The 144,179-nt window shown below is 40.3% G+C and overlaps 1 protein-coding gene across 1 annotated transcript; it reads right to left on the reverse strand.

The window, feature by feature from the left end:
• Nucleotides 1-23,779: 23,779 nt before the first annotated feature.
• On the reverse strand, nt 23,780-116,166 carry tespa1 (thymocyte expressed, positive selection associated 1). The gene is made up of 9 exons (XM_072592978.1): nt 116,051-116,166; nt 108,944-109,078; nt 99,298-99,340; nt 77,981-78,030; nt 75,300-75,350; nt 60,089-60,128; nt 39,038-39,130; nt 27,770-27,978; nt 23,780-26,958 (listed from the first exon to the last, which is right to left on the reverse strand). Exons 2-9 carry the CDS (start codon nt 109,065-109,067, stop codon nt 26,174-26,176), a joined length of 1,395 nt encoding a protein of 464 aa, XP_072449079.1. The 5' UTR covers nt 109,068-109,078; nt 116,051-116,166; the 3' UTR covers nt 23,780-26,173.
• Between the last annotated feature and the right edge of the window lie 28,013 nt (nt 116,167-144,179).

Raw genomic sequence — 144,179 nt, forward strand, 5'->3', positions numbered from 1 at the left:
TAACATAAGGTAATGTAATGTAATCTCATGTAATCTAATCTAATGTAATCTAATCTAATGTAATCTCATCTAATCTAATGTAATCTAATGCAATGTAATGTAATCTAATCTAATGTACTGTAATCTAATCTGATGAAATCTAATGTAATGTAATCTAATGTAATGTAGTCTAATCTAATGTAATGTAATCTAATCTAATGTAATCTAATCTAATGTAATCTAATCTACATTGAATCCATCTTTAGAATTTGATTCCATGATTCAACGAAAGCTGTTTTTTTCATTGAATGAAAGCGTTAAGCTCATCATTGACTGGTGAGAGAAGCTCTGCTCATTGAATTCACACGTGTAGTTTGGCTCATGGAGTGAATGTGTGCAGTTTGATTGTGACAATGTGTGCCATTGAATGAATGAGTAGCTGTATTCATTGAATTGACAAATGCAGTTTGCTTCATGAACTAAATGTGTGCAATTTGTTTGGTTGAATCAATGCGTTAAGAGTACCTTCATTGAATTATCATGTGCAGTCTGTTTCATTGAATGAATGAGTGTAGTAGGATTCACTAAATAAGTGAGTTAGGTTTGTTCGAATGAAACAAGGAATAAGGTTTGATTAATTGAATCAGTGATTCTAGTTTGGTTCAATGATTCAATCAATGCAGTTTGTTTCATTAAATGAAAACGGTGAGCTTGACACATTCAATGAATGAGAGAAGCTCTACTCATTGAATTGATGCAGGCAGTCTTTATCATGAGTGCAGTTTGCTCCATTGAATGAATACGTTTTGCTCGTGGCATTGAAAGAATGGCGGGAGCTCTACTCTTTTAATTAAGACATACAGTGCATTTCATTGAATGAATGCGTACACTTTGATTCTACTCATTGAATTGTCAAGTGCAGTCTCAATGAATGAACGTGTGCAGATTTATTCACTAAATAAGTGAGGTAAGTTTGTTTCATTAAAACAATGAATACAGTTTGATTCATTAAAAAAAACGTTCAGCTTAACACATTGAATGAATGAGAGAAGCTCACCACCTTCATTCATTACTTCATTGAATGAAACTTAAATCATTGATTCAATGAATCAAACGTTTCAATGAAACAAAATTAACTCACTTATCTAATGTAATCTAATCAAATGTAATGTTATCTAATGTAATGTAATTAATGTAATAAGATCTAATGTACTGTAATCTAATGTAATGTAATCTAATCTAATGTAATGTAATTAATCTAATAAGATCTAATGTACTGTAATCTAGTGTAATGTAATCTAATGTAACCGAATGTAATGTAATGTAATGTAATATAATGTAATCAAATCTAATCTAATGTAATCTAATCTAATGTAATGAAATCTAAACTAATCTAATGTAATGTAACCTAATGAAATCTAATGTGATGTAATGTAATGTAATCTAATGAAATCTAATCTAATGAAATGTAATCTAATGTAATGTTATGTAATGTAATGTAAGTAATGTAATGAGATCCAATATACTGTAATCTAATGTAATGTAATCTAACTAATGTAAAGTAATCTAATCTAATGTAATCTAATGCAATGTAATGTAATCTAATGTAATGTAATGTAATCTAATGAAATGTAATCTAATGAAATGTAATCTAATGTAATGTAATCTAATGTAATCTAAACTGATCTAATGTAATGTAATCTAATGTAATCTCATCTAATCTAATGTCATCTAATGCAATGTAATGTTATCTAATCTAATGTAATGTAATCTAATGTAATGTAATCTAATCTAATGTAATGCAATGTAATGTTATTTAATCTAATGTAATCTAATCTAATGGAATGTAATGCAATGTAATGGAATGTAATGTAATCTATTCTAATCTAATCTAATGTAATCTAAAGTAATGTAATCTAATCTAATGTAATGTTATATAATGTTATCTAATCTAATGTAATGTAATCGAATGTAATGTAATGTAAGCTAATGTAATGTAATCTAACCTAATGTAATATAATCTAATGTAATGTAATCTAGTGAAATGTAATCTAATGTAACCTAATGTAATGTCATGTAATCTAATCTAATGTAATGTAATCTAAACTAGTGTAATCTAATGTAATGTAATCAAATCTAATCGAATGTAATCGAATCTAATGTAATGTAATCTAGTGTAATGTAATCTAATGATACCTAATGTAATGTAATGTAATCTAATCTAATGAAATCTAATCTAATGTAATGTAATCTAGTGTAATGTAATCTAATGAAACCTAATGTAATGTAATGTAATATAACCTAATGAAATGTAGTCTAATGTAATGTAATCTAATGTAATCTAAACTGATCAAATGTAATGTAATCTAATGTAATCTCATCTAATCTAAACGTAATCTAATGCAATGTAATGTAATCTAATCTAATGTAATGTAAACTAATCTGATGAAATCTAATGTAATGTAATCTAATGTAATGTAGTCTAATCTAATATAATGTAATCTAATGTAATGTAATCTAATCTAATGTAATGCAATGTAATGTTATTTAATCTAATGTAATCTAATCTAATGGAATGTAATCTAATGTAATGTAATCTAATCTAATGTAATCTAATCTAATGTAATCTAATCTACATTGAATCCATCTTTAGAATTTGATTCCATGATTCAACGAAAGCTGTTTGTTTCATTGAATGAAAGCGTTAAGCTCATCATTGACTGGTGAGAGAAGCTCTGCTCATTGAATTAACACGAGTAGTTTGGTTCATGGAATGAATGTGTGCAGTTTGATTTTGACAATGTGTGACATTGAATGAATGAGTAGCTGTATTCATTCAATTGACAAATGCAGTTTGCTTCATGAACTAAATGTGTGCAATTTGTTTGGTTGAATCAATGCGTTGAGTACCTTCATTGAATTATCATGTGCAGTCTGTTTCATTGAATGAATGAGTGTAGTAGGATTCACTAAATAAGTGAGTTAGGTTTGTTCGAATGAAACAAGGAATAAGGTTTGATTCATTGAATCAGTGATTCTAGTTTGGTTCAATGATTCAATCAATGCAGTTTGTTTCATTAAATGCAAACGGTGAGCTTGACACATTCAATGAATGAGAGAAGCTCTACTCATTGAATTGATGCAGGCAGTCTTTATCATGAGTGCAGTTTGCTCCATTGAATGAATAGGTTTTGCTCGTGGCATTGAATGAATGGCGGGAGCTCTACTCTTTTAATTAAGACATACAGTGCATTTCATTGAATGAATGCGTACACTTTGATTCTACTCATTGAATTGTCAAGTGCAGTCTCAATGAATGAACGTGTGCAGATTTATTCACTAAATAAGTGAGGTAAGTTTGTTTCATTAAAACAATGAATACAGTTTGATTCATTTAAAAAAACGTTCAGCTTAACACATTGAATGAATGAGAGAAGCTCACCACCTTCATTCATTACTTCATTGAATGAAACTTAAATCATTGATTCAATGAATCAAACGTTTCAATGAAACAAAATTAACTCACTTATCTAATGTAATCTAATGTAATCTAATCAAATGTAATGTTATCTAATGTAATGTAATTAATGTAATAAGATCTAATGTACTGTAATCTAATGTAATGTAATCTAATCTAATGTAATGTAATTAATGTAATAAGATCTAATGTACTGTAATCTAGTGTAATGTAATCTAATGTAACCGAATGTAATGTAATGTAATGTAATCTAATGTAATCAAATCTAATCTAATGTAATCTAATCTAATGTAATGAAATCTAAACTAATGTAATCTAATGAAACCTAATGTGATGTAATGTAATGTAATCTAATGAAATCTAATCTAATGAAATGTAATCTAATGTAATGTTATCTAATGTAATGTAAGTAATGTAATGAGATCTAATATACTGTAATCTAATGTAATGTAATCTAACTAATGTAAAGTAATCTAATCTAATGTAATGCAATGTAATGTTTTCTAATGTAATGCAATGTATTGTAATTTAATCTAATGTAATGTAATCTAATGTAATGTAATCTAATGTAATGTAATGTAATGTAAAATAATGTAAACTAACCTAATGTAATATAATGTAAGGTAATCTAATTTATTGTAGTCTAATGTATTGGAATGTAATGTAATGTAACATAAGGTAATGTAATGTAATCTCATGTAATCTAATCTAATGTAATGTAATCTAATGTAATGTAATCTAATTTAATGTAATGTAATCTAATGCAATGTAATGTAATCTAATGTAATGTAATCGAATGTAATATAATGTACTGTAATCTAAATTAATGTAATGTAATCTAATGTAATGTAATCTAATCTAATGTAATGTAATCTAAAGTAATGCAATGTAATGTAATGTAATCTAATTTAATCTAATCTAATGTAATGTAATATAATCTAATCTAATGCAATCTAATCTAATGTAATGTAATCTAGTGTAATGTAATCTAATGAAACCTAATGTAATGTAATGTAATATAATCTAATGAAATGTAGTCTAATGTAATCTAATGTAATCTAAACTGATCTAATGTAATGTAATCTAATGTAATCTCATCTAATCTAATGTAATCTAATGCAATGTAATGTAATGTAATGTAGTCTAATCTAATATACTGTAATCTAATGTAATGTAATCTAATGTAATGTAATCTAATGTAATGTAATCTAATCTAATGGAATGTAATGTAATGTAATGTAATGGAATGTAATGTAATCAATTCTAATCTAATCTAATCTAATGTAATGTTATATAATGTTATCTAATCTAATGTAATGTAATCGGATGTAATGTAATGTAAGCTAATGTAATGTAATCTAATCTAATGTAATATAATCTAATGTAATGTAATCTAGTGAAATGTAACCTAATGTAACCTAATGTAATGTCATGTAATCTAATCTAATGTAATGTAATCTAAACTAGTGTAATCTAATATAATGTAATCAAATCTAATCGAATGTAATCGAATCTAATGTAATGTAATCTAGTGTAATGTAATCTAATGATACCTAATGTAATGTAATGTAATCTAATCTAATGAAATCTAATCTAATGAAATGTAATCTAATGTAATGTAATCTAATGTAATCTAAACTGATCTAATGTAATGTAATCTAATGTAATCTCATCTAATCTAATGTCATCTAATGGAATGTAATGTTATCTAATCTAATGTACTGTAATCTAATCTGATGAAATCTAATGTAATGTAATCTAATGTAATCTCATCTAATCTAATGTAATCTAATGCAATGTAATGTAATCTAATCTAATGTACTGTAATCTAATCTGATGAAATCTAATGTAATGTAATCTAATGTAATGTAGTCTAATCTAATGTAATCTAATCTAATGTAATCTAATCTAATGTAATCTAATCTACATTGAATCCATCTTTAGAATTTGATTCCATGATTCAACGAAAGCTGTTTTTTTCATTGAATGAAAGCGTTAAGCTCATCATTGACTGGTGAGAGAAGCTCTGCTCATTGAATTAACACGAGTAGTTTGGTTCATGGAGTGAATGTGTGCAGTTTGATTGTGACAATGTGTGACATTGAATGAATGAGTAGCTGTATTCATTGAATTGACAAATGCAGTTTGCTTCATGAACTAAATGTGTGCAATTTGTTTGGTTGAATCAATGCGTTAAGAGTACCTTCATTGAATTATCATATGCAGTCTGTTTCATTGAATGAATGAGTGTAGTAGGAATAAGGTTTGATTCATTGAATCAATGATTCTAGTTTGGTTCAATGATTCAATCAATGCAGTTTGTTTCATTAAATGCAAACGGTGAGCTTGACACATTCAATGAATGAGAGAAGCTCTACTCATTGAATTGATGCAGGCAGTCTTTATCATGAGTGCAGTTTGCTCCATTGAATGAATAGGTTTTGCTCGTGGCATTGAATGAATGGCGGGAGCTCTACTCTTTTAATTAAGACATACAGTGCATTTCATTGAATGAATGCGTACACTTTGATTCTACTCATTGAATTGTCAAGTGCAGTCTCAATGAATGAACGTGTGCAGATTTATTCACTAAATAAGTGAGGTAAGTTTGTTTCATTAAAACAATGAATACAGTTTGATTAATTAAAAAAAACGTTCAGCTTAACACATTGAATGAATGAGAGAAGCTCACCACCTTCATTCATTACTTCATTGAAAGAAACTTAAATCATTGATTCAATGAATCAAATGTTTCAATGAAACAAAATTAACTCACTTATCTAATGTAATTTAATCAAATGTAATGTTATCTAATGTAATGTAATTAATGTAATAAGATCTAATGTACTGTAATCTAATGTAATGTAATCTAATCTAATGTAATGTAATTAATGTAATAAGATCTAATGTACTGTAATCTAGTGTAATGTAATCTAATGTAACCGAATGTAATGTAATGGAATGTAATCTAATGTAATCTAATCTAATGTAATGTAGTCTAAACTAATGTAATCTAATGTAATGTAATCAAATCTAATCTTATGTAATCTAATCTAATGTAATGAAATCTAAACTAATGAAATCTAATGTGATGTAATGTAATGTAATCTAATGAAATCTAATCTAATGAAATGTAATCTAATGTAATGTTATCTAATGTAATGTAAGTAATGTAATGAGATCTAATATACTGTAATCAAATGTAATGTAATCTAACTAATGTAAAGTAATCTAATCTAATCTAATGTTATCTAATGTAATGCAATGTAATGTAATTTAATCTAATGTAATCTAATCTAATGTAATGTAATCCAATGTAATGTAATGTAAAATAATATAAACTAACCTAATGTAACTCAATGTAATGTAATCTAATGTATTGTAGCCTAATGTAATCTAATGTCATCTAATGCAATGTAATGTAATGTTATCTAATGTAATGTAATGTAATCTAATGTAATGTAATCTAATCTAATGTAATGCAATGTAATGTTATTTAATCTAATGTAATCTAATCTAATGGAATGTAATGCAATGTAATGGAATGTAATGTAATCTATTCTAATCTAATCTAATGTAATCTAAAGTAATGTAATCTAATCTAATGTAATGTTATATAATGTTATCTAATCTAATGTAATGTAATCGAATGTAATGTAATGTAAGCTAATGTAATGTAATCTAATCTAATGTAATATAATCTAATGTAATGTAATCTAGTGAAATGTAATCAATGTAACGTAATGTAATGTCATGTAACCTAATCTAATGTAATGTAATCTAAACTAGTGTAATCTAATGTAATGTAATCAAATCTAATCGAATGTAATCGAATCTAATGTAATGTAATCTAGTGTAATGTAATCTAATGATACCTAATGTAATGTAATGTAATCTAATGAAATCGAATCGAATGAAATGTAATCTAATGTAATGTAATCTAATGTAATCTAAACTGATCTAATGTTTTGAAATCTAATGTAATCTCATCTAATCTAATGTCATCTAATGCAATGTAATCTAATCTGATGAAATCTAATGTAATGTAATCTAAACTAATGTAATCTAAACAAATGTAATCTAATGTAATGTAATCTAGTGTAATGTAATCTAATGTAACCTAAGGTAATGTCATGTAATCTAATCTAATGTAATCTAAACTAATGTAATGTAATCTAAACTAGTGTAATCTAATGTAATCTAATCAAATGTAATGTTATCTAATGTAATGTAATTAATGTAATAAGATCTAATGTACTGTAATCTAATGTAATGTAATGTAATCTAATGTAATGTAATTAATGTAATAAAATCTAATGTACTGTAATCTAGTGTATTGTAATCTAATGAAACCTAATGTAATGTAATGTAATCTAATGTAATCTAATCTAATGTAATGTAGTCTAAACTAATGTAATCTAATGTAATGTAATCAAATCTAATCTAATGTAATCTAATCTAATGTAATGAAATCTAAACTAATTTAATCTAATGAAACCTAATGTGATGTAATGTAATGTAATCTAATGAAATCTAATCTAATGAAATGTAATCTAATGTAATGTTATCTAATGTAATGTAATTAATGTAATGAGATCTAATATACTGTAATCTAATGTAATGTAATCTAACTAATGTAAAGTAATCTAATGTAATGTAATCTAATCTAACCTAATCTAATGTTATCTAATGTAATGCAATGTAATGTAATTTAATCTAATGTAATCTAATCTAATGTAATGTAATCTAATGTAATGTAATGTAAAATAATGTAAACTAACCTAATGTAATATAATGTAAGGTAATCTAATGTATTGTAGTCTAATGTATTGGAATGTAATGTAACATAAGGTAATGTAATGTAATCTCATGTAATCTATTCTAATCTAATCTAATGTAATCTAAAGTAATGTAATCTAATCTAATGTAATGTTATATAATGTTATCTAATCTAATGTAATGTAATCGAATGTAATGTAATGTAAGCTAATGTAATGTAATCTAATCTAATGTAATGTTATATAATGTTATCTAATCTAATGTAATGTAATCGAATGTAATGTAATGTAATCTAATCTAATGTAATATAATCTAATGTAATGTAATCTAGTGAAATGTAATCTAATGTAACCTAATGTAATGTCATGTAATCTAATCTAATGTAATGTAATCTAAACTAGTGTAATCTAATGTAATGTAATCAAATCTAATCGAATGTAATCGAATCTAATGTAATGTAATCTAGTGTAATGTAATCTAATGATACCTAATGTAATGTAATCTAATGAAATCTAATCTAATGAAATGTAATCTAATGTAATGTAATCTAATGTAATCTAAACTGATCTAATGTAATGTAATCTAATGTAATCTCATCTAATCTAATGTCATCTAATGCAATGTAATCTAATCTGATGAAATCTAATGTAATGTAATCTAAACTAATGTAATCTAAACAAATGTAATCTAATGTAATGTAATCTAGTGTAATGTAATCTAATGTAACCTAAGGTAATGTCATGTAATCTAATCTAATGTAATCTAAACTAATGTAATGTAATCTAAACTAGTGTAATCTAATGTAATCTAATCAAATGTAATGTTATCTAATGTAATGTAATTAATGTAATAAGATCTAATGTACTGTAATCTAATGTAATGTAATGTAATCTAATGTAATGTAATTAATGTAATAAAATCTAATGTACTGTAATCTAGTGTAATGTAATCTAATGAAACCTAATGTAATGTAATGTAATCTAATGTAATCTAATCTAATGTAATGTAGTCGAAACTAATGTAATCTAATGTAATGTAATCAAATCTAATCTAATGTAATCTAATCTAATGTAATGAAATCTAAACTAATTTAATCTAATGAAACCTAATGTGATGTAATGTAATGTAATCTAATGAAATCTAATCTAATGAAATTTAATCTAATGTAATGTTATCTAATGTAATGTAATTAATGTAATGAGATCTAATATACTGTAATCTAATGTAATGTAATCTAACTAATGTAAAGTAATCTAATGTAATGTAATCTAATGTAATCAAATCTAATCTAATGTAATCTAATCTAATGTAATGAAATCTAAACTAATGTAATCTAATGAAACCTAATGTGATGTAATGTAATGTAATCTAATGAAATCTAATCTAATGAAATGTAATCTAATGTAATGTTATGTAATGTAATGTAAGTAATGTAATGAGATCTAATATACTGTAATCTAATGTAATGTAATCTAACTAATGTAAAGTAATCTAATGTAATTTAATGTAATGTAATGTAATCTAATATAATGTAATGTTATCTAATGTAATGCAATGTAATGTAATTTAATCTAATGTAATGTAATCTAATGTAATGTAATGTAATGTAAAATAATGTAAACTAACCTAATGTAATATAATGTAAGGTAATCTAATGTACTGTAGTCTAATGTATTGGAATGTAATGTAATGTAACATTAGGTAATGTAATGTAATCTCATGTAATCTAATCTAATGTAATGTAATCTAATGTAATGTAATCTAATGCAATGTAATGTAATCTAATGTAATGTAATCGAATGTAATGTAATGCACTGTAATCTAATGTAATGTAATGTAATCTAATGTAATGTAATCTAATCTAATGTAATGTAATCTAAAGTAATGTAATGTAATGTAATGTAAAATAATGTAAACTAAACTAATGTAATATAATGTAAGGTAATCTAATGTATTGTAGTCTAATGTATTGCAATGCAATGTAATGTAACATAAGATAATGTAATGTAATCTAATGTAACGTAAAGTAATGCAATGAAATGTAATGTAATCTAATGTAATCCAATCTAATGTAATGTCGTCTAATGTAATCTAATGTAATGTAATCTAAAGTAATCTAATGCAATGTAATGTAATCTAATGTAATGTAATGTAATCTAATGTAATGTAATCTAATCTAATGTAATGTAATCTAAAGTAATGCAATGTAATGTAATGTAATGTAAAATTATGTAAACTAAACTAATGTAATATAATGTAAGGTATTGTAGTCTAATGTATTGCAATGTAATGTAATGTAACATAAGATAATGTAATGTAATCTAATGTAACGTAAAGTAATGCAATGAAATGTAATGTAATCTAAAGTAATCTAATCTAATGTAATGTCGTCTAATGTAATCTAATGTAATGTAATCTAATGTAATCTGATGCAATGTAATGTAATCTTATGTAATGTAATCTAATGTAATCGAATGTAATCTAATGTAATGTAATCTATTCTAATGTAATCTAATGTAATCTAATGTAATGTAATCTGAAGTAATTTAATCAAACGTAATCTAATGTAATCGAATCTAATGTAATCTCATGCAATGTTAAATAATCTAATCTAATGTAATCTAATGTAATGTTATCCAATGTAAAATAATGTAATGTAATCTAATCTCATCTAATGTAATCGAATGTAATGTAATCTAATGTAACGTAAAGTAATGCAAGGCAATGTAATCTAATCTAATGTAATGGAATATAATCTAATCTAATGTTATGTAATCTAATGTAATCTAATCTAATATAATGCAATCTAATGTAATGTAATGTAATGCAAACTAATGTAATGTAATGTCATCTAATGTATTGTATCCGAATGTAATTTAATGTAATCTACTGTTATCTAACCTAATGTAATCTAAATTAATGTAATCTAATCTAATGTAATGTAATCTAATGTAATCTAATCTAATGTAATGTAAGCTAATGTAATGTAATCTAATCTAAAGTAATGTAATTTCATGTAATGTAATGTAATGTAATGCAATGTAATCTAATGTAATCTACTCTAATGTAATGTAATCAAATCTAATCTAATGCAATCGAATCTAATGTAATGTAATCTAGTGTAATGTAATCTAATGAAACCTAATGTAATGTAATGTAATATAACCTAATGAAATGTAGTCTAATGTAATGTAATCTAATGTAATCTAAACTGATCAAATGTAATGTTATCTAATGTAATCTCATGTAATCTAAATGTAATCTAATGCAATGTAATGTAATCTAATCTAATGTAATGTAATCTAATCTGATGAAATCTAATGTAATGTAATCTAATGTAATGTAGTCTAATCTAATATACTGTAATCTAATGTAATGTAATCTAATGTAATGTAATGCAATGTAATGTTATTTAATCTAATGTAATCTAATCTAATGGAATGTAATGTAATGTAATGGAATGTAATGTAATCTATTCTAATCTAATCTAATGTAATCTAATCTAATGTAATGTTATATAATGTTATCTAATCTAATGTAATGTAATCGAATGTAATGTAATCTAGTGAAATGTAATCTAATGATACCTAATGTAATGTAATGTAATGTAATCTAATGAAATCTAATCTAATGAAATGTAATCTAATGTAATGTAATCTAATGTAATCTAAACTGATCTAATGTAATGTAATCTAATGTAATCTCATCTAATCTAATGTCATCTAATGCAATGTAATGTTATCTAATCTAATGTACTGTAATCTAATCTGACGAAATCTAATGTAATGTAATCTAATGTAATCTCATCTAATCTAATGTAATCTAATCTAATGTACTGTAATCTAATCTGATGAAATCTAATGTAATGTAATCTAATGTAATGTAGTGTAATCTAATGTAATGTAATCTAATCTAATGTAATCTAATCTAATGTAATCTAATCTACATTGAATCCATCTTTAGAATTTGATTCCATGATTCAACGAAAGCTGTTTGTTTCATTGAATGAAAGCGTTAAGCTCATCATTGACTGGTGAGAGAAGCTCTGCTCATTGAATTAACACGAGTAGTTTGGTTCATGGAATGAATGTGTGCAGTTTGATTTTGACAATGTGTGACATTGAATGAATGAGTAGCTGTATTCATTCAATTGACAAATGCAGTTTGCTTCATGAACTAAATGTGTGCAATTTGTTTGGTTGAATCAATGCGTTGAGTACCTTCATTGAATTATCATGTGCAGTCTGTTTCATTGAATGAATGAGTGTAGTAGGATTCACTAAATAAGTGAGTTAGGTTTGTTCGAATGAAACAAGGAATAAGGTTTGATTAATTGAATCAGTGATTCTAGTTTGGTTCAATGATTCAATCAATGCAGTTTGTTTCATTAAATGCAAACGGTGAGCTTGACACATTCAATGAATGAGAGAAGCTCTACTCATTGAATTGATGCAGGCAGTCTTTATCATGAGTGCAGTTTGCTCCATTGAATGAATAGGTTTTGCTCGTGGCATTGAATGAATGGCGGGAGCTCTACTCTTTTAATTAAGACATACAGTGCATTTCATTGAATGAATGCGTACACTTTGATTCTACTCATTGAATTGTCAAGTGCAGTCTCAATGAATGAACGTGTGCAGATTTATTCACTAAATAAGTGAGGTAAGTTTGTTTCATTAAAACAATGAATACAGTTTGATTAATTAAAAAAAACGTTCAGCTTAACACATTGAATGAATGAGAGAAGCTCACCACCTTCATTCATTACTTCATTGAATGAAACTTAAATCATTGATTCAATGAATCAAACGTTTCAATGAAACAAAATTAACTCACTTATCTAATGTAATCTAATGTAATCTAATCAAATGTAATGTTATCTAATGTAATGTAATTAATGTAATAAGATCTAATGTACTGTAATCTAATGTAATGTAATCTAATCTAATGTAATGTAATTAATGTAATAAGATCTAATGTACTGTAATCTAATGTAACGTAATCGAATGTAATGTAATTGATGTAATAAGATCTAATGTACTGTAATCTAGTGTAATGTAATATAATGTAACCGAATGTAATGTAATGTAATGTAATATAATGTAATCTAATCGAATGTAATGTAGTCTAAACTAATGTAATCTAATGTAATGTAATCAAATCTAATCTAATGTAATCTAATCTAATGTAATGAAATCTAAACTAATGTAATCTAATGAAATCTAATGTGATGTAATGTAATGTAATCTAATGAAATCTAATCTAATGAAATGTAATCTAATGTAATGTTATCTAATGTAATGTAAGTAATGTAATGAGATCTAATATACTGTAATCTAATGTAATGTAATCTAACTAATGTAAAGTAATCTAATCTAATCTAATGTTATCTAATGTAATGCAATGTAATGTAATTTAATCTAATGTAATCTAATCTAATGTAATGTAATCTAATGTAATGTAATGTAAAATAATGTAAACTAACCTAATGTAACGTAATGTAATGTAATCTAATGTATTGTAGCCTAATGTATTGGAATGTAATGTAATGTAACATAAGGTAATGTAATGTAATCTCATGTAATCTAATCTAATGTAATGTAATCTAATGTAATGTAATCTAATGTAATCTAATGTAATGTAATGTAATCTAATGCAATGTAATGTAATCTAATGTAATGTAATGTAATCTAATGCAATGTAATGTAATCTAATCTAATGTAATGTAATCTAATCTGATGAAATCTAATGTAATGTAATCTAATGTAATGTAATCTAATCTAATGTAATGCAATGTAATGTTATTTAATCTAATGTAATCTAATCTAATGGAATGTAATGTAATGTAATGTAATGGAATGGAATGTAATATAATCTATTCTAATCTAATCTAATGTAATCTAAACTAATGTAATCTAATCTAATGTAATGTTATATAATGTTATCTAATCTAATGTAATGTAATCGAATGTAATGTAATGTAAGCTAATGTAATGTAATGTAATCTAATGTAATATAATCTAATGTAATGTAATCTAGTGAAATGTAATCTAATGTAACCTAATGTAATGTCATGTAATCTAATCTAATGTAATGTAATCTAAACTAGTGTAATCTAATGTAATGTAATCAAATCTAATCGAATGTAATCGAATCTAATGTAATGTAATCTAGTGTAATGTAATCTAATGATACCTAATGTAATGTAATGTAATCTAATGAAATCTAATCTAATGAAATGTAATCTAATGTAATGTAATCTAATGTAATCTAAACTGATCTAATGTAATGTAATCTAATGTAATCTCATCTAATCTAATGTCATCTAATGCAATGTAATGTTATCTAATCTAATGTAATGTAATCTAATCTAATGTAATGCAATGCAATGTTATTTAATCTAATGTAATCTAATCTAATGGAATGTAATGCAATGTAATGTAATGTAATGGAATGTAATATAATCTATTCTAATCTAATCTAATGTAATCTAAAGTAATGTAATCTAATCTAATGTAATGTTATATAATGTTATCTAATCTAATGTAATGTAATCGAATGTAATGTAATGTAAGCTAATGTAATGTAATCTAATCTAATGTAATATAATCTAATGTAATGTAATCTAGTCAAATGTAATCTAATGTAACCTAATGTAATGTCATGTAATCTAATCTAATGTAATGTAATCTAAACTAGTGTAATCTAATGTAATGTAATCAAATCTAATCGAATATAATCGAATCTAATGTAATGTAATCTAGTGTAATGTAATCTAATGATACCTAATGTAATGTAATGTAATGTAATCTAATGAAATCTAATCTAATGAAATGTAATCTAATGTAATGTAATCTAATGTAATCTAAACTGATCTAATGTAATGTAATCTAATGTAATGTAATCTAATGTAATCTCATCTAATCTAATGTCATCTAATGCAATGTAATGTTATCTAATCTAATGTACTGTAATCTAATCTGATGAAATCTAATATAATGTAATCTAATGTAATCTCATCTAATCTAATGCAATGTAATGTAATCTAATCTAATATACTGTAATCTAATCTGATGAAATCTAATGTAATGTAATCTAATGTAATGTAGTCTAATCTAATGTAATGTAATCTAATCTAATGTAATCTAATCTAATGTAATCTAATCTACATTGAATCCATCTTTAGAATTTGATTCCATGATTCAACGAAAGCTGTTTTTTTCATTGAATGAAAGCGTTAAGCTCATCATTGACTGGTGAGAGAAACTCTGCTCATTGAATTAACACGAGTAGTTTGGTTCATGGAATGAATGTGTGCAGTTTGATTGTGACAATGTGTGACATTGAATGAATGAGTAGCTGTATTCATTGAATTGACAAATGCAGTTTGCTTCATGAACTAAATGTGTGCAATTTGTTTGGTTGAATCAATGTGTTAAGAGTTCCTTCATTGAATTATCATGTGCAGTCTGTTTCATTGAATGAATGAGTGTAGTAGGATTCACTAAATAAGTGAGTTAGGTTTGTTCGAATGAAACAAGGAATAAGGTTTGATTCATTGAATCAGTGATTCTAGTTTGGTTCAATGATTCAAACAATGCAGTTTGTTTCATTAAATGAAAACGGTGAGCTTGACACATTCAATGAATGAGAGAAGCTCTACTCATTGAATTGATGCAGGCAGTCTTTATCATGAGTGCATTTTGCTCCATTGAATGAATACGTTTTGCTCGTGGCATTGAATGAATGGCGGGAGCTCTACACTTTTAATTAAGACATACAGTGCATTTCATTGAATGAATGCGTACACTTTGATTCTACTTATTGAATTGTCACGTGCAGTCTCAATGAATGAACGTGTGCAGATTTATTCACTAAATAAGTGAGGTAAGTTTGTTTCATTAAAACAATGAATACCGTTTGATTCATTGAAAAAACCGTTCAGCTTAACACATTGAATGAACGAGAGAAGCTCACCACGTTCATTCATTACTTCATTGATTCAATGAATCAAACGTTTCAATAAAACAAAATTAACTCACTTATCTAATGTAATATAATGTAATGTAATCTAATCAAATGTAATCTAATCTAATGTAATGTAATCTAATGTAATGTAATCTAACTAATCTAAAGTAATCTAATCTAATGTAATCTAATGTAATGTAATCTAATCTAATGTAATCTAAAGCAATCTAATCAAATGTAATCTCATGTAATCTAATCTAATGTAATGCAATCTAATGTAATCTAATGTGATGTAATGTAATCTAATGCAATGCAATGTAATCTAATGTAATGTAATCTAATGTAATGTAATTTAATGTAATGTAATATAATGTAATCTAATGTACTGTAATGTAATCTAATGTAATCTAATCTAACGTAATGTAATGTAATGTAATCAAATCTAATCTAATGGAATGTAATCTAATGTAATGTAATCTAATCTAAAGTAATCTAATGTAATGTAATGTAATCTAAAGCAATCTAATTAAATGTAATCTAATGTACTCTAATCTAATGTAATCTCATGGAATGTAATGCAATGTAATCTAATGTAATCTCATGCAATGTAATGTAATGTAATCTAATGTAATCTAATGCAAAGTAATCTAATCTAATCTAATGTTCTGTAATCAAAACTTATGTAATCTAATGTCATGTAATGTAATCTAATGTAATGTAATTTAATCTAACGTAGTCTAATCTAATGTAGTCTAATATGATGTAATGTAATCTAATCTAATGTAATTTAGTGTAAACTAATCTTTTGTCATGTAATGTAATGTAATGTAATCTAATGTAATGTAATGTAATCTAATCTAATGTAATCTAATCTATTGTAATCTACTGTAATGTAATGTAATCTAATCTAATCTAATGTAATCCAATGTAATCTAATGTCATATACTATCAGTTAAGATAGTAGTTAGGCCAGTTGCATGTTTTTACAGCAAGATGTGGGAGCTCAATGAGACTTCCATCATCCCTGAGGACTACATGTAAAGGAGTGCACCCAGCTGCAGCTCCTGGTAGACCGTTTTAGGGAGCTAGATCATTTGAGATAAAAGCAAATGCGGATGCTGGAATCTGAAACTAAAAGAGAAAATGCTGGAAAATCTCTGCAGGTCTGGCAGCATCTGTAAAGAGAGAAAAAAGCTGACGTTTCAAGTCTAACTGACCTTTTGCCTCTCCCTGGTAGTCTTTGACAAAGGGAGTCGGCAAAGAGTGCAGGATTCCCCTGTGGCCATTCCACTCAAAAACAAGTATAACATTTTGGACACTGCTGGGGGGAATGACCATTCAGGGGAAAGAAGCAATAGCCAATTTAGTGGCACTAGGACTGGCTCTGTGGTACAGAGGTAAGAGCACCTCAGTGATAGGAGATTCAATTGTCAGGCGAACAGATAAGAGACTCTGTGGCCGCAAACTGGAATTGATGATGATATGTTGACTCCCAGGTGCCAGAGTCGAGATGTCTCAGAACAGCTGCTGAACGTTCTCAAGAGTGAGGGTGAATGGCCAGAAGTCATTGGTCATTTTGACACAAATGACACAGGTAGAAATAGGGATGAGATCCTCCAGATTGTAGAGAGCCTGGAAAAAAGTTGAAAACCAGGACCTCATTGTGTTCATGAGTGTAAGAACAGTGAGTGTATGGTCGATGAATGCATGGCTCAAGTATTGGTGCAGGAGCAGAGATTCAGATTTTTAGATCATTGGGATCTTTTCTGGGGCAGAGGTGACCTGTTTCAAGGGTGACAGTTGCATTTGAACTGGAGGGTGACCAATACTTTGGCTGCCAGGTTTGCTAGTGCTGTAAGGGAGGTTTTAAATTGATTGCATGGGGATGGTTTTCTCAACATCAGGGAGGCAACTGTGAGGCTGGAAGGAGATACAGTAATCAGAAAGAATAGGTGGAAAAGACAGGTCAGGCTGGAATATGACAGGAAGCAAGGAATGCCTGTTGGATTAAATTGCATTTATTTCAATGCAAGAGGGCTGACAAGTCAGGCTGATGAACTCAAGGAGTAGATAAATATGTGGGACTGGGATATTATAGCCATTACAGAAACGTGGCTAAGCGAGGGTCAGGACTGGCAGCTTAATGTACCAGGGAACAGATACTATAGGCGGGACAGAGGTGGTGGAAGGAGGGAAGGGGAGTTGCATTTTTAAAAAAAGGTAAGTATCACAGTAATAGCCAGAGATGAAATAACTGAAAAATCATCCAGTGAAATTAGAGGTGAATAGTGATATTATTGGGGTTGCTATTTCGGCTCCCAAATAGACAACGGGAATTAGAGGAACAAATATGCAGGTAGATTAGGAAGACATGCAGTGGCAATAGGGTTGTCATAGTCGGAGATTTGATTTTTCCCTCACATAGACTGGGACTGCCTGAGTCCTGTCTGAGCTTAGATGGGGTGGGATTTGTTCAGTGCATTTATGAAAGTCTCCTCAAGCAAAAGATAGAGGCTCCAACTCTGAAAGGGGCAAGACTCAACATACTCTTGGGAAATAGGGCAGGACAGGTGACAGACATGATAGTTTGGGACCCGTGACCATAGTTCTATTCATTTTTTAAAAAAACTATGGAGAAGGACAAAACTGGTCCACGATTTCAAGTTCTAATTTGAGTCAAGGCAAACTTTGAAGGAAGTAGTTAAGAGCTTACATGTTAGAAATTGGAGTTTTTCTTTTGCAGGCAAAGTGACCTCTGGCAAGTGGGGGGACATTAAAAGTGAGAAAGTTAGAGTTCAAGGTCTGTATCTTCCTGTAAGGTGAAGGGCAAGTTTGGCAGGAATAGGGAACCCAGAATGACATGAGATATTGAGGTTTTGACCAGAATAAAAAGGAGGCATGTCTCAAGTAAGGCCGCTGGGATCAACGGAATCTCTGGAGGTGTATATGAAATATAGGGGTTTACTGAAGAAGGGAATGAGGAGGGTGAAAAGGGGGTACAGACAGGCTTGGCTGCGAAGATTAGGGTGAATCTAAAGATGTGCTTTAAGTATTTTAAAGGAAAACGAATAACTAAAAAGAGTATAGGGCCCCTCAAGGACCAAGGTAGACATTGTGTGTGTCAAAGTGCAGAAGATGGGTGAGTTTCTCAATGAATATTTCTCCTCTGTGTTACCATGGAGAAAGACATGGAGACTTGGGAACTCGGGGAACTTAGCGACATATCTTGGGGACAGTTAGTATGGCGTTGTTGAGGGGATATCAACTCTGCAAGGATCTCAGTGAGTCCCTCTCTCACTGCAACCCCCCCGGTCATCTCCTCTGCCCTGAAGCTCTTCAGCCATGTCCTCAAACAGACTCGCTACCACAGCCACATCCCCTCTCCAGGGATATCACATCTGACCAACATGATTCAATTTTTCAAAGAAGTGACCAGGTCTCTGAATGAGGGCAATGCTTTTGATGTCATCTACTTAGAATTCAACAGGGCTTTTAATAAGATCCCACATAGGAGACTAATAGAGAACGTAGTAATGTTCAGCAAACTCTGAACATCCATGGACTCCAAAAAATTTGGTAAATTGGATCCATAATTGGCTGAGTGGCAGAAAGCAGAAGGTGAGGTTGAGGAGTGCTTCTTCAACCTGGAAGTCTGTGTCCTGTAGAACCATGGGCATCACTGTTGGGGCTCTTGCTGATTGTGATTTATCAGAGGTTTGATGAGTTAATTGCAGATGATGTAAACACTTCTGAGGTGATAAATGGTGAGGAGAATGACCTCAGATTATAGGAGGATACAATGGACTGATCAGATTCAATATGTATAAATGTGAGGCTGCATATATTAATAGATTTATCCAATGCAGGAAAAGTTCTTTGGACCATTGAGTCTGCACTGATATAACTACTTCTGGCATCTTACACTGTGCCCAGAGAGAAACTAAATATTTGTTTCAGAGCCCTGCAATCTCCTACCTTGCCTCCCACAGCAGCCAAGCATAAAATTCATCCAGGCCAGGAGATCTATTTGTTTTTAAGCCCAACAGAGGCTCCAACAACTCTCCATTTCTTATGTGCAACTTCCACACAGTTCTTTTCCTGAATTCTATACCAACATTCTCCTTTCCAGAGTGAAGACCAAAGAGAAGTATTCATTTAACACCCTTCCAGATCTTTCACAGACAAATTACCTCATAGGCCCCTAATAGGTCCTACTCTTTCATTGGTTAACCTCTCCCCTTTACTGTGTTCATAAAATATCTTAGGATTCTCCCATATCCTGTTTGCAAGTCCATTTTCATGCCCCATTTTATCTCTTCTAATTTATCTCTTCTAAGTGGCTCCTGCACTTCCTGTATTCCTCTAGAACCACAGCTGAATTTGGCTAGCCAACAGCCTTTCTTCAGAGAATCCTTACAGTGTGTAAACAGGTCATTTAGCCTACTGAATCCACATTGACCCTTCGGAGAGCATCCCCACCCAGACAAACCCCCGTCCCTGCATGCTATGGAGGATTTAGCACCTTTGGACTGTGGGAGAAAACCAGAGCCCCAGTGGGACTCTGGGAAGCACCAAGGATCAGAGCAACTTTGGTGTGCATGTTCATCAGGGCAAATGAATAAGTGGTTCAGAAGGCATATGCATTGCATGCCTTTATTTGCTGAGGCAAAGAGCTTAAATACAGGGGAGTTATGCTGAAACTATATAAAATGTTGGTTAAGCCACAGCTAGAGTGTCACGCGCAATTTGGAATCCACAATAAAAGGAGTGATGTGATAGCACTGGAGATAGTACAGAGGAGATATATCAGAATATTGCCTGGGCTGGAGACTTTCAGTAATGAAGAGAGGTTGGACAGATTTGGGTTGTTTCCCTTAGAGTAGTTGAGAGGAGAAATGATTGAGATGTGTTCAATTATGAGGGGCATAGATAGGATATTTAGGAAGGGATTGTTCCCCTTAATGAAGAGATTAATGACCATGAAGCAAAGATTTAACATCATGATTTGGAGGTGCCAGTGTTGGACTGGGGTGTACAAAGTTAAAAATCACACAACACCAGGTTATTCCATTATACTCCACAACCACCTGCTGAAGAAGCAGTGTTCCGAAAGCTAGTGCTTCCAAATAAACCTGTTGGACTATAACCTGGTGTTGTGTGATTTCCAGATTTAAGGTAAAGGGCAGGGGTTTAGAGATATGTGAGGAAAACCTTCTTTTTCACTCAGGTAGTGACAATCTGGAACTGATTGCCTAAAAGGGTGGTAGAGGCAGAAACCCTTCTTGTATTTAAGATATACATTTGCAATGCCAAGGCACACAAGGCTATGGGCCAAGTGTTGGAAAATGGGCTTAGAACAATCCCAGTTGATTGTTTTTGACTGGTGAGGCCATGATGAGATGAATGGCCTTTTTCTGTACTGGAAGTCTCCAGGACTCAATGGCTATGACTGCAACAGCTAAAAACTCAGTGTGTACAGCAAGCCACTTTTACACCTGAAGAAAGAAATCTGATCATTCCTGTGGCAGAACCTGCAAGTTGTAACTTTGAAGTGGACAGATATGTTGCATAATTGAAATAACCATCCTGTTGGGTAAAAACAATGACTGCAGATGCTGGAAACCAGATTCTGGATTAGTGGTGCTGGAAGAGCACAGCAGTTCAGGCTGCATCCAAGGAGCAGCAAAATTGACGTTTCGGGCAAAAGCCCTTCATCAGGAATGAACGCAGAGAGCCTGAAGCGTGGAGAGATAAGCTAGAGGAGGGTGGGGGTGGGGAGAAAGTAGCATTGAGTACAATGGGTGAGTGGGGGAGGGGATGAAGGTGATAGGTCAGGAAGGAGAGGGATGAGGATGGAATGAATTTTGATTTGTCCAGGCCGAGTTCACCACACTCTGTAGCCATCTCCAATCTTGAATGGTACAGTTGCCATACCAGGTAGTGATCTAGCAGCATCAAAGGAGCAGGAGAATCGACGTTTCGGGCATAAGCCATTCTTCAGGAGAAGAAGGGCTTATGCCCGAAACGTCGATTCTCCTGCTCCTTTGATGCTGCCTGACCTGCTGCGCTTTTCCAGCAACACATTTTTCAGCTCTGATCTCCAGCATCTGCAGTCCTTACTTTCTCCCAGGTAGTGATCTAGACAGAGTGCTCTCGATGGCGCACCTATAAAAGTTGGCAAGGGTATTTGCCATCATGCTAAATTTTCTCAGCTGTCTGAGGAAGAAGAGATGTTGTTGGGCCTTTGTAACCAGTGCGTCCACATGAAGAGTTCAAGAAAGCTTATTGTTGATGACCACTCCCAGGACACTCTCTACTCGTTCCACCACTGTGCTGTTAATGTGGGGGGGGGGGGGCATGAGTAACAACCCACTGAAAGTCAATAATGAGTTTCTTGGTTTTGCCTGCACTGAGAGCTAGGTTGTTCTCAGTGCAACATTTTTGCAGATCTCCCACCTCCCAATTATAGTCTGTTTCATCGCCACCTGAGTTTCAACCGACTATGGTGGTGTCATCAGCGAAGTTGTAAATGGCATTAGTCTGGGTATTTGGCGATGCAATCATGGTTATACAGCGAGTACAGTAGGAGGCTGAGTATGCATCCCTTGGGGGGGGGGGGGGGGGGCAGGGGGGACTACAATGTTGAGTGTTCCAGGAATCAGGGCGGGGGATAGAGCGGTAGGCATCTTTCACAGTGGTGTGGTGTAGCAATGGTCTATAATGTTTGGGCCCCTGTTCTGTTGGTACTTGGGCAACACCTTCCTTCGATTGGCTTGATTAAAGTCACCAGTTTGGTTTGGGATTTTGTATTTTTTCAAAACACTTAAAACTTTTGTGGTGACTGCAGGAATAGTGGGGCTCAATTTCTAGTGCACTATCCCATTAAGTTGAGGCAAATGTAAGTAAACACTTTGTTTCCACAAGGAATGTGTGGTGGTCACTCTCATCAATACTGTCATGTATAGACTCCTCTGTAACAGGTAGATTTGTGAGATTGAGGTTAAATATATTAAATTTTCTTGTTGGTTTCCTCACTACTTGAACAGATCTAGACAGGTACACACCTCCTTCAGGATTCAGCTCACTCAGCTAGCAATGGTGCTACTGCACCTTTATTGGTTGTGGCCATTGAAGTTCGATCCACACTCTTGCTACACATGAGGAGTGATGTAGGTGGTAACCAGATTGAGATTCTTAATAATTCCACCAATTGGCATTATTTATTCTTTTTACTCTGTCCAGACCCCTCATGACTTTGAGCACCTTTATCAAATCACCTCACAACATTTTCTTGTCTGAGAAAACCTGCCCCAGCCTCACCAACCTTTCCACATTTACGAAGATTTTCACCTCAGACCATTCTTGCAAATCTTTTCTGCACCCTCTCTAAAATATAGGGACAGGAAGAGGCCATTCAATGTCTGTTTCAGTTTAAATTGAGTTGGTCATGTTGCAATCTTGTTTCAACCAAGGCTTTTCAAGTACCTGAGCCTATTCTTAGCAGCAGGACTATACTGTTATACTCCGGGTAGCTTGTTGATGAAGCATGAAACTAGAGCCAATCTTTGCTTGGAATAGATTTATTCACAGTCAAATGTTATTCTAACTTTGTGTCAGTATTTTGCTGTTTACAATCATGCACAGAATTAACCTCTGAACTCCACCTGTACGTGTTTAACTTCAATTTGTGCAAATCACAGAAGCTATTCAGCCTGTTAATACAGGAAAATAACAAGGCCATACAGCCTCTCAGAATCTAGTGATGATACTTTAGACGTATACAGAAGACATAGACATAGCTATACAGAGCAAGAAGTGACTATTCAGACCTTCAAATTATTTAAGAATAATTTATCCCCTCATTGGAAGATAAATAAGATCAGTCTGCCTGAACTGTCCTATACAAGAACTGGTACAGGTCATTCAGACCTGAAAGCTCCCTCAAGGGGCAGAATTAGTAAGGCAAAGCTTCCTTAACCTTGCTCTTTCAAATGTTCTTAGGACAAAAGGACTAATATTAAAATATCCTGTAAATCAACACTGCTTTGAAAGAGGTTTCCAAGGAAGGTGAAGCTTGGGTTAGAAGCTTGCCTCTGCACCTGCCCCATCAGTATTTCCCTTGCACCTGCTGCAAAGGTTAAAATGAGTAAAAATAATTCTAGATTGTTCTATTAAATCCTTCCAAAGTAGATATAGCATGGGTTAGATAAACATAAAACTCCTACCGGAGTGTTCTATGGTCAAGGCAGATACAGAGTTTTCTCTACACTGTAGCAATCTATTAAATGAACCCAAGACAAATGTCGGGCAAAACATGCGTTACACTGCCTAATTAAATTCATCCAATGAAGATATAGCATAGGTTAGCTGGATGTTAAATTTCCCTCTCGTCTATTGCATCAAGTGAATAGGGACAGTTTTTTGAACAAAGTGTTCTTTTTACACTGTCCCATTCAACACCCTCAGGACAGATATAACATGACTTGATGAAAAGTAAACTAACAATCTACTACTCTCAGACCTGACAGAGCACAGAATTAATAAAAAGTAAACTTCTACTCTGCACCAAACGGTACCAGATCAGGGAAAGACAGACTACATAGAGAGTAAACCTCCCACAGATAAGAACATAAGAATTAGGAACCGGAAAACACAACACTGGCCATTTAGTCTGCTTCACCATTCAATTCAATTATAGCTGATCTTTGATCTCAAGTCCAGTTTTCTGCTCAGTTCCCACATGTTTTGGTCAGGGTTGTCAGCAAATTTCACACAGGACACTGTTTCACATCTTTTAGCTGCTACAGAGTTGTAAATGCTTCTTTTTCAGTCTGCAGGTGGTCTATAAGTTCTCCAGGTTTCCGGTGGCTATTGACTTGAATTTCTTGATAGGTTACATTTGGGAATATAAAACACAATTTCAAAAACTGCTAATACCACAATTTTTAGGTGTGCAGTAAACAGAAAGTATGAGTTCAAGAGAACAGGGAGGCTCAAATACTGAGTGGGCACGTATTAGGCTGCAACTTCTGAGGTGATTTATCTTGGTAGAAAAGTTGAAGAGAGACAGTCCATTCTGAATGGGGATGATGCAAGGAGAGAAAGAGAGACAGGGACAGAGAGGTGTGTGTGTGTGTGTGTGTGTGTGTATTAATTTGTGCCAGACTTTAGGAATGTCATGAAGTCTTCAGTGAGGATACAGAAAATATTTACTGACATAGTTTTAGAATTGATAGATAGTAGCTTCATGGATAGGTGGGAGAAGCTGGTGTCCTCCTGAGAGACAAGATTGAAAGAAGATAGGTATCTACTGCCAGGAAAGTAGAAGATAGAGCAAATAAAAGAAGTAGTTTCCAATGACTGAATGGTTAAGAATGGGAATGGTTGAAAAACCAGAGTTAACATTAGGACAAATGTCTTTATACAAATGGATAGGAATATGAATACACTGCCTGATAAAGTGGGAGATGAAGATTCAAGAATAGGATTTAGATAAATGTTTGGCTTTTAAAAATTTCAGGAATATGTGAAAAGAATGGCAAAGTTGGAATAAATTGCATTGCTGTTAAAAAGAGCTAGTAAAAAGATGGTGGACTGAATGCCTCTGTGCTAAAGTATTCCCTGATTCTGTGAGTGTTATTGCACCCATTTCCAACATGAGGACCAGTTCATTCTCTCCCTATCTGTCCCCTCAGAAAGCAATAGTATTGTGAATCTTTAATTTGTTGTTTAAAACTGGCTGTTTCTTTGATCACCAAATCTCCTCCTCTCACATAAAAAAAAATTGTGCTGCAAGAGGATAGTCCTCAGTCCAACAGAGTGCAGATTAATTTGATATGATGATGTATTGAGTTGAGTCAGACTATCTGTGCTGGTATTGGTGTTGGTGTTGGTGGAAATATACCTGGTACCTCCTCAGGTTTATTTCTTTGTGGCTCTGGTCTCATTAAAAACAAATTCCATGTCGTTCTATGTATTGTGGTTTGCATTTTTCTGGAATAAAGACCCAGCTGAATCATTGATTCCTAAAATATCCTGTGGATTCATATCATGTTTCAAAGCATCACTTTCTTCTGAGCTGCTCTGGCTGTTCCACTGAATTAATGCAATATGTTTGAATTCCTGTGTATCAGTAGGTTGCTTCCCAAACCCATAAAAGTTCCAAACAGTGTCTGGAGAATGCAATGGCACAGGATTAGAACACTCTTGCTGCTTAATAGGGAATTCCATTTCCCAAGATTGGTCAGAATCTGTACTGAATCCATACAATCTGGATCTTGCCGTGTCTGTCCTCCACATCTCCTTGATGACTGCACTATTCGGCTTCCTCCTTCCTTCTCCTTCAGGATGAGACAAATCTCTTTCTTCTGAATTTGAAGCTTTTTTATATGTCATTTCCATCCCTTGCACCTCAGTTCTCACAGAATCTGTCTTCACACTGAGATCACCAGTCAACTCCAATCCTGGGCTCTTCTTGCTTGGAGATCCTGTCTTTTGTTTCGGAGATTCCAAGTCCCGGGATGCTCCATATAAACATAACTTGGTAATCGTTTTCCTCAGTTTTTGAACTGCTTTTCCAGCATTGCCCTTCCCTTCTTGCAGTTTATTAGAAGCTCCTCCAATGGATTTATCAGGACTGAAAGAAAACTGGTGAACAGGTCCAATTTTCTGTACTGGTGTCTTTGAAACACGAGAGTACAAAGAGGTCAGGGCATTGGCCATCGTTGTAAGCACTTCGATTTGTCGAAACCGACCTGAAAGAAGATCAAATTTGTAAGACAAACAGATACCCTTTGTTTAACTCTACAGCAAAGCTCCCATATAATGATATTTTGACAGAATAATAAAATCTAATGACATTTCATAGCAGTGATTTTCAGTCAAACTTATATGGAGCAACATCAACAATCATTATGAAAAGTACCCAAAGGTTTGGTTAGAGATAGGTTTAAGGAGGATTTTCATGGGGAACGTAAAATGTGGAAGAGGCTGAGAAGGTTAAGAAAGAAATTCAAGACAACGCAAAAGTGGAGGAATGCTGAGGTCCTGTCCCAAACCAAAGGAATATATGTTGACAGGTTGAGTTAGAGCACTGGATGATAGGAGCAGGAGTCAACAATTTAGCAACTCAAGCCTGTTTCTTGTAAAACACCATTACTGATATATAACCGAACTCCAACTTCCTGCCGAATAACAAAACTATGAATAGCAAATTTAAAATTAATAGCATATATCAACCTGCCTATTCCTCTTAATTGCTCAAACCTTTGATCAAATTACGCTTTAATTTTTCAAATTCCAAGGAATACATTTCCTTGTGTGCTCTGACGTTGCAATTTATCCCTCTGTGATGCCGAATTTAAGAAGTGAAGAAATCAAACCGGATTCAAAACATCCACAGTATTTTGCATTTATGTGATATATCAATCATACTTCAATGAGACAATGAAAGAGCATTGTAATTTTGATCCTTTTGGAAATTTAAGATGCCAAAAGGTTGGACCTTGATGGGCCACAATGTCTTTGTCATTCCAAAAATATTTTTCACTCTGGACTGTAACTTACTTGCCAGTGTGTAACTGGGATTTTCTTCTCCCAGCCTCTTTACTTGAGCTTCTAAGAACACCCTAAAATTTATTCCATTTGCATGAGATGCGCAGCTGAAAAAGCGGGATGGAATTTTTGCTGTAATATTGGGCTCTTCCATTCCAAAACCAAGGTTGTACAGAATCTCCTCAGGGTCTTCTCTGTACATGTCCAGTATTTCAGAGACACTAGGAACAAAGAATTGTTTAGAGTGAGAGAGTGAGTTAATGGCCGTTATGATCAACATCTGGATCCCATATCCAATGGTGATGAAGAGGAATGAGACAGTCTCTTTGTGGACTGGTTGACTATCACACAAGTTATTGAATATTCATGAAGCTAATCCTAAACCTAGTGATCAGAAGAACTTCATAGTCAGAAATTAAGCATGCAGTGCTTGAACTAAAATGAAATACTGTTATACTTTTTGTTGCATTTTTGTAATGGAGGTGATGGCATGCAAACACGTTGAATTATAAAATAGAAAAGAACTAAACTACAAAATACAGCAGAGAAATCAACACAATCTGCATTAGCTGTGCAGCAGCACAACCCAATTCAGAAAGTAAAATAATTCTGCAACATTCTTCATTCCTGTTTAAGTTATAAAACTTCTTAAAGTTTCCTACTATCTAGTATTCAAGGCCAAATTCTAACTTAAAATAAGTTCAGTAACATCAGAAAAATCTGTTTTCTGACCTAAACTCATTTCTTTAAACAACCAAAGAATATGAGTGTCACTAGCTGGCCAGTATTTATTGCCCATCTCTGTTGACAAGGTGATGCAGAGCTGCCTTCCTGCTCAGACCATGTGTCATTGGTAGTCCCACAATGCCCTTATGGAGAGAATTCCAGAATATTTCCCGATGAAACTGAAGGATCAGTAGGATATTGAATATATGAGTTGGGCTGTCATGTCAAGGTTGTACAGGACGTAGGTGAGGCTACTCTTGAAGTACTGCGTACAGTTCTAGCCACCCTGTTATAGGAATGATATTATTAAATTAGAGAGGGTTCAGAAAAGATTTTGATTAGATTGCTTACAGTGTGGAAACAGGCTCTTTGGCCCAACAAGTCCATACTGACCCTCTGAAGAGCATCCCACCGAGATCTATTCCCCTACACCTAAAACTACGGGCAATTTAGAATGGCCAATTCACCGAACCTGCACATCTTTGGACTGTGGGAGGAAACCGGAGCACCTGGAGGAAACCCACACAGACACGGGGAGATTGTGCAAACTCCACACAGACAGTTGCCTGAGGTGGGAATTGAACCCGGGTTTCTGGAGCTGTGAGGCAGCAGTGTGCCACCGTACCACCCAGCCTTTATCAGGATGATGTTTGGAGTAGAGGCTGGAACTTTTGTCATTGGAGCAGAGGAGGTTGGGATGGCTTCATAACAGTTTATAAAATCATGACAAGCAAAGGCAAAGCATTTTCACTACGATGCAGGAGTTAAAAACTAGAGGACATATTCTTTAGGTGAGAGGTGAAAGATTTAATAAGGACATATGAGGGGTAACATATTGGGGTGGTTCTTATGTTGAATGAACTGGCAGAGAAAGTGGTAAATGCAGGTATAGTCATAATATTTAAAAGAAATTTGGATAGGTTCATGAATAGGAAAGATTTAGAGGGATATATGGGCCTGATGTCTGCAAGTGGAACTAGTATAGTTTGGGGAAACATGGTGGTCATGGACGAGTTGGACTCAAGGGTCTATTATTCTGTGATTCCATTTCCAAATCAGGATTGTGAATGGCTTGGAGGGGAATTTGCAAGTATTAGCAATTTAATTTTTCCTATGCCCTTGTCCTATATGGAAGTGGTTGTGGTTTGGAAACTAGAGCTTATGTAATTCGATGAATGTTTGCAATGCATCTTGTAGATTTTAAGCTGCTGCTGCTAGTACTGAGCATCAGTGGTGGAGGGAATGGATGTTTGAAGATGTGGTGCCAATCAAGCAGGCTGCTTTGTTCTGGATGGTGTAAACCTTCATTGCTTTGGATAGTGTCAAGATGGCAATTGCCTGGCATTTCTGAAATGCGAATACTACTAACTAATTTTCAACCCAAGATTGAATATTGTCCAGGACTTGCTCATTTGGGCATGGACTGTTTCAATATTCGAGGAGTCACAAACATTGCTGAACATTGTGCAATCACCAGTGAACACTGACCTTATGATGAAGCAATTGCAGGTGTTTTGGTTTAGGACACTATCCTCAGAAACCCCTAGAGAAATGTTTTTAAGATAAGATGACTGGCCTCTAACAATCACAATCATCTTCCTCTGTTCCTGGTATAACTTGAACGTGCAGAGAGCTTCCCTTTGATTCCCACTGATTTCAGTCTTTCTAAGAACTTTTGATGGCACAATCAGTCAAATGTGGCCTTGTTGACACGGGCTGACACTCTTACTGCTCTTCTGGCATTAAGCTCTTTTGTTAATGTTTGAACCAAGGCTGTAATGAGTTCAGGAACTGAGTGTCCCAAGCAGAACTCAAACTGAGCACCAATGAACAAGTTATTGCTAAGCAAGTGCAACCTGAAGGCACTGTTGATAACCCCTTCCTTCACTTTACTGATGATCAAAAGTCATCTCAATGGAGAAAGAGTGATAATTAGCTGAGTTGGATTTGTGACTTTTGCACATTGCTGGTAGATGTTCAGGTTTGTAGCTGTATTGGATCTGGAGAACCTCTTCAGTACTATTGCCTGAATGATTTCAGGGCCCGTAGCATTTGCAGTATACAGTGGCTACAACCATTTCCTGATATCATGAGGTGTGAATTGAATTGTCGGAAGACAGGCATTTGTGATCATGGGGACCTGTGGAGGATTACGCACTTAGCAATTCTGGCTGAAGGTTATCACAACGTTTCAGCCTTACCTTTTTGATCTACCCAGAGAAAGAGAAGGATCTTGAGGTGCTTATCTGTAGATGCCTAAAGATGGCAGCAAAGGTAATCAAAAAGACATATGGAACACTTACCTTTATAAATTGTGACTGATTTTAAGAACATGGCAAGAATATTGAAACTGTACAAAACTTTGGTTAGACCACAGCAGAGCACTGTGTGCTGTCCTGGTCACCACACTATAGGAAGTATGTGATTGCAGAGGAGATTCACCAGAACCTAAATAAGGTTCACTGAACTTGAAACGTTAACTCTGCTTTCTAACCACAGATACTGCCAAACCTGCTGAGATTCTCCATAAATTTGTTTTTTTTCATATCATCAACAGCCCAATGCCCTGCTCCATCATGGCCCTGATAAAAAACATGGGCAGCATTGTATCTGAGCTCCACATCTGTCAGTGGGGGGGGTTACTGAAGCAACTGCATAGAGGCTGGAATCCTGTCACCAGGTCCCCCTTCAATTTACACAGATTCAGCTCCCTCAGAGCCAGGTCTCAGAGTGAGCAAAACCTCTGACACATCTGTTTATTCTTTTTTTACCCCCACACTAATGCCTAAATGCGTAATTTCTGGTTTTATTCACCGGGATGTTGCCTGGAATGGAACAGTTCATCTATGAAGAGAAACAAGATCAGGTTGTTGTCTTTAAAGCAGGGCTGAGAGGGGATCTAACCGAAGTGTACAGGGTTACAAGGGTTAATATAGGGAAATGATCCCGCAAGCAATACATCAGATCTAAGCTCTTCAGTCCTGCCATATCCAGTAATGAATGGTGGTGAACAATTAAACAACTCGCTGGAGGAGGAGGCTCTACAAATATCCCCATTCTTATTGATGTAACAGTCCAAAATGTCAGGGCAAAAAAAGACTGATGATTAATAATGATCTTCAGCCAGGAGTCCTGAATTAATGGTTCATCTCAGCTTCCTCCAGAAATTCCCATCATCACAGGGTGGCCTGGTGGCTCAGTGGCTCGCACTGCTGTCTCACAGTGCCAGGGATCCAGGTTCGATTCCAGCCTCGGGCAACTGTCGGTGTGAAGTTGCACATTCCTCCTGTGTCTGCGTGAATTCCCGCCAGGTGCTCTGGTTTCCTCCCACATTCCAAAGATGTACAGGATTGGTAAATTGGCCATGCTAAATTGCCCATAGTGTTCAGGGATGTTTTGGCTGGATGCATTAGCCGGGGGTAAATATAGGACAATGAGGTGGGGGAGTGGGTCTGGGTGGGTTGCTTTGCGGAGGGTCAGCATGGACTTATTGGGCCAAAGAGCCTGTTTGCACACTGTAGGGATTCTATGATATGCCAGACTTCAGCCAATCCAATTGACATAATATCAAAAAATGGTATTAGAAAGGCTATAAGACTTGACAATATTTCAGCAACAGTAACAGAGATTTGGACTCCAGAAATTGCCAGGCCCTAAGAGAAGTTATTCTGGTACATCAACAATATAGAAAATGTCCTAGTTATGTCTATTCACAAAAAGCAGGACCAAGCCAACCCAACCAATTACCACCCATCAGTATACTCTCAATTATTAGAAAAGTGATGGAATGTGGAATGTGTTATCAACCAACATCTGTGTAGCACCAACTTACTCACTGACACCCAGTATGGATTCTGCCAGGGCCAATCAGCTCCTGATCACATTACATCCTTGGCTCAAAAATGGACAAAAGAGCTGAATTCCAGAAGTGAGTTAAGTTAAAAATCACACCTCACCAGGTTATAGTCCAACAGGTTTATTTGGAAGCACTAGCTTTCGGAGCGTTGAAGGAACAGTGCTCTAAAAGCTATTGCTTCCAAATAAATGTATTGGGACTATAACCTGGTGTTGTATAATATTTAACTTTGTTCACCCCAGTCAAACACTGGCTCCTCCACATCCAGAAGTGAGGTGAGAAATGACAGTACTTGAAATCAAGGCTGCATTAGGTCAGAAATAGGGTTGTTCGGCAATGATTGCACAATTCATAATTCCTCAGACACTGAAGCAATCTGTGTTCACAAATGTAACACAACCCGGACAATATCCAGGCTTGGGCTTAAAAATGGCAATTCATGCCAAACAAATTCCAGGCAATGACCATCTCCAATTTAGCCAATCAAGCCACTGACCTTTGACATTCAATAGCCTTTCCATCACCGAATCCCTCACTATCAACATCCTGGGGTAAACCATTGACTTTCAATTGAACTCACCACATAAATACAGTGGCTCCAAGAGAGGGCAGAAGCTAGGAAAACTGCAGTAAGTAATCACCTTTTGACTCCCTAAAGGCATCTCCATCATCTACAAGGCACAGGTCAGGACTATGATAGAATACTCCCTACTTGTCTGGATGAGTGCAGCTTTAACATCACTCAAGAAGCTTGACACCATCCAGAACAAAGCAACTGACTTGATTGGCACCATATCCATTTCCTCCACCACAAACACTGCAGCAGTATATATTTTCAAGATCGACTGCAGAAATTTGTCAAAGCTCTTTAGGCAACATCTTCTAAATCCATGTCCATTTTGGCATTTTGGATCTATCTACAGTATGTAGACTGCAGTAATTCAAGAAGGCAGAGCATTATTACCTTCTCAGGGGCGACTAAAGATGAGAAATAAATGTTGGTGTGCCTCTTTTGCCCATGATATGCAATTGAGTGAAAAATAATGCACCTGATTCACTACTGACCCTCAAGGGAAGGATATCCCAGCTCCACAAGTCAAACTGACACTCCACACTGTCAGAGTGACCTTCACTCACTACTCCACATAATCAGAATGTCAATTCATGCAACATACCACACAATTTGACTGAGCCAACATACACCACTATACTCAATCTCATATCTCACTCACCACTCGACATAGTTTGACTGACAGCACGATCACCACTCCACAGTCAGACTGACATCTCACTCACCACTCTACACAGTCAGGGAGAAAGTGAGGACTGCAGATGCTGGAGATGAGAGCTGAAAATGTGTCGCTGGAAAAGTGCAGCAGGTCAGGCAGCATCCGAGGAGCAGGAGAATCAATGTTTCGGGCATGAGCCCTTCTTCCTCATTCCTGAAGAAAGGCTCATGCCCGAAATGTCGATTCTCCTGCTCTTTGGATGCTACCTGATCTGCTGTGCTTTTCCAGCAACACATGTTCAACTCTACACAGTCAGACAACATTTTACAAGGTCCCACATGAGAGACTAATAAATAAAGTAAAAGCACACTGGAACAGGGTAATTTCAGTAAGTGGGATCCAAAATTGACTTGGTCGCAGGAGATAGAGGGTGGTGATATAAGGCTGTTTGGTTGACAGGAGCTAGGTATGAAGTGTCATTCCACAGGGAACTGCTCTGAGTTTCTCATTGTTAATGACATGTATAAACAATATAGACAAGAGAGTGGAAGGGGAGGGGATGATAACTACGCTTGCAAGTGACACAAAGTTCGGCTTAGTGGTTGTCAGTAAGGAAGTAGGTCTTAGATTACAGGAGGATACAAATGGATTGGTCGGATGGGCAGATCTGTGATAATGTAACTCTGATAAATGTGAGGTGATGCACTTTGGAAGCGGTAACAAGACAAGGGAGTTCTGAATGAATTGCAAGACATTAGGAAGCTCAGAGGTACGGAGGGATCTTGGGGTGTTTATCTACAAATCCGTGAAGGTGGTATGGCAGGTTCATAGAATCACTAAATCCCTACAGAGTGGAAGCAGGCCATTCAGCCCATTGAGTGCAGTTGATCCTCTGAATAGCATCCCATTCAAACCCTTTGTCCCTCATTCCTTGTAATCCTGCAATTTCCATGGGCAATCCACCTAGTCTACACATCTTTAGACTGTGGGAGCATCCAGAGGAAACCCATACAGACACAGGGAGAAATGTGCAAACTCCACCTAAAGCTGGAATCAAACACAGATCTCTAGCACTGTGAGACAGTGCTAACCACTGAGCCAACATGCTGTTAATAGAGTAGTTAGGAAATCATACAGAAGGTAGCGAGGTTTGCAGATGTTGGAGAAGTCAGAGCCAATAAAGTGTGGTGCTGAGAAAAGCAGAGCAGTTCAGGCAGCATCTGAGGAGCAGGACAGTCAACGTTTTGGGCTTCACCCATCATCAGGTCTGGGATGGGGAAGGGGGCTGACAAATAAATAGGGTGAAGGGGATAGGGCTTGGGGGAAATGTAGTTGGGATGACAATAGGTGGGCGAAGGTAGGAGGTGATTGTCATAGGTCGATGGGAAGTGTGGAGCTAATTGGTGGGAAGGAAAATGGACAGGTAAATCAGGTCAAGAGGTGGAACTAAGTTGGAGGGTTGGATCTATGATGGGGTGAGCGGAGGAAAGATTTGGAAACTGGTGAATACAATGCTGAAGCCATGTATTTGTAGGCCCCCAAGGTGGAAGAGGAGGTGTTCTTCCTCCAGTTTGTGGGTGGCCTTGTTTCGGCAATGGAGGAGGCCCAGAATGGACATGTCATGGAGGGAGTAGGAGGGGTAGTTGAAATGGATGGCTACAGGAATATGGGGATGGTTAATGCACATGGACTGGAGATGTTCCCTGAACTGTTCCGCAAGTTTGTACTTGGTTGCTGCAATGTAGAGGAGACCACATTGACAGCAACGGGTGCAGTAGCACATAGGACACCTGCATACAGGACATTCATGGCATAAGAACAAGGAGATCATTTTGGAGCACTACAGAACTTTGGTTAGGTCACTGTTGGGGTACTATAGACAGTTCTGGTCAAGATACAACAGGAAGGATGCAAATGCACTATAGAGGAGGCACAGAGCTTCACCAGGATGTCGCCTGTGATGGGGTATTTTGGCTATGATAAACTTGGGTCACTTCCTTTGAACAGAGAAGATTGAAAAGAGACCTGCTAGAGTTATGTCAGCTTCATGAGAGTTATGAACAAGATTCATAGAAAGCAGAAGTTTCCCCGAATTGAAGAATCAAGAATAAGGAAACATAATTTTATTATAAAAGGCAGGATACTTTGAGTGGATTTGAGGAAAAAGATCTTTCATCCAGAGAATGGTGGGATTCTGGAATGCAGTGCTGTGAGGGTAGTTGAGGTGGGTAATCTCACAACCTTTAAAAAATATTTGGACGAGCACTTGAAATACCATTACATTCAAGTCAGTGGGTCTAATGCTGGACAGTGGGGCTAATATAAACTTAGTGTAGCTTTGTCAGTACAGACTTAATAGGCCAAAGGCCCCCTTCTGTACTGTATGATTCTATGATTCTCTCTTGCCACTCCAAAGAATCAGACAAATCCTCACTCACCACTTCACATATTCAGACAGATCCTCATTAACTACCACACACAGTCAGAGTCTCACTCACCACTCCACGCAGTCAGATAGACCCTCACTCACCACTGCACATAGACAAATCTTCATTCACCACTTCACATCGTTAGACAGATCCTCATTAACTACTACATACAGTCAGACAGACCCTCACTCACCACTTCACACAGACAGATCCTCATTAACTGTTACACAGTGAAACAGAGTCTCAATCATCACTCCATACAATCGTGATGTTGAGGTGCTGTCATTGAACTGAGGTGGGCAAGTTTAAAAATTACACAACACCAAGGTATAGTCCAACAGGTTTATTTGGAAGCACTAGCTTTCTGAACGCTGCTCCTTCACCAGGTGATTGTGGAGCTCAAGACCACAAGACACAAAATTTATAGCAAAAGGATTACAGTGTCATGCAACTAAAATAATATATTGAACGTAGAAAAATTGAACCTGGATTGTTGTTAAGTCTTTCATCTTTTAGAATGGGTTGTAAGTTTCAGTTTATTAATATGTAAACCCCATAAGTCAACTTCTCGAGATTAACTTAAGGTTTTATAACAAAAGGTGACATCTCAGCTCAGGCAATGCATTAAAGGTGTCTGTCTGTATGCTGACTTCTCCACCTCCTGATGCTGCCTGGCTTGCTGTGTTCTTCCAGCCTCCTGTCCTTCTATGTATTTGCGCAGAACCTATATTTCTGAATACTAATTTGAATCTCGACCAGAGTAGCTTTACCATCAATAGTTCTACACTGAATATTATTATGGTCAATTTCACCTTAGTTCAATTTAAATATATGCTTGATGATTGATGCTTTCAAAACCTGTCTGTCTGTCTGTCTGCTAATCTTGAGTCAGACTGGTTCTATTTCCAAAGTCATATTTACATGTATTGACTGCCTGCATTGAGTGCCTGCAGGTTGTGCCTTTTTTGAGGAAAAATAGAATGTATCTGCAAATATACTTTTCCAAATACAAGTTCACTCCATAGTCTTATATGTGTATGCATGTGAATGAGAGAGTGTGTGGGAGAGAGAGAATGAGAATGTGCATAAGAGTATGAGTATGCGTATGAGTGTGAGTGCATATGAGAGTGCGTGAAATCTTGGTAAAGTGTCTGTGTGGGTGTGATGGAGTATAAGTCTGTGAGAGGGTAAGTGCATGGGTGTGAGTGTAGGGGGTGTATATATGTGTATATGAAAGAGAGTGTGCGTATGAGAAAGGGTCTGAGTGAGTGTGTGAGTGAGTATGTAAGAGTGTGTGTGCATGTGTGCTTGTGTATGTGTGTGTGTGTGTGAGAGACAGAGACTGTAGAGTGTAGTGGGGTAACCTGTAGTGTGACATGAACCCAAGGTCCTGGTTGAGGCCATCCTCATGGGTTATGAACTTGGCTATCAGTCTCTGCTCGGGACAGTCGGGGAACACTTTAGCGGTCAGGGACATTCAGCCTTGGATCTTCAGGTGACTGTCCTCCAAGGTGGACTTCAATGAAAAGTGGCCAATCAGGAGTGATGGTTAAGTTCGGTAAGTTTTGGATGTAATCCTTCGTCAAGACTGGGTGGGCATAGGGGGAGCTGCAGATAAAGGGTTGGCGGGAGCAGCATGGTAAAGTGAGGGGAGGTAAGGACAGGTAGTGGGTACGACTTGGTTGGTCAATGGGAGGAATGAATCCGGTTAGTGACAAGGAACAGTGGAAGAAATTGGGGGGCGCTGGGAAGGGAGGTTATTTGAAATTGGAGAACTCAGTGTTAAATCCCGGCACGTGGCACAGTGGTTAGTATCGCTGCCTCACAGCGCCAGAGACCCGGGTTCAATTCCCGCCACAGGCAACTGTCTGTGTGGAGTTTGCACATTCTCCCTGTGTCTGCATGGGTTTCCTCTGGGTGCTCCGGTTTCCTCCCACAGTCCGAAAATGTGCAGGTTAGGTGAATTGGTCATGCTAAATTGCCCATAGTGTTAGGTGTAGGGGAATGAGTCTGGGTGGGTAGCTCTTCAGAGGGTAGGTGTGGACTTGTTGGGCCAAAGGGCCTGTTTCCACACTGTAAGTAATCTAATTCTCTGGGCTGTAGATTGTCCAAGAGGAAGATGAGGTGTTGTAACTCCAATTTGTGGTGCGCTTCATTGCGACAATGGAGGAGGCCAAGGATGGTCATGCTGGAAAGGGAGTGAGAAGGGGAATTAAAATGGGCGGTGACTGGGAGGTCTGGTCAGCCACTGTGGACCTGGCTGCAATGCTCAGTGAACCACTTCCTAAGTTTACATTTGGTCTCCCCGATGTAGAGAAAACCACATCGGGAGCACCTGATGCAGTAAGCTAGGTTGGAAGAGAAGGCAGGTAAACATCTGTCTCACCTGAAAGGACTGTTTGGGGCCCTGGATGGAGGTGTGGGGGGGTGTCCTACTGGCAGGTTTTGCATCTTTTCTGGTTGTAGGGGAAGGTACCTGGGGGGTGGGGAGAGTGGCACAAACCAAGAACTGTCAAAGGGACAGTTGTGGAAGGCAGAGAAGGATGGGGAAGGGAAGATATTGGTGGTGGGGTCTACTTGGAGCTGTACCCTCTACCTATCTTCACCTATCCCCACTTCATCACCCTGCTCCTGTCACCCTCTTTATCTGCAGCTCCCCCTACACCCGCCCCCAGTCCTGAAGAAGGGTTACACTCAAAACGTCGACTTCTCCACCTCCTGATGCTGCCTGGCTTGCTGTGTTCTTCCAGCCTTCTGCACGTCTATGGATTTGCACAGAACCTATATTTCTGAACAGGACTTTGCATATCGACCAGAGTAGCTTTACCATAGATAGTTCTACACTGAATATTATGGACAATTTTACCTTAGTTAAATTTAAATATATGCTTGATGACTACTGATCTCAAAACCTAATCATGTTCTGACCGTTGATAGCCTGTGTGTCCTCCCCATTGGATTATTCATTATTATTTAATTCAGATCTTTGATTTATTACAAATATCAGAGGATACATAAACGCTGAATATTATTGTCTTACCTGGAAACTGTTCCACCTGTTCCTTCAGAGACAGTTGAGGCCTTGCTCTTGCTCATCTGCAAAATCTGCTGACTCTTGGTGACTTGAGGTTTGCTAATGATAACAGGTAACATCAATGTTATCGCTCAGATAGAATCAGCATTTCAACACTAACATTGTGTGGGACTCAAGAATGCCACTGAGGTTTAAGGGAGAAGCAAAAACACGTAGAATAATGTCAGAGCTATGTGAGACTTAGGAGTGGAGGCAGTGATGTTAAAAGGAGCAACATGCACAGACAAACAGGTGACGGAGCTGCTTCAACAAAAGTGAATTGTGACTCCAAGGGAGGTTGGTAATTAGGTTAGATTACTTACAGTGTGGAAACATGCCTTCGGCCTGACAAGTCCATACTGACCCGCTGAAGTGCAACCCACCCAGACCCATTCCCCTACACCTAACACTACGGGCAATTTAGCATGGCCAATTCACCTAACCTGCACATTTTCAGACTGTGGGAGGAAACTGGAGCACCCGGAGAAAACCCACGCAGACACAGGGAGAATGTGCAAACTCCACACACAGACAGTTGCCTGAGGCCGGTATTGAACCTGGGTCTTTGGCGCTGTGAGGCAGCAGTGCTAACCACTGAGCCACCGTGCCGTAATTGCTGAATATTTTTCTCTTTCTCTTGTGATTGGTATTGATTTCAGTTAAGACATTAAGTACAGTGTAAAACCTTGAATAGATAATTAGAAAGTCAGAAATTGCTGGAAAAACACAGTAGGTATGGCAGCATGGTATCTGTGGAGAAAAAGCAGAGTTAATATTTTGGGTCCAAAGGGGAAATGCTTAAAGTGACATGCAAAAGAAGCAAGGGTGAATTGAGAAAAAGCTTTGCAAGTAATTGTGGTATGAAATATATTTATTTTAAATGTGGTGTCGGCAAGTTTAACTGAGGCATTCACAATGGCATTGAATAATTATTAGGATCGAAATAACAACCAAGGGAATGGGGAAAAACCTGGATATTGGCACTAGATAATGATGCTCGCTTGAAGAGCATGTTAGATTGAGTGGACTATGATTCTGTGAAAATTATTAAATAGCTTTCAGGAGAACCTTTTTAACCAGTATATATGAAGTCCAACAAACAAGGGGGCAATTCTGAACATAATATTTGGAAATAAGCTTACGCAAGTGGAAGGTACATCAATAGAGCAGCACTTTTGGTGAGAGTACTATAACTCATTAAGATTTAGAGTACTAATGTAAAAGGATATAGTTAAACCAGAAATAAAAACTCTGAACTGGGTTTCTCACAACAGTTGCAATTTGGCCCAAAACAGATTGAGATCAGCCACTTGCAAATAAAACTTCAGCAATGGGAGGCATTCAAAGAGCAAATAGTCAAAGTACAAGGCAAATATATTCCCATAAAGACAAAGGGTGGGACTAAAGACTGGCAACCCATAGATGATGGGAGGCAGGAAGGCCAGATTAAGAAGAAAACAGAGGCTTATGGCTGATAATGAGAATTCAGTACAGCAGATTCCCTAGAGGAGCATAAAAAGTGCAGAGGCTGATTAGAGATGATAGAGATGGACGCAGAAATAATGGGTTGAGTCCTCAAATGAATACTTTTGTGTTAGTCTTCACAGTGGAAAAGATGATGAAATGTAAGAAATCTCCAAGGAAGCGGGGATAGCGTGCCGGCCTGCTAGTAAGACTGAGACTATGTGGTTTCAAGGCCGCCTCCCCACCCCCCCCCCCCCCACCTTTCTAGCTTATTCCTAGTAAATGTACAATCTCTGGAGAACAAGATGGACAAACTCAGATCACGGCTCAGCTTCCAGCTTGAATGCGGGACTGCTGCACACTCTGCTTCACAGAAACCTGGCTCAATCCATTCTCGTTTGTGCACTTCAGGCTAATAGGTTTTCTATTCATCGTATGGACCATATAGCGTCCTCTGCTAAGACAAAGGGTGGAGGGGTTTGCTTTTTAATCAACAACTTGTGGTGCATGAACACTGCAACCCTGGGCAGCCATTGCTCCCCAAACCTTGAATTCCTTACCATCAAATGCAGCCCCTTCTATCTACCACAGGAATTTCCCAATGCTATACTCACTGCTGTGTATATACCACCACAAGCAAAGGTTGAGGAAGCTCTGGATGTGCTGTACTCCCCCACTAACACCCTGGAGACGGACCACCCCGAGGCCCTGTTTATTGTAACTGGCGACTTCAATCAAGCCAATCTAAGGAAGGTGTTCCCCAAGTACCACTAGAACATTACCTGCCCCACCAGTGGCCTGAACATTCTTGACCATTGCTACACCACTGTGAAGGATGCCTACCACTCCAATCCAAAGATGTGCTGGTCAGGTGAATTGGCCATGCTAAATTGACCACAGTGTTAGGTGCGTTAGTCAGGGGTAAATATACGGTGGGGGAATGAGTCTGGGAGGGTTACTCTTTGGAGAGTCAGTGAGGACTTGTTGGGCCGAAGGGCCTGTTTCCATATTGTAGGGAACCTAATCTAGTCTAACCCCGCTCCCACTTCAGGAACTCCAACCACAATGCCATGCTTCATCTCCCATTTACAGGCAAAAGCTCGAGCAGGAGACCCCCCCTCATGGATATAGGTCTAGTGCAGATCGGAGGAGGCAGAGGATCACCTCTGGTGCTGTCTGGGATCGGCTGATTGGGCTGTGTTCAAACAGGCCGCAGGTACCTTGGTCAAGTATGCCACCACCGCCACAGACTTTATCAGTAAGTGTGGGGAGGATTGCATACCGAGGAAGTCAATCCAAGTGTTCCCCAACAGGAAAGCCTGGATGAATCAGGACATACAGAAACTGCTAAAAACCAGGTGTGAGACCTTCAGATCAGGAGACCCACTCAAATAAAAGGAATCCAAGTATGACCTTTGCAGTCATTAAGACAGCCAAGGACCAATTCCGATCCATACTAGAGACCAAAACAGAGACCCGACGACCATGGCAAGGACTGAATGACTTCACAGGTGATAAAAAGAGACAGTGCAAGATAGCAGATGATGATATATCCTTCCAGATTGTCTCAACGGTTTCTATGCTCACTTTGAGCAGAATTTCCGTGCACAGGTAACACCTAAGTCCTGTTGAACTTATCCCAACAGTCAGTACATCAGAGGTCAGATCAGTTTTCTTTCATGTGAATCCAAAGAAAGCGATGGGACCAGATGGAGTACCAGGCTGTGCACTCAGAGCATGCGCAGAGCAACTGGCAGAGGTCTTCTTGGACATCTTCAACCTCTCCCTGCAGCAGGCCACTGTCCCTGCCTGTTTCAAGAGGGCCAACACCATCCCTGTGCCTAAGAAGGTTCATGCAGCATGTCTCAATGACTACCGCCCAGTGGCCCTAACTTCGATGGTCATGAAGTGCTTTAAAAGGCTGATCATGGCATTAATCAACTCCAGCCTCCCCACTACTCTTGACCCACTCCAATTACTGGATTAGTGGTGCTGGAAGAGCACAGCAGATCAGGCAGCATCCAACGAGCAGCGAAATCGACGTTTTGGGCAAAAGCCCTTCATCAGGAATAAGGCAGTGAGCCTGAAGCATGGAGAGATAAGCTAGAGGAGGGTGGGGGTGGGGAGAGAGTAGCATAGAGTACAATGGGTGAGTGGGGGAGGAGATGAAGGTGATAGGTCAAAGAGGAGAGGGTGGAGTGGATAGGTGGAAAAGAAGATAGGCAGGTCGGACAAGTCAAGGAGACAGTAACTGAGCTGGAAGTTTGAAACTAGGATGAGGTGGGGGAAGGGGAAATGAGGAAGCTGTTGAAGTCCACATTGATGCCCTGGGGTTGAAGTGTTCCGAGACGGAAGATGAGGCGTTCTTCCTCCAGGCGTCTGGTGGTGAGGGAGTGGCGGTGAAAGAGGCCCAGGACCTCCATGTCCTCGGCAGAGTGGGAGGGGGAGTTGAAATGTTGGGCCACGGGGCGGTTTGGTTGATTGGTGCGGGTGTCTCGGAGATGTTCCCTAAAGCGCTCTGCTAGGAGGCGCCCAGTCTCCCCAATGTAGAGGAGACACTCCAATTTGCCTACTGGACCAACAAATCCAATTCAGATGCCATATCACTTGCCATTCACTCCTCCATAGAACATCTTGACACCAAGAACAACTACATAAGGATCCTAGTCATTGACTACAGTTTAGCCTTCAACATTATTATCCCCTCGAGACTGATCACTAAACTTAGTGATTTCAGACTAAGACCTACTCTCTGCAACTAGATCCTCAGTTTCCTGACGCACCGGCCACAATCAGTGAAGACTGGGTACAATATTTCATCGCCATTAAAACTCAAAACTGAAGCCCTCCAGGGGTGTGTACTCAGCCCCCTACTGTACTCGCTGTATACCCACGACTGCGTCACCAAATACCCAGACTAATGCCATTCACAAGTTCGCTGATGACACCACCATAGTCGGTCGAATCTCAGATGGCAACAAAACAGACCACAGACAGGAGGTTGAAGACCTGAAAAAAATGGTGCACTGAGAACAACCTCAATTCCGGCAAAACCAAGGAATGTTTGGTGGGATGTTACTCATGCCCCATTACACATTAACAGCACAGAGGTGGAATGAGTGGAGAGTGTCAAGCTCCTGGGAGTGGTCATCCACAACAAGCTTCATTAGAATCTTCATGTGGACACACTGGTTACAAAGGCCCAACAATGTCTCTTCTTCCTCAGGTAGCTGAGGGAATTTGGCATGATGACGACTTGCCAACTTTTATAGGCGCTCCATCGACAGCATCCTGTCTGGATGTATCACTACCTGGCATGGAAACTGTACCATTCAAGACTGGAGACCTTTTCAGAGACTGGTGAACTTGGCCCGGAAAATCACAAAGGCCAACCTCCCATTTATAGAACCCATCTACCAGGCCTGCTGTCAAGGAAAGGCTTCCAGCATTCTCAATGATCCATCCCACTCTGGCAATGCTATTCTAAAGCCTCTACCATCGGAGAGAAGGTACAGAAGCCTGAACACACGCACCAGCCGGTTTCGTAACAGTTTCTACCCTATTGTTGGAATGTTGAATGGACTGACAAACTCTTAACATTTGCCTGTAATTGTGTTCTTGCTTTTGCCACTGTTTACCTATTATTTACTTATCTATGCTACTTAACTATGTGATCTGCCCTGCATTGCTCGCAAAACAAAGCTTTTCACTGTGCCTCAGTACACGTGACAATAAATTCAATTTAATTCAATTCAATTCAATGCAGATAATAGACAGGAAGCGTGGCAGACTGTGAAATATTATAAGCAATTCCCCTGCAATGTTGAACTTTTCTTCCGCTGCCTCTGCCTCTGTGCCTTCTTTTTCAATCACAACTCGCACACACCTTCCGAAGATCAATTCTCCCACCCCCAACATATTCCATCCTCTTGGACACCCCATGTTGGCCTCTTACCCTCCCTCAACCTTTTTATCTCCAACTACCGTCATGACATTGACCACCTCAACCTGTCTATCCCTCTCATCCACTCCAATCTCTCATCCTCACAACGCGCAGCCCTCCACTTCCTCTGCTCCCATCCCAATCTCATTATTAAAGCAGCTGACAAGAGGCATGCAGTTGTAATATTGTGCACCAACCTCTATCTCACTGAAGCCAGGCACTAACTTGTTGACACCTCCTCCTACCACCCCCTTGACCACGACCCCATCTCTCATCACCAAACCATCATCTCCCAAAATATCCACAACCTCATCACCTCAGGGGATCGCGCATCCACAACCTCCAACCCACACCACCTGGTTCTGCCTCTGCCCCTGGTCAACTGATTGTCTTCTGCCCCATCAAACTCAACTCCTCATATCATGATTGCGTCCTCTCCCCTTGGTCCACAAACTCCCCACATGTGTCCGGGACACCACCCATGCTCTCCACCTCTTCCATGACTTCCAATTTCCTGGCCCTCAACACCTCATTTTCACCATGGACATCCAGTGACCTTCATCCCCCATGACAAAGGCCTACAAGCTCTCTGTTTCTTCCTTTCCCACCGATCTAACCAGTCCCCCATAACACCAACATTCTCATTCGATTGGCGGAACTGGTCCTCACACTCAACAACTTCTCTTTCGAATCCTCCCACATCCTACAGCCCAGAAGGGTAGCCATGGGCATCTGCATGGATCCCAGCTATGCCTGCCTCTTTGTAGGATATGTGGAACAATCCCTCTTCCAGAGTGACACTGGCAGCATCACCCACATTTTCCTCCTCTACATTGATGACTGCACTTCGTGCCCCCATGAGGAGGTTGAACACTTCATCAACTTCATCAACACTTTCCATTCTAATCTCAAGTTCACATGGACCATCTCCAACACCTTTCCCTATCCCCCCACATTTCTGGACCTCTCCATCTCTGTCTCCAGTGACTCAACACAGACATCTATTTTAAACTCACCAATTCCCATGGCTTGACTACACCTCCTCCCAAGTCCCCTCCTGTAAAAACAAGATTCTCTTCTCCCATTTCCTCCACCTCCCAAGAGGAGCCGATCTGCTCCAGGACATCCGAGATGTCTCCCTATTTCAAGGACCACAATTTCACCTCCCAGGTGATCAACGATCCCATCTATTGCATCTCCTCCACTTCCTGCACTTCTACCCTTAAACTCCATACCTCCAACTGCAACAAGGATAGAACCCACTGGTCCTCACCTTACACCCCACAAATCTCTGGATACAGCACATTATCCTCCATCATTTTAACCACCTACAGTCACACCCCTCTACCAAAAATATATTTCCTTTATATCCTTGAGTTTTTCAGAGGGGCAATAAATTGGGCCGGGCTCCAATCAGTCTGCTTTGGTACAGAGATGAAATGGATTTGGAGAGGCCTTTTGTTATTAGGACTGTTGTGTGCATTTGGAACAGCATAGTTAAGTCTAGTTGGATAGGTTGAGTTCTGTAGGGGTTCTTTATTCTGTTCTTTGTGTGTCATTGTTTAATTTTGTGAATCCATTTTTTGTCTGTTTTAAAATCAGTAGTCAACTTAGCTAAGTTAATCCCGGTAATTTTCACTGTACACTTAACGAAACAAATTGCTAAGTTATGGTCTAGGGCTGCCTGCTAAAGAATGTTTTGAGTAGTCTGGTCTAGTCCATAACAGACTGGGGGCACTTTACAGGATTTTAAACAGTGAGTGGTAGGTGCTAGTGTCTTTATTTCGGGTGTTGGTTTGGTTGGGTAAACAAAGCTTGGGATAGGAATGGCTCTTTCCATCGTCAAAAGTTTTCTGGATGTGAATGCAATGACTTTGGATGTTTTGCAAGAAGTGAAGAAGATCAAGTTGCAAGAATTAGCAGAGAAGCTGGAATTGGACCTGCCTGCTTCTGTGAGGAAAGGAGAGATAATTCCAAAGGAGCTCAGCATTTAAACTTGCTGGAGAAACCATCAGAATATAGAAAAATACAGCGCAGTACAGGCCCTTTGGCCCTTGATGTTGTGCCGATCCAAGCCCACCTAACCTACACTAGCCCACTATCCTCCATATGCCTATCCAATGCCCATTTAAATGCCCATAGAGGGAGAGTCCAAAACTGCTACTGGCAGGGCATTCCATGAACTCACGACTCGCTGAGTAAAGAATCTACCCCTAACATCTGTCCTATACCTACCACTCCTTAATTTAAAGCTATGCCCCCTCGTAATAGCTGACTCCATACATGGAAAAAGGATCTCATGGTCAACCCCATCTAAACCCCAATCATCTTGTACACCTCTGTCAAATCACCCCTAAACCTTATTTTCTCCAATGAAAACAGCCCCAAGTGCCTCAGCCTTTCCTCATACGATCTTCCTACCATGCCAGGCAACATCCTGGTAAACCTCCTCTGCACCCGTTCCAGTGCCTCCACATCCTTCCTATAGTATGGCAACCAAAACTGCACACAATGCTCCAGATGCAGCCGCACCAGAGTCTTATGCAACTGCAACATGACGTCAGGACTTCGGAACTCAATTCCTCGACCAATAAAAGCCAGTACGCCATATGCCTTCTTCACCGCACTACTTACTTGGGTGGCAACTTTCAGAGATCTGTGTACATGGACACCAAGATCCCTCTGCTCATCCACACTACCAAGTATCCGACCATTAGCCCCGTACCCCATCTTTTTGTTACTCATACCAAAGTGAATCACCTCACACTTACCCACGAATCTCTAGAAATGCTAAGAGTTCGATTGCAAATGAAGCAGCTTGAGTTAGAGGCAAGCAATAAGGAAAGGGCAGCAGAAATAAAACAGTTTGAGTTACGATTAAAAGCAGAAGAGTGGGAAAAAGAGAGAGCAGCAGAACAGAACGAAAAAGAGATAGCTTTTGAACTTCAAAAACTGACACTTAAAAAGGAAAGTCAGCGTAAAAGGCTAGGGATATAGGCTGAGGGTAGGCTCAGTGAGGAAGTAGTGCAAACTCATGTGGAAGAGCAGTGAGGTTAGCAGCTGAAGGGGCTGATGACTATGAGCTAGTCCATAAAACTCAGTTTGGCTTCCAAAATCAATTTCAATCCATGAGGGATAGAAATTTGGGGCAAAGAGAAATCCTCACGTGGAAAGGGAAAGGTAGATCTGAGTGAAAATCATAAAGAGAACTTACCACAGGGTAAAGAAGAAACCCTTGAGGGGGACAAAGAAGTTAAAAAGCTTTGGTGTTTTCACTATAATAAAGTGGCCACACAAAATCCCAGTGTTGGTGAGCTAGGAGAAAGCCAGATGTAGGAAAACCAGGCAAGCCTGGAAGTTTTGTTGGACTAGTAACAAAATGTACAAGGGAAGTTAGACAACAGCCTCACAGTGTATGGGATGATCAGAGGTTGATTAAGGAGGAATTGTCAGATCTGCTTAAAAAATATACATGCAAGGGTAAAGGTTATTCATATAGGCCAGGAGTAATAGGCAAGGAGGTTACAATATTAAGGGACACAGGATCCTCTCAGTCTGTGATGCTGAAGGATGAGGAGCTACTTACTCCACTATTGCCAGAAAAGGTACTGGTAACAGGAATTCACGGTGAGACAAAAAGTGCTCAGTTATGTAAAGTGAGGCTAGCGAGCCCACAGAAGAGTGGAGAATTTGTGGGACGAGTATTGGACAAACTCTCAACTCCAGGAATATAATTTGTCCTTGCAAATGTTATTGCTGATTCACCAGAAGGTGTGCTGCCTATTCTAGTTGTGAATGTGCAGTGTAGATGCAGGCAACTGAAGACATGGAGAATGTTTATCCAGGGATTGTGTAATCACAAGATCACAGAGGCACAAGCTGAAGCAGGAGGGATCAAAAGGCACAGATAAGGAAGCTTTGATCAGATAAGTTCTTTGATCTATGTTCTATAGTGATTCACTTTGGTAAGAGTAATAAAAAGATGGATTACTGGGCTAATGGTAGACTACTTGGTAGTGTGGAAGAGCAGAGGGATCTTGGTGTCCATGTACACAGATCTCTGAAAGTTGCCACCCAGGTAAATAGTGCAGTGAAGAAGGCATATGGCGTACTGGCTTTTATTGGTAGAGGAATTGAGTTCCGGAGTCCTGAGGTCATGCTGCAGTTGTATAAGACTCTGGTGCGGCCGCTTCTGGAATATTGTGTGCAGTTTTGGTCGCCATACTATAGGAAGGATGTGGAGGCACTGGAACGGGTGCAGAGGAAGTTTACCAGGATGTTGCCTGGTATGGTAGGAAGATCCTATGAGGAAAGGCTGAGGCACTTGGGGTTGTTTTCTTTGGAGAAAAGAAGGTTTAGGGGTGATTTGATAGAGGTGTACAAGATGATTAGGGGGTTAGATAGGGTTGACAGTGAGAACCTTTTTCCGCGTATGGAGTCAGCTATTACAAGGGGGCATAGCTTTAAATTAAGGGGGGGTAGATATAGGACTGATGTTAGGGGTAGGTTCTTCACTCAGCGAGTCGTAAGATCATGGAATGCCCTGCCAGTAGCAGTAGTGGACTCTCCCTCTTTATGGGTATTTAAGCGGGCATTGGATAGGTATATGGAGGATAGTGGGTTAGTGTAGGTTAGGTGGGCTTTGATCGGCGCAACATCGAGGGCCGAAGGGCCTGTACTGCGCTGTATTGTTCTATGTTCTATGTTCTATGTTCTATGTTCTATGTTCTAAGTGGAACAGAGAAGGAGCAACTGGGTAAACATGCCAATGTCTTCAGCTCTGCTAAGTTGATTGAATTACAGCACAAAGATGAGGAGTTAAAACAATTATATCAAAAGGCATTTACTGAGAAAGAAAGTGAATGCATTCCTCTATGTTATTACTTAATGAGGAAATGGAGACCATTACACATTCAAGCAGATGAGAAATGGGCAGAGATTCATTAAATTGTTTGCCAATAGTGTATAGGAAGGAGGTGCTGTGCTACTACTTGGAGGTCATTTAGGGGTGAGGAAAACATAGGTAAAATACAAAGACAATTTTACTGGCTGGGACTACACAAAATGTAATTGGATTTTGCCAGATGTGTTATATATGTCAACTAATCAGAAAACCACAGGTGGTGATAAAACCTGCACCTTTAATACCTATTCCTGCATTTGAGGAACTTTTCACAAGAGTCTTGATTGATGCATAGGTCCCCTACCTCAAACAAAAAGTGGGAATAAGTATTCATTTACAATAATGGATGTGTCGACTAGATTTCCGGCAACAATCCCATTATGCAACATTACAGCTAAAGGGTTCTAGAAGAACTACTTCATCTTTTTACAAGATATGGGCTACCAATAGAGATGCAGTCAGATCAAGGATCAAACTTCACATCCAAACTATTCAAGGAGGTTATGGATATCTTGGGAATAAAGCAATTCAAATCTACTGCATACCATCCAGAATCGCAGGGAGTACTGGAGAGATGGCATCAAACACTAAAAACCATGTTGAGGGTTTATGGTCAGGATTATCCAGATGATTGGCATAAGGGAGTTCCATTTGTACTTTTTGTGATCAGTGATGCATCGAATGAATCGACCCAATTCAGACAACTGAATTAATTTTTGGGTATGAAGTAAGAGGACCGTTAAAACTGATTAAGGAGAAATGAATAAGTCAGAATTCAGAGACTACCCATTCAGACTATGTGTCAAATCTTACCAAAACAATTAAATAGTATTGGAGAGTTGGCTGGATAGCATTTAAAAGTATCACAGCATACAATGAAACAAGAAGCGAACAAGAAAACACAAATTCTCAATTTTGCAATAGGGGATAAGGTTACTTCCAGTAACAGATGAGTCATTAAAAACAAAGTTTCGTGGACCCTATCAAACTGAGACAAAATTGAGTGAGGTGAACTACTTGATAAGGACTCCAGACAGGAAAAAGTCTCACAGAGTGTGTTGTGAAGGAGCAAACATGGCCTTTAATAGAGTGATATGTACTTCTTGTCAGATGTTACTGCGGATTATATCTGCCATAAATGCTGTTGGCTGCGAATCTTATCAGATCGAATGGATCGGTTCGAGAGACAGATAGAAGCAATGAGGAATTTGCAACAGCAACAGTATATGATGGATGGCAGTTATAGGAAGGAGGGAAAGTCTCAAATACAGTCACATAGATGGGTTAACTCCAGGAAAGGTAAGAGAGGTAGGCAGCTAGTGCAGGAATCTTTTGTGGATATACCCATTTCAAACAGGTATGCTGTTTTGGAAAATGTAGGGGGTGATGGATTCTCAGGGGAATGTAGCATGAACAGCCAAGTTTCTGTTGTTGAGACTGGCTCTAATGCAACGAGAGGTATGTCAGGTTCCAAGAGCTCAAATGTGTTAGGGGATTCTTGAGTGTGAGGTACAGACAGATGTTTCTGTGGCCAGCAGTGAAAAAGCAGAATGGTCTGTTGTTTCCCTGGTGCCAGGATCAAAGATGTCTTAGAGAGGGTGTAGAATGTTTTCACGGGGGAGAGGGGCCAGCAAGAGGTCATTGTCCACATTGGAACCAACGACATAGGAAAGGAAAAGGTTGAGATTCTAAAGAGAGATTACGGAGAGCTAGGCGGAAATTTAAAAAGGAGGTCCTCGAGAATAGTTATATCTGGATTACTCCCGGTGCTCTGAGCTAGTGAGGGCAGGAATAGGAGGATAGAGCAGATGAATGCATGGCTGAGGAACTGGTGTATGGGAGAAGGATTCACATTTTTGGATCATTGGAGTTTCTTTTGGGGTAGAAGTGACCTGTACAAGAAGGATGGATTGCACCTAAATTGGAAGGGGATTAATATACTGGCAGGGGAATTTGCTAGAGCTGCTCGGGAGGATTTAAATGAGTAAGGTGGGGTGGTGGGACCCAGGGAGATAGTGAGGAAAGAGATCGATCTGAGACTGGTACAGTTGAGAACAGAAGCGAGTCAAACAGTCAAGATAGGCAGGGACAAGTTAGGACTAATAAATTAAACTGCATTTATTTCAATGCAAGAGGCCTAACAGGGAAGGCAGATGAACTCAGGGCCTGATTATGAACATGGGACTGGGATATCAGAGTAATCACGGAAACATGGCTCAAGGATGGCAGCTTAATGTTCCAGGAAACAAATCCAGGAAGGATAGAAAGGGAGGCAAGAGAGGAAGGGGAGTGGCATTTTTGATCAGGGATAGCATTACATCTGTGCTGAGGGAGGATATTCCTGGAAATATAGCCAGGGATGTTATTTGGGTGGAACTGAGAAATAAGAAAGGGATGGTCACCTTATTGGGATTGTATTATAGACCCCCTAATAGTCAGAGGGAAATTGAGAAACAAACTTGTAAGGAGATCTCAGCTATCTGTAAGAATAATAGGGTGGTTATGGTAGGGGATTTTAACTTTCCAAACATAGACTGGGACTGCCATAGTGTTTAGATGGAGAGGAATTTGTTAAGTGTGGAAAAGACAATTGTCTGATTCATTACATGGATGTACCTACGAGAGAAGGTACAAAACATGACCTACTCTTGGGAAAATTAGGCAGGGCAGGTGACTGAGGTGTCAGTGGGAGAGCACTTTGGGGCCAGTGACCATAATTCTATTAGATTTAAAATAATGATGGAAAAGGATAGACCAGATCTAAAAGTTGAAGTTCTAAATTGGAGACAGGCCGATTTTGATGGCAATAGGCAAGAACTTTCGAAAGCTGATTGGGGGCAGATGTTTGCAGGTAAAGAGATGGCTGGAAAATGGGAAGCCTTCAGAAATGAGATAACAAGAATCCAGAGAAAGTATATTCCCGTTAGAGTGGAAGGAAAGGCTGGTAGGTAGAGGGAATGCTGGATGACTAAAGAAATTGAGGGTTTGGTTCAGAAAAAGAAGGAAGCAGATGTCAGGTATAGACAGGATAGATCGAGTGAATCTTTAGAAGAGTATCAAGGAAGTAGGAATATACTTAAGAGGGAAATCAGGAGGACAAAAAGGGGACATGAGATAGCTTTGGCAAATAGAATCAAGGAGAATCCAAAGAGTTTTTACAAATATGTTAAGGACAAAAGGGTGACTAGGGAGAGAATAGGGCCCCTCAACGATCAGCAAGGTGGCCTTTGTGTGGAGCCACTGAATATGAGGGAGATACTAAATAAGTATTTTGCATCAGTATTTACTGTGGAAAAGGATATGGAAGATATAGACTGTAAGGAAATAGATGGTGACATCTTGCAAAATGTCCATATTACAGAGGAGGAAGTGTTGGATGTCTTGAAACAGGTAAAGGTGGATAAATCCTCAGGACCTGATCAGGTGTACCCGAGAACTCTGTGGGAAGCTAGAGAAGGGATTGCTGGGCCTCTTGCTGAGATATTTGTATCATCGATAGTCACAGGTGAGATGCCGGAAGACTGGAGGTTGGCTAACATGGTGCCACTGTTTAAGAAGGGTGGTAAAGACAAGCCAGGGAACTATAGACCAGTGAGCCTGACCTCGGTGGTGGGCAAGTTGTTGGAGGGAATCCTGAGGGACAGGATGTACATGTATTTGAAAAGACAAGGACTGATTCGGGATAGTCAACATGGCTTTGTGCGTGGGAAATCATGTCTCACAAATTTGATTGAGTTTTTTGAGGAAGTAACAAAGAGGATTGATGAGGCCAGAGCGGTAGATGTGATCTATATGGACTTCAGTAAGGCGTTCAAAAATGTTCCGCATAGGAGACTGATTAGCAAGGTTAGATCTCACAGAATACAGGGAGAACTCGCCATTTGGATACAGAACTGGCTCAAAGGTAGAAGACAGAGGGTGGTGGTTAAGGGTTGTTTTTCAGACTGGGTCCTCTACTTTTTGTCATTTATATAAATGATTTGGATACTAGCATAAGAGGTACAATTAGTAAGTTTGCAGATGACACCAAAATTAGAGGTATAGTCGATAGTGAAGAGGATTACCTCAGATTACAACTGGGTCTGGACCAGATGGGCCAATGGGCTGAGAAGTGGCAGATGGAGTTTAATTCAAATAAATGCGAGGTGCTGAATTTTGGGAAAGCAAATTTTAGCAGGACATATTCACTTAATGGTAAGGTCCTAGGGAGTATTGCTGAACAAAGAGACCTTGGAGTGCAGGTTCATAGCTCCTTGAAAGTAGAGTCGCAGGCAGATCGGATAGTGAAGAAGGCATTTTGTATGCTTTCCTTTATTGGTCATAGTATTGAGTACAGGAGTTGGGAGGTCATGATGCAGCTGTACAGGACATTGGTTACGCCACTGTTGGAATATCGCATGCAATTCTGGTCTCATTTCTATCAGAAAAATGTTGTGAAATTTGAAAGGGTTCAGAAAAGATTTACAAGGGTGTTGCCAGGGTCGGAGGATTTGAGTTATAGGGAGAGGCTGAACAGGCTGGGGCGTGACCTTATAGAGGTTTACAAAATTATGAGGAACATAGATAGGATAAATAGGCAAAGTCTTTTTCCTGAGGTTGGGGTGTCCAGAACTAGAGGGCATAGGTTTAGGGTGAGAGAGGAAAGATATAAAAGAGACCTAAGGGGCAACTTTTTCACACAGAGGGTGGTACGAGTATGGAATGAGCTGCCAGAGGAAGTGGTGGAGCCTGGTACAATTGCAACATTTAAGAGGCATTTGGATGGGTATATGAGTAGGATGGGTTTGGAGGGATATGGGCCGGGTGTGACTAGGTTGGGTTGGGATATCTGGTCAGTATGGACGGGATGGACTGAAGGGTCTGTTTCCATGCTGTACATCTCTATGCCTCTATGTGAATATACTCAAAAGGTATTTTGATAGGGAAGGAAAGCAAGAGTAGAAGGTCTTAATGATTACAGCACAGAAGGAAGAACCAAGTTCTGAGGATTCTGAATTGGACATTCCTCAAACTTCCTCATTCCCATTTAGACAATGAGGAACTTTTCAAAAAATGGGATAAATTATTGAGTTACCTTGCACAAGAAAATTGAAATGACCTGAAAGAGTTATTACTATCACAAACAACATCCTTAAAGGCATACCCCGCTAACATTGGCACAGGTTCAGAAGGAGATCGAACGCATGCTCCAAGATGGCATAATACTTCAACTTGTAAGCATGTATTCCATTTATACTGGTTTTTAAAGGGAGTTTGCTTATTGGATTGTTGTATATATTCTGAACATCATAATTAAGTTGAGTTGAATAGTGATTAGATTACTTACGGTGTGGAAATAGGCCCTTCGGCCCAACAAATTCACACCGACCCGCCAAAGTGCAACCCACCCAGACCCATTCCCCTACATTTACCCCTTCATCTAACACTACAGGCAATTTAGCATGGCCAATTCACCTAACCTGCACATTATTTGGACTGGGGGAGGAAATTGCAGCACCCGGAGGAAACCTATGCAGACACAGGGAGAAAGTGCAAACTCCACACATTCGCCTGAGGTGGGAATTGAATCCGGGTCTCTGCCGCTGGGAGGTAGCAGTGCTAACCACTGTGCCACCATGCCGCCCAATAGGTTGAGTTCTGTAGAGGTTCTTTATTCTGTTCTTTATGTTTTATTGCATAATTTTGTGAATACATTTTTGTCTGTTTTAAACTTGAGTCATCAACCTAACTAACTTAATCAATGGTCAGTTTCACGCTATACTTACCAAAACAAATTGCAAAGTTATGGTCTGGGACTGTCTGCTTAAGAATGTTTTGAACTGTCTGCCTTAGTCCATAACATCTTCACCTGCTAACTGGAGGAAACACACCTTATCTTCAGCCTCAGGATCCGACAACAACATGGCATCAATATTGACTTCACCAGTTTCCAAATCTTTTCTCCTCTCAGATCATCCCAAATCCAACCCTCCAACTTGGCACTGCCCTCTCAACCTGTCCTACCTGTCCATCTTCCTTCCCAACTATCCGCTCCACCCTCCCCACCATCCTATCACAATTACATTCCACCTGCTTCCATCTATCACCATCTCACACATCTTCCTCCCAGTCCCACCCCCACCCTTGTATTTATCACTCATCCCCCTTTCCCTTCCACATCGCTGATGAGGGCTAATGCCTAAAATGTTGATTCGTCTGCTCCTTAGATGCTGCCTGACCTGCTGTGCTTTTCCAGCACCACACTTTTTTCACTGACTCTCTGGCATATACAATCTTCACTTAGTCATAGAGAGAGAGGGGATAGAGACAATGGGATTAGAGGCCTTAAACATTACTAATTCTGTAGATGAGATGTGTCCCAGATTAGAAGCTATAGAATAGAAGCCATAGAGATGATTCAGCATAGAAGGGGGCCATCTGATGCATCTTGTCCATGCGTCAACACAAAGACAGCTGAATTTCCTTTCTAATCCCATCTTCCTGGACACAGTCCATAACTCTGCAACCTACAGCACTTAACGCGCAGATCCAGGCACTTTTTGAAGAGTTTAGAGTCCCTGCCTCCAGCATAACTCAGTTAGAGACAAAAAGACTGCAAATCCTGGAATCCAACAGAGACAGGCAGGGGGCTAGAAGAACACAGCAGGCCAGGTAGCATCAGGAGGTGGAGAAGTTAATGTGTCAGGTGTAACCCTTCTTCAGGATTGGGGGTAAGTGTGGGGGGAGCTGCAGATCAAGGGGGTGGTGAGGGCAGGGTGGTAAAGTGGAGATAGGTGAAGACAGGTCGAGGGTACGGCCTGGTTGGTCAATGGGAGGAATGAGTCCAGTTGGTGGCTGTCTTCAGTGGAAGGGAGGTGGAGAGGCTAGGAAAGGAGTCAGGGGATGGGGAGGGAGGTTCCTGGAAATTGGAGAAGTCAATGTTGAGTCCTCCGGGCTGTAGATTGCCCAGACGGAAGATTAGATTAGATTAGATTACTTACAGTGTGGAAACAGGCCCTTCGGCCCAACAAGTCCACACCGCCCCGCCGAAGCGCAACCCACCTATACCCCTACATCTACCCCTTACCTAACACTACGGGCAATTTAGCATGGCCAATTGACCTGACCTGCACATCTTTGGACTGTGGGAGGAAACCGGAGCACCCGGAGGAAACCCACGCAGACACGGGGAGAACGTGCAAACTCCACACAGTCAGTCGCCTGAGGCGGGAATTGAACCCGGGTCTCTGGCGGTGTGAGGCAGCAGTGCTAAGCACTGTGCCACCGTGCCGCCCACAAGATGACATGTCGTTCCCTCAATTTGTGCTGCAGTTCATTTTGGTATTGAATGGTCATGTCTGAAAGGGACGGGTTGGGGGAATTGAAATGGGCTGTGACTGGGAGTTCTGGTCAGCCCCTGCGGGCCCAGCTATGATGCTCATTGAACCATTCCCTGAGTTTACGTTCAGTGTCCCTGATGTAGAGAAGACCACATCGGGAGCACCTGATGCAGTAAACTAGGTTGGAAGAGAGGCAGGTGAACCTCTGTCTCACCTGGAAGGACTGTTTGGGGCCCTGGATGGAGGTGAGGGGGCTGGTGTACCGGCAGGTTTTGCATCTTTTCTGGTTGTAGGGAAAGGTACCTGGGGATACAGTGGGTCGGTTGGGAGAGTGGCGCAAACCAAAGACTGTCGAAGGGAACAGTCCTTGTGGAGGCTCAGAAGGGTGGGGAAGTGAAGATGTTCTTGATGGTGGGGTCTAGTTGGCATTGATGGAAGTGCTTAAAGATCTCGTCTTAATTGCAGAGATTGGTGGAGTAGTAGGTGAAGATAAGGGGGACTCTGTCTTTATTGCGATGGGAGGGTGGGGGGTTTTCGAGCAGTGGAACAGGAATGGAGGTGGTGAGCTGAAGGGCTGTCTGGACGATGGAGGGAGGAAAAGCACGTTGTTCAAAATAGGTGGACATCTGAGATGCTCTCAAGTGGAATGTATCCTCATCTGAGCAGATGGGGGTAGAGGTGGAGGAATTGGGAGAATGGAATGGAGTTCTTGCAGGATGCTAAATGGGAGGAGGTGTAGTCCAGGCAGTTGTGGGAGTCTATAGGTTTGTAGTAAATGTCCGAGATGGACCAAGTGAAGTTGAGGGTGGGGTGGAAGTTGTGGGCAAAGTCGATGAATTGCTCCATTTCAGCCTGGGTGTAGGAAACTGCACCGAATCAGTCATCAATGTAACAGCGGAAGAGTTGGGGCACAGTGACTGTGTAGGTACTGAAGAGGGATTGTTTGATATCACCAATAAAGAGGCAGATATAGCTGGGGCCCATCTGGGTGCCCATGCCCACCCCCTTGATTTAGAGAAAATAGGAGGAGTTAAAGGAAAAGTTATTGAAGGTGAGGAACAGTTCAGCAAGGCGGAGGAGAATATTGGTGGAGGGGGATTGGATGGGTCTTTTGGAGAGGAAGAAACGGAGTTCCTGGAGGCCATCCTTGTGGGGTATGGACGTGTTTACGGACTGCACGTCTATAGTGACAATAAAGCACTGGGGGCAGTGGAACTGGAAATTGCTGAAGAGATGGTGGGTGTGGTTGGTATTGCGGCTGTAGATAGGAAGTGCCTGAACTAAGGGACAGAGGATGGAATCGAGTTAGGATGAGATGGATTCGGTGGAGCAGGAACCATACCGAGATGATAGACTGGCCAGGGTAGTTGGGCTTGTGTATTTTAGGGAGCACGTAGAACCAGGCAGTGCAGGGCTGGGGGACTATGAGTTTGGAGGCAGTGGACACTACCTGAAGGCCTTGTACCCACCTCTTCATTGAAGACTGCTGACATGACATTGCTGCCTCAATTTCTCTATCCCCGTCACACACTCCAACCTCACCCTCTCCAATAGTACAGCATGTCACTCACACCGCAACAACCCCCGGTTCACCATCAAACCTGCTGACAAAGTCTGGAGAACGAACCTCTATATCGCAGAGGCTGAACGCCAACTCTCCAACACCATGTTCTACCTCCCCCTTGCCTGCACCCCAACCATGACCCATCAGACCAAAATCAAACTCACTGTCCATGCCTTCATTGCCTCTGGTGATCTCCCCTCCACTGCTCCAAACTGCAGCATGCCCCTCCACTGCCTCTGTTTCAAGAAAAACAACCCCAACCTCTCCTCCAAAGAGTTACTCACCCAGACTCATTCTCCTACCCCATTCATCTACATCTACACCTGATTAATGCACCTAACCTATACATCCCGGAACAGTATGGGCAATTTAGCATGGTCAATGCACCTAATCTGCACATCTTCGGATTGTGAGAGGAAACCCATACTCTAGGGTGGACTCAAACCCAGGTCCCTGTCTCTGTGAGGTAGCCACTGAGTCACCGTGTTATTCTAATGTACAGCACTCTCTCAGGGATGGGACAGTAAATGCTAGCCTTGCCAGAGACAGTTATATCCCATGAACAAATAATAAAAATGAAATTTCCCCCAACACTAACAATTCAATAATCTCATAGTACTGGCTCCCATAATACTGCCCTGAGGTTTCAAGGCTAAGTTTCAAGTTTCTGGAGTGAGACTTTCAACTTTTTGATTACAAAGGCAACGGTTACTGAGTCATGACTCTCAACTAATTCACATATGTGGTAAAAACAATGACTGTAGATGCTGGAAACCAGATTCTGGATTAGTGGTGCTGGAAGAGCACAGCAGTTCAGGCAGCATCCAAGTAGCTTCGAAATCGATTTCAAAGCTACTTGGATGCTGCCTGAACTGCTGTGCTCTTCCAGCACCACTAATCCAGAATAATTCACATATGTCCCTACTTGTCCAGCCACAATTATACCATCTGATACAACTGCAATCGAAATAATGTTCCAATGGCCTAATGGTATAATCGCTGGGCTGTTAATTCAGAGACCCAGATAATGTTGTTCAGTTTAGATTACTTACAGTGTGGAAACAGGCCCTACGGCCCAACAAGTCCACACCGACCCGCCGAAGCGCAACCCAACCAATCCCCTACATTTACCCCTTTTACCTAACACTAGGGGCAATTTAGCATGGCCAATTCACCTGACCTGCACATCTTTGATGCTGTGGGAGGAAACCAGAGCACCCGAAGGAAACCCACAGGGAGAATGTGCAAACTTCACACAGTCAGTTGCCTGAGTCGGGAATTGAACCCGGGTCTCTGGCACTGTGAGACAGCAGTGCTAACCACTGTGCCACCGTGCCGCTCACTATCTGGGGATATGGGTTTAAATCCTACTATAATAGATGGTGGAATTTGAATTCAATAAAATCTAGAATTTAAAGTTTAACAATGATCAGAAAACCACTGTTGATTGTCGGAAAAAAAACCATCTGGTTCACTAATATCCTTTCGGGAAGGAAACTTACCTGGTCCAGCCTACATGTAACTCCAGACCCACGGCAATGGGCAATAAATGTTGCCTAGCCAGCGACGCCCTCATCCCATGAATGAATAAAAAAAACTCAGTTCTGAAAAAGGGTCATGGACATTGACTCTGCTTCCCCTCCACAAATGCTGCCAGACCTGCTGAGTTTTTCCAGCAATTTCTGTTTTTTTATTTCTGATTCCAGTATATGCAGTTCTTTGTTTTTTTTCCCTAAAGTCAGTTTCCTGGTCTGTAATGAATGAAGTCAGGGAGCATCGAAAATAGAACTGTAAAGTACAGGAAGCAGGAGCAGTCTATACTTACTGTGAGGAGTTTGGCTCAGTTGGACTCTGGAACAAGATGGCTGAGGAAGACAGATTACAAAGTTATTCAATATTATGAGAAGACAGTATAATGATATGAGGTAACAGACATGAAATATTATCTCTTCATCTATGGAATGAAAGCAATAGTATACATATGATATTGGTTCAAGAACAGAAAGCAAAGAGTATGGTGAATGAGTTTTTCTCACACTGGAGGGTGATCCCAAGGAGTTAGTATTCACATTTTTTTGTGATATATATTAGTGAGCTGGACAAGGGTGTGTACAGCACAATTTGAAAGTTAGTAAGTAACGTCAAATTTGGAAAAGTTTCAAATTCTGAGCAAGAAAGTAAAAGGCTTCATGAATGCATAAACTGTTGATATTGTCAAGGAAATTGCAGTTGAAAGCTCACACAACAATGATACATTTTGGAAGAAGGAATTATGTGAACACAATTCAGGTGTTACATCTCAAGGAAGTTTCAGGAACAGAGAGGCTTATGGGCTGGGGTGCATGCACAACATTTTTTTTAACATGAAAAGATAAATTGAGAATGTTGTTAATAAATCATATGAGAGCATGCATTAATCAAATAAAAGGATACAAAAGCCAACTATGTTAAATCTTTATAAAACACTAGTTAAGGGCCCAGCCACAGTGATTTAATTTGCTGTAACTGGCCTTGGCACATTGGTTCATTACTCTTACTGTGAAATATTCATTCCTCATGACACTTTGCCGTGTTTCTTAACATTATACGGAAATAGAATTGGTGTAGTATCTTTTCGAAGGTGTGAGAAACGAACCCACTTAATCAATAATTTCAGTCCGAGTCAAAGAGGTCCGAAGCAGTACATTTATTCTAACATCTTTAAAGTTGGGTGGCTATACGAGGAGAGTCACACCCGACAGTAAAATACAGAGTTTTTTTATACTTTTCTGAGGGGTCTCTCAACATCCCTACACTAAGCAATAAGCCTATCATAAGCGTCTATTTCATTCTATCCCCTTATTTGGTTATTCCCTGCACCCAAGCCTAAGCCGATCATACTTATTAATTACCTCACTTGTTTTCCTTTTAAATCTGTCTCATTTGGCTGTCCTTGTTCGTTACAGCCTTGCTGTTATTTTATCCAGTTCCTCTCTTCTAACCTTCTGACTTCTGAGATCATCCTTTACTATTTTGATAGTCCAAAAAGCAGACCTACAAACTATGAGCTTATTGCAAAATGCCCTTCCTGCTTCTCTTGTGGTCAAGCTACAATACTCAAAGTTATTTCTTAGCTGAAAACTATTTCTTTAAAAGACCCTCTACATTCGTTAAAATCAACATACACTTGACAACCTGAATTTTTTCTCTCTCAAAGGCATCTGACTTTGTACTTCCTTTGAATTATTCTGAAGTTCTATAAAATTCTCATCCCAGAAATAGAAGAGTGGCAAATTGGACAGTTTAAAAAAAAACTAGGTTAAAAGTGACCTTGTAAATTAATAAAGTGGAATTTTAAAAAAATAATTTGACAATAGTTAGGATTGAATGAAACAAGATTGAGAAAACCGTAATAGTTGAGTCAATTTGTCAACCAGACTAGATTTCTGATTGAACCCCTTTGAGGACAAGACACAACTAATAATTTTATTCTTGCTCATATAATCTAGGCCTTGATGAATGAAGGCAAGCATCCCATTTGCCTTCTTAATTACCCTATTAATCTGTCCTGCCACTTTCAAGAGTCTGTGGACAAGCAACCAATGATCATCTACCAACGGAAAACCGTTAAAGCTGAAGAATGTGGTACTAAACATGATTAAAACCCAAACCTAAGGTTCAAAGTAAAATAATGAAACTATTGAATGAAGGAACAAATTACTGCAATTGCTGGAATCTGTAATAAAAATAACAAATGCTAGAGATCACAGTGGGTCAGACAGATCCATGGAGAAAGTGCAAGCTAATGGGATTTGAGAAGATTTGTAGCTCAGGTTGACATTCTGGATGTATGATTTGGAGATGTCAGTGTTGGACTGGGGTGTACAAAGTTAAAAATCACACAACACCAGGTTATAGTCCAACAGGTTTAATTGGAAGCACACTAGCTTTCGGAGCGACCCTCCTTCATCAGGTGATAGTGGAGAGCTCGATCGTAACACAGAATTTATAGCAAAAATTTCACTTCCTTCATGTGTAAATCACAAAACCTTTTTTTTAAAAGTTGCATTCTCGGGTTAGCTGTTAACAGCTGTTAAGAAGTGAAACTATCACTGTATTCTAACAGATGAAAGGCTTAACAGACAATCATTTTTTCAATGTATGATTTCAGTTACATCACACTGTAAATTTTTGCTATAAATTCTGTGTTACGATCGAGCCCTCCACTATCACTTGATGAAGGAGCATCGCTCCGAAAGCTAGTGTGCTTCCAATTAAACCTGTTGGACTATAACCTGGTGTTGTGTGATTTTTAGTTCTGGATGTGGGTTTGCTTGGAAGGTTTGTTTTTAGATGCTTCATTATCAGACTAAGTAACATCTTCAGTGAGCCTCCAGATGAAGCACTGGTGGTATAGCCCACTTTCTACTTATGTGTTTGAGTTTCCTTGGTTTGGTGATGTCATTTCCTGTGGTGATTTCATTTCCTCTAGTAATGTCGTTTCCTGTTCTTTTTCTCAGCAACAAACCCAAACAGCAGACAAAACATATCCACTCTCCTCTATCTCAAAGACATCTCAAAAATGATTGCCAGACTACTCAGACCTCTTGGCATCATGATAGCCCACAAACTCACCAACTGAAACAGCAACTAATGAACTTGAAAGACCCTATTCAGACAACAAGCAAAACTAATGTCATTTACAAAATACCTTGCAAGAACTGTAACAAACAATACATTGGACAAACAGGCAGAAAACTAGCCACCAGAATACATGAACATCAATTCGCCACATAACAACATGACCCACTCTCACGAGTATCCTTACATATGGATGAGGAAGGACACCACTTCGAGTGGGACAACTCATCCATCCTAGGACAAGCCAAACAGAGACACAACAAGAATCCCTAGCAGCATGGCATTCTAACTGGCATGGCGACACAGTGGTTAGCACTGCTGCCTCACAGCGCCAGAGACCCAGGTCAATTCCCACCTCGGGCAACTGTCCGTGTGGAGTTTGCACATTCTCCCCGTGTCTGTGTGGGTTTCCTCTGACAGTCCAAAAATGTGCAGGTTAGGTGAATTGGCCATGCTAAATTGCCAGTAGTGTTAGGTGAAGGGGTAAATGTAGGGATCTGGGTGGATTGCTCTTTGGAGGGTCGGTGTGGACTTGTTGGGCTAAAGAGCCTGCTTCCTGACTGTAAGAAATCTAATCTATCAACACATTGACTTGGATCCCATTTACCACACCTGAGAAAAAGAACAGGAAATGGCATCACCAGATGAAATGGTGTCACCACAGGAAATGGCATCACCAACCCAAGGAAACCCAAACACATAAATAGAAAGTGGGCTATAAACGTCTGAAAATGAAGCTTCCAGCTTAGCGAGCAAATCTACATCTCGAGTGCAAGCTAATATTTCTAGTTTAGAGGACACTTCATCAGAGCTGGAGTGAAGTGTGTAGTGGGCAGCATTTATGCTATAGTTTGGGCGAGGAGGTTAGTGTGAAGGTAATGGATGCTGTTGAGAAAAGATGTTGATAGTTCAGATCAAATGATCAGAACATAAGAATGGCAGAACAATGGTGTGTCTACCTGCCACACTTAAAGGACAAACAGTCCCGCTAGCGTGGGAGGATGGGGGGGGGGGGAGGGGGGGGGAAGACATGATAACAGAATGCTAAAGCTAAAAGAGAGGGAAGGAATGTGATTTGGTTCACAATTTGATGGTATTTAACCTGAAACTTAACTCCAGAAGACTGTAAAGTACCTAGTCTGAAAATGAGATGTTCCTTCAGTTTGTGCTATGATTCATTGGAGCACCACAGCATGCCGAGTACAGACATCCAAGCAGGATGCTGTGTTAAAATGTCCAGCTATAGGAAGGTCGAGTTCATGTTGTACACGGTTTGGAGGTGAATATGACGAGGACCTGGATACTCAGTCTCACTGTCTTCTGCTCACAGGTCCATATGTCATTATCACCTTAAGACACTTTTCAGCATTAACACCTTCATGCCCTTACATTATATTAGTCCCCAGGCATTTTTTTCCATCATCATTGTGCATACGTGTCTTTGAGTACTCAACCTCATCAGCCAATATTAATAGCAGTGAAATAAGATTCTTCGAGATTAGTGCAGTCATACTTCACAATTAGCAACGAGATCTTCAAGGTCCTTCAAGATTTGGAGGTGTTCTGCAAAGTGGTCACCCAGTCCGGATTTGGCTTCTCCAATGTTGAGTCGGCCATATTGAGTGCAGTGAATACAATCCACAAGATTGGAGGAGGTATAGATGAAATGCTGCTTAACCTGGAAAGACTGTTTAGGTCCTTGGATGTTGATCAGGGAGGAGATGAAAGGACAGATGTAGCACCTTCTGCGGTTATATGGGGAGGTGCCGAGGGGAGGGACAGTGGTGTTGACAGTCATGGCATGGACAAGGGTGTCCCAGAGGGAACGTTCCCTGTGAAATGTGGACAGGGGACTGAGGGGAAGATGAGTTTGGTGGTGGTGTTCTGCTGGAGTTGTCTGAAATGACAGAGAATGATCCTTTGAATGCAGAAGCTTGGGGGATGAAAAGTGATGACAAGGGGAACCCAATCACACTGAGCAATGAGAAGGGGCTAGGTAATAGGTCAGATGCACGTGTGGCCCCTGTCAATCACAGTGGATGGGATATCACTGTCTTGGTAGAAGCAAGCCATGTCAGCAATGCTTTTTTGAAAGGTGGCATCATCTGAACAGATGTGATGTAAGCGAAAGAACTGGGAGAATGGGATGAAGTCCCATTGAAGTGCATTGATTTAACCAGCACTGAATTAAAGAAAACACAAAGATAAGTGAGTAAACGTTGTGTCATTATTCTTACATTGAAATAAACTATTGGAATTCTCTAACAGTTATATGTGAGGTCGAACTAAATTTGCAGCTCATCATTGGGTCAGTTTGCTGTTACTAACCTCTTTAAGTGTAGGTTTACATGGTCTAGTGTGGTAGAGGAAAATTATCTAACTGGAGGAACCTCTTGTATTGAATAGAAAGTAGTTTATTGCAGCTAAGCAACTAGTTATCAGTTATCTTAATACAGAGAATATGAGGAAGACCTGGATACTCAGTCTCATTGCTGCAAGACCCTAATGTCTTCTGCTCACAGGTCCATTTGACATTATTGCCTTAAGACACTTTTCAGCATTAACACCTTCAAGCCCTTACGTTATATCATTCCCCAGGCATTTTTTTACATCCTAATTGTGCATATGTGTCTTTGAGTACTCGACCTCATCAGCCAATATTAATAGCAGTGAAATAAGATTCTTCGAGATTAGTGCAGTCATGCTTCACAATTAGTAACGAGATCTTCAAGGTCCTTCAAGATCCTAGGCCACCACTCCAGTAATGGAAACAGATGTAGCATTATGGGCCATCGTCATCAGCAGAATTGTTCTCCAACATAATCTGTAACCTCATAGCCCAACATAATCCTCACTTTACCATTACTATCAAACCAGGGAACTGACCCTGCTCAGTGAACAGTGCAGCAGGATATGCCAAGAAGAGTACCACACATACCTAAAAATGTGCAGTCAACATGGTGAAGCTACACGATATCCTATCCTAATCTAGTGCCATTTGCAAGCATTTGGCCTATATCCCTCTAAACCCTTCCTATTCATTTAGTCTTTTAAATGCTGCAATTATACCAGTCTTCACCACTTCCTCTGGCAGCTCATTCCATGCATATAATACCCTCTGTGTGAAAACATTGCCCCTTAGGTCCCTTTTATATCTTTCCCTTCTCATCCTAAATCTATGTCCTCTCGGTCTGGACTCCCCCACCAGGGAAAAGACCTTTCTATTTATCCGATCCATGCCCCTCATGACTTTGCAAGGTCACCCCTCAGCTCTGACGCTCCAGGGAAAACAGTCCCAGCCTATTAAGTCTTTCTCTATAGTTCAAATCCTCCAACATCCTTGTAAATCCTTTCTGAACCCCTTCAAGTTTCACAACAATACTGACCCCTGTGGAACACCACTGGTCACCTTTCTCCATTTCAAGAAACTCCCTTCAACTACTACTCTCTGTCTCCTGTTGCTCAACCAGTTCTTTATCCACCTAGGTAGAACACCCAGCACACCATGTGACTTCACTTTCTCCATTAGTCTACCATGGGGAACCTTATCAAACACCTTACTAAAGTCCATGTATATGACATCAACAGCCCTTCTTTCATCTATCAACTTGGTCACTTCCTCGAAGAACTCTATTAAGGCATGTTGCCTATCACTCATAAGCGCATTCTTTTCTAAATATAAATAGATCCTATCCCTCAGTACCTTCTCCAGCAACTTTCCCACCACTGACGTCAGGCTCACTGGTCTGTAGTTACCTGGAATATTCCTACTACCCTTCTTATACAGGGGGACAACATGAGCAACCCTCCAGTCCTCCGGCACCTCACCTGTATTTAAGAATGCCACAAAGATACTTGTCAGGGTCCTAGCTATTTCCTCTCTCACCTCCCTTCGCAAGCTAGGATAGATCCCATCCGGTCATGGGGATTTGTCTGCCTTAATAATCTCTAGCCTTCCCAACACATCTTCCCTACTTATGTTAACATGATCCAGACTAATCAAACTTTTATCTCTAATTTCAACATTCATCATATTCCTCTCCTGAGTGAACACTAATGCAAAGTAATCATTCAGAATCTCACCCATTCGCTCAGGTTCGACACACAGCCTTCCTTCATTTTTCTTTAGTGGACCAATCCTTTCTCTAGTTACCCACTTGCTTCTTATAAAAGAATAAAATGCTTTGGGATTCTCCTTAATTCTGCTCATTGAAGCTATTTCATGACTCCTTTTAGGCCGCTTGATTCCTCGTTTAAGACTTGTCCTACTCTTCCGATATTCCTCCAGGGCCCGTTCTGTACTTAGCTGCCCAGACCTTATGTATGCTTCCCTTTTCCTCTTGGCTAGTCGTACAATTTCTCCTGTCATCCACGGTTCACGAATCTTGCCTTTCCTATCCTTTGCCTTCAACGGGACATGCCTTTCCTGCATTATCTTTAACCTATCTTTGAAATCCTCCCACATATCAAATATCGACTTCCCTTCAAATAGCTGTTCCCAATCAACATTTCCGAGCTCCTGCCTAATTTTTATATAATTGGCCTTGGCCCTGTTTAGTACTCTTCCCTTAGGACCACTCTCTTCTTTATCTACGAGTATTCTAAAACTTACTGAATTGTGGTCAGTGTTCCCAAAGAAATCCCCCACTGCAACTTGTACCACCTGTCCTGGCTCATTCCCCAGTCCAATACAGCCCCTTCCCTCGTCGGACTATTGACATACTGCTCTAGAAGACTCTCCTGGACGCTTTTTACAGATTCTATCCATCCAGACCTCTGATGCTAAGTGTATCCCAGTTAATGTTGGGTAAATTAAAATCTCTTATCACCACTACCCTATTGTCTCTACATCTTTCCATAATCTGTTTACCTATTTGTTCTTTTACCTCACGCTCACTGTTGGAAGGCCTGTAATACAGACATGTTAAACAGCAAAAGCGGCAAGTGACAGAGTTAAGCAATTCCACAACCAACAAATCAGTTCTATGCTCTGTGGTTCTGCTATATTGTATCATGAACATTGTGGACAATTAAATAACTTATTGGAGGAAGAGGGTCCACACATCTCCACATCCATAATGGTGGAAGAGCCCAGCATGTCAATGCAAAACATAGGGCTGAAGCATTTGTAATATTCTTTAGCCAAAGATGGTGATTGGATGATCCACCTCAGCCTCCTCCAGAGGTCCCAGCATCATGGATACCGATTATTAGTCAATTCAATTGGAGACACTAGATACTAAAAAGGCCTTGGCAATATTCTTGTGCTCCAAAACTTGCTGCACCCCCAGCCAAGCTTCCAGCACTGCTACTACATATGCATCTACTCAATAAGATAGAGAATTGCCTGTCCTGTACAAAAACCAAGACAAATTCAGCTTGGCCAATTACTACTCCTAGTCTATTCTTGATCATCAGTAAAGTGATGGAAGGTGTCATCATCAGTGCAATTGCATACAATTTACAGACAGTTCTAGTCACCATAGGAAGGATGTGGAAGCTCTGGAAAGGGTTCAGAGGAGATTTACCAGGATATTGCCTGGCATGGAGAAGGTCTTACGAGAAAGGTCTGAGGGACTTGAGGCTGTTTTTCTAAGAGAGAAGAAGGTTGAGAGGAGTAGATAGGGTGGACAGTTAGAGCCTTTTTCCTTGGATGCTGATGGCTAGCACAAGGGGACATAGCTTTAAATTGAGGGATGATAGATATAGGACAGATTTCAGAGTTAGTTTCTTCACTCAGAGAGTAGTAGGGGCGTGCAATGGCCTGCTTGCAACAGTAGTAGATTCACCAACTTTAAGGGCATTTAAATGGCCATTGAATAAAAATATGGATGAAAATGGAATAGTGTAGGATAGATAGGCTTCAGATTGGTTTCACAGGTCGGTGCAACATCGAGGGCCGAACGGCCTGTACTGCGCTGTAATGTTTAATGTTCTATGTTCTATCATCAAACAGTACCTCTTTAGCAATAACCCCCTCACAGATGGCCACTTTGAAATCTGCCAGGGCCTCTCCTGACCTCATTACAGTTTTGGTTCAAACATGAACAAACAGCAGAATTTCACATCAAGGCTGCATTTGACTGAGTATAGCATCAAGAAGCAAATCTGGAATAAATAGAAATTGGGGGGATGGGGTGGTGGGGGGGAGGGGTTGGCGGTGGAGGGTACTGGTCTGCTTGTTAAATCCAAACCTAAAGCAAAAGAAAATGTTTGTAATTGTTAGATGTTAGTCAGCTTAGCTCCAGGGCATCTTGGAAGAGTTTCTCAAGGTTTCTCAAGAGTTTCTGACTGCACAATGAAAATTGAGCCTAATCAATGGAATTTGCACAAAGTGAAATCACACAACTCAGGAAGTCATCAGTTGAACAGTGAAATCAACTTTGCAAATGTGTGTTTTTTTCTCCTGACTTACTGGCAATATGATGACAAGTGAAATTACCTTTTGTTAGAAGTGGGATCAAGTCCTTTTAATCTCAATGGAAATGAAAATAAAACTTGCGACTGGGCATTCAGATTTGTGCAGGATCAAAATTAATGCTATGCTTTGCTTATGTTCAGTAACTATTCTCAATTGGGTTAGAGTGGGATCAACTGATGTGAAGCCATATTACCATGGAGAAACTTCTACCAAAAGGCAAATCTCTAACATTGTAAACTGATAAAACTCAATTTCAGTGACTGGTGCAATGTTTTGTAACTTTAATTAAATTGCAGTATAAATATTAGTGATTTATGATAAGTGTTATATAGTTTTCTCATAATCCAGAATGGTCAGTTGAAACTAAATATTTAAAACTAATCTTTATTGATAAATGTGCACATAAGGTGACGTTAAATTTGTTCAGACAAAAGTCAAGCAGTATTATTGCATACTTTGGGTTAAGGAGTAAACCTAAGTTATCACCTATAGATATATTTTGCATTTTGAGTTGTGCATTTGATTCCTTGTGTACCTGTTAAAATAATGCTCAACATCATCTTGACCTTGTACTAATAAATATGGGTTAAAGGCCATTTTTTCTGCTTTTAAGTTTGTTTAATTAAAGTTATATTAATGGAATACTAAGGGAGAGAATGAGTTCTGATCAATTTTGACACCAAACTTTTTTTTGTCTCGAACCAGTGAGTAATAAATCAAAATACAGAAGTCTTTTAAAGTGCTGCATTCTTGCCTAACTTCACGTTAACATTATATAATGATGCAAATTACTAATGTGGCTTTGATAGTCCGTTTAGAAAATTCTTCCCTTGATTAACAGTTTAATGTTTTACCTGATGGGTAATATGGTTAACATTTGTCTTGAGGTTCTAAGTAAACTGTTTTTTAATAAGTGACTTTGTTTAAATGTTTTTGAAGTCATTCTGCTTGGCAGTTAACACTTGGACTTTGAATGATCAAAGGCATACAATAGCTGTCACTTGGTTAGATTAATGTTGTTTATGCATTCAACCAGATTAGGCTGCACATAAAAATGTCGCTGACTGCTGAAGTGCTACTTTTATTCACTAGTGTAACTAATATTTTTGTTCTGAGCTTTAGTCAAGTTTTTTTGTTTATTACTTTGTACTAGCCACACACTTGCTTCCCAAGTTTTTTGCATTAAAGTGAATTTGCCACTTTAAAAACTGAAATCCATCTTGCCTTTTGATGTTGATAACCTCTATAACAGTTGGTTTTTTAAATACTGGTTGCATATTGTAGCCTATTATGTTTTACTGAATGTCTAATTTGTGTTCAGCATTGAAAGTATCTTTTTACATTGGTTTTTCCATTGTATATTAAAAGATAAATATTTGTTTACATTTTCTGGAAAATATTTATTGTGAAATCTTGCACTACTATTTTCAATAATCTTTTGACTTTTGTACAACAGAACAACTTATATGTATTGCCTATTTTCTCTTTGGTTCCTGAAAGTGTCTTGTTCTTACATTTTTCTTTTGAATTCCACTGTGGGGGTGGGGGGAGAAATCATTTGCTCTGAATTCCCAAAGCATTGCAATAATCCTGTTGTTTTTTTTCTTTAAATCACACCTTTTTTGGTATGAAGTTTTAGATTTTGACCCTTCAATTCTTTTAATGCATGTCAAATCAATCTTGTTTTCTCCAGGATTCTGTTTAATGCACTTTGATATTTTGTTAATAAATCAGGCTGTTTGTTAAATCTGTCGTTTACCTTCAGCAGAAAGCTATTGAACTGTATTTTAAACTTTTCTGAATATTTCCAAATCTTAGTGTAAATTCCATCATCAAACTTGAATACTGCAGTGGTTAATTATATGGATTATTGTAAAATAAAGTGTATGCAACAGTGAAAAAAAAAAGGGCGGCACAGTGGCACAGTGGTTAGCACTGCTGCCTCACAGCGCCAGAGACTCGGGTTCAATTCCCGCTTCAGACGACTGACTGTGTGGAATTTGCACTTTCTCCCCGTGTCTGCATGGATTTCCTCCAGGTGCTCTGGTTTCCTCCCACAGTCTAAAAATGTGCAGGTTAGGTGAATTGGCCATGCTAAATTGGCCGTAGTGTTAGGTGTAGGGGTATGGGTGGGTGGCGGGTCAGTATGGACTTGTTGGGCCGAAGGGCCTGTTTCCATGCTGTAAGTAAACTAATTAGTAAGGTTTTCAACAGTTTCATCAATGATATTCTTTCCATCATATGTCAGGACTGTGTATGTTCACTGATGATTGTACAGTGTTCAGCAACATGTAGGTCATTCAGCCCCTCAGTTCAGCACCAACCCTCCAAAAGTCATCCCCTCCAGACTCAGGTCCCTAGCCTATCTAATTAGAATTTAGAATCCCTACAGTGTGGAAACAGGCCTTTCAGCACAACACCTCTACACAGACCCTTCAAAGAGTAACCTGCCAAGTAACCTACTCTATATTTACCCCTGACTAATGCACCTAACAGACATATCTTTGCATTGTGGCAGAAAACCAGAGCATCCCCACGCAGACATGGGGAGAATGTGCAAACACAGCCACCTGAGGCTGGAATTGAACCCATGTCCCTGGCACTGTGAGCAGCAGTGCTAACCATTGAGCCACCATGCCATCCTTGCAACCTTGTATTTCCCATGGCTAACCCACTTAACTGCACATCCCTGGACATTGTGGGTAATTTAGAATGGCCAATCCACCTAACCTGCACATTCTTGGAGGAAACACACACAGACATGGGCAGAATGTGAAAACCCCGTACAGTCACCTGACTGTGGAATTGAACCCAGATCTCTGGCACTGTGAGGTAGTAGTGTTAACCACTGAGCCACCCTACTGCCCTAATACTGAGAGTCGATTTCCAAATGCACCAAGACCTAGACAATAGCCAAGCTGAGGTTGAAAATTGGTAAGTAATGTTTGCATCTCACAAATGCCAAGCAATTGCCATCTTGCCACAATCTAGGACAAAGAAACAGTTACAGACACTGGATACTGCAAAGGCTGTGGGTCCTGCCAACACTCTGGCAATAGTACTGAAGTCTTGTGCTCCAGAACATACTGCATCCCTTGTCAAGCTGTTCCAGTACTGCTACAACACAGGCATCTACTCAACAAAATGGAAAATTGCCAGTTCTGTAACAAAAAAGCAGGACAAATCCAACCTGGCCCATTAGTATCTTGTTAATCTATTCTTGATCATCATTTGATTGATACCACATCCACCACCAATGCTCAACTGTAGCAGCAGCGTGTACCATCCATAAGATACACTGCAAAAGTTCACAAAGTTTCTTATACTGCAGAGTCCAAGCCCATGATCTCTTCCATGTTGAAAGACAATCAAAGCAGATGCATGGGATCACCATTATCTGCAAGTTCCCTTCCATCCTATTCACAATCCTCGGTTGGAAATATATTGCCAAATCTTCAACGTCATTGGGTGAACGATCTGGAATTCTGTCCCTCGTGGAATTGTGGGACTACTAATAGTCCAGAGATTGAAGTGGTTCAAGAAGGCAGCTCACTACTGCCTTCTCAATAATTGCTGGCCTAGTCATTGCAATAAATGTCCCATGACTGAATTTTAAAAAGTGAGCAATTGGTTATGCCCAAGTGTGCATGGTTGATGCCACATTGTGAAGCTGGAATGACTAGTCATCAATTAGTTTAAAAAACTGTCCATGTTTAAAATACATTTTCACAGTCAAGTCTTTGTTTGGCCAACCTCTGACACAACCCTGATAGATGATAACTGAGGATATTGTCGCTAGGTTTGCAGATCACAAAGATAGGTAGAAGGACGTGAAGAGTTGAGGGAGTGGGGACGCTATAGAATACAGAACATAGAACAGGCCCTTTGGCCCTCAGTGTTGTGCCAATCTGTGAAACAAATCTGAAGCCAATCTAACTATACTATTCCATTATTATCCATATGTCTATCCAATGACCATTTAAATGCCCTTAAAATTGGTGAGTCTACTTGGAGAGTGGACAAATAAGTGATAGTTGGAATATAATGTGGGAAAGTGTGAGCTCATGTCCTTTGGAAGGAAGATTAGATGCATAGGCTATTTTTTAAACAGGAAAAGGCTTTGGGAATCTGAAGCACAAAGGGCCTTGGGACACCTACTTCAGGATTCTCTTAAGATTAACATACAACCTCAATGGGCATTCATTTCAAGAGGGCTAGAATACAAGAGCAGAGATGAACTGCTGAGGCTGTATAAAGCTCTGGTCAGACAACATTTAGAATACTGTGAGCAGGTTTGGGCCCCAAATCTAAGGAAGGTATACTGGCATTCAAAGGGGTCCAGAAGATATTTAAAAGGATGATCTCAGAGCTGACGGTTTGTCATATGAAGATTCTGGCTCTGTACTCAATGGAGTTTAGAAGGATGAGGATGAATCTCACTGAAATTTACAGAACACTGAGAGGCATGGATCAAATGGATATGGAGATGTTTCCACTAGTAGGAGAGAACAGGACCCAGGGCACAGCCTCAGAGTGAAGAGACGACTCTTTAGAACTGATATGAGGAGGAATTTCTTCAGCAAGAAAGATGTCAATCTGTAGAACTGATCGCTGCAGAAAGCTGTGGAAGTCAAGCCTTTCAGTATATTTAAGATGGGGATAGATAGATTCTTCATTAGTAAGTGGTTGAAGGAAGGAGAATGGGCTTGAGAAACATCTCAGCTATAATTAAGAATCAGCGAGCTGAATGGTCTCATTACGCTCCTATATCTCTCACTCTCTGGGATCTATCACCATTTACTCCTTATCTCCCTCCCCCACATCTTATCTTTGGCATAAAAATCAACTTTTTTCTAGCTAACATCAGTTCTGAGAAAGGGTCACTGGATCCAAAACGTTAACTTTGATTTCTCTCCACAGACCTGCTGAGCTTTTCCAGCAATTTCTGTTTTTGTTTCTGATTTACAGCATCCACAGTTCTTTCAGATTTTATTCAGTAGTTACGTGTTTGAGTATGGTACTGATTTTACTTAAAATGGAACAAAGTGCTCGCGTTCATTGATACAGGAGAAGCAGTTACTGAGGAATCAGAACTCTTAGGGGCTAAGTCCTCAACAAGGAAGTTTCAACTTAAAATAAGCCATGATTTGAAACTGTGAAGTAGGTCCTGCATCAAACCCATTTGTAATTTACATTTTTCAAAAATCACACAGACCTTGCCACCTAAAATTCCATGAAACCTTGGAACTGAACCTAAACAAATTCTGAGAATAGTTCACAGGTCAGCGCAACATCAAGGGCCGAAGGGCTTGTTCTGCGCTGTATTGTTCTATGTTCTATGTTCTAGATGGCAGAGGCCAGCAAACCCAGACACACAATGTGCAGTTCAATGATTTGTCTTGACTTTGAACTGCTGTGGAAAACTTGCAGCACTGGAAACAATACATAAAGGTGGATAAACTATATGGATTTGCCACGTTTGAATGTGTTTCTGCATTCCTTCAAAACATTAAAAATTGTTGATTTGAGTTCAACCCACTATTATGAAAAGCAGGATCGTCCCAATTGAAACATCTTTATATTAATAGAACATTCATTAACCTGGTATATGAAATTGTTACAATGTGTAAAAAGGCACAGATGTAGGATAATAATTGCCACAGGTGTGATATTTGGCAGTTTTGAGAAATGTATATTGAGCACTTGTAACAGCAGCTGTAGAAACAATCTGAAGCTGCAAAAAAAAACTTTAAGAAGGTGAGTGGGTGAAGTAAAAAAGGAAAATTCAGGTAATGGAACAGAAGTGACAAAGCAACAACTTTTAAAGAGCAAATTTTCAGTGTTTTTAAAGAATGATGGAGCTTAGAAGTACAGTGTTTGTAAGTATGGAATTGATTTAACTTAAAATCAAAAAGATGCTGAGGTTAGTAAGTTTAGTAAATGCCCTGATCATTTGATACAGCAATATCTTCAGGACAAAGAAAATATCACTCACCCTCGGCTCCCAGACTCAAATCATCTTCAAAACTGTTCTTAGCATTCAGCCCTGTAGGCAAACCAGAGACAGACTTTCAACAAAGTCAGTGACAGCCCTCAAAAGCACAATAGCAACTTCCAAAACTAAAAACATAAATTACTGGAAAAACTCAGCTGGTCTGCAACATCTGTGGAAAGAAAGCACAATTAACATTATGGGTCCAGTGACCCTTCTTCAGAACATTCTGAACCTTTTATCAGAAACATTAATTCAGATCCAAACATTAATTTGGCTTTCTCTCCACAGATGCTCCAGACCTGCTGAGCTTTTCAAGCAATTTCAAGCAACTTCCATTTTTATTTCTGATTTCCAGCAACCGTGGGTTTTGTTTAGGCAGTAACTGTTTTGTTTTACAAAACACATTTCATGTGGTAATATTTTGTGAGTGCTTTCCAAGAGTTCATCCAGAGTCAAACGTGGAATTCATCTGGGTTTTACAGAAGCAATAGAAAGGAGATATTAGGACAGACAACCAAAAATTCAGGCGTCATTAGGGAGGGAAGAGCGATTGAGAAGTGGAGAGTTGGAGAAAATGTTGCAGTTGGACAGCACATTGATTAGATCACTATCTAATCTATTGGAATACTGCATGCAATTCTGGTCTCCCTACTATAGGAAGAATCTTGTGAAACTTAAAAGGATGCAGGAAAGATTTACAAAGATATTGCTAGGAAGGTTTGAGCTATAAGGAGAAGCTGATTACACTGGGGCTATTTTCCCTGTAGTGTCGGAGGTTGAGGGGTGACTTTATAGGGGCATGGTAAGGCAAATAGACAAGGTCTTTTCCTTCAGGTGGAGGAGTCCAAAACTAGAAGGCATACATTTAAGGTGAGCGGAAAAAGATTCAAAAGGGACCTTTTTCATGCAGAGGGTAGTGCATGAAGTGAATGAGCTGCCAGAGGAAGTGGTGGAGGCTGGTAAATTACAACATTTAAAAAGGCATCTAGATGGATATATCAATAGGAAGGGTTGAGAGGGATTTGGGCCAAATGCTGGGAAATGTGACTAGATATATCTAGTATATCTGGTCGGCATGGATGAGCTGGATTGAAGGCACTGTTTCCATGCTGTATATCTATGTGACTCTATCACTTTAAATAGGTAAGGTTAAGAGATAGGAAGGTGGTGAGGTAGAAAGTTGGAGAGACAGAAAGTTAGAATGCAGTTAGAAAGTTAGAAGGCAATTCCAGAGCAAAGGATGGATACAGTTGCAGGTACTCCCCACTATCCAAAAGTAGAGTGTTCCCAGGAAACCTTTCGTAAGCTGAAAATAGCATAAAGCGAAGATGCATGATTTATATGGGAAAGGTTTCACCATTTTCATAAAAGTGAAAACCCTTCCTGGATTTGCAAGAACAGGTACTAATGTAGGTTCTTTCATAAAAACAAAGTGGCGTAAAGTGAATATTCGAAAAGTGGGGGATACCTGTACAACATTTAAAAGACATTTGGACAATTACATGAATTGGAAAGGTTTAGAGGGCTATGGGCCAAATGCAGGCAACTGGGACTAGTTCAGTTTAGGATAACTGATTGGCATGGACAAGTTAGAGTGTAGTGCCTGTTTCCATGATGTATGTCTCTATGACTCTATAAGTCACATGTTAGAGTTACAGTGTTTTTGAAAGGTTGTAAGGATGATTGAGATTTTAGAGGCAAAAACAGATAAGTTATTGGAAGGATTAGAAAACTAATATAAGAGTTTTAGAATTTAGGGGTTTCCAGAAATGCTGCTGTATGAACTAGCTTTGGTGAGAGCTACACCATGGACAGCAGTGTTTTAATTAACTTGCATTTAGAATTGAAGTCATGTTTTGAGATAATAAAGATATTCTACAGGTGACAATCGGATACAAGAACAAAATAAGATAATGTTATGGAGATAGATACATGCAGTTTAGGAGCTGGAACAGGTTGTGGTCGGAAATCCATCTCTGATAAATATCTACCACCATTTAAAAAAATCTTTCAGCTGCATTACACAATTCATTACATGCCCCCACAGGAGCGAGGAAGTTGCCTATGTCACAAATATAGTAGTGGCAATCTTTGATTTGAACGAAAAGCACATTACCAAAATCACAAATGTTGCCGAGAAAGAAAGAGGGAGTTCTAAAGAAAGATTACTGGATCCAAAATGTTTACTCTGCTTTCTCTCCACAGATGCTGCCAGTTCTGCTGAGTTTCTCCAGCAATTTCTACTTTCCTTCAGATCTCCAGCATTCACAATTCTTTGTTTTTAAAAAGAGGGAATCAGTATCTGTGAGTTTATACTATATATGACCCTCTTATGACTCCCAGCTTGTAAGAATGAAAATGAAAAGGCTGACCTTTTGCCATTTGATCCCTTGAAGAGTAAGAATGGACCAAGAATCCTTAGGCCACAGAATCTCCCACTCATTAACTGGCCAGCAGTTTCTGGTTAGACAAGACACCATTGACAAGGTCCACGATTTGCCAAGAAGCTCATTTAAGCTTACCAGTCAAGTCTTAATCAAGTGATTGGTGTACAATATGTTGAGTTTCCCCAGCAATGGGACCAGCAATTTAGTTGACTGCTGACATACCTGTACCTATAGTTACCCTCCAACAAGGAAAATTTCAGCCATATGGATTATCCCACATGTGATAAATTGTACCTTTTAGTCCAGGGGGGTTGCTCTCCTCCTGGAGGCTTCCTTGACGGGATCTGTTAAAAAAATGATGCAAGTCACATTTGATCTTAGATAAAATGAATTGCTGTTTGATAAAATATGCTTAATAAATCAAAAGCAGCACAGATTGCCAAAAGCAAAGAAGTCATTCCAGTTCAACCAATGCGGATCAGGATTTTGATTAACTTAACCTCATTTTTAATGAAGAAATGGAGACCGTGATTGAGAATATTTAATTAAGTTAATAAACTTTCAAAAGGAGTTGAACTTGAGATGTAGATGTAACTAGATGTAAGGGATTGTAACCTCTGTTAGCAAAATACAAAATTGCATAATATAAAATTAGCAATGGAACACAAAGTGGAAATTTGAAATGAATCCAAAATCAAAACATTGCAAATGCTGAAAATTTAAAAGAAAGACAGAAATGCTGAAAATACTTTGCAGGGCAATCAGCAACTATGGCTAATAAAACAAGATTAATGATTCAGAATATTCAGGATAGGGATATAACACAGGGCAGGAGTTATTGCTGGGGGAAAGTCAATTATAATGGCAAGATTTAGGATGCATGGGATGGGAAAGGAAACTGCAGGATGTGGCCGCAATTGAAATGTGGAGCTTATTTAAGGAACAGCCACTGCATGTCCTTGATAAGTATGAACCTGTCAGACTGGGAGGAAGTGGTTGAGCGAGGGAGCCGTGGTTTACTAAAGAAGTTGAATCTCTTGTCAAGAGGGAGAACAAGGCTGATGTTAGGCTGAGATGTGAAGACTCAGTTAGGGCGCTTGAGAGTTTCAAGTTAGCCCAGAAAGACTTAAAGAGAGAGCTAAGAAGAGCCAGGAGGGGACACGAGAAGTTGTTTGCAAAAAGGATCATGGAAAACCCTAAGGTTTTCCATAGATGTATCATGATTTGGAGATGCCGTATTGGACTGGGGTATACAAAGTTAAAAATCACACAATAACCTGGTGTTGTGTGATTTTTAACATAGATATATCAGGAATAAAAGAATGATGAGAGAAAAATTAGGGCCAATCAAGGATAGTAGTGGGAAGTTGTGCATGGAGTCCGAGGAGATAGGGGAGGTGCTAATGGAATATTTTTCATCTGTATTCACACTGGAAAAAAACAATGTTGTTGAGGAGAATACAAGGATATAGCCTTCTAGACTAGCTGGGATTGAGGTTCACAAGGAGGAAGTGTTAGCAATTCTGGATAGTGTGAACATAGGTAAGTCCCCTGGGCCGGATGGGATTTATCCTAAAATTCTCTGGAAAGCCAGGGAGGAGATTGCAGAGTCTTTGGCTTTGATCTTTATGTCGTCGTTATCTACAAGAATAGTGCCAGAAGACTGGAGGATATCAAATGTTCAAGAAGGGGAGTAGAGACAACCCTGGTATTTAAAGACCAGTGAGCCTTACTTCAGTTGTGGGTCAACTGTTGGAAAAGGTTATAAGAGATAAGAATTATAATCATCTTGAGAGGAATAATTTGATTAGGGATAGTCAACATAGTTTTGTGAAGAGTATATCATGCCTCACCAACCTTACTGAGGTCTTTGAGATGGTGACCAGACAGGTGAATGAGGGTAAAGCGGTTTATGTGGTGCTTATGGATTTCAGTAATGCATTTGATAAGGTTCCCCACAGTAGGGGATTGCACAAAATATGGAGGCATGGGATTGAGGGTGATTTAGCAGTTTGGATCAGAAATTGACTAGCTGAAAGAAGACAGAAGGTGGTGGCTGATGGGAAATGTTAATCATGGAGTTCAGTTACTAGTGGTGTACCGCAAGGGTACATTTTGGGACCAGTGCTGTTTGTCATTTTTTATAAAAGACCTAGATGAGGGCATAGAAGGATGGGTTAGTAATTTTGCAGATGACACTAAAGTCGGTGGAGTTGTGGATAATGTTGAAGGATGTTATAGGTTACAGAGGGACACAGGCAAACTGCAAAGCTGGGCTGAGAGGTGGCAAATGGAGTTTAATGCAGAAAAGTGTGAGGTGATGTACTGGGCTAGTGATACTCATGATCTCGGCCAACGTTGTCTATCTTATATGCTGCAGGTAAGGATGTCCTGAGGTCTGGTATATTGGTGAGATTGAGCAGAGGCTACGGCAACAGATGAATAGACACCACACAACAAGGCTCGGGTGACTGTCTGTGTGGAGTTTGCACATTCTCCTCGTGTCTGTGTAGGTTTCCTCACGTTACTCCAGTTTCCTCCCACAGTCCAAAGATATGCAGGCCAGGTGAATTGGCCATGCTAAATTGCCCATAATGTTAGATGCATTAGTTAGAGGGAAATGGGTCTGGGTGGCTTACTTTTTGAAGGGGTGGTGTGGACTGGTTGGGCCAAAAGACCTGTTTTCACACTGTAAGGAATCTAATCTAATAACAAACGGCAATGGGCCCAGCACCAAACTCCTGAGGCATACCATTAGTCACAGACCTCCAGTCTGACAAGCATCCTTCCACTCTTACCATCAAGCCAATTGTGTGTCCAATTTGCCAGCTCTCTGTGCATTCCATGTGATCTAACCTTGCAGAGCAGCCTACCATGTGGAACATTATCAAAGGCCTTACTGAAATCCATATCGACTACGTCTACCACATGCCCTCATCAACCTCCCAGACACAAAGCCATGCTGACTACTCCTATTCAAACCTTATTTTTCCACGTTAAATACAGAGGAGAAATATTCATTGAGGACCTCACCCATCGCTTGTGGGTGTCCCTTTGTGGATGTTGGTTAGCTCAGTTGGCTGGACAGCTGGTTTGTGATGCAGAGTACTTCCAACAGCAGGGGTAAACTCCCACATTAGCTGAGGTTACCATGAAAGACTCTCCTTCTCAAGCTCTCACTATTCTATCCCTGTCCTGGAATGCAGATAGGACATTATACTTTGTCTATCCCCATGCCGTAAAAAAAAGTTCCGGTTGATATTTCATCCAGCAGAGGGTGACCGAGGGGAAATGGCATTACTTTAGTATTCAATTAGAATCTGGAAGCAGTCACCTGTACTGAAAAGTGGATAATCATTGCTTAAAATTTAAATTCTTCCAAATTTCATGTTTTGTGAAAACTTTGAATTGTCCCATGCACACCACTATCCCAGATTCTTTTATTGTTTAGTTTAGTTTCCCTACAGTGTGGAAGCAGGCCCTTCGGCCCAACCAGTCCACACCGACCCTCCGAAGACCAACCCACACAGACCCATTTCCCTCTGACTAATGCCCCAACACTATGGACAATTTAGCATGGCCAATTTACCTGACTTGCACAGCTTTGGACTGTGGGAGGAAACTGGAGCACCCGGAGGAAACCCACGCAGACATGGGGAGAATGTGCAAACTCCACACAGACAGTGTCCCAAGGCTGGAATCGAATCTGGGACCCTGGTGCTGAGAGGCAGCAATGCTAACCACTGAGGCACCGTGCCGCCCCTGAGGCACCGTGCCGTCCCACTGTGTTGTGAAACTTGAAAGGGTTCAGAAAAGATTTACAAGGAGGTTGCCAGAGTTGGAGAATTTGAGCTACAGGGAAAGGCTGAACAGGCTAGGGCTGTTTTCCCTGGAGTGTCGGAGGCTGAGGGGTGACCTTATAGAGGTTTACAAAATTATGAGGGGCTTGAATGAGGTAAATAGACAAAGTCCAGAACTAGAGGACATAGGTTTAGGGTGAGAGGGGAAAGATATAAAAGAGACCTAAAGGGCAACTTTTTCACGCCGAGGGTGGTACATGTATGGAATGAGCTGCCAGAGGATGTGGTGGAGGCTGGTACAATTGCAACATTTAACAGGCATTTGGATGGGTATATGAATAGGAAGGGTTTGGAGGGATATGGGCTGGGTGTTGGCAGGTGGGACTAGATTGGGTTGGGATATCTGGTCGGCATGGATAGGTTGGACTGAAGGGTCTGTTTCCATGCTGTACATCTCTATGACTCTATGACTCTAAATCTGAAAGGAACCACTTGGATTCATTCTGTGATCGAAGTCATTTTTGGTGATGAGAATAGAATTCAGGAAAATCTATAAAATAGGGGAAAAGCAATCTGATGTCCTGGAGACCTTCCATATTCCAGGGCTCGAGGTTCAGGTCTGTAGCTGAATGTTTTGATGATTTGGACCCCCAAAAGGATGGGGAATGGTTATTACTAGAAAAAGGATAAACTACTAAGAAGTCCGGAGGTCAGATTTCTGTGCTGTGCAAGCGCACTGAACCTTAGAGAAGTGTTAACTCTTTGTGGTGTGGTTTGAATGCACCTTTGTTTATTAGTTGCTAAATGCCGTCTTGTAAGATTTGCGTGTTTCTGTTCCTTGGAACTCAAGATCTGGGGATGCTTTGCAGTTAGCTTGCATCTTGGAAAGGTATGGTGATTTTAAGTGTTTATGTGTTTGTATCAGCCTGGGCGACTGGAACTGGAAAAAGCAGAGCAGTTCAAGCAGCATTAGAGGAGCAGGGGAGTCAATGTTTGACCCTTTGTCTGCAGTCCTTACTATCTTCATGTATCTGTGTTGGACATGTATGGTTGTAGTGTCCTTTTAAGAAACAATCAGTGGTTGAGTAATGCAAAAATCTGCAAAATGTTGATTCAAAAATTTGGTTTGTAAAGCTTGACCTTTTTGAATTGGCTCCATGGTGTATTTGGACTTCGGTATTATCATGCTTGGAATTTCATTTTCTATCCAGAGTAAATTCGAAACATTATTTTAAAATGAATCAATCTTTCATTCTGGATGATAAGATTGACTCATTATTAATATCCAAGTGAAAGGGACATTGGAATGTTGAAAATGCAACTCTCTGTTGGCGAGGAGTTTAAGAAACACAAAAGGGTTGGGCTTTTCCTCCTTTCAAGGTGGAGAAGAGACGGATAATGTAATTACATGCAGGAGTTAATGCCCAACTCCCCTTTTTATTCTGAATCTGTACTATTAACCTGATATGGTATAAATTAACCTGGTATGACATGGTTGACGTGGAATGGATGGAGATTTTTTTTAGAAATTGGAGACACTGAGGGCTGAACGTGTTTGTGGACATTCAATGTCACAACACAGTGATGGATGAGGCACCCTCAACCCATCAAGCCATTCATCAATAACGCATTTCAGTGTTGGGGAAGTACTGTGGGAATATTAATCGTAGTGATGCCAGGCATCTTGAAACTACTGAGCCTGGGTACACTTAAGCACATTATGACACAAATTATAGTGAGACTCACATGTCGTGGTATTCCGAAACATTTAAATGAAATAGTTACCTGAAAATTTAATGGAATTCTGAGAGACCGTGAAGTGTATGCACACGGTCTCAGTGGTTTCAATGTATACAAAAATGGTTAGTGATTTTAAGGGACTGAACAGAATATTGAATTTACATTGACATACATCAAATATCTAGAATGAGTCAGCAAGTAACTCCAAAAAAAAAAGGGTCATCTTAGAGAAAGAACAAAGTAAGTATGTTGTGTCTGAATTAAACAGAAATGCTTGACTTCTGGTTTGAAATGTCATAAAATTTTGTATCATGAGCTACAGATCTCTAGAATTAGATACGGTGATAATAGTTAAGTTGCAAACTGGATGAGATGAAGTAATTAAGAGTGGAGATTGGTGACAGAAGACAAAAAAATTTAGAATAATGGGTTGCACATCCTTCTGTCTGTGAGGGTTTCTTCCGGGTGCTCTGGTTTCCTCCCACAGTCCTAAGCTGTGTAGGTTAGGTGAATTGGCTGTGCTAAATTGCCCATAGCATTCAGAGATATGTAGGTTAGGTGCATTAGTCAGAGGTAAATATAGGATTGGGGGAAGGGGCTGGGTGGGTTACTCTTCGGAGGGCCAGTGTGGACTTAGAGTTGTTGAGAAGTACAATACGGAAACGGACCCTTTGGTCCAACACGTCCGTGCTAACCCAATATCCTAATCTAATCATTTATATTTGGTAGCACTTGGGCCCATATCCCTCTAAACCCTTCCTATTCATATACCCATCCAGATGCCTTTTAAATGCTGCAGTTGTACTAGACTCTATCACTTCCTCTGGCAGCTCATTCCATACACATTTCACCCTCTGGGTGAAAATGTTGCCCCTTCTGTCCCTTTTATATCTTTCTCCTCTGACCCTAAACTTATGCCCTCTAGTTTTGGACTCTCCACCCCAGGGAAAAGACTTTGTCTATTTATCTTATCCATGCCCCTCATGATTTTATAAACATCTATAAGGTCATCTCTCAGCCTCCAATGCTCCAGGGAAAACAGTTCCAGCCTATTCAGCCTCTCCCCATTGCTCAACCCTCCAACCCTGGCAACATCCTTGTAAGTTTTTTCTAAGCCCCTTCAAGTTTTGCAACATCCTTCCGATAGAATTGCACACAATATTCCACTATTCCCATTTATCTAAATTAAACTCCATCTCCCACTCAGCCTATTCTTCCATCTGATCCGTTGCTGGGCTGAAGGACCTATTTCACACTGTAGGGATTCTATGATGCTATGTAGAGACTCCATGATTCTACATAGGGATTCTATGATTCTATGAAGACTGAATTGGTGATCAAGGCCGAGGAACCTCGTGGTGAAATGAGTAAAACCTCAAAAATCATTTGGTAAGATTAAGTGGTCTTGGGATACGAATGCATGTGAGCAAAAGTGAATATTCCTTGGAGGTAACAAACATGATACGGTGCAAGAACATGCACTGAAGACTGGGTCTTAGATATGTACACCTACTTGACAAAAGGATTAATGTGGCTTGGAAGAACACAAGAACATAATTTAAATGATAAGACACTGACATAAAACCCACTGAGAAACTGGCCTTCAAACAAAATAAAAAGTGTGATTGGTTATTATGTCAAAATGTTACAGAAATGAAAGAATTTGTGTTTTGGGTGAAGGAATAGTGGACTGAGTGAAACGGTCCATCGGATGATATACAAATACCCTACCTTGAGCATTTGTATGACCAAACAGTAGGTGAAATTGTAATGTATTAGGACAGTTAGTGTATGTAAAAGAATCTGGATTAGTGGTGCTGGAAGAGCACAGCAGTTCAGGCAGCACCCAAGGAGCTTCGAAATCGACATTTCGGGCAAAAGTCCTTTTGCCCGAAACGTTGATTTCGAAGCTCCTTGGATGCTGCCTGAACTGCTATGCTCTTCCAGCACCACTAATCCAGAACCTGGTTTCCAGCATCTGCAGTCATTGTTTTTACCTCGTGTATGTAAAAGAAGTCTAACTAAGACTCAGGTGGTGTAGGAGTCTGTGTTAAGGGAATCCTGGAAAAAATAAAAGTTGAAAGTAAAAGAAGTTGAAGGTAAAGCCTGATGAACATTAGAGCTGTATTGTTTGATACCATGTAAACTGTAGCTCAAAAGGGGGTTTCTGCATTTGGAGGTAGTTACCACACAATGCTACTACAATCATTCAGAAAATTGATCGTACATCGGAGGTGGGATAAAAATATAAAAGTTGCCCCCCAAAGGCCACTGTGACCAATGGTTTGATGATACACCATATTGTTGTCCTATTCATATTAATGTTAGTTATTTTTGTTTTAGTTTTAATCTCCTAGCATAGGTTACACACTATTATTTTTCATTCTTGCATGGCTGTTGCTATCGCTAATTTGCGTTTGCATTTGCAATTGTAACATGCACTGTCAAATATCATTGGGCTGGATTGTATAGGATGGGCCGGAGGCTAAAATTAATGATGATGTTCAACAGCTGCATGAGGAAATAGATTATATAGGATGGGCTGAAGGGCTAAAACTGTTGAAGATACTTGACAGGTGCATGACCTTGAATGAGTCCAGGCTGAAGATGGCTGCTGCAGCTTGCTGTTCTTAAGCTGTGTTTTCTGTACTAGCCAGTAGTTTTGCCTTCTGTTGCTGTTTTCCGTGCCTTGCTGTTTGTTACACTGCATAAGAGAGAAAGTTTTGTTCCAAGTCATTGGACTTCACCTTAGACTGGGATTGTAAATGGTGCCAGGAACAACCTAAGTTTGCAGACCAGTGTTGATTGAGGGGTCCCTGATGGGCAGAAGGGTGTAAGGCTTATTGATTTGTTTTTCTTCCCTTTTCACCTTCTATTATTACTCAATAAATATTCATATTTAAGTAAATTATCGAGCCTTCTCTTCACTATATTCAACTGAATGTGAAAAAAAAACACTTGGATCCACACTGATCAAAGACACTTGGCTGCATTTTTGAATTTTCTAAAATCTATACTTAAGATAAAACATCAGCAATTGTATTTTCTTTACCAGAAATATGTATTTAGATTAGATTACTTACTTAGATTTTAGATTAGATTACTTACAGTGTGGAAACAGGCCCTTCAGCCCAACAAGTCCACACCAACCCTCCGAAAAGCAACCCACCCAGACCCATTCCCCTACATTTACCCCTTCACCTAACACTACGGGCAATTTAGCATGGCCAATTCACCTAACCTGCACATCTTTGGATTGTGGGAGGAAACCGGAGCACCCGGAGGAAACCCACGCAGACACAGGGAGAATGTGCAATTGAATTGAATTGAATTGAACCCGGGTCTCTGGCGCTGTGAGGCAGCAGTGCTAACCACTGTGCCACCGTGCCACCCACTGATGTATGTTGCTTTTATGTTAAAAGGTTGCAAACGTCTCATAGAGCCATAGAGTCATACAGCAGAAAAACAAGCCTTCAGTCCAAGTCATCCACACTGATCACGTTTCTCAAAACAAACTCATCCAACTTGCCTGTATTTGGCCCATTTCCCTCTAAACCTTTCCATTTGTCTACCTATCCAAATGTGTTTTAACTATTGTAACTGTATCTGCATCTAAAGTTAAACAGCTATACAAAACCTTGTTTCAACCTCACTTAAAGTACTGTGAGCAGACCTGGGTGCCACAATTTCAGAAGGATATGTTGACATTTGAATTTGGTCACATAGTTTTATGAGAATATTGCTTGTACTTCAGCAGTTATGAAGACAAATTAGACTTGTTTCTCTCAAATTTAGAATGTTAAGTGATTATCTGATCAAAGTATTCAAGATAATAAAAGGAAAATACAGTTTAGATAAAAATATGTTATTGCTATTGGTTGGGGATTCTAGATCTAGGAGGCATATTCTAAAAATTAAAGTCAGACCATTTAAGTCAGGTTTAGGAAACACTTCTGCATATAAAGGGTGATAGAGGTTTTGAACTCTCTTCCACAATTGAGAGATCAGTTGTGGAAAAGTGAAATTAATAATTTTTTGTTAAGCAAAGGTATCAAAGAGATAGAGGTGATAACCATTATAGCAATATATGGCCTTAGGCCACAGGTCAGCCATCACCCCACTGAATGGTGGAAAGGCTCAAGGGGCTGAATGGCCCAATGGTAGTGGTTGCAAAAAAATCATTGCCAGGGTGGGATGGATCTTTGAGAATGCTAGTGGCCTTTCCTTGATAGTGGGCCCAGTAGATGAATGCTATAGATGGGATGTTAGCCTTTGTGATTGTCCAGGCCGAGTTCACCATTCTCTGTAACCATCACCGATCTTAAATGGTACAGTTGCCATATCAGGTAGTGATACATCCAGACAGAATGCTCTTGATGGCGCACCTATAAAGGTTGGCAAGGGTATTTGCCATCATGCCAAAATTTCTCAGCTGCCTGAGGAAGAAGAGACGTTGGACCTTTGTAACCACTGCGTCCACATGAAGAGTCCAAGAAAGTTGTTGTGGATGACCATTCCTAGGAGCTTAACACTCTCCACTCGTTCCACTTCTGTTCTGTTAATGTGTAGAGGGGCATGAGTAACATCCAGCTGAAAGTCAATAATGAGTTCCTTGGCTTTGCTGGCATTGAGACAAGGTTGTTCTCAGTGCACCATGTTTCCAGGTCTTCCACCTCCTGTCTACAGTCAATTTTGTCGCCTTCATCGGTTGTGACAAATGTGAAAATTTCCTTTATCATTGCTGTCAATAGTACTTGCCTTTCTTTTTATCGATAAAATAACACACTACCAACCGTTTCAATGCAATCTTCTAGTCTGAGAATAGGGTATACATCCACCTTTGTGATTGCACTAATTTTTCTATAGTCAACACATAACACAACTAAGTTATCTGGTTCAGGAACCAATACCAAAGGAGAACTCCAATGACTGTAGTTCAACTGATTGATTGATATCCAATATGTATCAAGTTTTTTTTTGCTACTTTGGGTTGTTTCTTTGAGTTTGGTTTATTGTGTCTGAATTACTGACATCAATGTCATGTTCAGTTAATAACACCCAAGTATATATTTACATTCAAACATCTTTGTATCTTCTGAACAATCTAATTGTATCTCCCTGTTGATCTTTCTCCAGATACCATTTCTCTAATATCTCTGAATTTATTAATCTAATAAACTGGAGGAAGTGAACTTCCTGCTGTTAGAACATAGATCGTAGAACATAGAACAGTACAACACTGCACAGGCCATTTGACCTTTGGTATTGTGCCACCCTTTTACTCCACTCTAAGATCAAACTGGAGGGCATGTCTTATGGAGAAAAGGTTGAGGGAGCTAAGGCTTTTCTCAGTGGAGTGAAGAAGGGTGAGAGGTGACTAGATCAAGGTGTGCATGATAATGAGAGGCATGGATAGAGTAAATAAGCAGACTTTTTCCCAGAACAGAAATGGCTATCACAAGGGTCCATAATTTTAAGGTGATTAGAGGAAGGTTTAGGGGAGATGTCAGAGGTTGGTTCTTTACACAGAGAGTGCATGGAATGCACTGCCAGCAGTGGTAATAGAGTCAGATACACTCAGGACATTTAAGCGACTCTTGAATAGCTGCCTAGATAATAGTAAAATGAAGGGTACATAAGTTAATTTGATCTTAAAGTAGGATAAAAAGCCGACTCAACATCAAGGGCTGTGCTGTACTGTTCTATGTTCCATGTTTATGTTCTAATTGCAGGAAGCTCTCTTGGGAATTATCCATTTCTCCTTTGCTGTCATTCTTTGTTCTATACCCCTATACTAGACTTTATAACTGACACACTTGTACATTCTCATTACATTCTTTATGACAGTTTCAACATGTTCATTTGACATAATGAAGTCTTCTTCCTATGATCAGTAATATGAATTAGATATGTTACTGGACTAGCTATTTTAATTACTTTCTAGTGATCACTGAATTTTGCTTTTAGAAGCTCACCTTGTAAAGGAAGCAGTACAAAAAATACTCCGGCTTTGAGTTTCTGATTGTTGAATGTTTAACTACTCAAATGTGGACACATACTCGAACATTGAAGATTAATTTTTCTGACTTAATAATTTATCTCAAATCAGCTTTTCGAGTTATTTCATGGCCGCTAGCTAATTTAAATGGGCTGAAGACAGTGCATGCATTTTGAAAACCCCCATTGCAAATAGGAGAAAACCTAATCCTTTGTACCAATCATTTGGCATTCATAACAAGAGGCTTTGAGGATGGTTTTGAGAATCTGGTAGTACATCTCCAAAATACTTTGGCAATATTCAGTAAATTTCAATTCAATCCCCAAATAACTGAAGATATCTTGAAAAGTTCTTGACAGGCTGCATTTATGTTAGTGGAGTATGAGTGAAAAACTGTACTAGTTTGTTCCACCGCTACCATAGTTCTGACTGTTTTTAAGGGAATAACTTCTGAAACATCAGTCGTCATTTCTATAGTGGAAGGACATAATCATTTCTGGCTTTTAATTTATGTATTGATCCCACACAACCCTTAATGGTCATAACTTAATGGTTGGTCAAAAAACAGTTTGGAATTAGGGATGCTGGTTTAGTTACATATTCACATTAACCCACATTTGATAAATATGGCATGCGTTACAAAGCTGCTCAACAACTTTATGCAATTTTGACCAATTAAAATATCTTTTTTTATCAACATCTGAATCTTTCTGATCCCTACATCTTGACATGGGAATTTCATGTGCTTCTCAAAATATCTCTCTATGATAACTGGTATTATCATTATCTAACATCCATTCTTCCTCTGACGGTCTGTGAGGAGGCCATCAGCATTTTCTCACATCATTCCTTTCTTAATGGACTCTTCAAGTTCTCCAGATTTCCTTCAGCTTTTACTTTAGTATGCATTAACTATGCTAATTTATTGAAAATAAGATCTGTTTTTTGTGCTTCAATTAATGGTGTCATACTTCACCTTTGAGGAAAGTGTCAGCTACCTTTTCATTTGTTTGTGGTACTACATCAACCTTCACTGATTTTGATTAATTATCACATAAGGAAAAAACATAGAATCCCTACAGTGTGGAAGCAGGTCATTCAGCCCATCAAGTCTCTGAAGGGCAGCCCACCCCGATCACCCCTCTCCCTATCTCTGTAATCCTGCATTTCTCATGGTCAATACACATAGCCTGCACATTCCTGGACACTATGGCTATTTAACATAGTCAATCCACTTAACCTATACATCTTTGGACTAGTGGTAGACAGTAGTACTTAACCAGTACTAGCTAGGAAAAGCAAACAAACTACTCTGTGTTACTGCTACTTACCAACAGGTGGAGATAGACCACACAACTCGTGAACAGGATTACCATGACACTCATGCAACTACAGTACAGGAAACATCAGCAAAATAGATCTGCAAAAGATGAAACCCGACATATCCAACACACCCCAATTCTACAGACTACTCAAGGTTCACAAAACATGAGAACCCCATCGACCTATTTATTATATTACTCCCAGGGACACCTACTTACAGGCTAGCTATGGAGCTGCAAACAAGACTGGAACACCTAATAGAATACTCCAAACACTTTATTCACTCCTCCCAAGAGTTCCTCAACATCATCAGAAACATCACATTAGAATAGGATGAAATAGTGATTTCATCTGATGAAACAACACTCTTCACATCTGTGGACATTGCCAAGAATACCATTGCCATATTATTGGACAAAGGAGTTAGAATACCCAATGACACCAGCAGCATCAACAAAAACAACATATTCAAACTATGAGACCTATGCCTCAAAACTCACTTGTCATTCAATTGACAAGTGTACAGGCAAATAAATGGCACACCAATGGGGTCACCGATATCAGGACTGATAACAGAAGCAGTAATGCAGTGCTTGGAATGGACGACCCTCCCCTCCATCAAACCCAAACTCTGGATTTGGTATGTAGATGACACCTTTATCATCACTAAAAGGACAATCAGGTAGAAACTGATAAGTAATTCAGTGGTTATCTTGCATGTCTCAGTTAAGTCACCTTTCAATCTTCTTCTCTCTAATAAAAACAGTTTCAACTCCCTCAACCTTTCCTCATAAGAATTTCCCTCCATAATAGCAACATCCTAGTAAGTCTCCTGATAATGCAGTGACCAGAACTGCATGCAATATTCCAAGTGCGGCCACACAAGAGTTTTGTACAGCTGCAGCATGACCTCATGGTTCCAAAACTCGATTCCTCTACTAATAAAAGCTCACACACCATATGCCTTCTTAACAGCCCTATCACTCTGGAAGGCAACTTTGAGGGATCTTTGGACATGGACACCGAAATCTCTCTGCTCATCTGAACTACCATTCGCCCAGTACTCTGTATTTCTGTTACTCCTTCCAAAGTGAATCACCTCACACTTTCCTGCATTAAACTCTATTTGCCACCTTTCAGCCCAGCTCTGCAGCTTATCTATGTCCCTCTGTAACCTACAACATCCTTCGGCATTATCCACAATTCCACTGATCTGAGTGTCATCTGCAAATTTACTAAACCATCCCTTATGCCCTCATCCAGGTCGTTCATTAAAATGACAAACAGCAGTGAACCCAAGACAGATCCTTTGGTGTTTTGGTTTTAGTTCTCAGAGGAGGGGGTCAACCTCCGCTTTGTAACAGTGACCATAACTCCATAAGATTTCAAGTAGTCATGGAAAAGGACAACAGTAACCCTCATGAGGGTACTGAATTGGGCAAGGGCCAATTTCATTCAAATTAGACAAAACTCTATAATGGGCTCTTGCCCAAAACGTCGATTCTCCTGCTCCTTGGATGCTGTCTGACTGGCTGTGCTTTTTCAGCACCTTACTCTCGACTCTAATCTCCAGCATCTGCAGTCCTCACTTTCTCCTAGCACCTGTGTAATTTGGATTGAAAGCAGTTACTTGAGGGCAAATACATGTGTGGTATGTGGGAGGCTTTTAAGTATCAGTTGATTAAAGTGCAGGGCAAGCATGTCCCTGCAAAACTGAAGGATAGGGATGGTAGGATTCAGGAACCATGTAAGACAAGGGAAATCGTAAGCTAAGTCAAAAGGAAAAAGGAAGCATATGATAAATCAAGGCAGCTTCAAGTTGACCAAGCCCTTGAGGAATATCGAGAAATAAGAAAGGATCTTAAACACAGTATTAGAAAGCTAAAAGGTGTCATGAATTTTTTTTACTGAAGTGGATCAAGGAGAATCCTAAGGCTTTTTATGCATACATTAGAAAAAAAGAGGAAAGCAAGGGAAAGAGTAGGCTCAATCAAGAGCAAAGGATGGAAGTTATGAAAGGAACCACAGAAAGTGGGAGAGATTCTTAATGAGTAATTTGTATCGGTGTTCACCAAAGAGACGGACATCACTGAAGATGAGGTCAGGGATGAATATGTGAATATTCTAGAGAATGTAAAAGTTAAAAATCACACAACACCAGGTTACAATCTAAGAGGTCAAACCAGTCCAACACTGGCATTTCCAAATCTAAAGAATGTCAGCATATTGAAGGTGGAAGTTTGAGTATCTTAAATTGCATTAAGGTAGACAAGTCCTCAGGGCCAGTTGGTACCTACCCCACAGGCAAGGGAAGAAATAGAACATTACAGCACAATAAAAGCCCTTTGGCCCTCGGTGTTGTGCTGACCTGTGAAACCAATCTGAAGCTCATCTAACCTAAACAATTCCATTTTCGTCCATATGTCTATCCAATGACCATCTAAATGCCCTTAAACTTGATGAGTCTACTACTATTGCTGGTAGTGTGTTCCACACCCCTACTATCCTCTGTGTAAATAAACTACCTCTGACATCTGTCCAATATTTATCACCCCTCAATTTAAAGCTATGTCCCCTCATGCTAACCATTACCATTTGAGTAAAGAGGCTGTCACTGTCCACCTTATCTAATCTCTGATTATCTTATATGTCTCAATTAAGTCAGCTTCTAACCTTCTTCTCTCTAATAAAAATAGCATCAAGTCCCTCAGCCCTTCCTTGTCAGACCTTCCCTCCATACAAGGCAACATCCTGGTAAATCTCCTCTGAACCCTTACCAAAGCTTCCACATCCTTCCTATAATGCAGTGACCAGAACTGTATGCAATACTCCAAGTGCAGCCGCACCAGAGTTTTGCACAGCTTCAGCACGACCTCATGGTTCTGAAACTCAGTCGCTCTACTAATAAAAGCTAACACATTGTATGGCTTATTAACAGCACAGTGGCTCAGTGGTCAGCAATGCTGTCACACAGTGTCAGGGACCCAGGTTCAATTCTGGCCTTGGGTAACAGTCTGGGTAGAGTTTGTGCATTCTCCCTATGTCTGCATGGGTTTCCTCAGGAAGAATCATCTCACACTTTTCTGCAATAAGCTCCATTTCCCAGCTCTGCAGCTTATCTATGTCCCTCTGTAATCTACAACATAATTCAGCATTATCCACAATTCTACTGACCTCAGCATCATCTATAACTTTGCTAAACCATCCTTTTTTGCCCTCATCCAGGTTGTGAGTAAAGTGTTGGGAAAAGTTAAAAGTTATAAGAGATTTCTAATCATCTAGAAAGGAATAACTTGATTAGAGATGGTCAACAGTTTTGTGAAGCGTAAGTCGTACCTCACAAACTTTATTTGAGTTCTTTGAGAAGGTGACCAAACAGGTGGTAGGGGGTACAACGGTTGATGTGGTGTTATGGATTTCAGTAAGGCATTTACTCATCCAGGTCATTTATAATAATGACAAACAGCAGTAGACCCAAAACAGATTTTTGTAGCACTAGTAACTGAATTCCAGGATGAACATTTTCCATCAACCTCCGTCTTCTTTCAGCTAACCAATTTGCCTGATTCAAACTGCTAAATCACCCAATTTCTGCAATAGCCTACCATGGAGAACCATATCAAATGCTTTACTGAATATTCCTGAAGAAGGGCTCATGCCAGAAACGTCGATTCTCCTGCTCCTTGGATGCTGCCTGACCTGCTGCGCTTTTCCAGCAACACATTTTCAGCAGTGAAAGATTTGGGCAAGGTGGAATTTTTAAAGTGCACCGAGGAAAGCTACTCATGCCAGTGTGCAGATAGACCTACAAGAGATGGGGCAATGGGAGGTCTAATTCCAGAAAATGAAGCCGGTCAAGTGGCTGCAGAGGTGAAGTACATAAATTGGGGGAAGGCCAATTTCAATAACATTATCTAGGACCTGGCAAACACAGTTACTTGCAGGTAAGTCTGAATTTGGAAAGTGGGAATCTTTTAAAAGTAGTTGTTGGGATTGGAGCGTGGTTGGCCAGGTGCCTTTCATTGAGTATAAAATCTTGATTTGGGCTGTTAATCTGGGCCAATTGGGGAGACCTCACTGATAGATATAAAACAGGAGATTGGCCAGTCAGTATGCAGGGTGACCAGTAACTGGAATGCCAATAACTGGCTTGTAGGAAAGTGACTGGGGGTAGTCCAGTCAGTACACGGGATGACTGAGAGCTGGCTACTTGACGATCAGTTCTGGAGGAAAATGGGCCTGGGGAGGGTCAGTTAGTATGTAGGGTGACCAGAGACAGGAAGGCCAATGACTGTCCTGCAGGAAAGCTAGCCTGAATGGTCTGATTAGTATGTGGTGCAGACAGGTATTCAATGTCTTTTTTTATAGCTATATTGAGTCTGTGTTCTATGCATTGTTTCTCTTTTGATTGCACTGTCTTACCTGTGTTTGTTACTGTTATCTTTGTAATGAATGGAAGTGGGATTTGAGGTTTGTCCTCATCTCCCTGAAAACTGGTTGAACTGTGGGTTTTGGGGTTTGGCTTTGCTGCCCTTTCCCCTGAATATAGTGGTTTTTTTGTGAACTGCTGATTTTTTTTTAATTGTTAACTGTATTTTATACTGTTTAATAAAATAAAAAAGAAACAGGAGATTCAAAGAGTCTTCTCACTGTAGGGAATAGCTCTGAGATGGTTTGTCAGAGTCCCTGTACTATGCACATGCAAATAAAGGGAGATGCGGTGACAGGATACTGGCCTCTGTACTTTAGTGTGAATTCAGGGCCAGACGTTCATCTAAGGGTGAAGGGCAAGGGAACCCTGTATGTCTAGCGATAGTGAGTTTTATTAAGGAAGTATATATCAGAATAACATATTAAAAATCAGGGGAAGGCCTTCAAAATTATGGAGAATGTGGGTAATTGCTTAAACAAGAAATTGCTTGAGTAAAGGGGGTATGAAATACTTTGACAGATAGGATGAAGGAAAATCCCAAGACTTCATGTCAGTATATTAAGAGAAGGGGCATTACCAAGATACTCTTTCCTATTTAGACAGTGGTAAGGGCCTACCTGCTAAGGCAGTCAACTCTGCCACATTAGGAAGATTTAAACAATCCTTAGATAAGCACATGGATGATTTTGGAATAGTGTAGGGGGACGAGCTGAGAATAGCTCACAGGTCATGAAGGGCCTGTTCTGCGCTGTATTGTTCTGTTCTATTAGAGACTAAAAGAGCAAACTATACAGGGAGCTAATGGACATGGGTGTGGTCAAAATTGAATATTTTTCTTTTTGTAAGCATTGCGGCTGAAGATTTCAGTTAGGCTGGTGAGCCTCTAGAACATGTTAAGATTAATAAAGAGGAGGTATTAGATGCTCTTGCAGGCATAAAGGTGCATAAATCTCCAGGGCTTGTGGAGGTGTATCCGAGGCTACGTTTGGAGGCAAAGGAGGAGATTGCAGGGCCTGTGAAGGAGACACTTAATACTACTTTAAATTTAATTTATTTTTATTTAATAATGCTTTTTATCATTTATATAAGTGATTTACATGTGAATATGAGTCATGCTTAGTAAGTTTACAGGTGACACCAAAATAGGTGGTGTAGTGGAGAATGAAGAAGGTTTTCAGAGTACAATGGGACTTTGATCAGATGGCCCAATAGGCTCAGGAATTTCAGATAGGGTTTAAGTTAGATAAATAGAAGGTGTTGCATTTTGGTTAGATAAACCAGGGCAGGACTCTTAGGTCACTGGGAGTGTTGCAAATGAAAAGACTGAGGGGTGCAGGTGCATATTTCCTTGAAAGTGGAGTCACAAGGTGGTGAAAAAGATATTTGGCACTCTTGCCTTCATTGATCAGAACAAAAATCTTTTCTCCCCCTGACAGACATACCTAAGACCAGAGGATAAAACTTAAAGCTGAGGAAAGTGATTTACAAGACATCTGATAAAGGTTTTTTCACCTGGACAGTGGTAGAGTAATGCAACATGCTGTCAAGAGGATGGTGGAGGAGGCAGCTGTACTGGCAATATTTAAGAAATATCTGGAAGAGCACTTAAAATACTAGAGTATTGTAGGTAATTGACCAAGTGTACGTAAATGGAATTAGTGTATTTAACGTTTGCTGGTCAGCAAAGAGATGGAGGCTAAAGGGCTTGTTTCTATGTTGTATGACTCAATAAGACTATGTTGTATGACTCCCATGAGTAAATGTGCTGAGACTTCTGGGGGGGGTCCAATGAGCATTTTGGGTTATCCACCAGAAGTCAGACATAGCAAGTCAGCTGGGGACTATGTTTGCAAGTAGGTGGACTTCCAAAACTATTATTAGAATGACATCATGGTCAGCATGACATGATGGGCCAAAGGGCATGTTTTCTGTTCTGTTGTGAGATGCAGACTGAAATCTGATATTAGAGAACAAGCTAAATTTGACTGGTTCCTAAAATGTTCTGTTTGTTTTTGAAATAACTTCAATATCCCACCACCTGACACTTCTGTTTATATCTGCCAGCCAGGACTCCCCAATTGGACAAGCTTAACAGACCCAATCAGAGAACTCAGTTTATGAAATCCATCTGGCTATCCTAAACATGACAGTTTGTCAATCACTATTATTATTATTAAAATTCAAAAAATCATGCTTTTTGCAGATGTTATTAAAAAGACATTAAGAAGCATCAGAAGACCTGGGTTTGCTCGATGTTACATTATTTATTAATTTACTATTTTCTACAAATAAGTGGATTTCTCAGGGGATAAATAAACTAAATTATCAGACGATGTTGTGTTCAGACCCAGAACCCAGACTCTGGGTTCAAAATTCCCATTTATCACTGATAGAGCTGAGTGGGAATTGCCTCCACAAAGCCTTTCCAACTTGTCTCAACAGCAAGTTACTTTATCTTTCAATCATCATTTCCATGTTTTACATCTGCAATACATTGCAAATTCAACCTGTTTAACAATAATAAAGAAGTTTCTGCTTCTGAAGTAATCAAAAATAACATCACCAGCACTTCAAGAGTTTTGAGTGAAATAATGTGGTCCCATGTGGATTTGTAAAATGCTAATCACAATTGAGTAACGTGATTAAACCTTTTGATGAAGGAACCCAGTGAAACTCGATGAAGGGAATGCATTGATTTTTTTTTATACTGGATTTTAGCAATGAAGATTGTTTTAGAAAAGTAAGGCTTGGAATAGAGGATTCATGACAACCTAAATTTTTTAAAAAAAGTTTACTTTAGAATAGAAAACAACAAGATGTGGTAGATGGGTATTGTTCAGCTTGGAGGAAGGTCCACATTGGTATCCCCAAGGATCTGTATTAGCACTGCTGTTTTCTGCTATTTATAAATAACTTGACTTTTGGAATATAGAAGAAATGTGCAAATTTTTACAATGATACCAAACTTGGAGTTGTGGCAAACTCATTGTAACAAGAAATAGATAGGCCAGCAGAATGTTCATGCAAGAGATCTTGGATCTAAAATTAGAAGTTTGAGGTGATGTATTTTGGCAGAATGTTCAGGGGGAGGCAACTAAACCTAATGACACAGTTCAATAAGAGTGATCTTGGACTTCAGTGGAATTAATCTTTTGAAAGTGATCGGCTGGTCTCCCTGCTATAGGACTGATGTTGTGAAACTTGAAGGGTTCAGAAAAGATTAGCAAGGATGTTGGCAGGGCTGGAAGGTTTGAACCATAGGGAGAGGCTATTTTCCTTGGAGCATCAGAGGCTGAGGTGTGACCTTATAGAGATTTATAAAATCATGAGGGGCATGGATAAGGTCTTTTCTCCAGGGTGATGGAGTCCAAAACTAGAGGGCATAGGTTTAAGGTGAGTGGGGAAAGATTTAAAAGGGACATCAGATGTATTTTTTTTCACACAGAGGATAGTGTATGAGCTGTTGGAGTAATGGTGAAGGCTGATATAACCACAACATTTCAAAGGCATCTGGATAGGTATATGAATATAAGGGTTTGGAAAGATATGAGCTAAATGCTGGCAAATGGGACTACATTTATTTGGGATATCTGGTCAGTATGGATGACTTGGACTGAAGAGCTGTTTCTGTGCTGTACATCCCTCTGACATATTGAGACAATGTTTCCTATGGGAACCTGAGCTTTAAAAATAGAGGAATTGAGTCCAAAGGCAAGGATGCTCTGGTGAAACTTTATATATATAGCAGTTTTGTGTTTACTTCCAATCAACATACTTTAGGAAGAATGTGAAAGTCCTTTACAGAATTCAAAGAAGATTTAAGAAGAATAGTTCCACGAATGAGGAAATTTATTACAAGATTAGATTAGAAAAAAATGGGTTAATTCTCCAAGGAACAAAAGACATTGAGAGAGATTTGACAGAGATGTACAAGATTATGACAAGTTTGGACAAGAGAACTGTTCCCATTCACTGATGGGTTTTGAGAAGGGAACTAAGAGTGAGTCAGGGAAGAGGAAGCAATGTTTGTCTATGTACTCTATCAACACCTCTCATCAAATTAAAGGCCACCTTTGAAAGGAGTTATTGGAAAAGTAGGAGACTAGAATTTCTTGATTGTTCTTTTAAGGAGCAAGCTTCCTACAATAACGTAAGACCACAGCGATTATAAGACAGCTGATGAGAACTGAAACATTCTGAAACATTCATTTCATTTTCATAGTTGCAAATGCTAGCAGATCTTCTGAGCATTTCCAGTATTTTCTATTTTTATTTCAGATTCCAAAGTTGAAACAGCTTCAGAATTCAGACATCTTACCCACAATCTTCCAGCCAACTTTTTATTTTGTCAACAGAATCTCCTGTGGAAACAAACAAGAAATACATAACAATCAGAGAGAGATAGTGAGAATACAGTGCAACAAAAACTCACTCACTCCCATTCCTGATGGTTCAATCTGGCCCAGCTATGCAAATCTAAACATCACTACCTGACTGAATGAAGTACGAGGCAACTGACCTGATGATGAGAGAAGGAATATAAATCATAGGATCCTGAAAATAAAGCAAAAGCAATTGGTTTTGGATGAAAAGGTTACTTTCATAGAGTGATGAGTGAAAAAACAAAATTCCTGGAAATGTATTACATGAGGAAATGAGGGCTAAAGTGGAAAGAATCTCTGACAGAATGATTCACCTGACTGTTGTGGTCTAGACCAGGCCTCCTCAAAATATATATAGCTTTTTCTTATTTTAAAAGTAAATGTGAGGTATTGTATTCCAGAAGCAATTCACACTGTAATTAAAATTAGAATCCCTGCAGGGTGGAAACAGGCTCTTTGGCCCAACAAGTCCACACTGACCCTCCAAAGAATAACCCATCCAGACCCATTCCCCAACCCTATATTTACCCCTGACTAATGTACCTAATCTACACATCTCTGAACACTATGGGTAATTTAGCATGGCCAATTCACCTCAACTGCACATCTTTGGATTGTGGGAGGAAACCAGAGCACCCGGAGGAAACCCACATAGGCACAGGGAATATGTGCAAACTCTACACAGACAGTCACCCAAGGCTGGAATCAAAACCCGCGTCCCTGGCTCTGTGAGGCAGTGGTGCTAACCGCTGAGCCACCGTGCTACCCATAATAGCTAAAATACAACAAAATAACAAAAGGGATAATTTAACTCTATTTGAAAACGTAACACAGTAGTAGATATAGTAACCTTTATTTATTTAATTAATTGTTCTAGTATAGTAACATACCATAAACATGGCCTTGACAAATTCAGAAAACAGACTGCCTCACATGCAAATCCCACAGCAGGCAGTATTTGGCTGTAACCGAGAGAGAAAAATCATAGCTTGTTCTTCTTCCAGACTCCAACTGCAAATGCTGAAAGCTAAACTAAAAATTGTGTATCAATGGAAATTCAGGCTACTTCTACTTTTCCAACTTTTAAAAATATCCCTAGGCCTCACAAGCTGTTTACTCTAGTGGTTCTGATAGATTGCTCTATACTTCAGTCTTTTCAAATCAAAAGGGCAAATTTACCTCTCAAATCATCAGAAGCCCCCTTAAAAAACTGAACCATCAACATCCAAAGATGGCTTCATTTTTTAAAAAACATTAGACCAATACAATTAGTACATAATCCATATACATTACACTGACTCTAAGCAGGCACCCGCATTGGCCCCAGCTATGCCTGCCTCTTAGTAGGATATGTGGAACAGTCCATCTTCCGCAGCTACACTGGCACCACCCCCACCTTTTCCTCCGCTACATCGATGACTGTATCGGCGCTGCCTCATGCTCCCACGAGGAGGTTGAACAGTTCATCCACTTTACCAACACCTTCCACCCTGACCTCAAATTTACCTTGACTGTCTCAGACTCCTCACTCCCCTTCCTAGACCTCTCCATTTCTATCTTGGGCGACCGAATCAACACGGACATTTACTATAAACCGACTGACTCCCACAGCTACCTAGACTACACCTCCTCCCACCCTGCCCCCTGTAAAAACCATCCCATATTCCCAATTCCTTTGTCTCCGCCGCATCTGCTCCCAGGAGGACCAGTTCCAATACCGAACAACCCAGATGGCCTCCTTCTTCAAAGACCGCAATTTCCCCCCCCAGACGTGATCAACGATACTCTCCACCGCATCTCCTCCACTTCCTGCTCCTCTGCCCTTGAGCCCCACCCCTCCAATCGCCACCAGGACAGAACCCCACTGGTCCTCACCTACCACCCCACCAACCTCCATATACATCGCAACATCCATCGTCATTTCCGCCACCTCCAAACGGACCCCACCACCAGGGATATATTTCCCTCCCCTCCCCTATCAGCGTTCCCAAAAGACCACTCCCTCCGTGACTCCCTCGTCAGGTCCATACCCCCCACCAACTCAACCTCCACTCCCGGCACCTTCCCCTGCAACCGCAAGAAATGCAAAACTTGCGCCCACACCTCCCCCCTTACTTCCCTCCAAGGCCCCAAGGGATCCTTCCATATCCGCCACAAATTCACCTGCACCTCCGCACACATCATTTACTGCATCCACTGTACCCGATGTGGCCTCCTCTATATTGGGGAGACAGGCTGCCTACACGCGGAACGTTTCAGAGAACACCTCTGGGACACCCGGACCAACCAACCCAACCACCCCATGGCTCAACACTTCAACTCCCCCCTCCCACACCACCAAGGACATGCAGGTCCTTGGACTCCTCCATCGTCAGACCATAGCAACACAACGGCTGGAGGAAGAGCATATCATCTTCCGCCTAGGAACCCTCCAACCACAAAGGATGAACTCAGACTTCTCCAGTTTCCTCATTTCCCCTCCCCAACCTTGTCTCAGTCCCAAACCTCGAACTCAGCACCACCTTCCTAACCTGTAATCTTCTTCCTGACCTCTCCGCCCCCATCCCTACTCCGGCCTATCAACCTCACCTTAACCACCTTCTACCTATCGCATTTCCAACGCCCATCCGCCAAGTCCATCCTCCCTACGTTTTATCTTAGCCTGCTTGGCACACTTTCCTCATTCCTGAAGAAAGGCTCATGCCTGAAACGTCGATTCTCCTGCTGCTTGGATGCTGACTGACCTGCTGCACTTTTGCAGCGACACATTTTCAGCACTGACTCTAAGCATGCAACCATTCACTACTATAGTCTATTACAATCACTTTTCCCAACAGCAAACACTTTTGTGTTTGTACTGGAGAGTGTACTGGAAAATTGAAAATATGTAACGTTTGGCTGTGAAATGGATACCTGAGTTGGTTGCTGTTTTGACAACAATTCTAATTTAACCAATCAGTTTAAGTTATGCTCCAGGATATTAAAACCCAATCGAGTTTGAATTTATTGTTTTTGCCAACATCTAATCAATGAGATTGTTTGATTTTGGAGGTTTAAAAAAATGCAGGCATTTTGAATCTCAAACAGACATTGACAGAGCAACTGTCATCGAAAGAGTAACTGCCACCGAGAGATAGAGAGAGAGAGAGAGAGAGAGAGAGACAAAAGATCAAAACACTTTCTATCAAGGTACCTTTCAGATGAAGAAAATTTGCAGTAAAAGAAAAAAAATGACCCAGGGAGATCTTCAGCTGGAAGAGGAGAGACACTAACGACAACCATTGTATGGTTTTGAAATTAAGTTGATGTAATTTTAATAAGTGTTTTTATTAGAACAGTATATTGTTATATAGTTGGAGGCAGATGTTTAATGTTCACTTTTAGAGTTAAATAATAAATTGATATTATTTTTATTAAATATTGGAATTTGGGAGTGCTCTGTTACTTATACATTTTAACAGATTACGAGGTGAGGTGAGCTTTACTGGGTGGCTCGTTTAATTAATCCAGGCAGATTAACCAGAATGGTTCACCAACATGTCATAACAAGTTAAACTTGAGATTTTGTTGTCAGCCATTTCTTCAAAGTTTGCTTATCCAGAAAACTTTGAAAAACATGTCATAACATATTCAAGACTAACTTGCTTTCAGTCAGAAAGTGAACAAATAAAACATGAAAAACACGTGACAACAGGAATAGAATACCTACTCATCTATCCCTGACTATGATTTGGAGATGCTGGTAATGTTAATCCATTTTTAAAATTAGAATCCCTGACTAATGCACCTAAGCTACATATCCCCTGAAAACTATGGGCAATTTAGCACGGCCAATTCACCTAAACTGCACATTGTTGGATTGTGGAGGGAAACCGGAGGAAACCTACGTAGACAAAGGGAGAATGTGCAAACTCCACACAGTTACCCAAGGCTGGAATCAAACCTAGTTTCATGGTGCTGTGAGGTAGCAATGCTAACCACTGCGTCACCATGCTGCCTACGACCTGTAATCTTGAAAAGGTAGTAGAAGCTGATTCCATAAGTAATTTTAAAAGCAAGTTGGACAAGTACATGAGAGAGAGGAATGCCAACAAAAAGTCAGGAAGCTGAACCATGTGCGACTGGTCTTTCAAAGGGCTGTACAGGCGCAATGGACCAAATAGCTACTGCTATGTTGTCAGTTTCCGTGAATCAAAGCCTTTTCAACTGGAAGAGAGTGAATTTGGGAGATGCTAGCAAGGACCCTGTGTTAGTGGCTGGAAACAAGACAGCCAGGAGAACAGTAAATGGACAATAGGAGGCTTTCAAGACTAAAATATTTTACGTACAAACCAAGCACTTAAGCAAACAGTGTATACTGAATAGAAGGAGACTATTCAGTCAAACTTATCTGTGTTGGCCCTGTGAAGAAATAATGCACCTAGTGCCACAACTTGCCTTCTCCTGCAAGTTTTAGTTTTCAGATATTGATAAGATGCACTCTCAAATACCTCAACTAAACCTTCCTTCAGTATACTCTTAGCAGATCCCAAACACACACTGTGTGAAAATATTTTACATCATATCTCCACCTAATTTTCCCAATTCCCTTAAAACCGTGCACGCTTGTTCTTGATCCATTCACCAATGGGAACAGTTTCTCCTTATCAACTCTGTTTCAGGATTTTGAACACCTATATCTGAACTTCTCTCGACATTTTCTTCTCCAAGAGAAACAACCCAATCATACTCAAATGAAGTTCCTTATCCCTGGAATCATTCTTGTTTTTTTCCCTGCACTCTCATGCTTTCATGTATTTTTAAAAGTGTGGCACCCAGAACTGAACACAATGCTCCAGGCTGAACAAGGGTTTTGTACAAAATTAATTCAATCTTTTCACCCTTACTCTTATAGTATGTGTGCTATTAATAAAGCTTAAGATGTCAAATGGTTTATTAAAATCTGTTTCAACCTATCCTGTCTTTGTCAGTGACTTCTGTTGCTACCTCCTTTATAGAATTGTATCTTTTATTTTATACTGTAGTGTTTCTCTTTGTAATCTTCTCATAGAAAGGAATCACTTATGTGCTGATGATTTATGATAAATTATTTTTATTACTACTTGGAACCTAGATTTTAAAGTGTACAGAACTGTGTAAACTACTGCTTTAAATTTCATTTATATGATGGATGTCATGCTAATCAAGCAGGCTGGAAAGTATCAAGCTTCTTGAGTGTTGGAGGAGCTGCACTCATCCAGGGAAGTGGTTTTCAGCACTCTCATAATTTGTGCTTTGTTGATGATGGACCGGCTATGAGAAGTTCGAGTTTCTGACCTGCTCTTATAACCATAGTATTTATATGTCTAGTTTAGATTCTGGTCAATGATAACATCCAGGATGTTGATAGCAGGAGATTCAGTGCCAGTCATGCACTTGAATGCCAAGGGGTGACATTTAGATTCTCTCTTGTTTGAGATGGTCATTGTCTGGCACATTTTATTTGCCACTTTTTACCCCAAGCCTGGCTATTGTCTAAGTCTTGCTGCAGTTGGACTTGCTTCAGTATCTGAGGAGTTATGATTTATTCTGAACATTATGCAGCATTAGTGATCTTATATTGGAGGGAAGGTAATCAGTGAAATAGCTGGAGATGACTGATCTCTAACAACTGCAACTATCTTCCCATGTGCCAGGTATGACTCCAACCATTAATAACAGCAATATTTGAAATCTAGGAACATATGGCAATAATGCAGAAAAGAGCAGGATTTAAAAGTAGGTTGTTTTCAATTCATTCATGGGATTTAGGAATTTCTAGACAAGCTAGCATTTATTGTCCTTTCCTAACCACTCATAGGACATTTCACAGTCAACCATGTGTCACTTGGACATACTTGCAGGCCAGCAGATTTAATTTCCAAAAGGACATTTGTGAACGAGATGGATTTTAAAAATGACTGACACATAGTTACCATTAGGGTGCTTTGAATTTTTTTAGAAATCAAATTTTACTACTCATGGCAGAGGTTGAACCCATATTCCCAGAACCTGGGATATGGGATTACTTAGTCCAGGGACCACTATACCACCACCTGCCTTAGATTACAAAAATGTGTGAAGTGATGTTCAATGAGGATTAATGCTGAGACCACTGCATTTCATAATTTATAAAATTTATTTGGACTCAGTAATTGGAAATGCAGTATCAAAATCTGCAGGTAGCACACTTAAGGGGGCAAGTTAACATACAAAGTACTGGAAACCATTAAACAACATTCAAAAGGGGCACGTAATTTTCAAATGAACATTAATATGGATAGGTATGAAGTGATACATTTTGATAGGAAAAACATGGAGGTTGGAAAATAGGTCTATAAATAAGAAAGACTAAGAGACAGATGTAGGACAAAAATAAAGAACTAGGGATGCTGGAAATCTGGAAAAAAAAACAGAAATTACCAGAGAAACTCAGTAAGTTTTGCAGCATCTATGGAGATAAAGCAGAGTTAATGTCTTGGATCCAATGACCTTTCTTCAGAATTGATTGTCGCTAAGAAAATGTGATATATATGTTGAAGACACAGGATAGATGTGGGGAATAGAGGTGGCAAAAGAGTAAATGATAGTTGGAGTAAGTGCCCAAACAGAGAGAGCTGCAGTTGAATACAGAAACGGATGGATAAGGGTGCGCTAGGAAGAGTGGCACAGTGGTTAGCACTGCTGCCTCACAGCGCCAGAGACCTGAGTTCAATTCCCGCCTCAGGCTGACTGTGTGGCGTTTGCACATTCTCCCTGTGTCTGCGTGGGTGTGCTCTGGTTTCCTCCCACAGTCCAAACCTGTGCAGGCCAGGTGAATTGGCCATGCTAAATTGTCCGTAGTGTTAGGTTAGGGATATGGGTGGGTTGTGCTTTGGCGGGTCGGAGTGGACTTGTTGGCCCAAAGGGCCTGTTTCCACACTGTAAAGTAATCTAATCATATGAGAGGGCATTTCAGAGACTTAGCAAAGAATATGCAAGGAAAGGAGCAATATGGACCAAGGGCAGACAGAAAGGATTAGTTTAATTTAGCTTCATGTTCAACACAATATCATGGGCAAAAGGATGCATCCCTGTGCTGTACAGTTTTACTTTCTATGTTCTAATTTCTAAAAGCTGATAATAGGGACCATTAGTGGTGAAAATGGGTTGATTGTGATGAAAGCAGCCAAAGGTAAAGACATGGCTAGGGAAGAAGGAGTGAGTAAAGGATGTGGAAGAAGATATTCAGGGCCTTAAATTTTTGAACACGACATTCAGTCCTGAAGGGCTCCCAAGCAGAAAATGAGATGCTGTTCTTTCAGCTTGCACTGAGTCTTGCTGGAGCATAGCAATAGGCAGACAGGGTTGGAAGTGGATGGGAAAACAGCCTGAATTATTTCAATCCACTGCCATCCTCCTCTGTCTAGCTGGCTACCTTAAACACTGTCTCCTTTAACTCCTCTTACATTCTTCAAAACAAAGTTTTGGCCATGGGTACCCATGTGAGCCCAAGTTATCCCTGTCTCTTTGAGGGTTTGCGAAACATTCCTTGGAAACTCAGGTCCTTCATCCAATTCTTTCTCTAGTACATCGATGATATAATCTGTGTTGCTTCCCTCTCATGTCTGGAATTGGAAAAACTTATTGATTTTGTTTCCACTTTCCAGTCTTCTCTCACATTCACCCAATCCATCTCTGACTCCTCTCTTCTCTTCCTCCAGATCTGTGTTTCCACTTCTGGAGGGTGACTGATATTCACCATAAACTCATTGACTCCAAACGTTACCTGGACTAAACATCCTCATATCCCACTTCTTGTAAAGACTCCATTCTCCCAATTTTTCTATGTAAGGGAGGGGGGAGGGGTTGTCCTTAGCTGAGAATTCCCCACTATTGTGGTTGACAGGGACCTAAGTCAAGTCTGACCCACATGCTGCACTTATCTCTTCCCTGCCACAATAGCAATAGGTACTACTGGTCCTCATTTTCCACCCACCAGCATTCACATCCAAAGGATTATAAAAGATTAAAAGATTTCTGCTACCTCCAGTGCAATGCCACCATTAAACACATACTCCTCTCCCTTCCTGTCTCAGAATTCCATAGGGACCATTCCCTCTGGGACCCTTTCCACTCCTCCCCCACTCCCAACACATCCCCACACCCACATGCTACTGTCCCATGCAATCACAGAAGGTGTAATCTTCCTGTTTACTTCCTCCTTCCTCACTATCCAAGGGTCCAGTCACAGCCTCCTGGTAAAGTAGCATTTTACCTGTACCTTACTCGATTTGCTCACAATGTGGTTTTCTCTACACATGGGAGATGAAGCACAGCTGGGAGACTACTTTTTCAAACATCTACATGCTGTTGGTAAAATTGACCTTAAGGTGAAGGTTGTCATGCAGGTGCAGCAGGCGGTGAGGAAAGCTAATGGCATGCTGGCTTTCATAACGAGAGGATTTGAATATCAGCGTAAGGATGCCTTGCAGCTGTTATTCTGGGCCTTGTTGAGGTCACATCTTGAGTATTGTGTGCAGTTTTGGTCTCCTAGTCTGAGGAAGGATATTCTTGCTATTGAGAGAGTCCAGTGAAGGTTCACAAGACTGATTCTTGGAATGACGGGTCTTACATATAAGGAAACACTGGATCAACTGGGCTTATACTCACTGGAATTTAGATGAGTGAGGGGAGATCCGAGAGAAACATAAAATCCTGATGGGACTTGACAGGCTAGATGTGTGAAGAATGGTCTCGATGTTGGTGAAGTCCAAGACAGTGACAGTCTGAGGATAAAGGATGAGCCATTCAGGATTGCGATGAAGAAGACGTTCTTCACTCAGGGAATTTGGAACCTGTGAAATTCTTCTCCACAGAAAGCTATTAGAGCCAGTTCATTAGTTATAACTTTTATTCAAGAGGGAACCTGATGTGGCACTTGTGGTTAAAACGATCAAGGGATATGGAGAGAAATCAGGAAAAGGATATTGAAATTGCATAATCAGCCATGATCATATTGAATGGCTGTGCAGGCTTGAAGGGCCAAATGGCCTAGTCCTGCGCCTAGTTTCTATGTTTCTGTGTTTCTGGTTGCCTACCATTTCAACACAGCACTATTCTTCCTGGCCAATATTTCTGTCTTGGGCCTGCTGCAGAGCTCCAGCAAAAAATAAAATTTTAGTTGGTTATTAAGACCACAATAAAACAAATGGATTTTATTTTGTGAGGTTAGAACTTGTGTTAAACCTGTATAGAACATAGGTTAGAGCTTGTTTTAAGGATTGTGTACAGTTCTATTCTCCCCTGGAGACAGTGTGCAAAGAATTACAAAATCTGAGAAATAATCTCCATGAAGAAAGATTGAACTAGCTGAGGGTTTAATCTCCGGAAAAGAGAAGAGTTGGGATTGGTAGGTGAATATCCATGGGATGGATGATGCTTTCAACTGGCATAAATTTAATGGGGCAAACTGGGAATACTGGTTATGATCTGCACAGAAGAAAATTGCAGAACAAATTAATACTTTAAAATATGTGTCAAAGGAAGTGATTCCAGAGAAGTGTAGTCCAGACAGATTCTTACCTGAGCTAGAGGTTGTGCCCATGACATTCTCATCCACAGTGTGCCATTGATCCCTGCTCTTAGCCCAGGCTCTGCGCTTTCTGGAGGTGCTGCTCTCCCAGGAAGCTTCAGATGAAACTTCCATCTTGCCCGTCACTGCAAAATGCCATTAGAAAAATGTTTTAGAAAAGCGATCAATAAAAATGAGCTCCTATTTTCTATGGCATCTTTTTCTATCTTCAGAATGACCATGGAGCTGTAGAGTCAGAGAGATCTGACACCAGTCAAAGTCCTAATTATTCTAATGCCATTTTCCAGCAGTTGTCTCATAGTTTCGTTATGTTTTGGCATCACAAATGTACATCTAAATACTTCTGAAATGTTATAAGGGTTTCTGCTTTTAACACACTGACAGGCAGTGATTCCCACTACAACTCTGCATGAAAACGGTTTTCCTTACATCTCCTGTAAACCTACTTCCCCTTACCTTAAATCTATGACTCTGGTCATTGAGCCCTCTGTCAAGGGGAAATCTTTCTTCCTGACTACCCTATCTCTGCCCCTCATAATTCTGTACATCCCAAACATGTCCCTTCTCAATCTCCTCTGCTCTAAGGAAAATAACCCCAATTCGTCCGATCCTTCCTTGCTGAAATTCCTCGTAACCGGCAACATCCTGGGAAGTCTCATATAAGCTATGAATATTTTACAACTCAATGACTTTATCGAGTGAAGAATCACAGGCAACTTGTATAAAAGCAGCAAGATGATGAGCAGTTCATCTACTTTAATGATATTTGCTGAAGAATGAATTTTCCCAAGATTTCAAGAGAAATTGAAATGAAACCAAAATACTTGGTATGCTGGAAATCCAAATCATAAAGCTAGAAATATTCAACTCGTCCGATATCTTCAGAACAAGTGAATTCCCTGTTCTTGTTCGTGTTGGCGTTGGTGGTGGTGTTTATGTTGGTGTTGCTGTTGCTGTTGAAGCTGATGCTGGACATGGTGTTGCTGGTGTTGGTATTGGTCTTGGCACTTATGTTGTGATGCTACTATTGTTGCTATTGCTACTGGTGCCTGTGTTGGTGCTTGTGATATGGTTGGTGCTAGTGTTGGTGTGGGCCTGGTATTGTTGATGTTGCTGGTGTTACTGTTGATTCGAGTCTTGTATGTTGATGCTGGTGTTGGTCCTGGCTTTTACATTAGAATCATAAAATCAAGAAAACATGGAAACATATAAAATAGGAGCAAGAATACGCCATTTGGGTCTTCAAGCTTGCACCACCACTCAATATGATCATGAGTAGTGATGCATGCAATTTAATGCACAGCACACACTCCCACCCAGCTTAGAATCATCTGCAAATTTGGAGATATTGCAATTTCAGTCTCTCAGTTCTTCTTTCTTTCCGTATCACTTGATCCCTTTAGCCACAAGGGCCACACCTAGTTCTCTCTTGAATAGATCTAATAAACTGGCCCCAACAGCTTCCTGTGGGGGAGAATTCCACAGGTTCACAACTATCTGAGTACAGAAATTCTTCCTCATCTCAATCCTGAATGGCTTACCCTATTGTCTTAGACTGTAACCCCTCATTCTGACTTTACCAACATTGGGAACATTCTTCCTGCATCTAACCTATCCAGTCCCATCAGGATTTTATATATTCTTCTAAATTCCAGTGAGTACAATCCCAGTCTTTCCTCATACATAAAACCTGCCATCTCAAGAATCGGTCTGGTGAACTCCCTCAGTAGGCAGAATATTCTTCCTGAGACTAGGAAACCAAAGCCACACAATATTGAAAATGTGGCCTCACCAAGGTCCTTTATGACTACAGCAAAACATCCTTACACATATACTAGAATCCTTTGGCTTGTTGCCTGCTGAACCTTCATGCCAACCTTCAGTGACTGTTCCATCATGACAACCAGGTCTCGTTGCAACTCACCTTTTCCTGAACTGCTGTAATTCAATAATTTGTCTTCCTATTTTGGCCACCAAAGTGGATAACCTCACATTTATTCACATCATATTACATTTGTCAAGTTTGTGCTAACTCAGCCAACCTGTCCAAGTCATCCTGCATCCTCTTAGCTTCCTCCTCACAGCACACACTCCCACCCAGCTTAGAATCATCTGCAAATTTGGAGATATTGCATTCAAATCCTTTGTCCAAATCATTAATATATATTGTGAACAGTTGGGTTTCCAGCACTGTATCCTACTTGTCATTGCCTGCCATTCTGAAAAGGACCCATTTATTCCAACTCACTGCTTCCTGTCTGCCAAACATTTCTCTATCCACATCAATATATTACCCCCATGTGCTTTAACATTGCTTACCAAGCTCTTGTGAAAAGCTTTTTGTAAGTCCAAATACATATAACATCCACTGATTCACCCTTGCCTACTCTACTACTCAAAGAATTTCAGAAGATTTGCCAAACAAGAGTTCCTTTTCATATATCCATGCTAAGTTGGACCAATTCTGTCACTGCTTTCCAGAGGTTCAGTTATTACAGCCTTAATTAAGGGACTCCAGCATTTTCCCCATCAGGGATGTCAAGATAACCGGCCTACAATTCCTTATTTTCTCTCTCCTTGCTTATTTAAAAAGTGGAGTTACATTAGCTATTATTGGAACACTTCCAGAGTCTACAGAATGCTGGAAAATGATCACCAATGCATCCGCTAATTCTCGGGCCACTTCCTTAGCTCTCAAGACTGATTGGGTTTTAATCCTGTCAAATTCCCCAATACCAATACCTGACTAATAAGGATTTCTTTCAGTTCCTTCTCCACGCTTGACTCTTCATCCTCTAGCATTTCCAGAAGGTTATTTTTGTCCTTCTTTTGTGAAGACAGATCCAAAGCATTTGTTCAACTGAACTATCATCTTTTTGTTGTCTGTTGTGAATTCACCTGATTCTGATTGTAAGGGACCTATATTTGTTTTAACCAGTCTTTTTCTCTTCACCTATTTACAGAAGATTTTACAGTCAGTTTTTCCATTTTCCATAAATTTATTCTTATATTCTCTTTTCCCTTTACAAATTAAACCCTTTGTCCTCCTCTGCTGAATTTTAAAGTTCTCCCTGTTCTCAAGATTTCCTGCTTTTCTGGCCAATTTATATGCTCCTCTTTGACTTTAACACTAAGCCTGATTTCCCTTGTTAGTGATGATGAACCACCATCCCTGATTTACTCTTACGCCAGACAAGGATGTATAAATGTTGAAGTTCATCCATATATTCTTTAAATGTCTGCCATTGCCAATCCACCATCAACCCCATAAGTTTTCTTGGCCAGCTTATCCTAGCCAATGCATGCTTCATACCATCAAAGTTAGCTTGCTTTAAGTTCAGAACCCTAGTTTCAGATTTAACCATGTCACTCTCCATCTTAAGAAGAATTCTATCATATTATGATCACTCTTGCCCAAAGGATCTCGTACCACAAGGATGCTAATTAATCCTCTCTCATTACACAACAGCCAGTGTAGGGTTACCTGCTCTCTTGTTGGTTCCATGACGTATTAATAAAAAAAATCATCTCTCAGACATTCAGGAAATCCTCCACTATTGCATTACTACCAAGTTAAAAAAAAAATTAATATGCAGGTTGAAGTCACCCATAATAAGCACCTTATCCTTACTGTACACATCTCTAATTTCCTGTTAGATGTCATCTCCAATCTTGCAATTACTGTTTAGTGGTCTGTACACAACTCCCACTAACATATTTTTCCCTTCAGTGTTCCGCAGCTCCGCCTTTACAGTTTCTACCTCATCTAGACCAATGTCCTTAATTACTATTATGTTAATCTCCTCCTTAACCAGAATTGCAACCCCACCTCCCCTCCCTTTCCATCTATTTTTCCTGAAAATTGATTACCCCTGACTGTTGAGTTCCCATCTTGGTCACCCTGGTTTCAGGACTCCATATCCATTAACAATTGTCTGTGCAGTTAATTCATTCACCTTATGACAAATGAACATAAAACACAGAAAAGTACAGCACAGAACAGGCCGAGGGTTAATCTTAATGTAAAATAAAATAACTTAACCTACGCATCCCTCAACTCACTGCAACTCATGTACATGCCCAGCAGTCGCTTAAGTGTCCCTAAGACTTGGCTTCCACTACCACCACTGCTGGCAACGCATTCCTGCATTCACAACTCTCTGCGTAAAGAGAGTTGCTCGCATTGAGACAAAGAGCCTTCAGACTTGTGTTTCTTTTGACATGTATTGCTCTTTACGAATTAATGTGACCATTTCTGATTTATGTCTTTGGTTTCTCTGCCTTCTACTTTCACTTTTCCCCTTACTGTCTTTTGTTTCTGTCCCCACTTTACTTACCTCCAACTTCCTGCATAGGTTCCCAGCCCCCTGCTATTTAGTTTAACTTTTGATTTTTGATCATTTGATACTAATCCAGATTTCACCCTAAGACTGTGAAGGCACCACTCACACTGAAGTGTTGGAGAATCTCAAAGCATAAATGGGAAATTATGTGTCACAAACTTGATTGAGTTTTTTGAGGAAATAACAAAGCGGATTGATGAGACCAGAGCAGTAAATGTTATCTATATGGACTTCAGTAAGGTGTTCGACAAGGGGAGACTGATTAGCAAGGTTAGATCTCATGGAATACAGGGAGAACTAGCCATTTGGTTTCAAAACTGGCTCAAAGGTAGAAGACAGAGGGTGGTGGTGGAGGGTTGTTTTTCAGACAGGAGGCCTGTGACCAGTGGAGTGCCACAAAGATCGGTGATGGGTCCTCTACTTTTTGTCATTTACATAAATGATTTGGATGCGAGCATACGAGGTACAGTTAGTAAGTTTGCAGATGACACCAAAATTGAAGGAGTAGTGAATAGCGAAGAAGGTTACCTCAGATTACAACAGGATCTGGACCAGATGGGCCAATGGGCTGAGAAGTGGCAGATGGAGTTTAATTCAAATAAATGCGAGGTGCTGCATTTTGGGAAAGCAAATCTTAGCATGACATATTCACTTAATGGTAAGGTCCTAGGGAGTGTTGCTGAACAAAGAGACCTTGGAGTGTAGGTTCATAGCTCCTTGAAAGTGGAGTTGCAGGTAGATAGGATAGTGAAGAAGGCATTTTGTATGCTTTCCTTTATTGGTCATAGTATTAAGTACAGGAGTTGTGAGGTCATGTTGCAGCTGTACAGGACATTGGTTAGGCCACTGTTAGAATATTGCGTGCAATTCTGGTCTCCTTCCTATTGGAAAGATGTTGTGAAACTTGAAAGGGTTCAGAAAAGATTTACAAGGATATTGCCAGGGTCGGAGGATTTGAGCTATAGGGAGAGGCTGAACAGGCTGGGGCTGTTTTCTCTGGAGTGTTGGAGGCTGAGGGGTGATCTTATAGAGGTTTACAAAATTATGAGAGGTATGGATAGGGTAAATAGGCAAAGTCTTTTCCCTGGAGTCGGGGAGTCCAGAACTAGGGGGCATAGGTTTAGGGTGAGAGGGGAAAGATATAAAAGAGACCTAAGGGGCAACTTTTTCACACAGAGTGTACGTGTATGGAATGAGCTGCCAGAGGAAGTGGTGGAGGCTGGTACAATTGCAACATTTAAGAGGCATTTGAGTAGGAGGGGTTTGGAGGGATATGGGCCGTGTGCTGGCAGGTGGGACTGGTTTAGGTTGGGATATCTGGTCGGCATGGACCGAAGGGTCTGTTTCCATGCTGTACTCTCTACGACTCTATAAAACCACTATGAACAAAACCTTTCCTTGAGTTAGCAAGAAAACAGTTATGCAGATTAAGTATCTATTGCAGCAGTTCCAGGAGTTTGATTCATTCTTTTGACAATGGTTTCTTCTCATATCCTCACTGGTAATTTTCAGGAATCCCAAGAAACTAATGAAATTGACAGTAGATTTCAAATTGCAATTCTGAACTGTTAAATAAAAATGGCAACAGGTTGGAGACCACTTCCTGGTTTGTTCTTGTTCATTTTAATTTGGAGGTGCCAGTGTTGGACTGGGGTGTACAAATTTAAAAATCGTACAACACCAAGTTATAATCCAACAGGTTTATTTGGAAGTACTAACTTTCAGAGCGCTGCTCCTTCATCAGGTGGTTGTGGAGTAAAAGATCATAAGACACAGAATTTATTGCAGAAGTTTACCATGTGATGCAACTGAAATTATATATTGAAAAAGATCTGGATTGTTTGTAAAGTCTCTCATCTTTTAAAATGACCATGTTGGTTTCAGTTCTTTCATTTGTAAATCCCAGAACATTTTTTTAAAGTTACACACACATAAAAGTTTGTGAATTGAATTTGTATTTGCCGAATTACATTTTATTTTGCTCAAAAACTGCATGAATCCATGTAAGGTTCTGTAAATTCCTTTTTTAGAAAAAAAAATTATCTGAACATTGGGGCATAGACAGCCTCACACAGAGCACCTCACACCTTCAATGCATTATCTGAGCTGACGTGGCACACCTCTTGTTAAAATTCACTTGAGAATGCAACTTTAAAAAAACAGTTCTGGGATTAACAATGGTCATTCTAAAAGATGACAGACTTAACAGACAATCCAGGTCTTTTTCAATATATAATTTTAGTGGCATCACAGTGTAAACTTTTGCTATACATTCTACATCTTATGATCTTATACACCACAACCACCTGGTGAAGAGGCAGGTCCAAATAAACCTGCTGGACTATAACCTGGTGTGTGACTTTTAACTTTGTTAATTTTAGCCAGTCACCTCGTCCCAATCTCAGGAGCTTATCCAGATTAAAATTCCACAAATGATTATATCCAGTCTGTTAATAATTAGATACAGAAAAGTAGAATCAGACGCAAGAAATAATTTCCAAACGGATATGAGAAGCAATTTTGTCAATTTGAGACAATAGTTGGACAGCATTAGACTAGGGCCAGATACTTTCAGAGAACAGCTTAGGACCAAAGAAATAACATTTGAATAACAATTTCATTAAGTTACTCCTGTTAAATGCTGATTTTACATAAAACTTATCTAGGCCTCTCTCCATGATAGTTTGAGCAGCTAAAGGCCCCACAACAACTTGATTGAGACACACTGCTTTTCACTCAAAGTACACCACTTACCCAATGTCTGTAATGGTCAATCCCACTCATTCAATTCAATAATCGAAGCCAGAGTCAATCTGTCATAGTGTCCACTGACAGTTTGTTCTAATAGTAACAAATTTCAGTCCCATGTCTGCCCCAGTATGAATAGGAAAGAGGAAGCTGACTAAGTTTGACAATCTTACCACTGCTATTAAACCACTTCCTGTGTATGCATCAGCTACAAGTTAACATACAGCACACATTTTTTCTCAATTCTGTTTGGAAGTAAATGCTTTATTATTTATTGATTTGCAGAAATATATTGCCTATGTGTGTGGAAATGAATTATAAACTGTCCTCATGAGTACATATTAAGCTACAAAATATTCCCTGTCATTATTGGTACTAAGTTTTGACATCTTCCGCTAGTTAGTATTTTAGTTTCACTTACTCAGCTAAGCTGCTTTTCCTGTCAAACGGTTTCATTAATGCTTCATCATGAAATCTACAGGAAACATCATTCTGTCGGCAAACTGGTAGCTGATGTTTTTCATATTTTAAGTGGTACACAGTCACCCCATTTTTTCTACACTCCATATCAATACCTTGTATTCAATTTTCACTGTCCTGCTTACACCTGTTTAATGTTTAGTGTTAATGTTTAATGCTTAATGTTTAATGTTCTATTCTATTAGGTTCCAATCTTCTCTTCATTCCCCACACAATTTAATTATCCATCCAGACTTATTGGACTGAATCCTAATATGCTTTTCTTACTTGATTTTCCTGATCACTTCCCATAATATTATAATCACACCCAATTTCATTCCACTTGATCCCTGCACATGCAAATTAATACACCAATCTTCCCAGTCCTACTTTTGGATTAGGATTCTTGGATCAAACATTACCAGTTAGATATTGTCAGAGTGATTCCCTAATTTTTGTTGCATTCATGGAGTATGGGTGTTGCTGGGCTTTTTTTTTATTTATCTCTGGGACATGGGCATCAGTGGCTGGCTGGACAGCATTTATCCCTGTTTGGCCTCGAGAAGGTCAAACTGCCTTCTTGAGCCACTGTAGTCCATGTGCTGTACATTGATCTACAATGCTCTTAAAGAGAGAATTCCAGGATTTTGATCTAGCAACAGTGAAGGAGTGGTGATATATTTCCAAGCCAGGATGGTGTGTGGCTTGCAGGTGAACCTGTATGTGGTGGTGTTCCCGTGTATCTGCTGCCCTTGTATCTGCTTCCCTTCCTAGATGGGAGTGGTCATGAGTGTAAAAGGTGTTGTGTGAATTTCTGTATGCATGTTGTAGATAGTAGACACTGCTGTTCCTGCTGATGGAAAGATGTGGTGCCAATCAAGCTGGCTGGTTACCAGGCAGCATACTCCAAATCCTAATAAATCTGAGTGAAAACATTTCTCTTCATCTCACTCCTAGTTCTCTTGCTGACAATCTTGACATTATGACTACTAGCTACTGACATACCAACTAGTTGAAACAAAATATCCTTCTTCATCCAAAGTTGTTCATAATTTTGAATACTTCTTCATCCTGTCTGTTCCAAGGAGAGTAAGCTCAATTTTTCTAATCATTCCATTGCAGTAAATTTTCTTTGAATTTTCTCTAAGGCTGTTTTTCAGAACCAAAAGGATGACTGCCTTATTTACAAGACTTTTGGTATCAGTTCTCATCTTTCTGCATCAAAAGGTGGCCCTCACAGATTGGATCTGATGTTGAGCACCACAGGAATGTCAGCCATAGGTGACAGTAAATTTCCCCAGATTAGATTAGATTACATTATATTACAGTGTGGAAACAGGCCCTTCGGCCCAACAAGTCCACACCGACCCGCCGAAGCGCAAGCCACCCATACCCCTTACCTAACACTACGGGCAACTTAGCATGGCCAATTCACCTAACCTGCACATCTTTGGACTGTGGGAGGAAACCAGAGCACCCGGAGGAAACACACACAGACACAGGGAGAATGTGCAAACTCCACACAGTCAGTCGCCTGAGGCGGGAATTGAACCTGGGGCTCAGGCGCTGTGAGGCAGTAGTGCTAACCACTGTGCCACCGTGCCGCCCACAATGTTCCATGTCTCAGAATACTTTTCCATTGAACACGTTAGTCGTTTTCTTCTTGGATTTCAACCTGTTGAAGTTGAAGTGTTTCTGCCAATCCTGCAGACAATGTTCAAACAACTGGGAAGCTTGTTCTTAAGAAGGTAAAGAATGGTGGTGATGAAGATGGAGAAAATGTTGGAGCTGATGCCACATCCCTGCTTGACACCTGTCTTGATCTCAAAGGTGTTGTTATACACAGCCATCGATGAACACTGTAAGCTGATTGATTGAATCAAAAGCTAGGTCAGTTCAATGTAGTTCACGTAGAGTTATTGTTCTTTTTGGTATTTCTCTTAAAGTTGTCAAGCAGTGAAAATCATGTCCCCAGTTCTATGGTTTGGTCAGAAACCACATGAACTTTCCAGAAGGATCTCTTCAGAAACTGGAAGAAGCCAAACAGCAAGGATTCAGGTGAATATCCAGGTCGTGGTGGAAAGAATGAGTCTTGAAATGCAATTCCAATGGAATTCTCATGCTGACCAATGTCATCACCATCACATTTCTTCTAAAAAGACAAGTTCAAGACTTCTTGGAGGTGTCCATGAACAAAGCACTAGTCATGATCAATTATGCAATCATTCGATGCCAAGACCAAAAGGATATACTCATTAACAAAGTGATGACCATTGCCGATGACTGCTTGACAGACCACCAGCTCATCTGCTCCTCGATATCCATCAAATGCCACTAGAACCAATTGAAGGTGAAGAAACAAGTTTGAAAAAAGTTCGACATTAACTCTGGGTGGCATGGTGGCACAGTGGTTAGCACTGTTGCCTCACAGTGCCAGAGACCTGGGTTCAATTCCTGCCTCAGGCGACTCTCTGTGTGGAGTTTGCACATTCTTTGCATGGGTTTCCTTCCACAATCCAAAGAAAATGTGCAGGTTAGGTGAATTGGCCATGCTAAATTGTGTGTAGGGGAATGGGTCTGCGTGGTGGGTTGGTGTGGACTTGTTGGGCCGAAGGGCCTGTTTCCACTCTGATAAGTAATCTAATCTAATCTTTATTGGCTTGAGTACAGGAGTTGGGAGGTCATGTTGCGGCTGTACAGGACATTGGTTAGGCCACTGTTGGAATATTGCGTGCAATTCTGGTCTCCTTCCTATCGGAAAGAAGTTGTGAAACTTGAAAGGGTTCAGAAAAGATTTACAAGGATGTTGCCAAGGTTGGAGGATCTGAGCTACAGGGAGAGGCTGAACAGGCTGGGGCTGGAGTGTCGGAGGCTGAGGGGTGACTTTATAGAAGTTTACAAAATTATAAGGAGCATGGATAGGGTAAATAGGCAAAGTCTTTTCCCTAGGGTTAGGGAGTCTAGAAATAGAGGGCATAGGGCATAGGGTTGGGGTGAGAGGGGAAAGATATAAAAGAAACCTAAGGGGCAAGTTTTTCACGCAGAGGGTGGTACATGTATGGAATGAGCTGCCAGAGGATGTGGTGGAGGGTGGTACAATTGTAACATTTATAAATAGGAAGGGTTTGGAGGGATATGGGCCGGGTGCTGGCAGGTGGGACTAGATTGGGTTTGGATATCTGGTCAGCATGGACGGATTGGACTGAAGGGTCTGTTTCCATGTTTGTACATCTCTATGACTCTATGACTCTAAATGGCTTCAAGAGCCAAGCAGGCTAGCAAACATCTAACAATATCTTCACCAAAATCTCCAAAGATTTTAGTGGGGTAGAGAAAATATGAAAAAAAAACTGAAGACAACCATCATCTCATGCTGTGAAGAAATTATCAGCTACAAGAGCAGGAAACATCGAGCCTGGTTTGGTGAGAATGACCAAATCATCACTATTTCATTGATAAGGAGTAGGAAGCTCTTCATGCCTGGCAAAACAACTTCACCAACAAAGCAATGAAGAGAACTTGCCAAGTAGTAAAAGAAGAACCAGGGAACTCAAGAGCCAATGTGGATTGAGAAAGCAAAGGATTTGCACCTCCTGACCAACAAACATGACACCTGGGTCTTCTTCAGCAAAGCATACAACAATGTCCATAGAACAGTACAGCACAGTACTCTTCGACCCTTGATGTTATGCTAACCTTTAACTGACTCTCAGATCAAACTAACCACTATACCCTACATTTTACCATCATCCATATGCCTATCTGAGAGGCACTTAAATGTCCCGAGTGTATCTGACTGTTACCACTGTTGGTAGTGCATTCCATGCACCCACCATTCACTGCGTAAAGAACCTATCTCTGACATCTTCCATAAACCTTCCTTCAATCACATTAAAATTATGTCCCATCGTGACAGCCATTTGCACCCTGGGAAAAAGCCTTTGGCTATCCAGTCTATCTATGCTTCTCATCATCTTGTACACCTCTATCAAGTCACCTCTCATCCTTCTTCACTCCAAAGAGAAAAAAACCTAGCTCTCTCAACCTTTCTTCATAAGACATGTACTCCAGTCCAGGTAGCATCCTGATAAATCACCAATCTTCATTCACCCTGAAGCTTCCTGTAATGAGGCAACCAAAACTGAACACAATATTTTAAGTGTGCTCTAATCAGGGCTTTATAGAGCTGCAGCATAAACTCACTACTCTTAAACTCAATTCCCCACTAATGAAAGCAATCACACCATATGCCTCCTTAACAACTCTATCAACTTGTGTGGAACTTGGGTTAGACACAGGCATACATGGATGGATTAGTAAATTTGCAGACGACACTAAAGTCGGTGGACAGTTTGGAAGAATGTTACAGGTTGCAGGGGGACATGGATAAACTGCAGAATTAGGCTGAGCGGTGGCAAATGGAGTTCAATGCAGCTAAATGTGAGGTGATGCACTTTGGGAAGAATAACAAGAAGGCAGAGTACTGGGTCAATGGAAAGATTCTTGGTAGTGTGGCTGTGCAGAGGGATCTTGGAGTCCATGTGCATAGATCCCTGAAAGTTGCCACCCAGGTGGATAGTGCTGTTAAGAAGGCATACGGTGTGTTAAATTTCATTGGTAGAGGGATTGAGTTCCGGAACTGCAATATCATGCTGCAACTATACAAAATTCTGATGCGGCCAAACTTGAAATATTGTGTACAGTTCTGGTCCCCATATTTCGGGAAGGATGTGGAAACCTTGGAAAAGGTGCAGAGGAGATTTACCAGGATATTGCCTGGTCTGGAGGGAAGGTCGTATGAGGAAAGGCTGAGAGACTTGGGTCTGTTCTCCTTGGCAAGAAGAAGGCTAAGAGGGGGCATACAAGATGATCAGAGGATTAGATAGGGTAGACAGTGAAAGACCTTTTCCCAGGATGATGACGTCAGCTTGTACGAGAGGGCATAACTACAAATTGAGGGGTGATGGATTTAAGACAGATGTCAGAGGCAGCTTCTTTACACAGAGAGTAGGAAGGGCGAGGAATGCCCTAGCTGCTAGGGTAGTCAACTCAGCCACATCAAGGAGATTTAAACAATCCTTAGATAAGCACTTGGATGATTTTGGGATAGTGTACTGGGACGAGCTGAGAATAGCTCACAGGTTGGTGCAACATCGAGGGCCGAAGAGCCAGTTCTGCGCTGTATTGTTCTATGTTCTACGTAAACCTTGAGGGATCTACGGACATCGACCCCGACATCCCTCCACACTGTCAAGAATCCTGCCTTTAACCCTGTAATCTGCATTCAAATTCAATCTTCCAAAATGAATCACTTTGTACTTTTCCAGGTTCAGCTCCATCTGCCACTACTCAGCTCAGTACTGCATTCCTGTCTCTGTCCTGTTGCAACCTACAACAGCCCTCCACACTATCCTCCACTCCACCACCCTTTGTGTCATTGGCAACTAACCGACCCTTCCTCTTCCCCTTCCAAGTCATTTCTAAAAATCACAAAGAGCAGAGGTCCCAGAACAGAGCCCTGCGGAACACCACTGGTCACTGAGCTCCAGGCTGAATACTTTCCATCTACTTCCACCCTCTTTGTCTATGGGCAAGCTAATTCTGTAATAGATAGCCAAATTTCCTTGTATCCCATGCCTCCTTACTTTCTGAATGAGACTACCATGAGGAACCTTATCAAATGCTTTGGTAAAATCCATGTACACCACATCCACTGCTCTATCTTCTCAATGTGTTTTGTCCTAGGGTTATCCCTATTCCCTTTCTTGAACAAGAGAATAACACTTGCCACCCTGCAATATATGGACCCAAAATATGAGTCTTCAAATGAGTGTGAAGTAAGGATGGAACCCTTTTGTGACACAGAATAAATATTAGCTTTCAAGGAGACAAAACTTCAAAGAACTTAACATTGGCTAACATGATGCCATTATGTAGATAAGGTGGTAAGGAAAAGCCAGTGAGACTGATATCAATGGTGGACAAGTTGTCAGACAGAATTCTGAGAGACAGTATTTACATATGTTTGGAAAGGTAATGACTGATTAGGGATAGTCGACATGGCTTTGAGTTGGAAATCGTGTCTTAGTAACTTGATTGAGTTTTTTAAAGAAATGACAAAGCAGTTTGATGAAGGCAGAATGGTGGATATTGACTATATGAACTTCAGCAAGGTGTACAACAAGGTTCTGCATGGTTTGACTGGTTTGCAAGGTTAGATTACAGGGAATATATGGAGAGCTAGCCATTTGGATACAAAACTGAGTTGAAGGTAGGAGACAGAGGGTCGTGGTGGAGGATTCCATTTTGAACTACAGATCTGCGACTAGCATTGTGGCACAAAGATCGGTGCTGGTTCCACTGCTTTTTGTCATTTATATAAGTGATCTGGATATGAATGTAGGAGTTATAGTTAGCAAATTTGCAGAAGAAACCAAATTAGTGGTGTAGTGGACAGCAAAGATTACCTCAAATTACAACATGTCCTTGGTCTGATGGGTCGATAGGCTGAGGAGTAGCAGACAATCTGAACAAATATGAGGTGCTACATTTTGGAAAGGCAAATCAGAGCAGGACTTATACACTTAATGGGATGTTGCTAAACAAAGAGACCTTGGAGTGCAAGTTCATAGTTCGTTGAAAGTGAAGTCGCAGGTAGACAAGGTAGTGAAAAAAGCGTTTGGTACGCTTGCCTTTACTGGTCAGTGCATTGAGTATAGGAGTTGGGAGGTCATGTTGCAGCTGTACAGGACATTGGTTAGGCTACATTGGAATACTGTATTCAATTCTCATCTCCTTGCTGTAGGAAAAATATTGTGAAACTTGAAAGGATCCAGAAAAGATTTACAAGGATTTTGCCAGGGTTGGACGGTTTGAGCTATAGAGAGAGGTGAATAGGTAGGGGCTATTTTGACTGGAGCATTGCAAGCTGAGGGGTGACCTTATAGAGGTTTATAAAATCATGAGGGGCATGGATAAGATAAATGTTCAAAGTTTTTTCCCCAGGGTAAGAGAGTCCAAAGCTAAAGGACATAGGTTTAAAGTGATAGGGGGAAATATTGAAAAAGGACCTGAGTAGTGTGTGCATGGAATGAACGGCCAGAGGAAATGATGAAGACTGGTACAATCACAACATTTAAATGGCATCTGGGTGGGTATATAAATAGGAAGGATTTAGAGGGATACGGGCCAAATGCTAGCGAATGGGATTAGATTAATTTGGGATATCTCATCAGCATCACCATTTAATTGGTCCTGTTAAATTGCCCCATAGTGTTAGTCGGGGGTGGGGGGAGCGGGGGGTGGACGGAGGGTGGGGTGGATTGCTCTTCGGAAGGTCAGTGTGAACTGGTTGGGATGAAGGGCCTGGTTCTACACTGTAGGTAATCTAATCTAAACACATGAATAATGGAAAAGCTGCAGAAGTGGATGGGTTCCAGTGGAGATTTTCAAACTTGGAGGAGCAGAGCACGTCATCTTCAACAATTGTTCCTACAAATCTGGGACAAGAAACAATTCTTGCTGATCCCATGGATACTGCCATCATCATAGTCTTCTAGAAAGAAGTCAAAGTAGACTTTGGGCACTACCATAGAATCTCCTTTTGCTAATACTATTGCAAGGTGTTTTTTCAAATTCCCCCACCTCTGAAATTAAACTTATAATCATCTGCCTTACCTTTACACAGGTTTTTTTAAGCACTGTCATAATGTTGACAATTCTTCAGTCCTCTGGCATCTCCCTTCAATTTATGGAAGACAGAATAGCAGTGACCCTGCAATTTCCACTCTCACCTCCTCCAATATTCTTCAATATGTCTCAGTGTCCTGTCAACTTTTAAGTGTTATCAGTCTATTCAACTGTTTCTCCTTATCAATTTTGAAATTTTCTTGTGACAGAGTTCCCTCCTCTGTTCCCATTGCCTGGGTTGTAATGATCTCTTTGATAAGGACAGATACAAGGAATTTATTAGAGACCTCAGCCATGTTCCTACCTTCATGCATAAATTTCTTTTTTAAGACCCTTATCTGCTCTACTGCTTCTTTTAGCACTCTTTTACCAGTATATTTGGGATCCCCCTTTATGCTGGGTGCCAATCATTTCTGATAATGGACTAGGGAGGGAAATATATCTTTGGTGGTGGAGTCTGTTTGGAGTTGGCAGAAGTGGCAGAGGATGATGCGATATATGCTGAGGTTGAGGTTGATGGTGAGGAAAGTGAGGATGGGGAGGGGTGGTGGTTCTGTCCTTGTTGAGTTGGGAGAGGTGGGGTTCAAGGGCGGTGGTGCGTGAAGTGGAGGAGATGCACTGGAGGGCATCGTCAATCACATGGGAAGGGAAATTGCAATCATGGAAAGAGGAGGCCATCTGGGACTTTCTAAAGTGGAATTGGTTATCCTCGGAACAGATGCAGTGAGGCAGAGGAGTGGGAATAAGGGATGGCATTTTTACAGGAGGTTGGGCGGGAGGTAAGTATTTGTATGATTTGAACGTTATTTGTCACTTGACAGTCCAAGCGAGCATATTGTGCAGATCTTGTTGAATTTGAGCACTTCAGTAACTGAGAAGTCGCAAATGGTGCTAAACATTTTGCAATCATCAGCAAACATCTTCACTTCTGACATTTAATGGAGGGCAATCACTGATGAATAGCTGAAAATGATCGGGCATAGGACACTATCATGAGGAACTACTGCAGAGATGTCCTGTAGCTAAGATAGCTGAATTTGAACAATCACAATCATCTTTCTTTATGCCAGATATGACTCTAGTCAAAATAAAGTTTGCCATCTGTTACTCATTGATTCCAGTTTTGTTAGGGCTTTTCAATTCAGTCAAATGCAGCCTATATGACAAGGGCCGTCACTCTCACCACCCCTCTGGAATTCAGTTCTTTTGTTCATGTTTGAATCAAGGCTGTAAAGAGGTCAGAAGCTGAATGGTCCTGCTGGAAACCAAATGGATGTTAGAGATCAAGTTATTGCTGAGCAGGTGTTGTTTGACACCATTGTTGATGACACCTTTAATCATTTCACTGATGATCAAGAGTAGACTGATGGCTTTGTAATTGGCTGGCTTAGATTTGTCTTGCTTTTTGTGTATAGACATAGTTGGACAATTTTCCACATTCCTGATGAAGGGCTTTTACCTGAACCATCCATTTTCCTGCTCCTCGGTTGCTGTCTGACCTGCTGTGCTTTTCCAGCACCACTCTTATCTGGACTCTGATCTCCAGCATCTGCAGTCCTCACTTTTGCCTAATTTTCAACATTGTCTGGTAGATGCCAGTGTTATAACTGACAAGGGAAGTGGCTGGTTCTGATACTAAGTTTTCAGTATTATTGCCAGAATGGTGTCAGGGCCCATAGCTTTTGCAGTGCCCAGTGCCTCTAACTGTTTTTTTGATATCACGTGGAGTGAATTAAATTGGCTGAAGACTGGTGTTTGTGCTGCTGGGGACCAGTGGAGGATGCCAAGATGATTCATCCAGTCAGCTTGAGATTTTTGTAAATATTTCATCCTTATCTTTTTCACTGATATACTAGGCTTCTCCATCATTGAGGATGTGAATAGGCATCCTACTGTTGTGAGTTGTTTAATTGTCGACCACCATTCATCATCCATGCAGAGCATGGATCTGATCCATTGCTTGTGGGAACACTTTGCTCTGTCTGTCAAATGCTAGTTTTGCTGCTTGGCATGTATGTAGTCTTGTTTGGTAGCTTCACAAAGTTGACATCTCATTTTTAGATATGCCTGACACTGTTCCTGGGATGCCTTCCTGCACTCAGTTGAACCAGCACAGAGACAAACCCTTTGACCCAAACTGGTCCATGCTAACCCATTTCACTGTACGTGGCCCATATCCTTCTAAACCTTTCCTATACATGTATTTAGCCACACACATTCTAAATGTTGTTAATGCACCCACCTCACCAACTTCCACTGGCAGCTCATTCCATATGCATACCACCCTCTGTGCTGCACAGGTTCCCTTTCATTCTTTCCCCTCTAAACTTAAACTGATGCCCTCTACTTCTGGGATTCCCCAATCCTGAGAAAAGACTAAGAGCGTTCATCCTATTCATGCCTCTCATGATCTTATACACTTCTATAAGATACCCCCTCAATCTCCTGTCAAATTGGATTAAAATGAACTAAAACACTCGGACTTGTGAGTGCTAAAAATAAAAATCAACACAGCTTGAACTGTACATAATCAGCTTTTATTGACAATTACTGCATGCAGTTGGATAACACTTGTGAGAGAGAATGAGATACAAATTGTTCTTTCTTCTCAAGTTTTTCATGCTTACAGAGAGAAAGGTAGGATTTTTTTATACTTAAAACATATGAGTATCTGTCAGAAATTATCACTAGATGTTCATCATTTGTTGAAGTGAATTTTGATCTGTGTTATCCTATTGAATTGCCAAAACACTGTATTCCACACGCCATTCCATAACCTTGTCTTTGTTTGGGCTGTAGTTAGTTTTTCAAAACATGTGCAAAGCCAAGTTCCAACGAGGGTTACCAAGGTTAGGGAATTTACACAAATTCAGCCTGTGTCATGTCTCCTGAGGTTAGCAACACTTCTGACCTTTGTTATATTCTTTAACTTATATTGTGTTATAACCCGGAGTTGACCAATTTTCCCAAAAGGCAACTTAACTGTTTCACACAATTCCACACCCATACACTCTAAAGAAAAAAGTCCTAGCTTGTCCAACTTCTCCTTATAACTCAGACCATTGACTTCTGTCAACATCCTTGTAAATTTCTTCTGCACTATTTCAGTTTAATAACATCCTTCCTATAGCAAAGTCACCAAAACTGAACACAATACTCCAAGTGCAGCCTCACCAGTGTCCTGTACAACTGCAACATAACTTCCCAACTTCTATATTCAATGCCCTGTCTGATGAAGGCCAGTGTGCCAAAAGCCTCCTTCCCTGCTGTCTACCTGTGACTCCACTTTTACAGAATCATGCTCCTAAACTCCAAGGTCCGTCTGTTCCACTACACTCCTTAAGACGCTGCCACTCACCATGAAACTCCTACCTTGATTTGACTTTCCAAAATGCAAGACCTCATACTTATCTATATTAAACTCCAATTGCGATTTCTCAGCCCACTCTCCCAGCTGATCAAAGTCCTGCTGCAATTTCTGATAACCTTCCTCACTGTGCACGATACCACCTTTTTAAATGTCATCACAAACTTACTAACCATGCTTTTACATTCTCATCAAGTTGATACCCTGGCTTAGTGGGAGTGGTTGAGTATGCTGGGCCAAAAGATTATGGATCGTGCTGGAGTACAATTTTGCTGTAGTTGATGATCCACAGCACCTTACAGATGCCCAGTCTTGAGTCGCTAGATCTGTTTGAAGTCTGCCTCATTTATCACAGTGACACTGTTTCACTACATGATGAAGGGTATTCTCAATGTGAATGCATGACTTCATCTCCACAGGATTGTTCAGTGGTCACTCTACTGAATCTGTCATGGACAGATGCAACTGCAACTGGCAGATTGGTATGGATGAGGACAAGTATATATTTTTTTCTTGTTGGTTGCCTCATCACCTGCTGCAGATCCAGTCTAGAAGCTATGTCCTTTATGATCTGGCCAACTCGATCAGTAGTGCTGCTGCTGAGCTATTCTTGCTGGTGAACATTAAAATCATCCACGGGTAGTACATTTTGTGCCCATGCCACCCTCAATGCTTCCTCCTAGTGTTGTTTAACATGGAGAAGTACTCATTCATCAGTTGAGGGAGGACATTACATGATAATCAGCAGATTTCCTTGTCCATGCTTAATCTGAAGCAAGAAACTTCATGACATCTGGAGTCAATGTTGAGGACTCCCAAGGTAACTCCCTCCCAACTGTATACCACTGTGGGTCTGCTGGGTCTGTCCTGCCAATGGTACAGCACATATTCAGGGATGGTGATGGTAGTGTCTGGTACATTGTCCAGCAGGTATGATTCTATGAGTATGACTGTATCACATTGTTGCTTGACTCGTCTGTGAGCTAGCTCTCCTAATTTTGATACTGGCCCCCAAATATTGGTAAGGAGGACTTTGCAGTGTTGGCAGAGCTGTTTCTGCTATTGTCTTTTCTGGTGCCTAGGTCGATATCAGGTGATCCATTCAGTTTCATTTCTTTGTTAAGATTTTGTTGTGATTGATCCAACTGAGTGGCTTTCTAGGCCATGCCAGAGAGTAGTTGAGAGTAAACCATACTCCCTTCCTTACCTATTACCAGCATAGTGGCTCTTTGGTTAGCACTGCTGCCTCACAGCACCAGTGACTCAGGTTTGATTCCAGGCTTGGGTGATTATGTGAAGTTTTCATGCTCTCTCTGTGTCTGCATGGGTTTCTGCCAGGTGCTCCAGTTTCTTCAAAAATGTGCAGGTCAATTGGATTGACCATGGTAAATTGTTCCGTAGTGTCCAGGGATGTGCAGGCTAGGTGGTTTAGCCATGGCAATTGCAGAGTTACAGGGATAGACTGGTTTGCCCTTCAGAGGATCAGTGTGGACTTGATTGGCTGAATTGCCTCTTTTCACACTGCAGGGATTTAATTGTTCTGTTTGTACTAATGTGGATGAAGACCTCTGAATGTTCATCCTTACCCAGAGAAATGCTCTTCAGCTGCTCTTGGCACCAGAGAAATATGTACATTGGCTTTGATATTTGAGTCATCATTGTCTATGGGTTTGGTACCAGAGGACTGGAGGATTGCAAATGTTGTGCCCTAGTTCAAGAAGGGCAATAGAGATGACCCAGGTAATTACAGACCAGTGAAAGGACTATAATCATCTAGCAAGCAACAATTTGATTTCAGATAGTCAACATGGTTTTGTCAAGGGCAGGTCGTGTCTCACAAACCTCATTGAGTGTTTTGAGGTGACCAAGCATGTAGATGAGGGTAGGGCAGTTGACGTAGTATATATGGATTTCAGTAAAGCCTTTGATAAGTTCCACATGGTAGTCTGTTGGAGAAAATACAGAGGCATGGAATTGAGGGTGATTTAGCAGTTTGGCTTAGAAACTGGCTTTCTGAAAGAAGGCAGCGAGTGGTGGTTGATGGAAAATATTCAGTCTGGAGTCCGATTACTAATGGTGTGCCACAAGGATCTGTTTTGGGACCACTGCTGTTTGTCATTTTTATAAACAACTTAGACGCAGGCATACGTGGATGGATTAGTAAATTTGCCGACGACACTAAAGCTGGTGGAGTAGTGGACAGTTTGGAAGAATGTTACAGGTTGCCGGGGGACTTGGATAAACTGCAGAATTGGGCTGAGCAGTGACAAATGGAGTTCAATGCAGCGAAATGTGAGGTGATTCACTTTGGGAAGAATAACAGGAAGGCAGAGTACCGCGTCAATGGAAAGATTCTTGGTAGTGTGGATGTACAGAGGGATCTTGGAGTCCATGTGCATAGATCCCTGAAAGTTGCCACCCAGGTGGATATGTGTTGCTGGAAAAGCACAGCAGGTCAGGCAGCATCCAAGGAACAGGAGAAACAACGTTTCGGGCAACAGCCCTTCTTCAGGCTGATGCCCGAAATGTCGATTCTCCTGTTCCTTAGATGCTGCCTGATCTGCTGTGCTTTTCCAGCAACACATTTTCAGCTCTGATCTCCAGCATCTGCAGTCCTCACTTTCACCCAGGTGGATAGTGCTGTTAAGAAGGCATACGGTGTGTTAGGTTTCATTGGTAGAGGGATTGAGATCCAGAATTGCAATATCATGCCGCAACTATACAAAACGCTGGCGCGGCCGCACTTGGAATATTGTGTACAGATTTGGTCCCCATATTTCGGGAAGGATGTGGAAACCTTGAAAGGTGCAGAGGAGATTTACCAGGATGTTGTCTGGTCTGGTGGGAAGGTCTCATGAGGAAAGGCTGAGAGACTTGAACCTGTTCTCCTTGGCAAGAAGAAGGCTAACAGGGGTTTGCTAGAGACGTACAAGATGATCAGAGGATTAGATAGAGTAGATAGTTATAGTCTTTTTCCTAAGATGACGACGTCAGCGTGTACGAGGGGGCATAACTACAAATTGAGGGGTGATGGATTTAAGACAAATGTCAGAGGCAGGTTCTTTACTCAGAGTGGTAAGGGCATGGAATGCCCTACCTGCTAATGTAGTTAACTCAGCCACATTAGGGAGATTTAAACAATCCTTAGATAAGCACATGGATGATTTGGGGATTGTGTAGGGGACGAGCTGAGAATAGTTCACAGGTTGGCACGGTGGCACAGTGGTTAGCACTGCTGCCTCACAGCGCCAGAGACCCGGGTTCAATTCCCGCCTCGGCCAACTGTCTGTGTGGAGTTTGCACATTCTCCCTGTGTCTGTGTGGGTTTCCTCCGGGTGCTCCGGTTTCCTCCCACAGTTCAAAGATGTGCAGGTTAGGTGAATTAGCCATGCTAAATTGTCCGTAGTGTTAGGTGAAGGGGTAAATGTAGGTTCTGGGTGGGTTGCTCTTCAGAGGGTCGGTGTGGACTTGTTGGGCCGAAGGGCCTGTTTCCACATTGTAAGTAATCTAATCTAATCCAGGTCGGTGCAACACCGAGGGCCTGTTCTGCACTGTGATGTTCTAGGTTCTATATTCTATGTTCTAAAACTTTATTAACTGCTCATGGCTTGGAAGAATCAGCAACTAATGCACTCCAAGTTATTGAAAAATCGCGCTTTAGAAGCTGAATTTGAAGTGTTGGCGATGTTAACACTTTACAGCCAATGCACATTTTAAAAGTTCATGCTTTAGAATTAGCGTCGCAAATTCGTCAATCGTGTTACAGTGATTTTGCATTGACAAAACGCATCTTATAGCAGAATGACTTGTACCAACAACACACCTCCAGTCCCACCAGAGGTCCAAACATCCTTCACCATTACTATACCACCATCAAAGATGCCTACCACTCCAACTCCCATCCATATTTTAGAAAACTAGACCACAACACTGTGCTCGTCCCAGTTTACAAGTAAATGTTGAAGCATGAGGATTCAGTACTGAATATAGCACAGTGTTGCTCTGAGGCAATGGAAGGGCTTCTATGGGACTGTTCAGAGTTGATGGAGTGGTCCATATTCAAGAACTTAGCGATCAACCTAAACGACTGTGCCTCTATCATTAATGACTTCACAAGTGAGTGTGCAGAAGACTGTATGCTGAAAAAGTTATTCTGAATGTTCCCCAACTGGAACCATTCCTTAAATGAAATCCTCAGCTGAGGCATACAGGATAGGCAACCCTAACTTATATAGATAATACAGATATGACCTTCGTAAGGTTATCAGAAATGCCAAGAGGCAACACCAAACTAAGCTTGAGATCCATACTAACCACACGGATACCCCTCATTTGTGGCAAGGCCTACACAACATAATGGGCTACAAAGCAAAGTTGAAAAAAATCATGAACTACCTGAAAAGCTTTGAACAAAAAAATCTGTGAAACAATGTCACCTTTAGGGGCAGCATAGTGACTCAGTGGTTAACACTGCTGCCTCACAGCACTAGGGTCCCAGGTTCAATTCCAGCCTCAGGTGACTGTCTGCGTGGAGTTTGCAGATTCTCCCCAGGTCTGCGTGGGTTTCCTCCAGGTGCTCCGGTTTCCTCCCACAGTCCAAAGATGTGCGTGTTAGATGGATTGGCCATGCTAAATTGCCCATAGCGTTAGATGCCTCAGTCAGAGGGAAATGGGTCTGGATGGGTTACTCTTCCGAGGGTCGGTGTGGACTGGTGGGCCGAAGGGCCTGTTTCCACACTGTAGAGAATCTAATCTAATCTCAACAGCCTAGATGCATCTGTACCCTCAGTCACTGCTGTAAAGTAAGATCAGCCTTCTTGAGAGTGAACCCACAGAAAGCAACTGGCCCATATGGAGTCCCTAGCCGTGCATTCAAAATTGTGTAGGTTAACTGGTGGGAGCTGAAAATGTGTTGCTGGAAAAGTGCAGCAGGTCAGGCAGCATCCAAGGAGCAGGAGAATCGACGTTTCGGGCATGAGCCCTTCTTCAGGAATGAGGAAAGTGTGCTAAGATAAAAGGTAGGGAGGATGGACTTGGGGGAGGGGTGTTGGAAATGCGATAGGTGGAAGGCGGTTAAGGTGAGGGTGATAGGCCAGAGTGGGGGTGGGGGCGGAGAGGTCAGGAAGAAGATTGCAGGTTAGGAAGGTGGTGCTGAGTTCGAGGGTTGGGACTGAAACAAGGTGGGGGGAGGGGAAATGAGGAAACTGGAGAAATCTGAGTTCATCCTTTGTGGTTGGAGGGTTCTTAGGCGGAAGATGAAGTGCTCTTCCTCCAGCCGTTGTGTTGCTATGGTCTGGCGATGGAGGAGTCCAAGGACCTGCTTATCCTTGGTGGAGTGGGAGGGGGAGTTGAAGTGTTGAGCCATGGGGTGGTTGAGTTGGTTGGTCCGGGTGTCCCAGAGGTGTTCTCTGAAACGTTCCGCAAGTAGGCGGCCAGTCTCCCCAATATAGAGGAGGCCACATCGTGTGCAGTGGATGCAGTAAATGATGTGTGTGGAGGTGCAGGTGAATTTGTGGCGGATATGGAAGGATCCCTTGGGGCCTTGGAGGGAAGTAAGGGGGGAGGTGTGGGCGCAAGTTTTGCATTTCTTGCGGTTGCAGGGGAAGGTGCCGGGAGTGGAGGTTGGGTTGGTGGGGGGTGTGGACCTGACGAGGGAGTCACGGAGGGAGTGATCTTTTCAGAACGCTGATAGGGGAGGGGAGGGAAATATATCCCTGGTGGTGGGGTCCGTTTGGAGGTGGAGGAAATGACGATGGATGTTGCAATGTATATGGAGGTTGGTGGGGTGGTAGGTGAGGACCAGTGGGGTTCTGTCCTGGTGGCGATTGGAGGGGCGGGGCTCAAAGGCGGAGGAGCAGGAAGTGGAGGAGATGCAGTGGAGTGCATCATCGACCACGTCTGGGGTGAAACTTTGGTCTTTGAAGAAAGAGGCCATCTGGGTTGTTCAATATTGGAACTGGCCCTCCTGGGAGCAGATGCAGTGGAGACGAAGGAATTGGGAATATGGGATGGCGTTTTTACAGGGGGCAGGGTGGGAGGAGGTGTAGTCTAGGTAGCTGAGGGAGTCGGTCGGTTAATCGTAAATGTCCATGTTGATTCGGTCGCCCGAGATCGAAATGGAGAGGTCTAGGAAGGGGAGGGAGGAGTCTGAGACGGTCCAGGTAAATTTGAGGTCAGGGTGAAAGGTGTTCGTAAAGTGGATGAACTGTTCAACCTCCTCGTGGGAGCACGAGGCAGCGCTGATACAATCATCGATGTAGCGGAGGAAAAGGTGGGGGGTTGTGCCAGTGTAGCTGCGGAAGATGGACTGTTCCACATATCCTACGAAGAGGCAGGCATAGCTGGGGCCCATGCGGGTGCCCATGGCTACTCCTTTGGTTTGGAGGAAGTGGGAGGATTGGAAAGAGAAGTTGTTCAGAGTGAGGACCAGTTCAGTCAGTCGAAGGAGGGTGTCAGTGGAAGGGTACTCGTTGGTATGGCGGGAAAGGAAGAAGCAGAGGGCTTTGAGTCCTTCGTGATGGGGGATGGAGGTGTACAGGGACTGGATGTTCATGGTGAAGATAAGGCACTAGGGACCGGGGAAGTGAAAATCATGGAGGAGGTGGAGGGCGTGAGTGGTGTCCCGAATGTAGGTGGGGAGTTCTTGGACTAAGGGGGACAGGACCGTGTCAAGGTATGTCAAGTTTGAATTTATTGTTTTGCCAGCATTGAACCAATAAAGTGATCTAATGTTGTGGATTTAAAAAAGGCAGGCATTTTGAAAATTATACAGAGCAATTGCCATAGGGAGTGAGACCCAAGACATTGAAATACTATTTATCAAAGGTACCTTTTCATAGGAAACATCTTCACAGTAAAAAGAAAGAAGATGACACAGGGAGATTTTTAGCCAGAGGAAGAAAGACACCAAAGACAACAGCCGCTGTATGGTTTTTGAAATTAAGTTAATGTAATTTTAATAAGTGTTTTATTGTAACAGTATATTCTGAGTGCGTTGGTAATAAGCAGTTAAGAGAAAGGGGGCAAAGCGTTGTGAATTATTGCAGTTTAATATTCACTTTTAGAGCTAAAGAATAAATTGATGTTGTTTTCTTTAAATAGTGGAATTTGGAAAGTTCTCGGTCACTCATATTTTGACAGATTATGAGGTGATCTTTTCCAGATGTGTGCTTAAATTAACCGAAGGATTTCATAACACCAGCATAACAAGACTATAGCAAATACTATTTCCCTAGCCCTATACTCATCCCTGGAACATCTCGATGACAAGGAAACATGCATCAGGCTCCGAGTTATTGACTACAGTTCTGCTTTCAACATCATAATTCCAAACTAGCTCATCTTTAAACTCTGAGACCTAAGTCTTGGCTCCCCCTCTATAACCGGATTTTTGACTTCCTGACAGTAAGAATAGGGGACAACATTTCTTACACCATAATTCTCAACATTGTGCCTTACAAGGTTATGTTCTCGGCACCATACTACACTCCTTATATACTCATGATTGTGTGGCCAAATTCTGCCCCAACTCCATTCACGTGTTTGCTGACAACACCACTATTGTAGATCAGAACTTAAACAATGATGAGCCAGAATACAGGAAAGAGATTGCGTGCTTAGCAGCACGGTGTAAAGACAAATGACCTCTGCGTCAACATCAGCAAAATGAAAAAGTTGGTCATTGAAGGAAGCAGAGTAGAGAGCATTCCCACATCTGCATCAATGGTGCTGAAGTGTAGATGATCAAGAGCACCAAGTTCCCAGGAGTAATGATCATTAACAATCTGTTCTGGACTCAACAGTCAAGAAAATGCGACAAAGCTTCCACTTCCTCAGGAGACTGAGGAAATTCTCACCAAATTTCATAGATGCACCATAGAAAGCATTCTATCTGGCATCATAGAGTTATATGGTAATTGCTCTTCCCAAGACTGTAAGAAACTCATGAACAAAGCCCAGTCCATTTCCAACCCATCATTGATGCCATCAATACTTCCTGCTACCTCAAGAAAGCAACCCTCCTACTCTGGCTATACTCTTTTCCACCTTCTTCCTTTGGGAAAAAGATATAAAAATGTTAATATATGTACAAACAGTTCAAGAACAGCTTCTTCCCCACTCTCTTCATAAGACAAACCTTAGAATCAATCTAATGGACTTACTTTGAACTGCTTGCAATAAAATTACACCCATCCTCAAGCAAAGGTCACAATTGTATGTAGTACTCCAGGTGTTATCTGTACAGTTGCAGCAAGATTCTTGCAGAGAGATTACGAGTCAACCATGTTGCTGTGGGACTGGAGTCACATGAAGGATGGCAGTATCCTTCCCCAAAGAGCATCAGTGAATTAGATGGTTTTTTCCCAACAATTAGCAACAATTTTGTGGTCACTGTTTGACTATTAATTCCAGTTTTTAAAAATTTAATCTAAATTCTTCTATCTGCCATGGTGGGGTTCGAACAAAGATCCCCAAAACATGAGTGGGCCTCTGAAGTGATAGTACCACTAGGCCATTGCCTCCACCAATCTCTTAAGGTAGCAGGACAGGTAGATAAAGTGATTCAGGAGGCTTATGAGATACTTTATTCTTGAGGCAAGACATTTAACACCAAGGAGGTTATGCTGAAAGAGTATAAACATTAGTTAGACCACATCTGGAGTATTTTGTGCAGTTCTGGAATCCACATCACTGGAGGGATGTGAATGTACTGGAGCAGGCACAGAATAGATTCACCTTGGCTGGAGAGCCCCTTACCTTAAATCTGTGCCCCCTTTTCATTGATTCCCTCCACCAAGAAAAAGAGTTGGCACTGGGGAAATTGCTGGTGGATTTCATGATTGCGTCTGAAACAAAGCTGATGCGTTGGGTTTAAATTTCCAAAATTCCCTAGGTTCAGGAAAGGTGCTTTTAGATTAGAAAATAGTGGATGCAACTCTTTTATTCAAAAAGGAAGTCAGCAAGCTTGGAGTAACAGACCAGTTAGCATAATGTCTGTCATAGGGAAAATGTCTTGAAGCTTCACAGCACCTCCTTCTGACATTCCATCATTGAGCATCACTATCGCTGAATCCTCAACTATCAATCTTCTGGAGGTGACCAGAAACTGAAGTGTACTGGTCAAATAAATACTGTGCTTACAAGGTCTGAGATTAGGAATTCTGCAGGGAATAACTCATCTCTGATTTCCCCAAGGCATGTCAGGAATGTAATGAAATGCTTGCCAATTGCCTGGAGCAGTGCAGGTTCAATAATACTTGAGAAGCTCGACATCATCCAGCACAAAACAGCCCTCTTAATTGGCACCCCATCCCCCGCATTAAAATCAAATCCTTCAATACTGATCCAAAATGGCAGTGGTGTGTACAAGATGCATTGCAGTAACTCTTTCATCAGCACCCTCCAAGCCCCTACTACATAGAAAGTCAAGGACAGGAGATGGGCGAGAATACCATTACCTGCGTGTTCTCCTCTAAACCACACACCAGACTGACTTAAAATTATATAATTGTTCATTTACAGTCGCTGGGGTCAAAATCCAGGAATAACCCAATGTATGTGCCCCTAGACTCCAAGTACAGTAACAGTTTAAAAAGGTGACTTACCATCACCTTCTCCTGGGAAATTAGGGATTGACAACAAATGATGACCTGGTCAGAGATGCTCACGTCCTATGAACAAATGACAAATATACATAAATAAAACGGGGACATAGTACATTCTCTATTAGGGCTTGGTGTATGCATGGGGAGCTGAACGTTAGCTTTCCAGATAGTTACTTACATTTTCCCTACCATCTGTTCAATATTTTTATTTTCCCGGACCACTGTGTTTTTCAGTGCAATATGAAGTTGTTTAAATAGTGTCAAGGTTGATGAAAACTTTCCAGTGATTATAGACATTCAGTCCTGTTATCAAATCACTTACCATTTCTCATTAACAAGAGCACCTGTGGAGCTACCAGGAAGAGAGATAAGGAGTTAATTTATAAACAAAACCAATTCGTTCGCTGGGTTAATGGGAAGTCCATATTTTTGTTTGTTTCAATATGTAACGCATTGTTACTTTCACATTACTGAAACAAAAAGGCTGTGTACTAACTGTTTGAGTACTGAATTTTTAAAAATCTGAACATTTGTTAACCACCTGTGATTTTTTAAATTAAAATAACCACAGCAAAAACTTACACATTGTAAATCATTGCACCATTTTTTTATATTGCACAATTTATTTCTTTCTATTAAAGTACACTGCATTTTTCTGCTTCTATTTTCAAGTATTTGATGACATAAGAGTGCAAACTTTGTTTTACATTTTTTTCCACTGAGTCCCTTGTGCTGAAGTCGCTATTTTTGGTAGATTCATTTTTTATTATGTATAAAAAGGGGGAACCTTTTGAAACAATAATTTTTGATGGTTCTCTTTTGAACTGCCAAACTCATAGTCAGGTGAAGTCATGGATCAGAGCATTAGCAGGTCACTCACATCATTAGATTCTAATGTTTGCAGAGCTACCAATATGGAATAATAACATAATCCCTTTAAAATACACAATGTGCCGGGGTAATGTGAATACATGTTTTATGATCGACGCTGGAGAGCAGGTTGCCTTGTTGTATTAATTAAATCATAAGGTGATTGATTGTCACTCATTAATTTAGGAGCTGAATACCTCTGAGTGGTAAAGTTAGGGTCTGAATCTGCAAATTCAATTTAGCTTAATGAAAGACATATCTTCTAAAGGACAGTCAGTTAAAATGGCCAGAGGTTGAGATGTAGTTTAAAGTGGTTAATGGCTCTACTAAAACCTAAAGGCAGACTGGTCATGCTGTTTGAAGTGAGATGTGGCCTTGGACACACATCACCAGGACTTTCAGGAATCTTGGTCACAAATTTGCTTTGAGCAACATTTATTCCAGAAATTGTCTGATGATTTATTTCTCCAGAAAAAAAAAGTGCTCATTGGATATCTAGACAGAGTCACCAGGTGAAACGTCTTGCTGGATCATCAGTATCTTGCTAGGGATTCCTTTGGACTGGACAGGAATGGAGAGAATAGCCAAAGCAGCACGAAATGGCAGTGGAGGTGGCACAGTGGCTCAGTGGTTAGCACTGCTGTCTCACAGCACCAGGAACCCAGATTCGATTCCAGCCTCGGGTGACTGTCTGTGTGGAGTTTGCACATTCTCCCCGTGTCTGTGGGTTTCCCCCCACAGTCCAAAGATGTGCAGGTCAGGTGAATTGGCCATGTTAAATTGCCCATAATGTTAGGTGCATTAGTCAGAGGGAAATGGGACTGGGTGGGTTACCCTTCAGAGGTTTGGTGTGGACTTGTTGGGCTGAAGGGACTGTTTTCACACTGTAGGGAATCTACGCTAATCTAATCTAAATGTTGGAGGAGAAGGGGACAGGAACATGATGAAGCCTCCTTCTCTGAACCGACTTTTCCATCACAATCTTCAGCACTATGTCTGAGAATCTGTGAACACCCCTTCCTCAATCCAGAGACAACAAAAATTGTTGTTTTGTTATTCAGTATTCCCCGCATGGATGTGCAACCCACATAAACCATCAATACATTACACATGTGACCATGGGATACAAGATGAAAATTAGGCTATTGGCCCACCAAGTCTACTCTTCCACTCAATCATGGCTGATATGTTTCTCAACCCTGTTCTTCTGCCTTCTGTCCATAATCCTTGATCCCCTTACTACTCAAGAACCTACCTGTCTCTCTTAAATACGCTCAATGAGTTCCACAGATCAATCACCCTCTGGCTGAAGAACACACTCTGAGGCTGTGCCCTCTGATTCTAGTCTCTCCTACTTGTGAAAACATCTTCTTCACATTCTCTCTATCCAGGCCACTCACTATTAGAACATAGAACAGCACAGCACAGTACTGCCACTTCGACTCACAGTGCTGTGCTGAGCATTTCTCTTATTCTATGATCAACCTAACCTACACACCCTTCAAATTATTGCTGTCCATGTGATTGTCCAGCAGTCACTGAAATGTCCCTAATGTCTCTGTCTGTACAACCACCATTGGCAGTGTTTTCCATGCACCCACCACTCTCTGCATAAAGAACCTACCTCTGACATCTTCCCTATACCTTCCTCCAATGACCTTAAAATTATGACCCCTTGTGATGGCCATTTCTGCCCTGGGAAAAAGTCTCTGGCTATCTACTCTATCGATGCCTCTCATTATCTTGTACACCTCTATCAAGTCATCTCTCTTTTCGTTTCGGGCATGAATGTAGATTTCTCCAGCTTCTTCATTTCCCCTCCCCCCACCTTATCTCAGTCCCAACCCCCTGATTCAGCACCGCCCTCTTGACCTGCAATCTTCTTCCCAACCTCTCTGCCCACACCCCCTCTCTGGCCTATCACCCTCACGCTCACCTCCTTCCACCTATCGTATTCCCAGCGCCCCTCCCCCAAATTCCCTCCCCCTACCTTTTATCTCAGCCCGCTTGGCACACCAGCCTCATTCCTGAAGAAGGGCTTATGCCCAAAACGTCAATTCTCCTGCTCCTCGGATGCTGCCTGGCCTGCTGTGTTTTTCCAGCACCACATTTTTGAACATTTTTCTGAATGAGCCTACCATGGGGAATCTTTATCAAATGCCTTACTGAAATCCATATACAGCACATCTGGGTAACTACAGACCAGTGAGTTTGACATCAGTGGTGGGAAAGTTACTTGAGAAGGTACTGAGGGATAGGATCTACTTATATTTAGAGAAGGATGGGCTTATCAGTGATAGGCAACATAGTTTTGTGTGGGTGAGATCATGCCTTATCAACTTAATAGATGAAAGATTCCCTACAGTGTGGAAATAGGCCCTTCGGCCCAACAAGTCCACACCGCCCTCCGAAGAGCAACCCACCCAGACCCATTCCCCTACATTTGCCCCTGACTAATGCACCTAACACTACGGGCAATTTAACACAGCCAATTCACCTAACCTGCACATCATTAGACTGTGGGAGAAAACCAGAGCACCTGCAGGAAACCCACACAGACACAGGGAGAATGTGTAGACTCCACACAGGCAGTCACCCAAGGCTGGAATTGAACCTGGGACCCTGGTGCTGTGAGGCAGCAGCGCTAACCACTGAGTCACCATGCCACCAAATAGAGTCCCTTGAGGAAATAACCAAGTTGACAGATGAAGGAAGGGCTGTTGATGTCATTTACATGGACTTTAGTAAGGCGTTTGATAAGGATCCCCATGGTAGACTAATGGAGAAAGTGAAGTCACATGGTGTGCAGGGTGTTCTAGCTGGGTGGATAAAGAACTGGTTGGGCAACAGGAGACAGAGAGTAGTAGTTGAAGGGAGTTTCTCGAAATGGAGAAAGATGACCAGTGGTGTTCCACATGGGTCAGTGTTGGGGCCACTGTCATTTGTAATATACATAAATGATCTATCACTGTCATATTATATCACTATTGATATAATCAGCAAGTTTGCAGATGACACGAAGATTTGTGTCGTAGCAGAAAGCATAAGGGACTGTCAGAGAATACAGGAGAATATAGATAGACTGGAGAGTTGGGCGGAAAAGTGGCAGTTGGTTTTCAGTCCAGACAAATGTGAGGTGATGTATTTAGGCAAGATTAATTCTAGAACTAATTATACAATGACCGGAAGAGCCTTGGGAAAAGTTGATGGGCAGAGAGATCCGGGAGTGCAGGTCATTGTACCCTGAAGGTTGGATAGAGTGGTCAAGAAAGCATATAGTTTTCTTGCCTTCATCGGAACATAAGAGCTCACAAGTCATGTTAAAAGTGTACAAGACATTGGTTCAGCCGCATTTACAATACTGTGTACAGTTCTGGTCGCCACATTACCAAAAGGATGTGGACACTTTGGAGAGGATGCAGAGAAGCTTTACGAGGATGTTGCCTGGTACAGAAGGGGCTAGCTATGGAGAAAGGTTGGGTAGGTTAGGTTTACTTTCATTATAAAAAAGGAGATTGAGGGGGGACCTGATTGAGGTTTACAAAATCATGAAGGGTATAGACAGGGTAGATAGAGACAAGCTTTTTCCCAGGGTGAAGGATTCAATAATGAGAGGTCACTCTTTCAAGGTGAGAGGTGGAAAGTTTGAGGGGGTTACATGCGGCAAGTACTTCACACAGAAGGTGAAGACATTTGGAATGCATTGCCAGCAGAGGTGGTAGAGGCAGGCACGGTAGATTCATTTAAGATGCTTCTAGACAGATGCATGAGTAGGTGGGGAGCAGAGGGAAACAGATGCTTAGGAATTGGGCGACAAGTGTAGACTGTTGATTTGGATCAGCTCAGGCTTGGAGGGCCGAAGGGCCTGTTCCTGGGCTGTAAATTTTCTATGTTCTTCTTTTATCCACTGCCCAACCTTCAACAACTTGTCTCGTCCCATCCTCAAAGAACCCACTAAGGCTTGTGAGGCATGACCTCCCCCTCACAAAGGCATGCTGACTATCTTTAATCAAACTATGTTTTCCCAAGTATTCATAAATCCTATCTCTCAGATTCCTTTCCAGTACCTTGCTTACCACAGATGTAAGACTGACTGGTCTGCAATCCCCAGGGATTTCCCTATTCCCTTTCTTGAACAGAGGAATAACATTCGCCTCCCTCCAATCACCTGGTACTCCTCCCATGGAGAGTGAGAATGCAAAGATCATCTCCAAAGATGCAGCAATCTCATTCCTCACTTCCCATAGTAACCTTGGATATATCTGTTCTGTGAGGAGAAAGTGAGGATTGCAGATGCCAGAGATCAGAGTTGTGAGTTGGTTCTGGAAAAGCACAGCAGATCAGGCAGCATCCGAGCAGCAGGACACGCGATATTTCGGGCACAAGCCCTTCATCAAGAGGTGTATAGAGAGTGGAGGAGAACATCTTCAAGGTAAGCATCCTTGGGTTTCTCAGTAGGGATGAAATCAACTCGGAAAAAGTGAGGACTGCAGATCAGAGTTGAGAGTATCATGTTTGAGTATCATGTCTGAGGAGCAGGAGAAACAATGTTTCAGGCATAAGTCCTTCATCAGGAGGAGTCTCCTCCTGCTGAAGGTGTTATGCCCGAAACGTTGATTCTCCTGCTCCTTGGATGCTGCCTGACCTGTTGTGCTTTTCCAGCACCACACTCTTGACCCTATATCTGTTTCAGAACTGTATATTTACCTATCTTGATGAATCCCAGAATTTCCAGCACATAGACTTTCTTAATATCAGTCTGTTCAAGCCTGGTCCTCTGTTTTCACTATCAACAAGGTCCCTCTCTCTAGTAAATACTAAAGCAAAAAAACTCAATTAGGTCTTCCCCTTCCGCTTCAGACTCCTGGCACAAATTCCTTCCACTAACCCTAATTAGCCCTACACTCTCTCTAATCATTCATTTATTCTTCATGTAAGCGTAGAACTCCAAGGCTTTCCTTAATTCTTCCCATCAAGGTTTTTCATGCCCTCTCCTAGCTCTCCTTAGTCTATGTCTGAGTTATTTCCTAGCCACCCTGTAATGTTCTAAATCTGTGCCAGAACCTTGCTTCCTCAATCTTAAGTAAATTTCCTTCTTCCTTTTGATGAAAAACTCAAATTTTCTTGTCATCCAAGGCTTCTTCACCTTACCATTCCTTGCCTGTCTCAGTGGGACAAAATTATCCAACATAGACCAATTGGTCTTGTGAGGGAGTGCAGCGTAGGTTCACGAGGTCAATTCCTGGAATTGCAGGATTGCCTTACACGGAAAGACTGAAGCGACTGGGCTTGCATACCCTTGAGTTTAGAAGACTGAGAGGGGATCTGATTGAAACGTATAGGATTATGAAAGGACTGGACACTCTGGCAGGAGGGAACATATTTCCGTTGATGGGGGAATGCCGAACCAGAGGACACAACTTAAAAATACAGGGTAGACCATTTAGGACAGAGATGAGGAGAAACTACTTCACCCAGAGAGTGGTGGCTGTGTGGAATGCTCTGCCCCAGAGGGCAGTGGAGGCCCAGTCTCTGGATTCATTTAAGAAAGAATTGGATAGAGCTCTTAAAGGTAGTGGAGTCAAGGGGTATGGAGATAAGGCTGGAACAGGATACTGATTAGGAATGATCAGCCATGATCATATTGAATGGCGGTGCAGGCTCGAAGGGCAGAATGGCCTACTCCTGCATCTATTGTCTATTGTCTATTGTCTATTGTCTATTTGCAACAAGTGCTCCTTAAACAGCTTTCACATTTCTCAGAACAATTGTTCCCAATTTATACTCCTCAGCTCATGTCTAATAGCATTATCATTTCCCCTCCCATACTGTCTGTTCCTATCCCTCTCCATGACTATGGTAAGGCAGTTGTGGTCACTGCTACTGAATTGCTCTCCCGCCGAGAGATCTGACACCTGACCTGGTTTGTTGCCTAGCACCAAATCCAATATGGCCTCCCCCCAGTCAGTCCATCTACATATCGAGTCAGGATTTCTTCCTGCACACACCTGACAAAATCAGCTCCATCCAGACTATCTGCACTGAGGATGATCCAATCAATATTGGGAGAGTTGCAACTCTGTTACATCTGCACCTTCACAACAACTGCTGTCCAATCTGGTCTTCCATCTTCCTGCTGTTATTT

Source organism: Chiloscyllium punctatum, chromosome 23 (genome assembly GCF_047496795.1).
Source record: "Chiloscyllium punctatum isolate Juve2018m chromosome 23, sChiPun1.3, whole genome shotgun sequence".
NCBI lineage: Eukaryota > Metazoa > Chordata > Chondrichthyes > Orectolobiformes > Hemiscylliidae > Chiloscyllium > Chiloscyllium punctatum.

Bases quoted from the DNA above. Each gene is read 5' to 3' on its own strand.
- tespa1 (XM_072592978.1), bottom strand. From the start codon at position 109,067: ATGGAAGTTTCATCTGAAGCTTCCTGGGAGAGCAGCACCTCCAGAAAG. The intron at 60,129-75,299 runs GTGAGTGATATT...TGTCTTCCTCAG, and splicing joins TTTGAGTCTGGGAGCCGAGG to CCATCTTGTTCCAGAGTCCA. The intron at 26,959-27,769 runs GTAAGTTACAGT...ATCTTCTTTCAG, and splicing joins TCCCAGTTACACACTGGCAA to GTCGGTTTCGACAAATCGAA.